The 144,179-nt window shown below is 32.9% G+C and overlaps 2 protein-coding genes and 1 long non-coding RNA gene across 5 annotated transcripts; 1 reads left to right on the top strand and 2 right to left on the bottom strand.

The window, feature by feature from the left end:
- Positions 1 to 30,650: 30,650 nt before the first annotated feature.
- LOC146997836 (uncharacterized) lies at positions 30,651 to 59,504 on the bottom strand. The gene is made up of 2 exons (XR_015040892.1): positions 59,008 to 59,504; positions 30,651 to 31,770 (listed from the first exon to the last, which is right to left on the bottom strand). It is a non-coding gene; the product is annotated as an uncharacterized LOC146997836 (long non-coding RNA).
- A 21,012-nt stretch (positions 59,505 to 80,516) lies between these two features.
- LOC118181791 (ileal sodium/bile acid cotransporter-like) lies at positions 80,517 to 107,321 on the top strand. The gene is made up of 6 exons (XM_035350984.2): positions 80,517 to 80,859; positions 87,851 to 88,056; positions 97,695 to 97,899; positions 101,040 to 101,300; positions 101,923 to 102,070; positions 107,147 to 107,321. Exons 1-6 carry the CDS (start codon positions 80,647 to 80,649, stop codon positions 107,173 to 107,175), a joined length of 1,062 nt encoding a protein of 353 aa, XP_035206875.1. The 5' UTR covers positions 80,517 to 80,646; the 3' UTR covers positions 107,176 to 107,321.
- Positions 107,322 to 111,122: 3,801 nt separating this feature from the next.
- On the bottom strand, positions 111,123 to 143,688 carry Br140 (bromodomain-containing protein 140). 3 transcript variants are annotated; one of them, XR_015040891.1, is made up of 4 exons: positions 143,498 to 143,688; positions 130,302 to 130,379; positions 122,631 to 122,692; positions 111,123 to 111,200 (listed from the first exon to the last, which is right to left on the bottom strand). XR_015040891.1 is itself a non-coding variant. In XM_085816062.1 (3 exons), exon 1 carries the CDS (start codon positions 130,104 to 130,106, stop codon positions 125,757 to 125,759), a length of 4,350 nt encoding a protein of 1,449 aa, XP_085672188.1. In that variant the 5' UTR covers positions 130,107 to 130,295; the 3' UTR covers positions 111,126 to 111,200; positions 122,631 to 122,692; positions 125,271 to 125,756. The 3 variants fall into 3 exon arrangements, 2 of the variants coding, with proteins under 2 accessions (XP_085672188.1, XP_035206876.2); XM_085816062.1 differs by lacking the exons at positions 130,302 to 130,379; positions 143,498 to 143,688 and adding an exon at positions 125,271 to 130,295 and having other exon boundaries at positions 111,126 to 111,200; XM_035350985.2 differs by lacking the exons at positions 130,302 to 130,379; positions 143,498 to 143,688 and adding an exon at positions 125,271 to 130,295 and having other exon boundaries at positions 111,160 to 111,200; positions 122,631 to 122,726.
- Positions 143,689 to 144,179: the final 491 nt, after the last annotated feature.

Raw genomic sequence — 144,179 nt, 5'->3', positions numbered from 1 at the left:
ACTTTTTATTAGTCATTCACTTAAAAAAATTCTGTTTTAATAGTATCAATTGGTTTTTAACAATCAGTTACATGATTCTCATTGTTTGACATTAGCATCAAACTCTACATCCCTTTTCCAAGGCATTTGCTTCTAAGAGTCTCAAGAATACGAAAGAAAATTGTTTTCGTCATGTCACAAGATCATAAACACAAGAATTCATAAATCTCATAAATACACTCATGTCCATAAATTAAGGATAATTCGGAGTCACGCGGAAATGGAACTCTAAAATAAATATATCACCTATAAAATCACTACACACATCTTCAAGAATCATATGCAAATTTCAGGAAGTACCCAGATGACACCGATGGTACGTCACAATGACGAGAGTGTAAGAGAGTGATATATAGGGAATACAGGTAAAGAAGTAAAATTGTTCGCAAGCGCTTTATAAGCATTTCTGTGCAATAACCGAATAGTTATGACACAAAGGACGCATTTGGATGATTTTTTACGTGGTAGAATTATCGGCCGTCTGGAATGTGGGCGTACCCAACTGGAAATATCAGACGAATATGGAATTGCCCAGAGTGTCATCTCCAGGCTTTGGGAACGATTCTAAGATGATGGTAATGTGAGTAGACGTTACAGCACAGGTCGCCTCAGAGTTACAACGCCGAATGAGGACCGGTATTTGGCAGTTACTGCCAAAAGAAACAGACGGAGCACAGCCTCAGACCTGTCTCGTCAGTTCTCTTCAGCCACTGGTACGACAATTTCAAGGCAGACCGTGTACAGACGCTTAGGGCAGATTGGTCTATATGCTCGTAGACCTGTCAGATGCGTTCCACTTACTGCAACTCACTGTCGCCTGCGGTTAGCCTGGAGTAGAGAGCATGCATTGTGGACACCGCAACAGTGGGCTTGTGTGATGTTTACCGACGAGTCCAGGTTTAGCTTGCAGTCTGATTCTCGTCGGACTTGGAGAGCTCCAGGTACTCGTTACCACCAAGAAAACATCATTGAAGGACACCGTTACGGTGGTGCAGGAGTGCTCGTTTGGGGTGGAATTATTCAGGGTTCCAGAACTGACCTGCATGTTCAAATTGAAACCATGACAAGCCAAATCTATCGGGATTTCATTATGGAACAACATGTACGTTTGTTTAGGGGCGCCATAGGCGCACAATTTATGTTTATGGATGACAATGCTCGTCCTCACCGTGCAAACATCGTAAGCGAATGCCTTCAGTCAGAGGATATCACCCGTAAGGACTGGCCAGCATTCTCACCGGACTTGAATCCAGTAGAGCACGTGTGGGACATGCTTGGCCGACGAGTTGCAGCCCGTCAACCTCCTCCTACATGTCTACCGGAACTTCGGAGAGCATTGCTTTTTGAGTGGTGTAATATCCCCCAAGATCAGATCGATAATTTGATACTCAGCATGCCTAGGCGTTGTACGTACTGTATCGCATCGTCTGGGAGACATACAATGTATTAACAATCATACCAACCACGTAATATTGGTTTTTTGTAAATAGTTTTTTTTTTTTTTTTTTTTTTTTTTGTAATTTGCTCCAGGGAGAAAAATCGCTGATTTTTTTAATAATATCAACATATAGCATCTTTTTTTGCTCTTTACCTTTTGTTTAATAAATAAGCTTTACAAATAAGTCAAATTTGTTTTGCTTCTAACTCTTCCTTTGCCTGATTTTGCATTATCCTTAATTTATGGACATGAGTGTATTATAACATCCGTTTTAAAAAATGAGAATTTCTTATCAAGAAAAATCTTTAGTGATAAGAAATTATCATACTGCTTTTTCCAAATCTGAAGATACATTTTAAATCAGTACTATCAATCAGTACTATTTTAAATCGTACTATTTTAAATCAGTACTATCAATCAGTACTATTTTAAATCGTACTATTTTAAATCAGTAGTATTTTATATCAGTACATAAGATGAATGTGCCCGATTTTGAAGTTGTTGTGTAAGGAAAGGCTGGATAGTTAGTAACGTAATTAGAAATTTTAATAAAAACTGAGACAGGAATGAATGTATTAAGTTTCCGATATTTTCATCTAGATTACTTACTATTAAATGAAATTAACCAGATTATTACAGTGCTAATGGTTGCTGGTCAAGACACCAGCAACCATTAACACTTATACTTTATCAATTATTTTCTTTGTAGCATAAGATAAGAGACTTTTAATGCGAAATTAAAATTCTTAATCTGATCTACTTTAATTTCTGATTAAATTTGATTTGATAAATGTCATAAACTTCACATAAATCACATTAACACCTTTAAAAACCGAACCACGAGTTTTGCTAACAATTGAAACAAAATCTGAAACGATAAGGAAGCCATGTAAATTATGCTAATCAACTTCAGCCAATAATGAATCAGTTTACATTTTCTAGCAAATATAAACAACATTTGCTAGAAAAATTATATTTTCTCAAAGTTCAGATGCATTATAAAGTCTACATCACGAATTTTATCAATAGAAATAAAAATACCTAAAAGATTATCTTACGAAGATTACTTTTATGAAGAACAGGAAAATTTAGCTTTGAAACGAATAGAAAAAAAGAAAGATGTGACAAATAAACTACTTTAATTGTTTTTTTAATGGGAATATATAGTCTCTTTTATTGTATAAGGTATTTTCTCCCTTCTTCCAGCATGCTTCGTGGCGTAACGGTAGCACATTCAGCGCGTGTTCGAGAGGTCAGGGTTCGACTTCTCGGGGAGAAGTTTTAAGAAACTAAAGTATTAAAACGAAAAAAAAGTTGCATTTTTGTCTCATAAGGATGTTAAGTCTCATAAGTTTGTCTCATAAGTTTTTACAAAAGAAAAATTTAATATATATGTAAGATAAAAAATACGTAAATCAGCTTTATAATTTAATTTAGTAATAGTCTCTTAATTCCTTATTTTTAATTTGGTATTTTCAAAGTAGTAATAGCTTTCGCGATTGCGCCGTTTCTAGATTAATCTACGCCACAGAGCTTGCGTAACGCTGATGGCTTACTTATTTCGGAACCTAAACTATGGAGCTGAAACCTTTCTAATCTAAACCTAAACCTTTCTCTTAACAGACTGCCATATTGGATAAATACGCACTTTTTTAGCTTGAACTTCTGTTTTGCTTGAACGCTATTTCTCTCGCTGTCTTCCTGCCGAAGCACTATTCAAAAATGTAAATGTATGAAAATAGTGCCAAGTGTGACATTGTGGCCACAAATGTCAATTTAAATTAAAATGGAATTTAATGCTCCTCAGCTGCTAAGTTACTTAGATATTACTAACTCAACATTATTAGCATACTACGCGTGTATATCACGTTGGCCTCGAGTAAACTTATGATGACGTCAGAGGTCATGTGAGCATTTGTAACTATAACATTACAAAAAGCACCCTGATCTCTGATGTCATTTGCGACTTTGTGTGACTTTTTCAGTCTTCTGTTAATACTTTTGTTGAAAAACTTCTGGCAACACTGTGCGCAAGCCAATTAAGCTATTGAGAATGAACACGCCGGTTAGTGCGCATGCGTGGAATTTACGGGAAACCGACGCACTGAATTAATCTACTTGTTGTCATTAAATTACGATAGATTCAACAAGCAATGCTATGTGACTACCCGTGAAGATTCTCACAAACCGTATTGTCAAAATATTGCTACGAAATGTACATGCGCGGTAAGATGGCTTCCCCGCAAAGCAGTTTTAGGGTTGCCATAAATAACAAAGAGTGCATGGTTGCCACATTTGGCGACCTTTGGCGACAAAATTGGCGATATACCATGGACGGTTGGACCGGCTTAGCCCAGAATGTTCTCTAACACAGGCCGAAAGCTATATAAAACCTGCTGGTCCGCAGTCAGTCAGTGTGTGCTTCATCGAGAGGTCGAGTGTGTGTGCCTCGTCTAGCGAGCTGATAGTCAGTCGTTGAGCGAGTGTCTCGAAGTCTAGCGCCAAGTTGGACGTCGAGTGCATCGAGAGAGTCTTTTAGTGCATCGCGAATTAGTGAATCGTTGAGTTTTGTCTTAGACTGGGCTGAGTCTTTGTTTATCGTCGATTGCATCGCGTGGAGAGTCTCGAGAGTACGTGGAGTTCCGAGAACGACCAAACAGAGTCGGAAGCTGTACTCTGGTGCTTCGCAGTGAAGCTGTCTCCACCGTTATTGCCCGACAGTGTGAAGGCTGTGTCGCTGAACGTGTCAGCGTGTTTATAACAGTTCGACGACTGTAAAAGTGATTTTAGAGCTGTCCTGATAATATTGGTAAATAGAGTGTGTTTCAATACTTCATCAAGTGTCGTCGTTGTTCACTCCAAATCTACGAACCCCGTACGAACGTGAAGGAAGAAAATAACGTAACAATATAAAGAAACAATTATTCTATGTAGAAATATATCGAACTGACACAGATCTCAAAACATTTATCATATTAATATCTTTTAAAATCTAAACAAATGTTTAAAAAAACTGGTGTGACGAATGCACTATTTATATGGATAAAAATAAAGCATGCGCATTTAGTTTCACTCTCTAAAATAAAAAAGAAATGCAGAGCACACAGGAGGATTTCAGGGTAGTGGCAGTGATAAATTATCAAGTGAGCAGTAAGAGATAAGATAGTAAAAGAAATACAGGCGACCTTCAGTGTCGCAGGCAGAAAAAGTGACATCATCTATTAATATCTTCTCATCATTTGTATTCATCAAATCATTGCAACTGCAGTTTTTACGCCTGCGTAGCTCAGTGTTAAATGTCGCGAAGAGATTTGTCGCGTGTTCTGGCTGATGTCAAAAACTTGAAATACGACACTGTGCTTAACTGCCGAGACCGATGCATTTTAATTACCTTGAAACCGTTCATAGCCAGTCAAAACGTTTTTCAAAATTAACTTAAACGAATATGCATGCTACTTTATAATTAAATTTATATTTTCCTGAAATGGTAACAAGCATTGAACAATTTTCATAATGTCGGCTTTCCTCGCAAAACTGAATATCCTCGTCGAGTATATGTGCTTCTCATCAAGAGTACAATTAATAAAAAATGATGAAAAAATTTCTGGGAAGCTGTTGAGTAATTGTATACGTAATTGTTATACATGTATACTGCGCCAAACCAAATGGGACAGTTCTATATCTCCCGTTCTACTAAGCCGATTGATGAAATTCATCTTGCATTTTTCATGTCTGAAAAGCGCAACTTAGGATATGTATTAGATTTATATATAGTATTGTTCTAATATTGGTATTTTGACACAAAATCGGCCTTTTTCTGAAATGACATGCCAGTTGTTTTCCAGAACGATTCAAATGATGCCAAACTGCGAAGTTTTGTAAAAATCGCGTGAGGGATTTTTAAAAAATTGACTCTTAAAATTTTAGCTCCTCGGTGTTAATTGAATTTGATATATATTTATTACCGTATTTATGCGAATCTAATGCGCATCCCCATTTTAAAACTTTAAATAATAAAAATATTGTTTGTCGGCGAATGTAATGCGCATCAATGATATGAGGAGTTTATTGAATCTTATTTTATACAACAATGGATTTGTATATAAACTATCAATTAATGGTATGATAATTTTATTTAAATTTAGATACCATATTTTACACAACAATGGATTTATACATAAAGTAGCAGAACATAGAATTAACCTATTAGTGGGCAACTGTTATGTGAAACAATCATTGTTAATTACTACTACCGTATATCCATCCACGGCTAGCCTTAAACTCTTGTTTCGGTATTCCAAGAACTTCAGCCTCCTCTTTTGCTTTATTTCTCATGGTGTCACTAGTCACAGGTTGTCCATTCTTCCTCCTTTCACGTACAAATTCCAAAACTTTTTCTTCAATTTTAGGGTGTCTTCCTTTGCGAGGGCCAGTGAATTTCTTTCTACTAGCTTTAGTTGCAAACAGTGCCAATTTCTGTTGCCGCCACAAGCGAACATTGCTCTCAGCTACGTTGAACTCTCTCCCTGCCTTTCTATTGCCATTTTTTTAAGCACAAAGAATTACTTTATGTTTGAAAGTAGCGTCATATGACATTCTTCTCTGTTTGCCCTCCATTTCGTGACTACGTACTCTGCAGTTTGTATCCTCTATGCAATAATGTGTCAACGATAAATGTAACTGTAAATGTAGTCGAGAAATACAGTAATTCGTTGTTACGATTTAAATTTGGTTGACGCCATCAGCGAACTGCTGACGTCATCGGCGAACTTTGCACTCGAATCTAATGCGCCATCGAATCTAATGCGCACCCCAATTTTGAATACTACATTTGGCCAAAAACGATGCGCATTAGATTCGCATAAATACGGTAATATCTCTTTTTATTAAACTTACTTGATTCCTTCATCCAGTTTTAGAAATTTAGACTTAAACCAAATATAATTCGCACGTATTTTTTATGATTTATTTTTTAAATTTGTGTATTTAAATATTTTTTATAAATTTTTTGAAAATATTTTTGCGTTAAAACCTATAACATTTTTAAAGTCGTCTTAAAGTAGATGTATTTGTAGGCTCACCTGCAAAAAATTAGAGTTTTTATTCAAAATTTTCTAAGATATTTACATATTGGAGCGTTTTGAAATTGGTATCTTTTTTTTTTTTTTTTTTTTTTTTTTTTTTTGAACGATAATAACACCAAACGATAATACGCACTTTGCTAAAATTATTTGAAAGCATGAGGGATGATCTCCCTGCCCCTTCGTCTACAATGAAAAAATCTGATGTGTACACCACATCACTTCCTTGTACGGAATATTAAATTATATGCATTTTTTCTTGCATTTCGTTTAAACTTATTGGATTCAATTAAATCTACTTCGCCAACAGCGCATAAACTACAATAGAATAAATGAATTCTTTAAAATTCACTCTAGTATTTGTTTACCATAGCGACACTCTGGCGCTCGGTTCACTTAACAGTATTATATTTCGTTCATATTATAACTCAGAATGTACAAAATTTATATCATTTAAAGAATTATCTTATCGTTGCCACATATTCTATTCAAATACTATAATAAAGCTAGAATCATGTATAAAAGAAATTAAGCAAGTAAAACAAAAAAGGAACAGTTTTTCACAGACGATTGAGTATTTCTCATTCAATTAATTCAGTTCTCACTTCGCGATAAGGCAAAAAAACATAAAAACTCAAAATATCTGTATTAAAAATTACGAATTATTAAAAATTAAATTACTAATTACTAAAATTTAAATTATTAAAAATCAAGTAAATCTTAAACACTTATTTCCTCAAAAAAATTCCAGAAATGATTAAGCATGATTTAATTTGCAATAATAAATGAAGGCGTTATCTTTGTTGTTGCGAAGCTACGTTTCTCTAGATTGGAAAAAAATCCACTACTCTGCTGTTTCAAATGTAAACAAGCAATGGCCACCATAAAAAAAAATTATTAGGCTTAGTGGCACTTAAACAATTTTTAAATTGTTGATAATTCTAAAAATATTGCATACAGATTTACTAAAGGCATAAAACCTTAACCGGAAGATAAGAACAACATAATTATATCATTTTTAAAGCAAAAAATTTACAATTTACAAACATATAAGAGTAAAGAAACTGAGATCGCTCAGCCGGGTAACAGAATGCAGATATTTATAAATATATTTATATACGTTTGGTGCGGCCGATTGCAACCAAAATACGAGGTGCACATCTACATGTTATAGCAGTCCTATATACAAAATTTCAACGTTCCGAAGCTACTCGTTTTTGAGTTATGCGAGATACGTACGTACGTACGAATGTACGCACGTACGTACATACGTTCGTACAGACGCCACGAAAAATTCTCTTCAGAATTCATTTTAAAGCAGTTTTACAATTTTTTGGAGGAAAAGAGTCTTTTATTCTGTCCTTACGTACAGATATCTCGCAAAAACATCGTTAATTGCATTCGAAAGCGGTCAAAATGGATATTTTCTTTGAAATATGCTGCCTGAAACTTTTAGCGATTACAATACTTCCTTTTTACTTCGTACAAGGAAGTAAAAAAGAAAAGGAAACTGGGTTGCTATAAATTAAAAAGTTCGCCAAGTAAATTGTTCTTGGCGCAAATTGAAAACAAATACGCCAAGATAAATTTTTGAATTTCTCCGTAAATTTCGCACCAAATTTTACAAAATTTAATATTTAGGCATAATTTGAGTCATAGAACCGAAATATGGAAAAACTTAGCATGTCATTTCAGAAAAGTCCGATTTTGTGTCAAAATACCTATGTTAGAATGATTGCTATATCTAAATCTAATATATATCCGAAGTCGCGCTTTCGAAACATGAAAAATGTAATTTGAATTGCGTCAATCGGCCCAGTAAAAGAGGAGATGTAGAACTGTCATTTTGTTTTCGCAGTGTACATACACTGACTACCAATAAGTATTTGTACACCTATGCAAATGACGATATCTGCGGTCCTAAGGTATTTCACGGACTCCGTCGGTATATATCGTGTAGGAAACAGCATCGGCTTTAGTCGCATGCAAGATGCTTGGCAGTTCGGAGCTCTCTAATTTCGAGAAAGGTATAATTATCGGGTATCACAAATGTGGCCGATCCTTAAGGGACATATCTAGCGATTTGAAGTACCCAAAATCGACAGTGGCCTGTGTGATTAAGAAGTGGAAGGTGAGCGGTGATTGTCGGAATGTGCCTCGAGTCGGCAGACCAACGAAACTGGGAGATAGAGATCGACGAGTGCTGCCCAGAGAAATTCGGAAGAACCGCACCCAACCGACGGTCCTCATTCGCAAGGAGTTTCAACAGGCATCCGGGAGTATTGTTTCAATGAATACCATCCGTAATGAAGCACATCTGCTTGGGTTTCATGGTCGTGCTGCTGCCCATGATCCTTTGATCACAAAGTCCAACCGCGCTGCTCTGTTAATGTGGTGCAAAGCACATCGAAATTGGACCATAGATCAGTGGAAACGGGTTCTTTGGAGTGATGAATCAAGGTTCACCCTTTACCGTTCGGATGGCAGGGTCTGGGTCTGGCGTCTACCTGGAGAACGTCTCCTGTCAGAATGCATTGTGCCAACAGTCAAGTTCGGCGGAAGTGGAATTATGGTCTGGGGGTGTTTATCCTGGTATGGGCTGGGACCCTTGGTCCCCATTCATGGTAAGCTCAACTCCGATGCCTACTGCACTATTTTGGATGACAATGTGCTTCCTACGATGTGGCAGTTTTACGGATTGGACCCCTGTTACTTTCAGGACAAGAATGCCAGTTGTCATGTTTCAACGTTAACCAAGGCTTGGTATGGTGCCAATTGAGTTCATCGAATGGACTGGCCTGCCCAGAGCCCAGACCTGTACCCTATCGAGAACCTCTGGGACGAGTTGCATCGCCGAATTCAGGGGTGCACTAGCCGTGCAAGATCGGTGAAGGAACTTCTATGTCTTCTCCAAGTCGAGTGGAAGAAAATACCACTAGCTGTAATATAAAGACTTGTGGAAAGTATGCCCCGGAGGGTCCACGCTGTAATTACCTCTCGTGGAGGCTCTACCAACTACTGATTTTGAATAAAGTTAGTTTTTATTTTCTATCACAGGTGTCCAAATACTTATTGGTAGTCAGTGTATAGGCCCACCAGCGGCCGAGCGGTAAAGTCGCTGAACACTGGTAGTTCGGTCCGAGGTTCGAATCCCGCGAATGGCGTATGGCTGCATGGGCGTTTTCGTGGTTTTCCCCATGCGTAACGTGCATACGAGCCAGTTTCCCTTAGGAAGTCCTCCACGAAGGCATCCCTCCCCTTAGGCAGATAGCCCTAGTGTGTTTTGCCATAATTAAATACGCCAAAAAATCAGCAGTGTACATATATTCTTTCATTATCTATGTCTATCATATTTTCATTTATGCTGTAAAATAAAATTAAACATTTAATACCTGATGCTAAATGATTCTACTATATACTTAAATTATAAAGTAAAAATGTTAATAATCATTGTATTAAACGCTAATTTTTGATTGTTTGTCCAATTAATTATATCTTTTAAATAATATTTACGATCGAATGAATGTTACCGATATATAAACATACAAGTAGTTATAGAAAGACGTTGCAGAACCATTAGTAATCTTACGAGAAGTTGAGGTTATTAAAAGCATTATAACAAGGAAGTAATGCAGGTGATGTACGGACAGCAGGCACGAACTTGGTGCAGGATGTTTACGACGTAATACAAATTAGATCGCAGAAATGGGAGAAACCACAGAGTTCCTTTACGAAACGAACCTTAACTCGTTAGAACAAAAAAAGATTTATTCGCTTGTACACAATAGACTCAAGAAAATTAGAAGCTATTTCATGTGACTATTTGCGGTTTATTTTTCGCTGTATGGACGATAATTTTCTTTCATCATTGCATTCTAAGAAGGCAATTTCTTGACAAAAATAGTTTGACAACTGCAGGATAAAACTTACATTTCATGGCACATAACAAGGATATAGTTTCTCGTTAAGATTTATCTCTGATTTCTTTCTTGTGATAATGTACACAAAACTTATATTTCCACTCAGTATACTAATACAAGCAAGTGTATATAAGCATCAATTTAGTACGGACGCTAAGAGTAATAACGGTATATTATTATTACGAAACGTCTAGGCGCGGTAAGATAGCTTGATATTAAGTACTGTCATCGTTATTCACTCTAAATTCGTACCATAATGTATGTAAAGAAGAAGAGAAAAACGCAACATTATTATTTCAATAGCTGTTCCCTTCGTTCTGTATGCAATTATAAAAGCGTTTTATAGATGTTTATATAAAGAGTTATAAGCAGGAAACATATTTGTCTGGATTTCGTGGATTGGATTGGACTGGATTATTGAACAGGTCTGAAGGTTATCTGTTCAGTTCTTTCCAGCTTGTGGCAGAAACATTCTTAGGAATAAAATCTGGGAGTCTCATATCTCAATGCCACATTTCCTTTAGAATATTTTTTATATTAACCGATTTTAAATGCCTCCCTGTAATGAAAACACTACAGTTCATGTTTCATTATCAGAAAAACTACTGAAGTTCATTCCTGTACTACATGTCATACTTTACCCTAGACTCGAACTCAAATTCATCATCTCCAAACTAGCTTCCACTAAACACCATACCGACCGATACAGGCTCTTCCACTATTATGCAAACTATTTATCCTAGGGTTATATATTTGATATAGAGTCATATAATGTAACACTGTTAGAATTCATGTCGCACTGCTATATACAGGTACAGGTTGAAGCAAGGCCAGCTCCCATGCATTCCTGTATATATTATAAGATACTTCTCCCGTTTTCCTAGCGTGCCTCCCTGGTGTAGTAGTCAGCACAACGAGCCGGTATTTCAGAGGTCCGTGGTTCAATTCCCGGCGAAGGCGGTTGCTCCTTTTTCATCTCTCCGGCCTCCAAAAAAAATTCCTAATGTCTCTACAGTGGCGCCCGAACTAAAAGGGTGTTGGATGAGGTTTTTCCATCCCCAGGATTAGGGTTTAAAAAAATGGGAGTATATAAGGTACTTCTCCCGCTTTCCTAGCATGCCTTCGTGGTGTAGTGGTCAGCACACTGAGCTGGTATTTCAGAGGTCCGTAGTTCGATTCCAGGCGAAGGAGGTTGCTCATTTTTCATCTCTTTGGCCTCCAAAAATATCCTGAAGTCTCTACAATATTAGGCCTTGCTAACTAATAAACTCCCCACTATCACCCCAGTTTTGAAATAGAACAGTCCAGAAGGCGGTCTTAGATCTTCCACCCCTCGTCTCTTCCCACAACCTCTCGAGAGGACATCGCCTGGCCGTGTATTCTGAGTGCTTCCCAACCGCACAAATACTATACACGTTTACAAACATGCATGCCATCTCCGGAATTCTAACCCGGGCCCATCAGTGCGGTACTAATCACTATAATGGCTGGGCCTGTTGCGTACAAAGATTGAATAAAAGGTAGTGGCAACACTGGAAAGACGTAGTGCAAGCATATAAAATCCCTCAATATCATCACCTGCGGTGTTACCATCTTCTGCAAAATTATTAGGAAGGCGTCGTACACCATCACCGCGTTCACTCCTGCTGATGCTTCACAGCAGCCGCCCTAAAGCACCAATAACCTCCTCTTTACTTTTAGAATGGATTGTACCATTTTAGAGAAGAGATCACACTTAAATGAACTCATATCCAACCAATAAGAGGGGTTGTTCCAATGTTCCCCATTGCAGACATTGTAGGAGATCCATGACAATGCTTGCATTATTACAACGTGTACTAAAGAGGGTGGTGTGATTTGTCACCAACATGTGTCGTCATTTTCTCCTGATTGCTACATCCGGATTATGTCTCGGGTGGAGAAATCCCAACTTACTCCATAACAATGCGTTCTGCCATAATACGAGGGCTCTAACGAATGTCTTGCAACGGTCTCGCGGATACCCTGGAGTTTTCGCCATACTTAACTGATTTAAGAGCGTGTGACTACGATCCCTTCCCTAGAGCAAAAGAGCCACTGAGAAAAATCCATTAGAACACTATGGTAGATAGATTTCCCTAGAGGGGATATTATCTGCGCTTTAGAGAGATCAATGTAAGGCATCGACAGAAGTTGGATGTGCTGGTTGTATGCTATTGGAGATAATGCCTTCTAGTAATTTGGCAGAAAGTAATAGACATGGCAGGCGATTTATGAACATACTGTCAGTATTTGTACGTATGGAAACATTGCCTATTCAGAACTATCAATATATATTGTACTTTGTATCCAACTCTTGTATGTGATGCTGTGACGTTAATATCACAAGGAAACAAATGCACGCCATATCACGATGCTAAATTTCGCAATGTCATAAATATAAAAATTCATATCCACCGCAAATGTATCCATAACAATGTACATTTCTATCTTATTAGCTCTAAGAGCGTTAGCCTAGAAGAGCTATTAATTTCTTTTTGGCATCTTGAGTTTAAAACTTTAAATGTCGGTTCACTTTTCAAATTGTTGCCACCAAATATTATCGCCCTTTGTTATATTTAAAGAAATTAAATAATGAAGAATCTGCATAAATATATGTATTTTTCTCGCTTTGTGATAAAACAATGGTATCTAGAGCAATCAAATTTTGAATAACGTAATCTTCCACCGAATATCGGCATCTGGGAGCATTAATTTGGAATTTGGAATTTGTTTTATTATCGATTTCATATTTTGAAACATTTTAGCGAATTTTCGATTAAGAAACTCAACGATTTCGAAGCGTGGAATAGCAACACTGTACGAAAAAAAATTATCTTCAGCGTGCAAAACTGTGTATCGGAAATTCTAAAGATATTCTCATTTTAAAATTATTTTGCTATATTGCTGTTGAATTGAATTTTGTGGTTTAAGTGCAAAGAACATGATATTTAATAAATAAAGGTAACACACAAAACGTTAAAGAAAAACTCCTCTTTGGGTGCAGTGTAGAATCTGAAAGCTTTCAGATTTTGTTCATTTATTTATTTCATTAGTTTTAGCTTTTAGGGTATAATGCAATTAAAAATTGGCAATTTTTCATTTTCCGTCCACAGCGCCATTTGATTCGATTCACCGTATGAAAGGCTCTGAGTAGCAAACGCAAGGTAGAAATAAATATCATCTCTGTGATTTAAAATTTTATTTTTTAAAGTTTTTTATTCAAGATTGATCAAAGAGAACATATTTTTATTTCATAAGGAGTATTCTGTAAAAAAAATCAAAAAACGTTGCTTACGTGTTTTTCAATTGAATAAGAAAAGAATAAGGACTTCCCATCTGTCCTTAAAAGCAAATATAAAATGGATGAAAGCTCGTAATGTAAAGTATCTCCTAAGGACGATCCGTGTCTTGTCAAAAGGGTTTTGATAGCACAGTCTGGCGATGAATAAAGTTTGGAGTGGCAGCTACAATGTTGACGTCAAAATCAAGCGATCTCTTGAATACATTAATTTCTTTTGCATGTTTCGACCATAATTTGAATAGGTTGATGCAAATCTGCTTTTTCTTCTTTTCTTCCCTCCAAGGTAAGGGTCAGAGTTTCTGAAAAGGTTGATATGATTTGTTTCTACGCCAGTCCGCCCACATACTTTAGAAAAGATAAACCGCTAAGTGGAGAAAGCATTTTCATGAAATGAAAATAAAAAGTACCCGAAGTTACGCATGTCAATTTGAAAAGCAACTGATACACTGTGACGTTATTCAGACAACAATAGTAGACGAAGAGGACGAAACCGATGGCAATTATGTTAAGCATCTCAGCGGCATTCTGTACGTTTGAATTAATAAACGCGCTGAAACCACGTTCTCTGGAGGTTAATCTTGTTGTTAAAAATTGCCGAAATACCTTGCTGTTGAATTTGGTCACTTCATTCATTCGAAATTCATTTGTAAGATTTTCACTAGTGTAAATCTCAGTTACTGCAGAAAGTGAAGAATCTTAAGAACTAGTTAGCGAATAATCGCTCAAGTTCGGGTGACAAGAAATAACAAGATAGAAGGGTAACTAACCCTTTATTATTCCAATAAGGTTTAACAGAACTCCGTTTTGGAGTGTACAATAAAAGCCGACACTTGGGCATTAACTTAAGAGACTAAAAATTAAATTAAAACTAAGATTAACTAAAGAAACATAGCCGAAGCTATCAAGATTCTGGACTAGTTGGCCCCTTAAATCTATTTGACTACGAAGCTTATCAAGGGCCTGAGTACGGCCGAGCGTAATAACAGCTTTGAGAGAGTCGCCAAAAGGCAGACGTGCGTTAATCAGAAACTCTGATTCTCTCTCGCTAAGACCAAAGAACTTCGCGGTTAAATACCGCTCTTCTTCATTATGTATTCAGACGTGATTCTAAAACTACATTCGCCCACCAGCGGCCGAGCGGTAAAGTCGCTGAACACTGGTAGTTCGGTCCGAGTTTCGAATCCCGCGAACGGGCTGGCTGCATGGGCGTTTTCGTGGTTATCCCCATGTGTAACGTGTATACGAGCCAGTTTCCCTTAGAAAGTCCTCCACGAAGGCATCCCTCCTCTTAGGCAGATAGCCCTCGAGGCTTTGCCATAATCACACACACACTAAAACTACATTCTGGACGGAGGTAGTAAGTTGAAGTTAAGAATTTGACAGGTAAGGAACTTTAACTTAAAATTTAACTGTTAATAAAATTAACATAATCCTTACATATTGATAACTTTTATTTTGTATCATTAAAAGCTTTTCGTTTTGTAATAAATAAGTATTTCATTTTTCCTCATAAATCATTGTTGTAAATTTCTTGCCAACATTGACAACACACTACACTACTCTTAAAAACTGCTCAAATTCTTAAAAATCTTTTTAATGGTCTTGAGCTTTAGTAAAGCTTAAAATTTTGTTAAGCATATAAGGTATTTCTATCGCCTTTTTAGCACGCCTTCGTAGTGTAGTGATCAGCACGCTCGGCGCGTATTCGAGAGGCCTGTGGTTCGAGTCCCAGTGAAGACGTTTCTCATTTTTCTCTTCTCCTGCTTTCAAAAAACACTTGATCTCTCTATAATGGCGCCCGAACTAAAAAAGGCGCGACACTCTGTCTTCCCAAACTCCCTAGCTTTACGATAGTGCGAGGCCTCATATTGTTGCTTAAACGCAAACTCCAATCGAATCTTTGGACTGGCAGCAATTCGATCTTCACCCCAGACCTAGGAAGGTCATTCTAGCAAGCCGTTTTGCATCCGAAAAGTCAGCAAACGTTTCCAAACCAACAAAGAGGTGAAATCTACAGTTCCAAGAATGTTCTGAAGCGGTAAACTTTTGTTACATGAGATAAGAAAAACTCGTTTCGGGCTATGACAAATGTTTCAAAAACAACAAGAGATAATGTGTAAAAACGTAGCTGAAGATATGCAGACAGTAAAAATAAAAAAAAAATAAAACATCCGTAATATTTGGCAGTTTATTTTTTATTGCAAAATGGTCCTTATCTTCGATCTGTAATATTTCGTAAACATTTCTGTATGCTGTGTCTGTCTGATGTAAAAATTAACGAATGTTGCATCTTCCAAGTTCTGATGCCTCAGATAAGGTTTCCACATTTGTACCGCAACGGTCGACACCTATAGAGAATATTTGATCGTTCACTTCACGTGAACGACCTTGGAGATAACGAATTTTCTCAGATTTGTAAATGCCAGACCAGACAACGACACTTTATCATTTTCTACACTAATAAAGGAATGAAACTATTGCCGTGCTACGCTTGCAAAATTAAGTTCTGATAACACAGTTTCATTACTTTCGCTTTATCAAGCGATTATACTAAAATGATTTCTTATAACTTACTTATCTGCAATTCTTTTTAAATGCTTCTTCTATAAAAATGTTTATGGCATTGCGACAACTGGTGGATACGACTTAAATAGCCGTCATTTATCCACATCATTTTTTTACATTGTCGCCCAGACGATGAGGTGGGACTACTACGGAACCGAAGGGCCCGAGTTCGAATACCGGAGAAGACATGGATGTTTGTAAATGTACAGTGGTGGCTAAAATTGTGGACACTTTTGGAAATTCTTATGTTTTTGAACTTTGTATGCTTATAGAAAATGTTACGTTTCGCAAAATGCAAACTTGTATACATCATTTTAAAGATAATTTATTACTGAATTCAATACAAAACACAAAATTCAATTATTTGCAATGCAAAAAAAGTTATATGTACTTTAATATAAATAAAAAACACAGTTATGAAGTGTTTTGTAATGTCTAGCTTTCCTGGCCAATCACTGTTCTTGTTCTGAGAACCAATCAAATGTTAGTAACTGCCATTAGAAGCTGACATCATGTTTACACTTGAAACAATTCATTATTTTGTTTTGTTCTGTAGAAGGAGGACCTGTTTCTTATACATTGCAATTACAAGTAGGAATTTTTGTAAAAATTTTTAATATTTAGTCAAGAAGCAATGACATCAAATAAAAGAGTAGATTGGACACCTAGAAAGAGATGTAATATTATTGTGTTACGAAAAAGTGGTCTTTCCTGTGCTGAAATTGCAAGACAGGTGGGTGGTTCAGTGACTACATCTGGAGTCCGAAAGTTTTGTTTACGATATCAGGAGACAAATTCAATTAAAAAACAAAGAAGAAAAAAGGCCGAAAAAGGTGCACCACATCTATTGATGACAGAAGAATAAAAAGACTATGTCTCTCGTTGTTTTCTCCGCGACGTTTTCGTCTGCGATGTTTTCGCCGCGATGTTTTCGGCTGTAACCCTCCAAGATAGAAAAATGTCATCAGCGGCCATCAGAAATGGTGTTTCTGTCAGTTTAAGAACAATCAGGAGAAGATTAACAGATGTTGGATTTCCACGAAAAAAGCTTTATCTTAATTTTCAGCAACGAAAAAAAAGACTACAGTGGGCAAAGGAACACATTAATTGGACAGATGATCAGTGGTCACAAGTTATATGGAGTGATGAAACTAAGATATCGTTATTCGGTAGTGATGGGCGAAAATATGCAAGACGTAGACTAGGAGAAGAGCTACATCCTGCCTGCATTCAAGCAACTGTGAAGAACCCAGTTAGTGTTATGATTTGGTCATGCATGTCAGCAGATGGTATTGGTCGCCTTCATGTCATCGATGGGACACGGAATGCCAGAAAATACATTGACACTATTCTAGAAGCAAAACTTCTACCTTCCATCAGAGATCTCTTTTCCAACAATGGCGACCGAGCGGTAAAGTCGCTGAACACTGGTAGTTCGGTCCGAGGTTCGAATCCCGCGAACGGGCTGGCTGCATGGGTGTTTTCGTGGTTTTCCCCATGTGTAACGTGTATACGAGCCAGTTTCCCTTAGAAAGTCCTCCACGAAGGCATCCCTCCCTTTAGGCAGATAGCCCTAGCGAGCTTTGCCATAATTAAATACACACACACACACCTTTCCCAACAATTCTTCGTTTATTTTTCAGCAGGATTCTGCTCCTTGCCACACGGCCAAAATATCGAAAGAGTGGTTTCGTACAAAGAGCATTAAATTGTTGTCATGGCCAGGAAACAGTCCTGACCTCAATCCTATCGAAAATTTGTGGCACCGTTTGAAAACTCTTGTCCGAATGAGGCGCCCATCAAAATAAAAGGGAACTAATTGAGGCTATAATTGTTTCCTGGCATCATGTAATAACGAAAGAAGAGTTTAAAACTCTTGTCAGCTTAATGAAACGTCGATGTGAAGCTGTAATCAAAACTAAAGGGTACCCTACTAAGTACTGATAACTGACTGCAATCATCACTATCTAATGTATATCGATAACTAGTATCATTTAACTTTTTCTGTATTGCAAATAATTGAATTTTGTGTTTTGTATTGAATTCAGTAATAATTTCTCTTTAAAATGATATATACAAGTTTGAATTTTGTGAAACGTAACGTTTTCTATAAGCATACAAAATTCAAAAACATAAAAATTTCCAAAAGTGTCCACAATTTTGGCCACCACTGTATAGTGTCGGAGCGGCATGGCGACACTCTAAATACGCGGCGAGCCGAAAGTCCTCTCGTATGGATTGGTAGAAGGGGGATAAGTGTGAGACCCTGGATCCCCCCAGGGTGCTCTTCCTCAAAATTGGAGTGGAAAGTCCAACCTCTCTTTGGAGAAGGATCTGGCAATCATTGATCCATATAATATGGACAAGACAGCAACAACAACGTTTTCTTACATTCAGGTATGTTCAACCTCCATCTGAGTATTCTTGAGAAAACTGCGAATCTCTCGAGAAATTAACGGAATTTCAGATTTAAAGGAGTTCTTTAGAATAATATTTGCCTTAGTTATTTTCGAAGAGCTTTAAATCAATAACTGTATGAGAAATATACTGATGTCAGAGCTGGACATGAAATAGCATTTTAAAAGTTAATATTATAAACTTTTAAAAGAGTTTAACTTCTAAAAAACTTTAAAAAAACTTTTAAAATTTATAATATTAACTTATTATAAATATATTTATTTATAAAAAGTTAATATTATAAATTTTTAAAAGTTAATATTATAAATTTAATGTTGATTACTTTTCACTTACAATTTGTTTTATTAATTATTTTTTGTTAGCACAAAAGGGCTAGTATTCTCGAAACATGATTTTGCGTTGTATCATTTTTCGTTCTAGCTTATTGCCATTCTGCACACTGTAAATTCAGTAAACAGTCTTTCATATTTAATCTGTCTATTATTTAAATTAGGATAGAAAACATTCTTCGTAATAGACTCTTTTAAATTATGAATCTGATGATCCAACCAAAGTTGCATAAATTCTATTTAGATAACTGAAACAATATATATAACTCTAAGAATATACTAATGCTGTAAGTAGAATATAAAATCAGTACTTATTAAGCATATGAACAAGATTTTACAAAATTTGATTCGTTCATATAAAAATTATGAAGGTCTAACTTACGTCGATATGTCAAAAAAAAAAAAAAAAAAAAAAAGACTGAAAACCACAAAAGCCTGTAATGTTTTCTTTGCTCATTTGTTTACTATAGTTCAAGAACTAAAAAGTAATAATTATTAAAAGGAATGAAGTTAAAAATATAAAAATATTTAAAAATACAAATTTAAAAACAAATCTGAAAGGTTTCAGATTACGTCCAAAGGGACCTTTTTTTAATGCTGTATGTATTACCTTTATTAAATATCATATTCTTGGCGCTTAGGCCCCCATCAAATTCGATTCAACAGCAAAATGACAAAATATTTAAAAACAGCATATCTTTAAAATTTCCGATAGATAATCTCGAGCGCAGGAGATAAACGTGTTTTATTTCGTAAAGTTTTGCCACTGCTCGCTTCAAATCGTTGAGTTTCTTAATTAAAGATTCGTTAAAGTTTCACAAAATATGAAAAAGATAATAAAATAAATTCGAAATTCAAAATTCGGCTTCAGGGGCCCATATTCAGGTGGAGGACCATGTTATTCAAATATTGATAACTGTAGGTACCGTTGTTTTTTTACAATGCGAGAATCATTCATGCATTCATACAGCTTCTTCGTTATTTAATTTCTTTAAATATAACATAGGTTGATAATCTTTGGTGGCAACAATTTGAAAAGTGATACGACGCAGTTAAGGGTTTCGACGCAAAATGCCGTTTTATGACTAACATCCCGTTCGGAATTAACGTCCCTTTGGAGTTTATAAGTTAAGAAAAGAAGAGAATTAGCGAATATTTCGTCGAATCTAAAGTAAAGACCAGAAGTTTAATACAATAACAAGTCTTCCTTTTTAATGAATTTGTGTCGCTTTTGCTTCTGTTCTGTAATCACAAATATTGTTAAAAAGAATACAGGATTAATTATCTCTGGAATAATTGGTATCACATAGTTCCAGTTAATATTTCCAGTTTGAGAAACTAAAATAAATAAGGCAAGTTCTTCAAAAGTTGATAAATTAAGTTAGTGATTTAAATACATTTTACATAACAAATTATTTTCTTTTCTGTCCCCTCCCATTGTGTAAAGACCAAATTCTCTGATAATTAGTTCAATTGTTATGGTCGAAGAATCTAAAAAACGGTTATAACAGTAAGTTTTAGAAAATTAAACTTGATTTTGAAAAATTCGCTTCATGGTCCACAAAGACCCCTTCTGAAGAAACTTCGAAAAAACTTTCGTAGCTCTAATCTTTCGTAGCTCTTCGTATACTCGCCCAGCATGCAGACCACTACACCACGAAGGCGTCTTTACGTCTCTCGTTACACGATGCAGACACGTAAACATGCAACGGTATGCACATAGAAGAGTATTTATAAGCTTCATTGTGTTGCATACTCTTTTCTCTCGGTATTTCTCCTTTTTTTCAGATCTTAATAAAAACAAACACTTTAACGCTATCGAGGTAACTCGATATTTGTCGCTGTATGACTTCAATTAATTAATTAATTAGCTCAATTAATTAATTAGCTGAAATATCTTCCCGTATTAATAAAAAATTAAAATCATCGCGAGAAAACATTTCTTACACTGTACTGAAGTCTTACATAACATTATTTACTACGTATGATTTCCTTTTTACAAATTTATGTCTTAACCAAACTTTTAAATATAAAATGGAAGTGAGATTGTAGAGTCATTAGGATTTTTCTGGAAGCCGGAGATGTGAAAAACGAGCAACGCCTTCGCCGGGAATCCAACCACGGACCTCTGGAATACTCGCCCAGCATGCAGACCACTACACCACGAAGGCACGCTAAGAAGGCAGGAAAAACACCTTATAAGGTTAACATATCATACCATATACCATAAATACCAATTTATCATATGATAAAAATCATACATAGCATAAAATTCTAAACATAACAGCGGAAATAATCAGCCAGAGATTTCCAAATGACTGTGGAATCACTGAAATCTCCATTTTTTCCCATTATGCTATTTTGAAGAAGGTTGATTTTTTTTTTTTTTTTGGCACTGGAATATTATACAACACACTGCAATTAAATAACATACAACCTAGCAAAATTAAGAGACAAAATTTAACTCAATGAACTTCCGAAAGTCTTCTGAAAAGCGTTTAAAAGAATCCCAATGAATATTGCATTTATTTGCATAAACAGGAAAGGCGAGGTTTTAATTTTTTAAGTCTAAGCTAAATGAAATGGTTTTTGATTACGATAACAAACACAGAATATTGCAATAACAGAAATGTTCCAAGAATTGCAATAAATAAGTTACATCTTCTGCATAATAACAATCTTCTCAAAGCAAAAAATACTGGTTAACACTCAGGATGTGTTTCTAGAAACTAACTGATGAACTAAACGGTTGGGCATTCAAGGTCATTCTAACACATTGTAAATAAGAATAAAGAGACACGTGCTTCGGGAAGAAACACGTTTACATTTATTTTTCATGCAATCTCGAGTAACCATATAAGTGCACAACATTAGATATTTTATTTTCTTAAGGTAAATAATCCTGGCTCTTTTGAGACCTTTTATCTTTTATTAATGCAATTATACCACTACTCTACTAAAGTATAAGCTCACCAAAATAGTCATAAAACATTGCCTGACGAATTGGCTGCCGAGATGGGGTTGTGTTTAATGACCCTGACTGCCGTACTAAAGGATTCAATTTCGAGTTCCGGTGAAGAGTTGTATATTTGTAATTGTGAATATTTGTAAGTGTATAGTGTCTGTGCGGCAAAGGGGCATTCAAAATACGTGGCAAACCGAAATCCTCTCGAGAGGTTGATGATAAGAGGAGTGGAAGACTATCAGACAGCACCTCGGGGTGTTGTCCTTTGGAATTCCATTCGGGGCAGTAACTTAGCAATTAGCAAGACCTTGTGATGCCTAATATCCCTACATGGATACACAAGTGTGACCTTGATTTAACCTGTACCTGTCTGATGTATTTTTGTTCGTCTGATTTCCTAACTAGAAGTATCACAACAAAGGTAAAATCCAAAATAAAAATATTTATTAGCATGTCGAGCTGACGCTGACAGAAACTGAAATTAACGGAAACAAAATCCACTAACTTGCGGCTGAATAACAGGATCTCGAATAAACTCAAAGCAAACTGTAATTCGTAAATATCAGCAAAGCTGAACTTAAACCCTTGGCCCGCCGCTTGACTAATCACTCGTCGGAAAATCACAGCAAGCAAATATTTGCCGGCAAAATAATGCAAAACATCGAAAATGCAATCAGCCCAGGCTGCCAAACAGCCTGCAATAAACTTTGAAATTAACTCATTTTAAATTAATTTCGATTTTGATAAAATTTTACCAAAGCAGTTCTATAAAAAAAGACAAAATAATACAATGACTGATTAATAAAAATAAAACCTAATAAAGCCGTCTAATCTACGAAATGAAGTGGTTTCGTTAGCAGAATAGCATATTCCAATTCAAAAAATTTCAACTCTATGTCTTTCTTCCGAATTTTAGACAAAAATTGCTACTGGAAAAATTTCTCCTTCTAAAAAATTTTCGCCTTTCATAATTTCCTTTAGCTTACAATTTGTAAGGTTCCTTTTTGCTAATTAACCAGTTTATAAAGTATTTCTCCCGCTTCCTTAGCGTGCCTTCGTGATGTAGTGGTTCTGCACGCTGGGCCGGTATTCCAGAGGTTCGTGGTTCCATTCCAGGCGAAGGAGGTTGCTCATTTTTCATCTCTTTGGCCTCCAAAAATATCCTGAAGTCTCTACAATATTAGGCCTTGCTAACTAATAAACTCCCCACTATCACCCCAGTTTTGAAATAGAACAGTTCAGAAGGCGGTCTTAGGTCTTCCACCCCTCGTCTCTTACCACAACCTCTCGAGAGGGCATCGCCTAGCCGTGCATTCTGAGTGCTTCCCAACCGCACAAATACTATACACGTTTACAAACATGCATGCCATCTCCGGAATTCTAACCCGGGCCCATCAGTGCGGTACTAATCACTATAATGGCTGGGCCTGTTGCGTACAAAGATTGAATAAAAGGTAGTGGCAACACTGGAAAGACGTAGTGCAAGCATATAAAATCCCTCAATATCATCACCTGCGGTGTTACCATCTTCTGCAAAATTATTAGGAAGGCGTCGTACACCATCACCGCGTTCACTCCTGCTGATGCTTCACAGCAGCCGCCCTAAAGCACCAGTGGCGTTTGCTAATTTTTCATCTCTCCGGCTTTTCCAGTTAACCTAATGTCTCTACAAGTTTATTTTATTTACTGTCCCTTCTCCTTTTCGTTTTCCCGCCAGAATGCAAATTTCTCGCGTGTATTTAAGTTGAAAATTTTAGATTGTAAGTCAGACCGTATTTTGCCTCTCGAAGCCATATTAATAGGTTGCTGGTTATGATAACCTTTCTAGTCTCCCGTTATAACTGACGATAGCTGAATATTTACGCCAGTTAAGTTTTGAGCCAACTTCGAGTTAATTCATCTGCGTAGGCTTTGGCTGCTATCTTATTTAAATTAAATTGTGCATCTCGCCACAAGTGATTCGCTGAGTTGTAAGAACTAAATGTGTCTTCTTTTCTCATTTTGCTTTAAATAAACGGTCTTTCATACTCTTCTCCAGTTTCAACTGTTACTTTAGACTTGGCGATAAGTTGTTTAACGTACCAAGAACTTGACTGGTTTATATAAATATATAAAACTTTGTAAATTATATTAGGATTGCTGAAATAGCAACCACATTCAACAACTAAAATAAAATAAGTTTATTGGTGGATCTCATTCTAGCATCAAAATTTGAGTTATGAAAAAAAATAATTATATAAGACTGAATAAATATAAATTTCAACAATCAAATTACTCATTGATCCCAACCATCAATTCCTCTCAATATCATTTCTAGTTACTAAACATTTTCTACCAAAATAACTTCACATGATATATTACTTGATTCACATATACTACTGCTACCTTTCCCTCTGCATTCCAGTTAGTTTTATTTACTTTCATGTATAGTGATTAAAAAATTATGATTAAAAATTCATTGATAAAAAATTATCAAAATCTTATCAAAAATCAATCAAATCAAAATTATCAAAATTTACTGTAGATTAAAAGAGTATTATCAAAATATATTATTCATTAAAAATTATCAAATTGAACTAACAGTCGGAAAATATTTAACTGTTCAGTCAACTCAGTTACTATTTACGGAGAATTAAATCGTTTGACAATATGAAAGTTATAGATCAAGTAATAATTAGTGAATCAACGTAAATTTAGCCTGTTTATTGCTCAAGTATAACGGCGTTGTAAATGGATCATTATAAATTTAGCGTTTTTTCAATGTTTTCGAACAACCACGTTATACCGGATCGGTAATAATTTGGGTAGAGTTAAGCGGAGCGATGCTGTATTTATTTTCTATCAAACTCTGAAAATTCTCTTTTTTCAGAAATTTTCAATTTGAAAAACAAAATTAAAAGAAACTGTATTTTATTATTGAGAGCGAGATTTTGCTCCAGTATTCTGTAGCCATTTCCATTCAAGATAAAACTTTAGCGCTGATATCTGGCAAAGAGTGTTTCGAAGCATGTATCGTCACTTTGCAGAACATCGGGATTACAGAAGTTGTACTTTGCATGCCAAAGCGTTATCTCGTCTCATATCTGGCTCATGAACGACGATTGGCCTTTCAAAAGGCATTCCACCTGACATTTTATCCTTCCTTTTTCGCTATGACTGTCATCTGAATAATGAGCGCGGTGGTCTTTAACTTAAAGTGGTGAGGACATTAGTTATGTCTTCACTATCGCGAATCATGTTTCGATGCTGAAGATAGAAAAGGTGCTCTATTTCATCCATTCAGTTTGATATACTTCACTCGAAGATAGCGTAAGCCGGTTTTAAGCGAAACAGATGGCGATTTATTTTTTTCCCCTGGGTTTGTATGTCAAACGTTAGATCAAAGTCACGTTACTTTCATTAGGATACTGGACTTAAAAAGTAAGATATGAGTTTAACATTTAATAAAATTATAAAAAAAAAATCTGAAATGTTTCAGATTTTAAATTACGTCCAAAGGGGCGTTTTTTAACATTTTGTGTGTTACCTTTCTTTATTAAATATCATGTTCCTCGCACTTAAACCATAAGATCCAGTGCAACAGCAATATCGCAAAATAGTTTTAAAACGAGCCTATCTTTAGAATTTCCGATACAGAGACTCACGCGCTGGAGATAAAAATGTTTTTTCTGCACAACGTTGCCATTGCTCGCTTTGAAATCCTTGAGTTTGTTAATCAAAAATTCGTCAAAGTTTTAAAAAATAGGAAATCGATCATAAAACAAATTTCAAATTTCAAATTTGGTCTTCCACATGCTCATATTCGTTGGAGGATTACGTTATTCAAAATTCGATGACTCTATGTACCGTTGTTTTATCACAATACGAGAAATATACATACATTTATGCAGATTTTTCATTATTTAATTTCTTCAAATATAATGCAGGACTCTAACATTTTGTGGCAACAGTTTGAAAAGTGAACCGACATTTATGAGTCCGACGCAAAATGCCAAAACGAAACTAATAGTCCTTCGAGATTCAAATCCCTTTGGACTAATAACACTTTTTAACACAGTCTGGATTTCGCTGTACCGGCCCTCTCCAGAATAAAAAATATTTTATTTCAAGTTATTAAATTTCTCTAATTCAGTTTGAATATCGCTCGGCACGCCGAGAATTTCTGAGTTCAGATCGAAGCAAAAATGTCCTACCGTTGTGCCCAATGAATAACAAGATTAATGGAATTTGAAAATTCTACTTCACTAGCTTAGCCTAAGGACAGGACTCCATTCCATTCTGAATGTGATATAACCATGTGATATTAATCATATTTATCTCTGTAACTGAGTCATTTGAGTATTAGATAATATTGGTGTATCTACATATCTTAGATTTGAACTGCTGCAATAATGAAAAATTTCTAGAGCGTTTGCAACCACTTTCTATTAATTTGAAATTTAACTTAGTGATTTTCGGCCGTTTTTTATAGCGCATTTTGAAATTACTTTTGTGAATTCACCCTTTAATGAAAAAGGCCCCATGCAGAAAATATATATACACTTGTGTCCAAACCAGACTGATTGTGCAGATATTAACTCTATAATCATGAAGACTTTAATGACTCATGAACTCTGCCTAATGAATACTAAAAACTATTTGTGATCATGAACTCTAAAATACAATATTATTCTGTTCTACATTTTATACTTCTATTTTATTAATTTTATTATGTGATACATCATGCATTATCCTATGTTTTAACATTTTATTCTAAATTCTGAATTTTATTATATGATACTAAAATTCCCGGCGGTCATACGAAATGACCGCTGTTCTACATATTATAAATTGTAATTAAAATGATTTGAGCAAAGGTGTCTGCTAATTCAAACTGAATTACCCAGAGCAGACGGCGAGGACGCCCCTTTGCTTACTGCCCCACGGGGTTTCCCACTTCTACTTGCTTAATTGCTTAAGAAGAAAACCACTGGCGGTACATTTCTTTAGAGCCACCGCTAGCTCAATAAATAAAGGTGTTGGTGTATTGGTGTATTTTAATTATGGCAAAGCACACGAGGGCTATCTGCCTAAGGGGAGGGATGCCTTTTGTGGAGGACTTTCTAAGGGAAACTGGCTCGTATACACGTTACACACGGGGAAAACCACGAAAACGCCCATGCAGCCAGCCCGTTCGCGGGATTCGAACCTCGGACCGAACTACCAGTGTTCAGCGACTTTACCGCTCGGCCGCTGGTGGGTCAATAAATAAAGGTGATTTAAATAATAAAATGTTAATTCACATTTCAAAGATTTCTTTGTACACAACATTTCTTGTGTAGATCTTTGCATCATTTTTAAGCTCGCCTCGCAGAGGACCATCCATTATTTTTAATTTTACGTCCGTTCTTTCACGAACTCTTGAACAGGCAACTTAAAGTTGACAATGTCCAAATGCAGGCTCAGGTTAAAAAAAAATGCCAACACGCTTAAGCGTTTGGCCCTGAGACTTTTGGATGGTCATAGCAAAGGCAAGTTTTACAGGAAATTGTCTACGTTTCAATTGAAACGGCAACCCTGTTCCGTGGCAACTTCACTCCATTGCCTAGCACAGTTACGCAAGCAACCAATAAACTATTGGTGACAAACAGACACTTAAGCCTCATCATCGTTGCCGGTTTTTTCCGGTTGCATATTTCCGAATTCTATTATATATAGATTTTAAATTTATTTATTAAATGTTAAATGCACGTGCTCTTGTATTTTTAATTTTTCCGGATTAGCTTTCTCATAATATTCGTCACGCGCTGCACTGCACGGGAAATAAAACAATTTACAACTTGCTTTATTAGATTTTGCTCCTTTTCCAAATGTACAAAGTGTACGAGATGTGGTCTCATCCGTTGGGCTGATAATTGATTCACCCATTGCAGAGTAACCTTTCCAGTAACCCTTCTTCTAGTTTTTTTCTATTTCTTTTTCTTGGAATAACCTTTCTCCCTTTTCAATCCTCCTCTCTTAATAATAAACTTCTAAACCTTCCCTTAAAGAATTATCATCAGCTTTATTCTTCATCTTATATTCGGTTAGTAATTCAGAGCTATACCTGTTCGATCTTTAGTAAAGTTTCCGGTGCTCCCAGCACTTTTACCTGTACCTGTGTAGCTAACTAAGATAAAAAGAAATTAAAACCAAAATGATTGTTATATATTAACAAAATAATGTATGCTCACAACCAACCACAGTTTAAGAAGAAAACATGTAGTGGTAGGAAGAAAAAATAGGCAGAGGGAAGGAAATTATAACTCTAATGAACAAAGCTTTGCTTCATGCGATCTTTAAATTATTTCGGACCGAACAATAGATAGTGATGTTATGGATGGTATGAATCCTGCAATCCAAAGTCAAATGTATTCTATTAAAATTCAATTCGTTTGTTTGAATGTAGGCAGACGAGGCTACCTCGCCTAAGAGAACAAATACCTACGTACAGGACTTTCTAAAAGGAATTGGCTCAGATTCATGTTACACATGGGGAAAACCACGAAAAACAATCGTGCATCCAGTCTGTTTGACCTGGAATTGACGTTTTTTTGCTCAGTCAAGCACCCCAGCAGTCAGCGGTCTTAATCACTCAGCCGGTGGTGTGTCTATATGCAATAAGAGATCAGTATATTGTCCGCATTAAGCAAACCAGAGGAGCTAGGTAACTGAAGTGGTGGCAAGTGCAAGTTTTAGTTCACTATTCTGTGTGGTTGTATTATTACTTATTTTTTCAGTGCAGATGCGGATTTACTTATTCTTGGCATTGCAGATGTGGATGATCCCTCTTACAAACGATTCCTTTATAGAGTACTTCCTAGAGTAAACTGGCTGATATTTAACATTACATCCTAAGCATGAAAACCCTATAAGTCAGCTCACTTAGATTGAGCTCAATAAAACCAAACTGGTAGTGTGAAAAACTGAACCAAAAACCAAGCTGGTAATGTTCTGTGAGCGTCATTAATTCGTTTCTGAAGATACAACACTCCATTAAGAATTCTGAAGCGGAATAATAGTCATTGAATTATTCTAGATGATGCCAAAAGAAATGTGGATGATGTTGCAGTATTTCATGTGTATTCGGTCTCAGTTCGTTTGCATTCAGGCTAACATCGAATTTGACTAGACGCTCTGAAATTCTGTTTTATAGAACTGAAATTGATTTATAATTTTTCTATATTTTAATTACTATTAACGGGAATATCTTTTAGTCTTCGAAAAACTGGCACCGCACTCATAGGTACACTGCGAAAAAAAAAAAAGAAAATGGGAGAGTTCCATATCTCCCGTTCTACTGGGCCGATTGACAAAATTCAAATTGCGTTTTTCATGTCTCGAAAGCGCAACTTGGTACATATATATATATATATATATATATATAAATCTAATATAGGCATGATTTATTAATATAGGCATTTTGACACAAAATCGGACTTTTTCTGAAATGGCATGCCACATTTTTCCCATATTTCGATTCTAGGTTTCAAATTATGGCTAGATATTAAATGTTGTAAAATTTGCTGCGAAATTTACGGAGAAATTCAAAAATTTATCTTGCCGTATTTTTCCAGTTTGCATCAAGAATAATTCCCTTGGCGAACTTCTTAATTTATAGCAACCTTTTTTCCCTTTCCTTTTTTTCATGGTAGACGAGCGGAAAAAAAGCCAAACGTTCGTACTTTTAAGTAATTTTAACCAAGTGCGTAAACCATATTTGGCATTATTATCGCTTATAACATATATGCCAAATTTCAAAATACGCCAGTATGTAAATTCACATATATCTTAGGAAATGTTGAGTAAAAAACTCTAATTTTTTGTAGGTGTCCTTAGAAATACATCTACTTTAAGATGATGGTAAAACTTTTATAGGTTACAATTCAAAATTTTTCAAAAAAAAAAAAAAAAAATTATAAATGTTATTTAAAAATATAAATTTTAAAATGAATCATAAAAATTTGGTTAATTATATTTGGTTTAAGCCTAAATTTCGAAATGTGAAAAGAATCAAAAAAGGTTTAATATAAAAAGAGAGATTAAAATATATATATCAAATTTAATTAACATTGAGGAGCTCAACTTTTGAGAGCTAATTTTTAAAAAACTACTTGTGCGATTTTTACAAAACTTGACAGTTTGGCATAATTTGAGTCGTAGAATTGAAATATGGAAAAAAATTGGCATGTCATTTCAGAAAAAGTCCGATTTTTGGTCAAAATGACTACATTAGAACAACGCTATATATAAATCTAATATATATCCTAAGTCGCCGCTTTCAAGACACCAAAAACGGAAGTTCAATTTCGTCAATCGGCGCAGTAGAACGGGAGATATAGAACTGCCCTATTCTTTTCTTGCGCAGTGTACATCGCAGTGTTACCATGGGTTTTCGTATTTCATCAATAAAGCACTTAAAAGGCTATAATCTGCGTATGTAACTATTTTTTGGTGCGGAAACGACATGTTGCTACAATATACGTATGTGTTTTTCAATCAGTAATCCCTTTCGAACACTCTGCATCGTACAACAATAAACGGAACTAGTAAAATCTTGATACTTGCTTTTAATGGTGACATGCATTGATCTGTAGCAGGCACACCTTTTCTCGAAAAGACATCAAATTTAAAAAGATAAAAGGCTGCAACAAGAAATAATATTCTGTATCCTATTGTCAGCGTTCTTACTCATATCCGCTCAATCTAAAATCTATGGCATATATGTGCGAGAAGAACAAAAGATCAAAATTTGCAATTTGGCTTCTATCGAATACTGCTTTCGCACTATTGAAAAACAGCAAGTCTGATTGTGATTACTTATACCCCACTTTAGTTATTTTAGTTATTTTCCAATCCAGTGCTGTAATAAAGTGCGTAATGAAAGGTTTGACAATAAAATTCCAAGATTTTTGTTGATATCAGGAAAGCTAAAGGCACTTGTATAATCTTTGTGTTTGCATACAGCAATCATCCTTTTTCTCGGCGCGCAGTTTTGATTATGCAGCACTAATTGTGCATCGAGAAATTGTATGCTAAAAACTGTTTTTGAAATACTGTTGAATTTCGCAGATAAGTTTTCTTGATGTCTTCAGGATTCATGAACCATCATCAATGCCAATTTCAGTTCGAGGAACAAAATGCAGTCGGCGGAAGCTTAATCAATGCGATCCAGAACTGAATAATCCAATTTCACGGTAAAATTCTTGCAGCTGTCAACTTGTTCAGTTTCCTACCTTTCCATTCGAATATAAAACTCAAAACTTTTTTTAATCTTCTGTCTTCCCAAACCCACCTTCAGAAAATGTCATATTACTTCAGAATTGACGGGCGTTGACTTCTGAACGACACTTAATTCTTCTACCATCGCTAGGAAATCATGCTACGATCTGATAGAACCAGTTCATGAATTTATCCCCAATGTCCTTAGAACAGCTGCTCTTAAGCAATCCTTAGGATATTTTCAACGTCTTTCTTTCCTTCGCAGAATCGAGAATGCCATACAAAATTCGGGAATGGCATACATCAATGTCTCGGTGAGCAATTTCGAAATTTTGTAAACCTGTGTCGTTGATTTCCATAATTTGCAACAGAATTTGATTTATGGTTAGAAACTCCAAGGTAGCTTTGCTTGCTGATCTTCAGAATCGGACAGGTCCCCAGTCTCCATATGTGCTGCAAGACAGAAAAAACATAGTAAGAAAATGAAATTTCAAATCATTTTTGTTTTTTGCATTAAAAGAACAACTGGAGCAATCATGAAACTTGACTGTCAAAACCTTGTACAGTATCATTTCTCTTAAAAATGGTTTGAACTTTGCACGAAAATCATAAGTGAACAATCTTAAACTATATATAGTTTTATAGATGATTCTTCACGATTCATTTCCGGTGTTACAACAAAAGGCACATACTTATACTACCAATATTTTTAATCTTGAAAAATTTTCTCTTTTATAGTGCAAAAAGCAGTCAATCATATTGAAACGCTTATACTTGTATCTTAACTTTAATTTTAAAAAAATTGTAGATTTTATTTAATTATCTGCGTAGAAGCATTAAGATTTTTTGATGCTGGACAAGAAATATGAGCAATGCCATTGCCGGGACTCGAGCCCCGGAGCTCTCGAATACGCGCCGAGTATGCTGAACATTACACCAGGAAATGCCAAGAAGGCAGGAGAAATACCCCCCCTTTTAAAGGGCGACTGGAGATTAGAGGACCTAGTCGCCAAACCCTGGTGGTGGAGAATCATCCTCCACCACCTTTTTTAGTTCGGTTGCCACTGTAGAGACATTAGTTTATTTCGAAGCAGGAGATATAAGAAATGAGCAATGCCTTCACCGGGACTCGAACCTCTCGAATACGAGCCGAGCGTGCTGATCATTACACCACGAAGGCATACCTTATATCTGTTAAAACGCTAATTGTGTATTTCATTAAAAAAGACAAAGATGTCACAAGAAAGCTTCACTGATATATTCCCTATTTAATACTGAAGCCTCTCCAAATTAAAAAAAAAATTGATTATTCAGACGTTTGGGCAAAATGCTTTGTAACTTATTTTAAGATTTTCATTGTCTATTCCTGTAAGCAACAGACTCAATACACTTAAGCGTAATGCAAGTACATAACATACTTCTTTTTATTTCATAAAAGATTTGTGTAGAAACTCAATCACTCGCAAAATAGTGCTCAATATTTTGATATGCAAATATTAACTGCCTAAGGGACGGGATACTTAAATGTAAGACTGTGACGGATGCAATTCATAAATGACTAATTTTTTGCTAGCTAAATGGCATATTAAACTCGAGAATAGATGTCTTAAAATTTGGACCTTACAACACAATTAAATTGGAGCTGTTATTGCCAGTAACCATGCATAGGTCGAAATTAAGCTGCCTGCAGCATGTTATTACGAAGATGCATAAGTGCCAATTTCTGAACTTGCCCCACCCTGTTTACTAAGAAATGGCGCATCACAGAGAAATGGCTCTACTCACAAAGAAAACAGTGAAGGATACTAAAGATTTTATTGCTGTTTTAATAAATGAGTATTTATTTTTAAAAAATTAATTAAAGGTATAAAAACAATTCACATTAAATTTCTTACCATCTTCAACGAGGAACAGCAACCTCTGTCAGCAAATGGGGTTCAATGATGATACTTAGTCAGACAAAGAAATACACTCAGAGAGGACTTTGTTTTCTATCTATAGTAATGAACTTCAGAATAAAAAAAAAATTTAATAATTTGAAATTTAAAATGAATGTTCAATTTGATTAAAAGTGCTAACCGAGAATATTTTGATTTTTTGACATGGCATGGCATGCACATATTATCCGTCTGAGGCACAATGACTGATTAACCCTTACCGGCACGCTACCTTTTAAAGTCGGAGTTTTGATTTAAAAAAAAAAAAAAAAAATCTGAAATGTTTCAGATTTTAAATTACGTCCAAAGGGACGTTTTTTAACATTTTGTGTGTTACCTTTCTTTATTAAATATCATGTTCCTCGCACTTAAACCATAAGATCCAGTGCAACAGCAATATCGCAAAATAGTTTTAAAACGAGCATATCTTTAGAATTTCCGATACAGAGACTCACGCGCTGGAGATAAAAATGTTTTTTCTGCACAACGTTGCCATTGCTCGCTTTGAAATCCTTAAGTTTGTTAATCAAAAATTCGTCAAAGTTTTAAAAAATAGGAAATCGATCATAAAACAAATTTCAAATTTCAAATTTGGTCTTCCACATGCTCGTATTCGTTGGAGGATTACGTTATTCAAAATTCGATGACTCTATGTACCGTTATTTTATGACAATGTGAGAAATATACATACATTTACGCAGATTTTCATTATTTAATTTCTTCAAATATAATGCAGGAGTCTAACATTTTATGGCAACAGTTTGAAAAGTGAACCGACATTTATCCGTCCGGCGCAAAATGCCAAAACGAAACTAATAGTCCTTCGGGATTCAAATCCCTTTGGACTAAAAAAAAAAAAAAAAAAAAAAAAAAAAAAAAAAAAAAAAAAAGGTAGGCAGTCTAATTAGGCCTAGATGAGTACACAAGTAAAATTTTGTGAAGATAGCACTTATCGTTTTAATTCTGTGGGTGTGCCCAAAGTGGCACACTGGTTGAACAGAGCTTCGAAAATAGTGCTGAAACGAGCATTGTTGTCAATGAACTGACCAATGAGATGCGGAGAAACAAAGAATACAGACTCACAGTTGTCCTAGATTGTCGGTGAGCCCGATCTGGGCACACCTAGGGTTCGCCTTTGATTTTAGGCAAGATTTCAAGGTAAAAATTTAAAAGTAAAATTTAAAACTAATATAGAATAAGGAGATTAGCATACAGCCAAAAACATAACATAGAAATTTCTTTTCAAACAATTCCTTTTATACCCTAAAAAGATCTGGAAGATTTCTTTGAAAAATGAGGGTCTTAAAAAACTAAATATGGCTGACATACATGGACTGGTTTGTGTTGAGCTGCCATCTACTATTAATAAAGAAGGTTCACAGTAACCTATAGTAACCTATAAATCCTTTTTCATTCAATTTTTCTGTACGTACAGAAGGAAATTTTTAGGTGTATTCAGACCGGACACAACTGTGCCGCAAAGGGTTAAATGCTTAAATAAATATTAAAACATGGGCTAATAACGTTTAATTTGAAAATATATAATTCAGATGAGTTCAATAAATGAACATTCTTAAGGTTAAAGAAATTTCACAAGAAATTATTCCGTATATATTAGCGTAACATTAATAATATAACCACTCATATCAACAATATAATTAATAAACATCATTTCTTTCTTTCTGTTATGTAACCGATCTATAGCCGTGACTCCAAGATAATTTTTGTGTTCTGTATTAACAGTCTTAAGATTAATTTTCATTCTTTCCTTTACAATTCTTTAGCAAAACTCTTGTTCTATTTTTGCGGATATACATATATACACTGGTGTGCAAAAATTAAGGACGAAGTCAAAAAATTAGCATATCAGCTGAACGACGAGGCAGAGCGGACAGAAAGACCAATCAGGAGATTAAGTAAGGTGATGTACGGTAGCACATGCGCAGATATGCAAGTAGACGTAATGGGGCAGTGTCTGAGTAGTACAAAGCATGTTGTCGGTGTAAGATCAGTATTTCTGGCAAAGAGATTGCACGTCGTATAGCAGTTAAAACCACACCGAGTTGCTGCCTCAGCGAGAAATGGCTAATAATCAATCTGTTAGACGACATCTGGATGCTTTTACCCGAGTTCGAATCATTGGGCAGTTAGAGGAAGTCCGTAGTGTGACAAGTGTGGCTTCAGAGTTCGGAATTGCTCACAGCACCATTTCACGACTTTGGAGACAATTTCAAACTACAGGAACAGCTATCCGGGGGTTTAGTAGTGGTCGTCCACGAGGAACCACACCCGCAGATGACCGGTATATTGCCTTACAGGCCAGAAGAAACAGGCGGCAGACAGCGGGAGAAATCGCTAGACACACGAAACAGGCGACTGGACGACCGATATCGCGTTTTACCGTGGCCAGAAGACTGCTCGGTGGTGGTCTGCTTGCACGACGCCCTGTACGGTGTGTACCTCTAACGCCTGCCCATCGGAGAAGGCGTTCTCTGTGGTGCCGGGAACACCGGAATTAGAGAGACAATGAATGGGAACGAGTACTCTTTACAGATGAGAGCAGATTCAGTCTGAGTAGCGATTCTCATCGCATACTCATCTGGAGAGAGCGGGGAAGCCGCAATCATCCCTCGAACATCATTGAAAGGGACAGGTATGGAGGTGGCTGTGTTCTCGTTTGGGGAGGCATCATGCTTGGTAGTCGTACAGACCGTCACATCTTCGACGCAGGTTCAGTCAACGGGACCCGTTATTGTAACGAGATTCTTCTTCCATATGTGCGTATTTTTAGAGGCGCTATGGGTCCGCAGTTCCTTTTCATGGACGACAATGCACCATGTCATCGCACAGTAGCTGCCGAACAGCTCTTAGAGAGTGAGGATATTGAACGTATGGATTGGCCGGCACGATCTCCGGATCTCAATCCCATCGAGCATGTATGGGATTTTCTAGGCAGACGCTTGGCAGCTCGTACCTTACCACCAGTAACGATTCCGAAGCTTCGATTGGCGCTGCAAGACGAATGGGCAGCAATGCCTCAACAACTCATTGACACCCTCATTCTCAGCATGGGCAGACGCTGTGAAACCTGCCTAGCAGTCAGGGGAGATCATATCTCCTATTAAAGACCGGATGTTTCTTGCTGGACACCCATCACAGGGATGTTTCGGCCTTCAGTCGCATTGCGCTCCATGCTACTTTTTCAATAAAGCTTCTTTTTATCCCTCTGATTTCTCTTTTAGTATGTGTTTTTTACATTACTCATGTCCTTACGTATTGGGGATCTTACGGTATTAAATGTGTTGATTTGGAAAGCTTTTGTACAAAGTTATATTGAAAAAACCGTCTCGTCCTTAATTTTTGCACACCAGTGTATATAGATATAGATTTAAAGGTAAAATTTATAATCCTTCCAAGAATTTTCGCACATTATGCCGCTGAAAGTTGAAGAGTGAATATATTGTGGTGACAGCGAAAGGGAACACCCCGCATGTCTTCCGGGCAACCCTAGGTAGAAGCGTAGAAGGAAAAGAGAAACTGTCTGTTCGAGGAGTAGTATGCATGTTTTGAAGTCTTCAAATAAAGATCAATTTTTACTGCGTAATATAGACATATTACACAGTAAAAATTGATCTTTACCTGAAGGTTCTTGATAAATACAGTGAGAGCATTTAATATAATGTAGGCAACTAAAATCCCGTAGAATTTACAACCATTACCACAATACCATAGAAAGGAAAGAGAATGAAAGAAATTTAGAGCTAATTTTTTCACAAAGATTAAAAACTTAAATTCAAATAAACTTCAGAAAATCCTATAAATTTATAGGATTTTATGAAGCTCATTTCAATTACAATTTTTCGTCTTTGTAAAAAATTGGTTCTATATTTATTTATATATTTCTATCTAAATTTCTTTATATGTATATAAAATTCCAATTAAATTTCCAATATGATTTTTATGCATTTTGTCTTTTAATTTTATAGTTAAAGAACAGCAGGGGTTATGTGTACTTCAGTTATGAAGCTAAAACATTTGTTAACAAGTAATGGACCCCTTTAAGATTTCAATTTTAAGATAAAGATCAAGTATTATATAGAGTTAGATCTCGTCTTCTACAGCTAAGTGCCCTATTTATTTTATCAGACTAATAAACTCCATTTTATCAAATCTTAAACTCAAGAAAAACCTTTAACTTAGGTCAGGTTGTGTCCTTACCGCGTGCCTTCGCCGTGTTATCGAAAAGCACGTCCGGCTAGCAATCGGAAGTTTCAATGCCGGCGAAGACATTGTTGATTTTTCATGCTTCCCGCTCCAAAATGAACTTAATGACGCTACAAAGTCACGTATAGCATCGAAGTACACAGCAATGTTTCAACAGCTACGAAGGAACAGTTAAGCTAATTATTGCTGTTTTCAATTCCTGTGTATACCGCACTTATGCCCTACAGCATAGAAATATGCAAATATGTTTATTCTAAAAAAAGGCAGTAAAGACTACATTAGATCAGAGCATTATAAAATTTTTCATCCTTGGGAGTTCTTTGATAAGGTATTTTCCACCGTTCCGTATGCCTTCGTGGTGCAGCTGGAAGCACGCTCGACGCGTATTCGAGAGGTCTGGAATTCGAATCTCGGCGACTGCGTTGTAGATTTCTCCAATTTCCTGACTTCGAAAAAATTAGGTTTCATCAGGTTATTTTGAAGCAGTAGACGTAAAAAAGGTGCAATGCTGTCGTACGGAGTCAAATCTTCTAGCTTAGAATCTCTCAATTTTAGATCTTCTGCTTCAAGAAAAAAGAGTAAACTGAGAAAACGAGTTGTTCAGAACCAGTGAATTTGAAATCATTAATAAATTGGACAAAAGTGCATGACAAATTTAGGTTTACCTCCCTAGTTAAACTCACTCACTAGATCACAAAAGATATTCAAAATTTTTCAAGTGATTCAGCCATTGTTTTCCGTGCTGAAACTTATACTTTGCGAGTCTCCCATATAAGCAATATTTTAATCTTTTTAGTAATGTTATTAGTTACAGATGGTAACATGATCTTGTACTGATCTTTCTTTTACTTCCTTGTACGAAGTAAAAAGGAAGTATTGTAATCGCGAAAAGTTTCAGGCAGCATATTTCAACGAAAATATCCATTTTCGAATGCAAATTAACGATGTTTTTGCGTGATATCTGTACGTAAGAACAGAATAAAAGACTCGTTTCCTACAAAAAAATTATAAAATTGCTTTAAAATTAATTCTGAAGAGAATTTTTCGTGCCGTCTGTACGAACGTATATATGTACGAGATGCATAACTCCAAAACGAGTGGCCTCAGAACGTTGAAATTTTGTATATAGGACTGCTATATAGGATTTGTATATAGGACATGCACCTTGTATTTTGGTTGCAATCGGCCGCACCAAACGTATATAAATATATTTATATATGTGTGATGTACCAGCTTTTGTCCGGAATAAATAGATTGGTGAAGAATCATAGATGTAGTCGTAGCTTAAATTATCAGACGATAAGTTTAAAAAACAGGATCCATTTATTATATTTCAGGGGAAATAGCAATTACAAAAATCTGATCTCCAGAGTAAATAAAAAGAATTACTAATAACTTTTTGTATGAAGTTTACTGCATTGTGATATTTAAGAAGAGCCCCCGACATTCCTTTGCGAGTCCTTTTATAGCCTCTGGAAAGGCGGAGCTTCAAAGAAATGACGTCAGCCAATTCAGTTCTCTTTAAATATTTTCAGAACATTCTATAACTGTACGTCTAGAAAAGCCGGGAAAAACAACTTGACTACGGGGCTGTGAATTTAATTCCACGTACTTTCAAATAAGAGACCATCGCCATTAAAAATGAAAAAGAACGTACAGTTAGAAATTTAAGTGTATTCTTGACTATGGAATTTTATTATTACATATATATCCACTCTGTTACCCGGCTCAGAGATCTCAGTTTCTTTACTCTTATATGTTTGTGAATTGTACATTTTTTGCTTTAAAAATGATTGAATTATGTTGTTTTTATCTTCCGGTTAAGGTTTTTATGCCTTTAATAAATCTGTATGCAATATTTTTAGAATTATCAACAATTTTATTGTTTAAGTGCCGCTAAGCCTTTTTTCTATGGCGGCCATTGATTGTTTACATTTGAAACAGCAGACTAGTGGATTTGTTGCCAATCTAAAGAAACTTAGCTTCGCAACAACAAAGATAACACCTTCGTTTATTATTGCCAATTAAATCATGCTTAATCCTTTCTAGAATTTTTTCGAGGAAATAAGTGTTTAAGATTTACTTCGTAATTTTTAATGTAGATATTTTGAGTTTTTATGTATTTTTGCCTTCTCGCGAAGTGAGAACTGAATTAATTGAATGGGAAATACTCAATCGTCTGTGAAAAACTGTTTCTTATTTGTTTTGTTTGCTTAATTTCTTTTATACATCGTTCTAGCTTTATTGTAGTATTTGAATAGAACATGTGGCAACGATTAGATAATTCTATTCTTTAAATGATATAAATTTTGTGCATTGTGAGTTATAATATGAACGAAATAGAATACTGTTAAGTGAATCTAGCGCCAGAGTGTCGCTATGGTAAACAAATACTAGAGTGAATTTTAAAGAATGCATTTATTCTATTGTGATTTATGCGCTGTCGGCGAAGTAGATTTAATTCAATCCAATAAGTTTAAATGAAATGCAAGAAAAAATGCGTATAATTTAATATTCCGTACAAGGAAGTCATGTGGTGTACACATCAGATTTTTTTCATGAGATAAGAGCTTGTAAAATATCTAAGTCGTGTTCAACAAACAGATTATTTTTCTATATGTCTAAATGCACTAAAATGGCGATTAATTAAGAATTGGTGAAGTAAGGCAGTTTCTGAGCTGTCGAGAGGCAGCTATGGAAGAAGATCAAATTATTCCTAAACTTAGAAATTAAAAAAATTTTGTGACCGTCATAGTATTCAGAAAACTTTGAATAACTATTAAACCATTCAAAATAAAACGAAAATGTGATCCAAAATTGAATGAAATCAGAATATTTGGCATCGAAAGTTGCGAATATGTAATGTTACGTTAGTTTAGATGATTCTAAAGCTTGCGTTACTTTTTATTCCCAAGTAAAAGAAGACAGTGGCTGAGGAGTTGTATAGGTCTTCTAATTTACCCCGTGGTAGATAATCACTTATATTGCTTATATTACTTTTATATTGCTCCTATTTTTTGCATGCTTTATTTTGTGCGAAAATCTGATTTAAAATTAGAAGAGATTTATTATTTTAAACTTTTTTCATAATTATGCGACTGGTTCTAACTCACTCTCTCTTCTTCCTGTCTGTTTCAAAATTTCGTTGACTTCAGCCTTTCTCTATCAGGATAGATAACAACACTGATTTAGAATAATAAGGAATTAAGGCACTTTGGGAGCAATCATCACAATTACGTGCTGTGCTGCCATCTATCGGTTATGATGAAAACTAAAACTATAGGGTAGATTTCGAGTTAAATGCGTTCAATTTTTATAAAACTACAATAGAAGCTCCATGAAATGATTCGAAACGATTATGTTTCTTCATATAGGACGTCTCAGAGAACATATTACTAATAATGTTCGATTAAAATTGGTCATTTTAAAGATAATGAGCTGGTCGCCGTGTCATTTTTACCCTATTAACAAATTAGGAAATATTTCAGGAATTTTTTACTGTATTTTCGTGATGAGATGGTTAATATATAATATTAGTTCACTTTCCACAGCAAAGATACATGCATCTCCACAGCACCTGCACTTAGACAAATTACCGTCTTCGCAGTTACTAGAGTTACGAACTCTAAGAACACATATGCAAGTAAAGAAACTTACAGAAAAAATTTTTTTAAAAAATCTGAAAGGTTTTAGATTTTAAATTACGTCCAAAGGGGCTTTTTTTTAACGTTTTGTGTGTTACCTTTATTTTTTCTCCCTTAAACCGTAAAATTCAGTTTAGTAGCAATGTCGCATAATAATTTTAAAATGAGCATATCTTTAGAATTTCCATTACACAGTTCCACTCCCGCTGGAAATAAAAATGTTTTTTCCCCCGCCGTAGACTGTTGCCATGGCTCGCTTTGAAATCGTTGAGTTTGTTACTCAAAAATTCGTTAAAGTTTTACAAAATATGAAATCGACAATAAAACAAATTCCAAATTTCAAATTTGTCGTCCACATGCCCATATTCGTAGGAGGATTACGTCATTCAAAATTCGATGGCTCTATGTACCGTTGTTTTATAGCAGTGCGAGAAATATACATCTATTCATGCATATTTTTCATTATTTAATTTCTTCAAATATAATGCAGGACTCTAACATTTGGTGGCAACAGTTTGGAAAGTGAAACGGACATTTACAGTGATTCAACGCAAAATCGCAAAACGAAAACAATTGGAAACGAAGACCCTTTGGACTAATACAATTAATTTTTAAGGGGATCAACACCAAATTAACCTTACAAGAGCCGATTCTCTGATTTGGATTTTAAAACAATTGACCTTCCAGAAATCTATTTTTCAAGTTTGATTTTAAAAAATAAAATGAACGTTGTTGGTTCAAAACTATACATCTAGGTTTAAAGTACCAAACGGTAATAAATTAAGATAAAAAGTGTAAATAAAGAAAACACGCCCTTTTTTAAAAAAGATAAATTTTAAGAGGGTTCCTTAAAATAGCTTTCAACTGAGACTCATCAATATGTTTTAACAAGTATTATGTTCTATTTATATTAGCAGCATTACGCGTAAACATTTCCGTTCACAGTTACGTCTGTTAACAACAGAAACACTAAATACTTTACAGATATCTGAGTTTGAAGGAGTATTTACTTGAGTATATCTGAGGACGGACTAAACTTCTGAAAGATTTGTATATGTAAAATCGGAAAAAACAGGTATATGGTTATCTTTTAAATAACTTAACTTCTTGTCGAACTAAAATGCTAAAAATCTCATAGAATAATAAAAACGCAAAGTAATATATGTGTCAAAGACTTCGAAAATTGGCAAAATCCACTCTTAAAAATTGAAACATCATATTTATAAAATGATGATTATAAATTATTGACACTAATTTATAAAACGGTGTTTTATAAAATCATCGTTTTATAAATCATTGTTTCAGGAAGCAAGAATCTTTAAAAGACAAAGTTAAAAGAAACGTAATGCTACAGAGAAATCATTATAACATGATTAGTGTGAACAATTTTTTAAATTTTTAAAAATGTATTTTATAGAGAGTTAGATACAGTATACTTTTAATTATCCGGGCTAATGCCGGGGAAACAGGTCATGGATAATTGGAAAACACGGATAATCCAAACTATCAATTTTCATACATATCGTATATGTTTATTTCTTAAACAAGTCACTTATTTTGCTTTGTTTTTAAGAACGTTTAAATATTTGTTAAATTCCACTGCGCATTTTTCTAAATGCTATTTTATTATTGTATTGAAATCCTCTTTGGTTGACGAAGTCCAATAGAGCTATAACAGAAGTCGTTGCTGTCTCAGAACTAATGTAATTAAATAATTGTCAATATCTTCTTGCTCGAAGTGTTAGTATAATTCTATGCTTCTTCTGTTTTTGTGACACTTAAAACGATATCCGCATCAATCAAATATAAAACCCTGGTTCTGTCGAATTGCCCCTCCCATCAAATCATTCCTCTATGTTTTTCCGAACAACATTTTCGAGGAATTTTGCACTTTAATTTTTCGGCATACCACTTCAGTTAATGCCTCAACAATTAGATAGATCTTCAATTTCTAACTAGAAAGAATCTTTCTCCATCATTGGATCAGTGTTATTAGCCCAAAAGACGTTATCCAAGAAGGCCTTATAATTTCGCTTTGGCATTTTGCGGCGAAAACGTTAAATGTCCGTTTCACTTTTAAAAATGTTGCCACCAAATATTATAGCCCTGTCTTATATTTAAAGAAATTAAATAATGAAGAATCTACATAAATATATGTATGTTTCTCGCATTGTGATAAAAAAACCGTACCTAGAGCCATCAAATTTTGAATAACGTAATCCTCCAGCGAATGTGGGCATTTGGAACTTGGAATTTGTTTTATTATCTATATCGTATTTTGTCAGACATTAAAGATCTTTTTAATAAGAAACTCAACGATTTCAAAGCGAGGAATGGCAACACTGTACCAAAAAAAAAACATTTTTATCTCTAGCGCGCGAGACTGTGTATCGGAAATTCTAAAGATATGCTCATTTTAAAATTATTTTGCGATACTGCTGGTGAACTGAATTTTATGTGGCTTAAGTGCACATAAGTATTAAGTATTTTAGCACAGTTTTGAACATAAGTACACTTCTTATAATTTAAATCTTATAGGATCGACCACCACTTCTGGCGATGTATCTAAAATAATTGCCAAATTTTAATTAAAATGCGGACTTGTAATCAAGGACTGCACACAACTGCATTTAAATCGAAGTTGGCTCTAACTAGGGTAAAAGTTTAAATGTCGACGGCAACTAACGCAAGGCCGAATAATTACAATTTTATCAGAACTTAAGTAACGTGGCCTCGAGAAGCTATTATATCACTCTCTGTTACTCTGTTACTTAATCATGTTATCTGAACATGATATTTAATAGATAAAGGTAACACACAAAATGTTAAAAAAAAGCTGCTTTGGGCGTAATGTAAAATCTGAAAAGCTTTCAGATTTTTATTTTTATTTTTTTACTTTACTTCCGACCAAGCTTTTGCTACTCTGTATATGTCATCCAATGCAGTTAGCTTTTTTAAAATTTCATTAAATTCTTTACTTTTACAGAACTTCGAATTGCAAAAGGTAACCATTGAAACTAAATCTAAAGACGCAATTCAGAGCATGTTTGCTTTTTATACACTCTCACGTTTAGCATTAAGTGTACACACAGCTATGCACGGACAACCCGCAAACCGGATAATCCGCAGCCGCATAATAGAGAGAACACTGTATATTTTCATCACATTCTATTCAGCAAGCAAACCTGAAATTTAATTTTATATTGTTACTTACCTAAATGCATTGATTCAATCTATTTAATTTCATATCCAAGAAGAAATTAATTATTGAGAGATTGGTTTTGTTTAAAAATACGATATATTTTTATACACTTGATAAAAATTTGATATATTTTTAAAACTTCAAATTTTCTTGCATTCAAAAATTATTCCAAATAATTTTTAACTCTACGAATTAAAACAAAAATACATTTATGCAAATATCGGAACCTATTTACAAATATCAATACAAAATCAAAGAGATTATTAGGCGAGGAACATTTTTTATGTACATCTACGCGTGATCATATATCTGAAATTTGTCATTTCAAAGACATTTCAAGATTTCCTTCTAAAGTAAAATGGTGACAATAAAAATTAAATTTTTGTTTTAACATAACAATAATAATATTCATATTTTATAAATAAAATATTTTAACTATGTAATGAATTGAACTAGGAAAGCAATCAGGTATTTAAAGATGCAAATATTTATGTTTCTTGCTGTCGAAAATGTCTTACTTCTCTTAATACCTACAACTAAAATTCAGCAAAAATTAGCCACCGTTACTTGCGCAATCGTAGAAACTCGTATATTTAAATACATACAGTGATATGGTGAAAATCAGTAATTTTTACTTAGGATGTTACGCCGATGACACGGCGCTTGCATATACGTCTCACAACCAAGAACTTGCCATTTCTAAATTACAGGATAAAATTCCAGAAATTGAGCAATGGTGCACGAAATGGCGCATAGCCATCAATGCACAAAAATCCCAGCTTATCATCATAGATAAAAGGCACTCTAGAAGTCCTTTTGTAAATAAACTTAAAATCTTTAATGTCGAAGTTCCGCTTGTGAACAAAGTTACCTACCTTGGTGTTGTGTTAAACAATAAATTCACATGGAAAGACCATATCCAAAAAGTCAGAGGCAAAACAGTTGCGGCTATCAGAGATCTTATTCCATTAATCGGAAAAAATTCAAAACTCGACTTACGAAGAAAGAGGCATATTTATACTGCCATTATTCGGCCTATCTTTTCTTACGCGTCTCCAGCCTGGGCGACTTATTCGAAAAATGACCTCAAGAAATTACAGATCACACAAAACAAATTTTTAAGACAGATCACGAATGCTCATTTTTATGTTTCTAACGAAACTCTCCATAGAGATTTAAAAATAGAGAATATCGAGAATTTCCTCCATAATGCAAATCGGAAATTTTTTGATAAGGCGAGAAACTGCTCGCACATGAAATACTTTAAAGTTTTCGACTATACCGTGTTTCCTGAAGATGTCAAAATCAGAACTTTAGCGGCCTTCCTCACCAGGGACACTAATTTTCCTACTTAATCAGTCTTTTCATGCAACATCATCTTTTCTGTATATATTGTACATAAACTTTCGTATTGCAACTCGAGCTCTTTTGTATTTTGTATTGTATATGCTCACTTATTGTATTTATTTTATGTAATAAAATTGTATTTGCTAATATATCATGTTTTTTCTTAGCATACCTATCATGAACAACTTTAACTCTGACACTCCACACCTTGCTGCCTCTCCTGGTCTTGGGCTTTAAGTTCGATTCTCTGCTTGTGGCGTCCTGTGGTCACCCCCTCTTTTTCTCATTTCCTATTGCCTCCTATCACTCGGTTCAGACACTTTTATGTCATGTGCCCCTCGGGCATACTTGTCATGAGCCGGACACGTTGCATCAAATGCAATATTTCGGCATAATTTGTAATGAATGAATGAATGATATGGTGAAGAAGATACTGATTCATTCAGGCTATTTCAACAAAAGGCTGATGGTTAAATTAGCTTGTTACAGGGAAGTACTGCTTCTGCAGTAGAAGCTCTGTATAACATTTCTGTATCCAAGTATGCAGACGATACTTTCGATACCTCAACTCTGATCCAACTACCTTCGAGCTAACGATTACAAAATTACTAACTAAAACCCAGATCGTTACCTTGCTGGTGGATTGCCACAACTTTATCTGCTGGCTATTGAAATCAACCGAATTTGAGATCTGGTCATGCCGGAAGTAAGAAACAAAATATACAGAAAAGAACTAACCTAAAAATAATGTGCTAACTGAAATAACTTTTATGTAACTGAAAGGACTGATATTTGTTAATGGGTTTTAATATCACTAGGAATTTATAAACAATTTTCCAAGTTTTTAAGATTTAAATTATAGAGTTTGATTTTCTTTGGGAGCAGAAAGTAGTTTCAAACTTCTGACAGACCTAAAGCGAATAATCACTGCGCCTGAAATTAACTACATAATCTTGGAAAGGTTTTAAAATAATCTTTTTATTTTAGCACAGTTTTGAACATAAGTGCACTTCTTATAATTTAAATCTTATAGGATCGACCACCACTTCTGGCGATGTATCTAAAATAATTGCCAAATTTTAATTAAAATGCGGACTTGTAATCAAAGACTGCACACAACTGCATTTAAATCAAAGTTGGCTCTAACTAGGGTAAAAGTTTAAATGTCGGCGGCAACTAACGCAAGGCCGAATAATTACAATTTTATCAGAGATGGCAGAACTTAAGTAACGTGGCCTCGAGAAGCTATTATATCACTCTCTGTCTTATAACTCTAACTTTTACAATTCAGTTCAAATATTGACTCATTCGCATTTTTGGTGACGAAACAAAAATTAGAAGTTATAGTAAAGGCTGGAATTATAAATAATAGGTTAATTTAAATAATAGCCTTACAAGAAAATTAGATTATATGTGGAATTCTAGGGAAATTCAAGCTACAGTCTTCTGATAATTGATAATTTTGTTTGGATTATTGACATTCAGTATTAAGGCTGGTTTAAAAATATCCATCTTTCATCTTCGATTTAGTCGTTCGATAGCCTTGCTATAATTTGTTAATAATTAAACAATAAAATAATTTTAAGGTGATGCATGCCGAAAAGCTGCTTAAATTCGTTTTTATAAATATAAAACCATTTTCCTTCTATGATATAAAAAGCTCACTCACTATGATAGAAAAAAACTTCACTTTCCCAGAAATTGTTTTATCTGTTTCAGATTTGAAAGGAATAAAAAACTAGACAGTTTCTACAATAACAGTGGATTATCATTGAGGAAACGAAGATCACAATGATAGAATAGGCGGAAACACTGTTATCGAGATATCAAGATTACGAATTGGGTTATGAAGTGTTGATTAAAACACACTGGATCGTAATTGATCAAAAAATAAAATGATTTGATTAGTAGAAATCATAGTAATAATGCAAGGTACTTCTCAATGTTATTGCTGATTAAGGGTAGTTGAATATATTGAAGTTTTAATTTTCAAACCCTAAGATGTATTAAATTGTAGGTATTTTGTTATGTAATATGATCATACTCGATCATAAAAAGGTTCTAAATTTACGATAATTCGTTGTTCTGGAGCATACTTGTTACTATGCACATTGCCAAACGATTTTAAATACAGATAAATAATAACTGAGCCTTAAAATATACAGATATTTTTATAAAACTAATCTAATTAATATTAACTTTTGCCTAATTTTACATTTGATACAAGCGCAAGTCGTACCTATATACAATAAATGAATGACTTATGAACTATCGAATGATTGTGTTTCAATAGAACATTTTCAAACTCCGCGATTATTATTTCATAATTCACTATGTTCAGGAAAGAAATCGATCAGCAGTTTGAAAGCAAAGTAAGTCACGGCTTTATCCCTGTCAGTCTTTTAACTAAAACAAGCAAACAAAAAAAACCTAAAGTGTATATTTTTATATATTTTATAGTCATCAACGTTTGCACAAAAATAAATCAAACCTTATATTTTTTTCATTTCCCCTACGCTTATTTATGATATATTTTAATGGCATCATTTTATGTCGTTTCGTTTAATGGTTATTTTTTTTGCTTGCGAAGAAAATATAAATATAAATTTCGGAAATATCAAAACTTTAGTCATACTAGTTTTATTTATTAACCCAAAGGATGCTTCTCGGATAACCAAAGTTATCCCAGAAGGGCTATTTAATCTCAAAACGGGATTTTACGTTGAATGACTATAAAAGTCTGAATAACTTTTCAAATTCTTGCCACCAAATATCAGCGCCCTGTATTATATATTTAAAGAAGTTAAATAATGAAGAATTTTTATGAATTCATGCATTTTTTTCGCATTGTTAAAAAAAAAACAATGGTACCTAGAGCAATCAGATTTTCCATAGCGTAGTCCTTGATCCGAATACGGACACGTGGAAGCCCGAATTTCGAATTTGTTTTATTGTGTATTTCATATTTTGTAAAACTTTAACGAATTTTGATTAAGAAACTCAAAGATTTCAAAGCTAGCAATGGCAACGCTGTATGGGAAAAATCATTTTTATCTCCAGAGCACGAGTCTGTCTATCAGAAAATCCAAAGATATGCTATTTTAAATGTTTTAGTGTGTATTTCAAATTTTGTAAAACTTTAACGAATTTTTGATTAACAAACTCAACGATTTCAAATCGAGCAATGACTACACTGTACGGAAAAAAAATATTTTTATCTCCAGCGCGCTAGATTGTATATCGGAAATTCTAAATATAGGCTGATTCTCAATAGTTTTTAGCCCAAATGCTCTCGAAACGTGCATATGTAAGTAAATAAAAAATACCCCTTTGGTAATATAAAATCTGAAAGCCTTCAGATTTTTTTTTACATTAAATCCACTGAACTGTATTTATTGTTTATTTATTTTAAAATATTTCCAGATGAATATGTTAAACTATATCATGGGCAATAAACGTTTTCAAGAATTCATTACATACATTTATCCTAAGAATTAAGGAAATTGGAAACAATTTATTTCAAAATCTTCAATTATTAAATAGTAATTTCGTTTCTTAGCTTGATGTGCAATAAGAACATCAAGCTAAGAAACGAAAATCAAAACCTGGATGTATATATCTCAAATTAGCACAACAAAAATGTCTGTAAAATTGTTTCTAAATGATAAAGTATAGTTTTTCCTTAATAAACTAAGATTTTTGTTTCCATGTCATCTCTGTTTTCTAACTTATTAAATAGTAATTTCGTTTCTTAGCTTGATGTGCAATAAGAACATCAAGCTAAGAAACGAAAATCAAAACCTGGATGTATATATCTCAAATTAGTACTACAAAAATGTCTGTAAAATTTTTTCTAAATGATAAAGTATGGTTTTTCCTTAATAAGCGAAGATTTTTGTTTCCATGTCATCTCTGTTTTCTAACTTCGACAACAAAACTATTCAAACATGAGAACAAAATTCTGAATACAAGAAATTGCTAATCATAAATATTCATATCTTTATGAGAAACAGACATGATTAAGTTACAATAATACTATAGAATAGAATAGGATTTTTTGCTTTCCAGATGGTTATGTAGAGAAATTAATAAAATTTCTCTATGTAACTGAATAAAAATATGCAAAATAATACGTTGGACATTAGTGATAAACTGATGAAACAATCCAAAATTTCAGAACAGTTCTAATGAAATTTATGATCATCACATCAAAGCAATCAAGCTCGCAAGAACTGAATGATTCTTCCTAGCCAATAAATTGGCTTGACAACCATGAGCCATGCACAGCATAACAGAATGCCAAATGATGTGTGATCAGTCAAGTTCATAGTGAAATCAAAATAGACAAACGTTAAACAACCGGCTAAGTAATTACTAATCTCACTTTGTTATCATACATATGAGATAGAAATTAATTCTAAGAATAGTTGTCATCACACATATTAAGTCTTCTGTTGTAATGGAGACTGTCCTTTAACAAGTTAACAAAAACTACAAGACGGGAAAAAAACTAAACGCAGTCTTCGAATATCTATATTTAGTTCTTAACTGTTAAGATTTTCTAAGATTTTCCTACTGACATTTGAAAAGATTTTTCTCAGTTGACCAGAATGCCACTTCATACCAGGTTACCATTACCAACCAAAATCATAATTTTTCTAATAATTTTATTTATGATAACTGTGTATTCTAATAACTTTAATTTTCATTGTTTATGAAAATTAAAGTTATTATAATACAGTTATCATAAATAAAATTATAATCAAATCATATGTAAACACTCATTACATTACATGATTATAATCAAATCATATGCAAATATATGTAAACACTCAATTCAACTTCATCTTGCTAAATGAAATTAATACAGGCTAAAAATTGAAGAATATTACTTAAAATTCATAAACATATTACAACAGTTGCTCGACAAGCTCGAGTATATATTAAAATCAATTTTAAAATTGCCATTCGAAATCATATTTTCTTAATCCTACGCCAGGCCTAGGCATAACCACTATTAGTCTGTTACGTGGCAGCCGAATACAATTCTGAAACATTAAAAAAAGTACGACAATTTTTGACAGCATTAGACTTTTGCATGTCATTAAGTCCAGAACAAGTGTCCAAATGACCATCGCGCATGTCATCAGTATCACATAATGGAGAAGGAGAATCTGCTAAACCAACCTGTGTAGGTGTTTCATGAGGTAGTCATGTCCAGTTTTTAATCTAAAGTTAAAGACACTGACAGGTCTATGTAGGTCGCAAAGAATGGAATTCTCCATAAGGCAACTCCAAATCTTACCCTTCACAGAGTCCCCATTCTTCTCTCTAAGATGAGCTTTGCTCCACATCTGGCTCCAATGTCTATCTGGCTACCATCTTAGCACTGTGATAGCAAACAGGAGGATTCGGTTGAGGAAGGACAGACCCAGCCTTGACCACAGTGTCAGCAAACTCATTACCCGTGAGTCCACAATGACTTGGGAGCCACTGCAGCGTAACATTGCGACCATAATTTACTAGAGAATTTATCACAAGCTGACAATTTAGAACAGATCCATTGTTTTAAAGTATGACTAAAGAAATTGCTCTAATAGTGGCCTATGAGTCAATAAACATTACAATGTTCTGATCATCTCTTTTACTGATTTCAGTCAAGGCCAGTTAGACTACAGCTACCACTACAGCAACATAGTTGGTAACAGCTTCGCTAAAGCTAAAGTGCCAGGAAATTTAGCTGTGCATCAGCATTACTACTAACACCTATAGCAAAGCCATTGGTGTTTACATGCAAACAGTTGCGTGGTTGGAAATCTTTCTCCAGTAGTGGCCAAAGCAGCCATCCTCAAGTCTGTCTTAGTGTAGGACATTTTACTGGTATTTGAAATCTTGTGGGTTCATTTCTTATGATTAATGTCAATATTATTTTTGTGACAATTTTCATGAGAACATTAAATGTTTCAAAGAGCTAATAGTGTGACAATTTGCATATTTTCTATCGCTTCCAATTTAGTCACATAGCTCGTTCACTACGAAAGTAAAGATATAAGTAGATTTACAGAAACCGAGAAGTTGCTTGCAGTTGTCTGATGTCTGAGCCTGTCTGAAGTTGGTGGTTGTCTGAAGAATGTTAGCCGAGTCAGGACCTAGGCGTGGAGGAGCAAGTTGAAGGATGTAACCATAACCGAATATTGACTGTTAAATACTGCTATTTAAACCTGGCCGGAGTAGATGATCCCTCAGAAGTCCTATCGAAAATAGTGGGCTAACGTTGAAAGATTAGCACATTCAAATTAGTTAGAACTGTGGTGCCTCGTGGAGTAATGTTGAAGAGCATTGTCAGGTGACACTTGGCTGTATATTTTTTGGTTAATTCTCTAGTGTAGACACATTAAATTTTTTATTTAAATATTATTGAGTTTTTGTCTGCATATAAGTGTCACTCGATAACTCAGGAGCAGAAATCTGTGGCACCTGATAATTAGAATCCTTAGTGCTAGCTGTAGTGGTTACAATAACCTCAACAACTCTTGAAGCTAACAGCAGATGCCATAAACGACTTCGTGAAATTTATATAACTATAATTTATATAATTTATATAAATTTAATTTCAGATCCACTTCTGTGTGTTCATTGTTTCTAAACACCACCACAGCCTAAGGCATGTATAAGTAATTTTGCTGAGTTCAGTTGCTAGTGAAACAAGAAACTCGTTAAGACTTGAAAAAGGGGATAAATTTTATAGGAATTGACCGAACAAAATTCCAGGCACCATAAAATACTCCATGGAAACCAGTTTCTCTCAAAGGTTAGTTAATCGTATCTTGCAGTGTTATACGTGTAATGGAGAAACAGATACTTATATCTTTTCTCTATTCACCGAATAAAAATACCTTACTCGTATTAACAGTATTCCTGTTGCTAAATTTAAATATTTAATCAACGTTTTTCTATCACTTAAGGACTTTCCGTTGTAGAATTACGTTTTTACAAGTGCGTAAATTTATATATGGATCAAAAAAGGAAATTATATAACAAGCAAACCTACACGTTCTTTAACTCATACAAATCATAATTTTGTAAACGTTTTTATTAATTTCTCTAAGTTTAGAATCCAAGTAGAGCACAATAAATGTATTAAACATTATTTTTTATCTCATATATGCATCACAAAGAAATACACCGCATGTATAAATAAGTACAAATAGCCTTACGAAATATGAAATAATCAGACATCATCATAGTATTCTACAGCAAAGCCTGTTAAAAAACTTGTTTCTCAACTTAAATGTGAAAATAAATTAATTTGCACGTGTTTAAAAATACAAGCGGAATTATAAATCCTAAATTTCTGGTTCTGTAGTTCAGGTCAAGAAAGATATTCTGCTTGAAAGTTATTGAAAGTTAGATGACATTCTTGGTATTTCATATTTAATTTTAAAACCAAGCTTACGTGTGATAAAAAAATCTGTCTTTTCTCTTATAATATCATATCATAAACAACTTTAAAGTGCATTTTGAATATGCCGAAATTTCTGAGTAAATATAAACATAAATAATTTTATGCTTCATAAATCAAAAACGTGACAGAAGAGATAAGCATTAATCTTTAGTGGGAGCACTACCCTTAAAAAAAAATGGCACCAACACTTAGGCCTGTCTGAAATTTCTTTTTTATGTTTAAGCATAATTAAAGGGAAGAAGAATTATACTAGTGTTTAATCAAAATTTTGCAACGAAGAGGCGTTATTAAATTGCGACATTTGAGCTCAGATAACTATGGCGAAATCCTACTGGTGCGATGGAAAAATTCTTTCCTCCAATAAAATTACACTATACCTCCTTTAGTTATTCCGTCACAGCGAGGCATATACGTCAGACTTACCAATCTTTTATTCACATTACGCTGACACAAACCTAACTTAGCGTCAAATGTTTGACGTCAAACTTTTAACGTCAAATAATAACAGAACATTTAATTTGTCAATATTTTAATAAACTAATGTGATAGTAACAGAAATCAAGGTCTTATTTGCAAACTGTCCACAAAATCTCCCATTAAATTGTAATATCGAAAATAATTGAATCACTAACGATACCCATTCTATTCAACCTTTCAAATTATAAAGTGAAAATTCTTAAATTATTTTTCGGGGAATTTAGTTGCATTTAAGATAATTTGTCGATTCATTAATTTCATTTTAGTTAAGTTATATGAATCTTTACTTTATTATTCACATTTCTTAAGAAAAAAATAATACGACGTAATTTTCGGTTTAAAGTCTCGTGCCGTTTTATATTTTGATTTCAGAAAATGCATTTTATTTTATCCATGTAGCACTGAATAAAATTGTTTTTACGCAGAACTTTAGAAAATGTTATAAAATACATTCACCTCTAAAAGCACAGTGGCAGAACTTACATTTCATAAGAAAATGTTAGAAAATATATTTACCTCTAAACGTACAGCAGGACAATTTACACTTCATTAACCATGTAATGTTGTCTTTATAAGCTCGGAGTTATATTACGATCAAGTCACTTTTAGAATCAACAGAAATAAAAATCACACACTATATGTCTCGTGTTAAAACTTGTTGATGCCAAAAGAGTTTCATTTTTCGAATTCACTTCAGATTTAGTTCATTTGAATTTCTCAACATTTTGTATGTTACCTTTATTTGTTAAATATCATGTTCTTTGCACTTAAAGCATGAAATCCAATTCAATAGCAATATCGCAAAATAATTTTAAAATGAGCAAAGCTTTAGAATTTCTGATACAGTCTCGCGCGCTGGAGATAAAAATTTTTTTTTCGTACAGTATTGCCATCACTAGCTTTGAATTCGTTGAGTTTATCAATAAAAAATTCGTTAATGTGTTCAAAATATGAAATCAATAATAAAACAAATTTCAAATTTCAAATTTGAGCTTCCAGATGACCATATTCGGGGTAAGATTAAGTTATTCAAAATTTGATGGCTCTAGGTACCGTTGTTTTATTTTATTGCGAGAAACATGCGTACATTTATGCACATTCTTCATTATTTAATTTCTTTAAATGTAACTCAGGGAGATAATATTTGGTGGCAACAATTAATCAAAGCCCAGTGTGTCCCAGTATTTTGTCTCATGTTTTAAAGCATTATATTACATACATAAAAATATTATATGGTCAGCAGCCATTGTATAAAAATAACCTTTTTATAAACCAAAAATTTGCCTCCACACGGTTTTTAATAATGCAGTTCTAACATTTGTTGTAATCATTGCTCGTGTGCCCGTGTATACAAGTTATTAACTTAAACTACGCATTAACTGAGTAAGCATTAGAATGCTGTTCGCAGATCAATTATTCTAACGCATTTAGAATGCCTATATAAGAACAAAGCATATGGCAGCAATAAGGATGAGACAGAATCATGCAGAATATAAGGCATTTTTAAGTCTATGAGTACACATATTTTTAAGTCTGTGTACATGTGTATAATTATTGGAGAGTAATAACGTAGTGAAAGCTTTTAGATAAACAGGAATATCTAGCTCGAAGATAAAGCACAATGGTTCAGAAAATGTAAATTTTACAGATTTGTTTTGCCTTGATAACTGACTTATCTCTCGTAAAAAAAGGAAGTTTGGTTTTAGAGAAAATAATTTAATTCAAAACTGAAGAACAGAATTAATTATAATATTTATAGAATTCCCTAAGAATTCTTCTTTTAAGACAAAATACTGCTAGATTTTTGAAAATATATCTATTAAAATATGTCATAAAAAATACTCCATAAAATTCTAATTTTACCATTCACTCAGACAATATTTTGAATAATATAATCTTACTTTATCTCTAAGAATAAATTTAAAATCAAAACTTTACAATAAACCCTGCTTGGCTGAAATCGTGGGGTGGAAAACACTGAATCTGCGAAGCCAAAAATGGTCGTTTTCAATTTTATTGAAATTCACATTTTCATTGTTCCTTTCTTTAAAAGTAAATATAATCTCTAAAAAAAATTATCTTTGCATACATAAACAACTAATTATGTAAACAATAAATCAAGATCTTATCATCATAATCACTGGATGAATTATATCACATTAAATTTGTGTTCTTCTGCCAGAAATAATGAAGTAAATACCTGCAGTGCAAAGTTAAATCTAATAAGATATTAAAGTACTACTTGAAAAAAATTTGAAAGCTTACAGATGTTATATTACGCCCAAGGGAGCGGTTTTTTTTTTAATGTTTTGTGTTTTACCTTTATTTTATTTATTAAATATCATGTTCTTCGTACTTAAACTATAAAATTCAATTCAACAGCAGCATCACTATAAATTTAAATAGCATATTCCAATACACGATTACGTGCACTGGAGATAAAATTTTTTTTTCGTACAGTGTTGCCATTGCTCGCTTTGAAATCGTTGAGTTTCTTAATCAAAAGTTCACAAATGATTTACAAAATATGAAAACGAAAAATACAAGCCCCCCCCCCAAAAAAAAAGTCTGAAAGGTTTCAGATTTTAAATTACGTCCAAAGGGGCGCTTTTTTTTTTTTAAAGTTTTGTGTGCTACCTTTTTTATTAAATATCATATTCTTCTTACTTAAACCGTAAAATTCAGTTCAGTAGCAATGTCGCAAAATAATTTTAAAATGAGCACATCTTTAGAATTTCCGATACACAGCTCGGTGCCCGCTGGAGATAGAAAGGTTTTTTTTACTCCCTCCGTAGAGTGTTGCCATTGCTCGCTTTAAAATCATTGAGTTTGTTACTCAAAAATTCGTTAAAGTTATACAAAATATGAAATCTATAATAAAACAAATTTCAAATTCCAAATTTGGTCTTCCACATGCCCATATTCGTAGGAGGATTACGTCCTTCAAAATTCGATGGCTCTATGTACCGTTGTCTTATCACAATGCGAGAAATAGACACACATTTATGCAGATTTTTCATTATTGAATTTCTTCAAATATAATGCAAAACTCTAACATTTGGTGGCAACAGTTTGAAAAGTGAAACGGACATTTATAGTGATTCAACGCAAAATCGCAAAACGAAAACAATAGTCCTTCAGGGACAAGGCCTCTTTGGACTAACAATAAAACAAATTGCAAATTTGGACTTCCAGATGCCCATATTCGGGTGGAGACATACTTTATTCAAAACTGAATCGCTCTAGGTACCGTTGTTATATCAGAATGCGAGAAACGTACATACATTTATGCAGACTCTTCATTATTTAGTTTCTTTCAATATAATACACGGCTCTAATATTTGGTGGCAACAAAATTAATAGCGCTTCTGATCAAATTGCCCCCTTGAGCTAAAAACATTTTTTTTTAAATATAAAAATAAAAAATCTGAAGACTTTCAGATTTTACATTACGCCAGAGGAGCATATTTTTAACATTTTGTGTATATTGCCTTTTTTCATTAAATATCATGTTCTTCGCACTTAAACCATAAAATTCAGTTCAACAGCAATATCGCAAAATAATTTTAAATGAGTGTATCTTTGGAATTTCCGATACACGCTTTGGCGCGCTGGAGATAAATATATATATATATTCCGTATAGTGTTGCCATTGCTCGCTTTGAAATCGATGAGTTTGTTAATTAAGAATTCGCTAAAGTTTCACAAAATATGAAATAAAAATAAAGCAAATTCCAAATTTGGATTTCCGGATACCCATATTCGCTTGGAAACGCACGTTATTCAAAATTTGGTGGCTTTAGATACCGTTGTTTTATCACAATTCCAGAAACGTAGATACATTTATGCAGATTCTTCATTATTTAATTTCTTTAAATATAACGCAGGGCTTTAATATTTTGTGGCAACAATTTGAAAAGTAAACCGACATTTATAGAGAACCAACGAAAAATGCAAAAACGAAATTTTTAGCCCTTCTGGGCAAATTGCCCCCTTTGGATTAAAAAACGGGTGTAGTTCTACATCTCTTGTTCTACAGGACCTATTGACGAAATTTAACTTCCGTTTTTCATGTGTTGAAAGCGCTACTTAGGATATACATTAGATTCATATATAGCGTTGTTCTATCATAGATATCATGACCTAAAATCAGACTTTTTCTCAAATGACATACCGACTTTTTTTTCTATATTTCGATTCTGTGACATAAATTATGCCAAACTGCCAAGCTTTGTAAAAAAATCGCATGAGTAAATTTTTAAAATTAGGTCTAAAATTTTAGCTTTTCAATGTTAATTTAATTTCATATACATTTAATTAATACCTCTTTTTACTTCCTTGTACGAAGTAAAGGAAGTATCGTAATCACGAAAAATTCCGGGTACCATATTTTAATGAAAATATTCATTTTGACCGCTATCGAATGCAATTTAATGATGTTTTTGCGTGACGTCTGTATGTAAGGAAAGAATAAAGAACTCATTTCCTCCAAACGATTTATAAAACTGATTTAAAACAGATTCTGAAGAGATTTTTTTCGTGGCATCTGTTCCTACGTACCTACATATGTATCTCGCATAACTCAAAAACGAGTAGCCTCACAACTTTGAAATTTTGTATAATAGGACTGCTATAACATGTAGTTGTGCACCTCGTAGTTTGGTTGCCATCAGCCACTCCAAACGTATATAAATATATATATATATGAATTTAATAAATATTCTCTATTCGTAAAAAGCAAATTAAAAGTTAATGAAATTTAATTGCAAACGAATAAATGATTAATATGATTAATTATTGCTGCTAACTAATCTACAATATCATTTAATATATATATGAGAGTGAAGGGAGTTCTTAATTTCTTTTTGTTTGTTCTAAATAGGTTTATCAACTACTTCTTAATTCATTGGATTGTTTGTTTAAAGGTCGACATTTAAATTTTTAAAAAAAATTTCACTGAAGTATTTTTTTCACTTTTGTTTTTCACTTTCGTTTTCAATTCTTTTAAAGAGATGGAGTTCCCTTTTTTTGAGATGTTTCTAATTAGAGTTTATTTTTTTTCCTTGCTTTAGGGAAGGGCCAGAATTTTGGGTGAACTATTATACTTATAATTTAAATACATTGGAATGGTTCATCGGCTAATTCTGGATACAGAAAAGCAAGGATTTTTGTAGAAGAGAGATTTCAGTTAGTTTCAAAGTTCCTCCTTCCTGATGAAGTGAAATTGAGATTGATTGAATTCCTATTCGTGAAAAGAAAACAATAGTCCCTCAAGGACAAAGCCATTTTGGACTAAAAATGCAAAACTAAACAGTACCCCTACAACTTTAAGCATTTTTGTTCAATTCACAACACATAAATTAACCTAAGCAAAACAAAATCTCATATTGTTACCTCAATTGACCAGGCTGATTTCTGACCACCTTGCTGCTTAGTCTTGATACGTAAAGTACCATCTTGAGGACATCTAAATCTTCCAGTGTAAAAGTAGGCTTCTATGGCCTTCATCGTTGTTCCTGTCTTCATTCACAATTTCTCTGGTTTTTGTTTTTCATTGTAATGTTTTAAAATCCTTGAACTTCATAAATAACCTCAACGAGATCTGGCACTCTTATCTCTGAACCGGCAAATCATATTCGTTCTATTTACGATAACAAAGATTAACTTTTTCCCGACATGAGTTAGTAGCTCCAAACTTTCAGCTCCGTTTAAATCTTAGCACTGAGAATTTTTGCATCAAAATCATGAATTTCTTCTTCTTAACAGTTTCAAATTTTAATTTTTTTTTTTTTTTTTTTTTTTGAAAATTTCTGATAATTTTCAAGTAACCTGTGCACGGATAATTTTATGTTATTAATCAATTCTAATTATCCATTTTGGGGGAAGTTACATGAAGTCACCCTCATTTACCCGTCAAAATCACCAAATAATTTCAGTTTTGAATTACCCTCTTTTTTTAATTGAAAAATATGTTCCTTTTGACAAAAATCTCTGTATTTACAATGTACAATATAAAAGCATCATCCATTTACATGTAATCTTAATTTAATATAATGACACTGAATACGTTTCTAGAACTTGATTAATTTATAAATGCAAATTTTCACTAAAACATTTAGTTACCTAATAGTTACTAGCTTTGCTACTCTGTTTCTGGAAAACTTTTCGTCGTTTCCTGCCTCCCCTCTTGTTTTCCTCATTAGAAATATGTGAATCTTCAGTGCACATCCCAGGCAGAGACGAAATTTCGTGAATTTTCATTCTACTTATCCCACATACTCCTTCGCTTCGCTTGAAAAAATTTGCATTTCTTCTCGCTGTAAAATTACTACCTTAATCTCAAGTACACTTAGTGAAGTTTTAATGTATTTGTATACTCAAGCATTTGACCACAGCAACTAATGCAAAGAATTATCTTCTTGCAGTTCAAAAGTCTTTTTTAAAACGTCACAAACTACTCACATGTACAGGGTATACCGCAAATGTTGCGGAAAACTTCTAGGGAAGGTAGGGCACACCATAAGGGTTAAGAATTGCATAGGAACATTACCCGGAAATGCCAGGGGTAAGTGGTAGCAGAAGTAGGCCAGATATTGCCTTGAAAAAATAATTGATCGCTAGTTATAGCATTAAATAAAGCTTAAGTCCTCTACTTGAATTCTAGTAAGCATCATAATTGCAAATGGCAGGTAATAGTGGTATTTCTTTTATAATAATTCGGGGAAAAAACAGCACCTGTATGTTCTGTCTCTAAATACGTATTTTTTTTTTTTTTTTTTTTTTTTTTTTTTCAAATCTAATGATTTGGAATGTACTAGACTGCAAGAATGAGCTCAGTTTACATGATTTTATACCATTCTTCTGGACTTTAAATATCCAAATCTATAAGAACAGTAAAGACTGTCAGACGACCTATAATCCCTTTTACCTTATAACTATAGGTATCACATCTCAAAGTGAACTTTTATTTCAAACTTATTTGTTAACGCATCAACGTATACAAACTAAAAAATATAACCGTAACTCTAAAGTTTTAGGATAATTCAGAATACATGTATTGTAGATACATTAGGTATTTTGGAAGCAGGAAAGATGAAAAATATGCAACGCCTTTGCCAGGAATCAAACCAGAGACCTCTGGAATACGCGCCTAGCGTGCAGACCACCACACCCCGAACGCATGCCAAGAAGGCGGGAAAATACCTTATATACTCCCCCTTTTAAAGGGCGACTGAGATTTTCAGGGGACCCAATCGCTAAATCCTGGGCGAGGAGAATCTTCATCCGCCACCCTTTTTAGTTCGGGCGCCACCGTAGAGACAATAGATATTTTTGGGAAGCGGGCAAGATGAAAAATTAGCAACACCTTCGCCGGGAATTGAACCGCGGATCTCTCAATTACGCGCTGATCGTGCAGACCACTACACCACGAAAGTTCGCTAAAAAGGCGGGAGAAATACTTTATAGTATACACGCTTAAATAAAACTATTTTCAGCACGCCCTATTAAAAATACCTTGGCTAAGCTAATCACAAAGTAGAGACGGCTTACCGAAGCTTAAGCTGGTAAGTTAAATTCAACCAGAAAAAAAAGGTAGCAGAGTAACAATCTGCCTGTGCCAAAAGCTCTCTCTCTCTACATTCAAAAAGTTACACAAACTTAAAAATGTAACAGTGGTTCTACAGCTTTAAAATAATTCAAAACACATGTATAGACGTTTAAATAAAACTATCATACTCAACACGCTTAATTCAGCATTGGCTCAGCCATTCACGAAGTGAAAACGGCTTAGCCTGTAAATTAAATTCAACTCATTCTGCTACCAGTAAAAGGTAGCAGAATGGCAATGAGCCTGTAGTGCTAAAAACTTTCTTTCTCCTTATCTTAAACTCAAAACTCAGAGTTTATTTATACTTTAACTAATTTGCATTCTGATGGGAGTGTACAAAAGAAGAAATTAAAGTAGCGTAAAATAAATAAGATATTCGGGTTAATTAATATAAAACTATATAAACTGAGCTTGGAATTGAACTTAAAAGAACTTTGAGTAATCATTAAGACGATAGGTGGAACTCTTACAAAAGAACTCCTATGCTGCAAAGACAAAACGTACATATACGCCCTTCAAAAGGCAAAATACAGGAAAACCTTGTCTTTTTCTCTGTAGTCAACTTAAGGGAGGAATTTAAAGGAAACCTCCATCTTCCGTTCACAGCTAAAGATATTCAGCAGGCCCCTTTTGTAGACTTGTGACCTTCTGCAGTTAGCAGACAAACGCAAGCATTTTCATAGATACAGTTCTATGAAACCACTACTAGATTGTTGATCTACACCAAACATTATTTTATAGAATCAAAAGCCAGTTTAGAGTATAAATAGGTTTTAGATTTTGAGTTTTCCGTCGATTTTACAAAGTTATTAACTACTTCAACTGTCATAATCTTGGACATTATAGTCGAAGCTATAATTTCACCTCTTACCTGTAAGTGGGGTAGAAATCATTCTACAGATAACTGTATAACAAAGGTACCAAACTGTATTAACCGTCACTGTGCCATGTGCAATGAAAGCAAAGGTACCAACTTCAATACAGCTTATCCAGCCATTGCTAGGCAGTGCACACACATATAGGGCACAGCAGTGCAGAATGAAACACGTACAGCAAGTGATGAATACACTACCTTCTCACGTGAGAACTGGAACAGCATGAGAACACAAAATCCTGCTAGAAAACAAGAAACGATGTTAAGTTAAACAGAAAACGCAAAGCCAATATCACTGAAAAACATTACATCTGTTCCTACAAGAATTATATACCCCCAATTGAGTAATAGCAGTCTTCTTCAGAATTAAGATATTCCATGCAAACAGCCTAAACAGCCAGCATAAATCTTTTGTAATGTCTAACACGGCTCTTCTCTCATAGCCAAACTGTACTGAGACCATAAACTAGGAAGGCCTAAATGCGAACGTTGCATTCTCAAGTTTATAATACTGCTAGCTAATGGCATTGCCATAGCACTTCCTGAAATGGTACATTTTGTCTCATATTCTGTGAAAACAGAGTAATTGTCTGAGACTTTAATGCGTTTAACCTGTTCTGAGGGAAGGGGTACCTGAAAGCTATATTTATGGAGTGTACAGTACCAGACAGTTTCGTCATAAGAAATAATACGATTTCACTTTAGATCATTCTGTGATCGTAAAGAGGGATTTAAAACAAAATGTGAATGTCTTAGCAAATTTAACTCTGTACGTGCTCTATATTTGCAGAATTTTATTTCATCATTAAATAAATGTAATAATAAAAAAGAGTTTGATGACTATCATATAGTTGTAGCAAATAATATTCCTGAAGTCTGTAACTTGGTGTTATGTAATATAAATTATGAAGCTCCGAACCCCGACGCCGGCGTTAGCAGTAAAGAAAGAAAGAACGTCGTGGCACTTAAGATGACGTGTGCAAGGCTGTTAAAGACCCTGAGAATATAATGAAGTGAATATCTTTAATTTTTTAAAAGCACAGTGCAGTACATAAAAGAGCAATTTACAAAGCCAAAATTACATTGTGGCAAACATTTTGTACAAATACCAACAAAAATTGTGGTGCAGCATTTCGGAGTTGCACATAATTAAAGTCTTCGGACCTGCATGTTTCGATACCGCAATTTTGAACGGCGCCGACGCATGCATCAAAATTTTAAACATATACTCTTTACTATCTTTAAAGATGAAAATCCAGATCAAAATAGCCTAGAAGAAGCAACAATCAGAATAAATACAGAATTGCACAACAACATTTATCTCCCAAACATACAACCAATGCCTACAATAAACTAAAGTTACAAATTTATAGACACTCAATCCCGAAAGACACCTACACCAAATGGGATTGACAACCGTGGTATTGAGTACAATGCATAGTGTTCATCACAATCCCATACTGAACCAAATCTATTATATCTGAATATGTTGGGGACTAAGGCACTTACGGAGACCCACAAAGATCGTACTGATCGCCTTTATGTATTATATATTATATAGGGAGGTTGGAGATTTCGGCCATTGCTTGTTCGATTGCACAATAATTACCATAGGTCAGTGGTCTCAGATTCAAATACATGCTATTTGAATGCCCAACCCGAAAACAACTGATAGGCCGAATGTTTTCTTTAATTACAAAATGATAAAATTTTATCAACACAGTAAAAGTATTTTAATTGAATTTTAAATTTTGCTAACTAAATATTTACCAAAACATGCATAAACAATAATTATAACTCAAAGGAAAAAAAATTCAAATTTAGTAATATATTTTCTATCTTAAATCTTGAAGTTTGGTAACTGCAATACATTTTTCTTGGTTATACTTTGTTATTTAATGTTTTCGTGATTTTCCCCATGTGTAACGTGTATACGAGCCAGTTTCCCTTAGAAAGTCCTCCACGAAGGCATCCCTCCCCTTAGGCAGATAGCCCTAGTGTGCTTTGCCATAATTAAATACACCACCACACCTTTGTTATTTAAATATATTAATAACTAAATATTAAATTTTTACACTGAAGTTTATTTAAAATAGTGTAATCATTAAGTAACTTACTTTAATTTAAGCTAAAAATAAACTAATTATGGAAACTTTATAAGTTTTCAAGGAAAAGTTAACAAGTGAGAAAAAAACTTGAGAATAAATAGTAACAACCTAGTCTCTCTTATTTATTAAATTTTTCTTCGACTCATAAATAAAAATACATATGTTTGTATGCAAATAATTATAAACTTCCTTTATTTCTTACTACAGCTTGATACTTGATGGCATTAATAGTTTGATAAAGTTTATAACCTTGGAAAGAAATTGCAAGAAAATATCTTCATCGCGAGTCGTAAATGCTCATCAGTCAATCGGGTTTTCTTCTTATTCATTTTCAACTGAGAAAAAAGGCTATTCATATATAAATATATTCTTGAACAAAGAGATTATTCTTGGTGCAGAAATTCGTAATTGAACTTATTTATTTTTTGACTAGTACGAGCAAAATGTTAACAAAATTTGTATCATCAAATCTTTAAATAAGATTCACATCACACCGTAAATTAATCTATTGATAGATTTTTGGTTCGTTATTTATACTCGTCTTAATAGTAATGAAACTAATACTTAGGTTTAACATAATTAAATTTTGAAATCTTTGTAATACTGTATTTGTAACAAATATATACTGAAATATCTTCATGGCCTGCATAAAATTGCTTCAGAGCCCTCGTACCACCATTTTGGAACCACTTCCATACAGCATCCTAGAAGATCGTCGTAGGTTAATTTACACTCATTTGACCAAAACATGTGTAATATCCAGGCGCTCAAGAGAAGTAAAATTTATACTTAATTGGTTTCAACTACATCTACGAGCCTATTTCCATAAATGAAAGCATAACATCCCACCAACCATGCTGTACATTCTGAGCTGCAAGAGCTATATATAGGGTGCGTCAGAAAACTGTATACACTTTTTGAACTGTCATAGAAAATTTATTTTCCGACCTACAAGTTTAAATTTCTGGGGAAAGTAAGTCCAGTTTAAAAAATAAGTGTACTTTCTGATCAAACTGAATGTTCCAAGTTGTGTTTAAAGTAAATGTTGAAAATAGTGGCCTTCAGCATCGATACATTTCTAATAATGAGTCACGCCTGATTCCGTACTTCACACCGAAGTGTCCAATGGAATTTCTGCGCACACCACTTGAATCTCATTCTAAAGTTTGTCAAGATTACATTGTTTACGACAGCCTACCTCACATTTTACTGTTCCCCATAAAAAAATCGAGCGGCGTAAAGTTTGGAAAGCGTACAGGAAACTCGATTGCTCCACTGCGTACTATACGCCACTGCGTACAGGAAACTCGATTGCTCCACTGCGTACTATACGCCACTGCGTACAGGAAACTCGATTGCTCCACTGCGTACTATACGCCTGCCTCATACATTTTGATCCACGTACATTCCTATGATAGTGCAGAGGGGCACCACCTCATTGGTGATAAAGCTTGGCATTAGCGTACATAACGGAATGGCAAGAAAAATGGAGCATTGTTGAACATCATAAAGCATTGTTAGGTACTTTTCTATAATTAACAGACCCTTCAAAACGGAAAGGCACAGACAGTAAAATGACAAATCACACATTTACACCAAACAAATTCATAGCTTTTCAACAGTAATGTAAGGATAGTCTTCAACCCAGTTCACGCAATTAAGTTTATTGACAATTCCATTAATTTTAAATTCTGCTTCACTTGACTAAACAGTGCTACCCATAAATCCAGGGTTCAAGTGTAACGATCTTCTTCACAAAATCGTACCTTAGGCAACTTTTTACGGGCACAGTAAAGGATGAAGTGAACCGTCGTAAACTAAGTAACCTTGACATGCTTTGTAATCAGATTCAAGCAGAGTGCGCAGAAATCCCACTGGAAACTTTGATACGGAGTATAGAATCAGTCGTGACTCGTACTCAGAAATAAGGAAGAATTGAAGGCCAATATTTTGAACGTTTATTTTAAACACCAGTTGGAACATTCAGTTTGCCTAGAAAATATACTTATTTTTCAAACTGGACTACAGACTTACTTTTCCCAGAAATTTAATCTTGTACGTTGGAAAATAAATTTTCTATGATTACATGCAAATGTGTAGGTAATATTTTTTTAATATATTGTAATCTACATATATAAAGCAAAAAGGCTGTGTGGATGTTTGTTCGTTACTAACTCAGTCATTACTACAGCTATCGTCACCAAACTTTCTACAATTCTTTTCTGGGTCCTGGAAAAGGTCGTCGACGTCTATTTTTTCCAAAAAAAAAAGGTAGCTAAAATCAGAGATATTAATTAAAAACTCGGAAAACCGATAATTTTCGCCCTCATTTTTCCGAGAGGCAACAAGCTGGAGATGAAATTCTGCTTTTTTTCGAAAGTTGTTGCCACTGCTCGCTTTCGAATCCTAGAGTTTATTAATAAAAATTTCTAAGTTTTGCGATGAAATAAAAATAGCATTGTCAAACATTAAATACATTACTCTCGATTCCAAAAATTCGTGGGAAGCCATTTCGACTATTTCCATCTTCGTACGATTAGCCGAATACTAATTGAAAATTCTGAAAGCGTTAATTTTCGCACTCATTTTTCCGAGTGACAACAGTCTCGGGCGCTGGAGATAAAAATGATTTATTTCAAAAAGTGTTACAACTACTCGCTTTCAAATCGTAGAGTTTGTTAATCAAAAATTTGTAAGTTTTACAAAATCTATACATATAAAAAAGAATATTTGTTTCTTTGTTCGCGTTATTGATTTCTGATCAATAATGATCATTTTTTGCCACATTTAATCAAATAAAATTGAATATAGGTGAAGTACTGGATGGAACGTGAGCTTCAACTACCTTTTGATTAGAAAGACAAAAATCATTAAAAACTGCGAGCCATTATAGCCGATATAATGAGAGAGAATTAGCTTATTTTTCTATCAATTTCTTTTATGTGAGTTCCATATCACATCAGATTGAAAAATGTGTGACTATGAATCGTATTTTTGTCATCGTTATTAGAGAAGGATTACACCGGTATTTTTCTCTCTGTTGTTTACTCTCAATCTAACTTAACTGGTAATTGGTAATCCGCTAGTGTATATATATTTATGTAATAATGTAAATAATTTGCAGCAATGTGCTTCCAAAATGTCACTTATTAAATGTGCAATATAATACTGTGTGATATTTATAGTGGTATGGTTTAGTATTTCAAGTGTCATTCAATAGATACTGCATGTAATACTTAGAGCTGTGTTTACATCGCCCTATTTTTTTCATTTTATACTCAGGAACATATCAGACATTTATCACAACAGAACATCAAATCACCCTCCTAAAAGTAAAAGATAATATCTTTTATTACACTTCTCTAACAAATGCATCAGAGTTCTAAATGCTAATATTTATTTTTAGCTTGAAGTTTAAGAATTTAGCACAACTGTTGAATGTTTCCAAACCTCTCAGTATAACAAATCGCTTCAAGATTGAGTGAACAACTGAAATTCTTTATTTCCTGTATCATGCTGAAATTTTTAACGATAATAACCTGAACCAGATTCAAATAAATCTTATGGTAACAGAAGTAGAATTCCTGAAACAGAAATGGACAGTGAAAATTAGATGCAATGTTAATGATGCTCGCAATAAAAAATTCTAACTGATTTAAATTAAATGAAATACATTTCTTTAAACTGTTTTACATTGTTGTCCGAATTTTTGTAATACTCAGTTCTACATGTAATAAAAATTAACCTTTTGTAATACTCAGTTCTACATGTAATAAAAATTAACCTTTTGTAATACTCAGTTCTACATGTAATAAAAATTAACCTTTTGTAATTTAATAATTAAATATTAATTTTTAAAGAATGTCTATTGTGTACTTTTTATTTTAAAAAAATCTAGGAGATAAGAAAACTTACAAACTACTTTCCTTTCAGCAACACATAACCTTTACGAATAATATTTCTTTGCTGCAATCTTGCCACTTAGGCTAAAAAAGGTTCATTTTGAATCTAGGTTCAAGGTTAAAAAACCTTTCATCACTTTCTTACATCCAGTCGGTTATCGGCAATCGGAATTACGTCCTCTTTCATTTCATTGGTGAATTGATCATGCGACATTTAAACATTCAAACCAGCCCAGGTCGCAGTTCATATATCATGCACATGCGTAATCAAATTATTCAACAAATCAATCGCTTACTCAGGGAAAAATTTTGAAGATAATAGGGGAATAAAATCTAATCTATTTAAGATTTTAACTGCCGCCCAAAAGAGTTTGTTAAGGCTTTTCAAGCTTTCGTTAAGCTCGCAGTCTACAAGTCTGCTCCTACCACTCACTCCTGCGAACTCACCTTTTTTTTTCCTTGTTACTTCCTTGTACGAAGTAAAAAGGAAGTATTGTATACGCGAAAAGCTTCAGGCAGCATATTTCAACGAAAATATCCACTTTGACCGCTTTCGAATGCAATTTAACGATGTTTTTGCGTGATATCTGTACGTAAGGACAGAATAAAAGACTCTTTTCCTCCAAAAAAACTAAAAAACTGCTTTAAAATGAATTCTGAAGAGAATTTTTCGTGGCGTCTGTACGAACGTATGTACGTACGTGCGTACGTACGTATCTCGCATAACTCAAAAACGAGTAGCCTCAGTACGTTGAAATTTTGTATATAGGACTGCTATAACATGTAGATGTGCACCTCGTATTTTGGTTGCAATCGGCCGCACCAAACGTATATAAATATATTTATATATATATCCACTCCGTTACCCGGCTCAGTTTGTAAATTGTACATTTTTTGCTTTAAAAATGATTGAATTATGTTGTTTTTATCTTCCGGTTAAGAGTTTTATGCCTTTAGTAAATCTGTATGCAATATTTTTAGAATTATCAACAATTTAAAAATTGCTTAAGTGCCGCTAAGCCTAATTTGATGGAGGCCATTGCTCTTGATTACATTTGAAACAGCTTAGTAGCGGATTTGTTGCCAATCTAGAGAAACTTAGCTTCGCAACAACAAAGATAACACCTTCATTTATTATTTAAATCATGCTTAATCCTTTCTGGAATTTTTTCGAGGAAATGAGCTTTTAAGATTTACTTCGTAATTTTTAATACAGATATTTTGAGTTTTTATGCATTTTTGCCTTGTCGCGAAGTGAAAACTGAATGAATTGAATGAGAAATACTCAATCGTCTGTGAAAAACTGTTTCTTTTTTGTTTTGTTTGCTTAATTTCTTTCATACATAGTTCTAGCTTTATTATAGTTTTTGAACAGAACATGTGGTAACGATTAGATAATTCTTTAAATGATATAAATTTTGTGCATTCTGAGTTATAATATGAACGAAACATAATACTGTTAAGTAAACCTAGCGGCAGAGTGTCGCTATGGTAAACAAAGTGAATTTTAAAGAATGCATTTATTCTATTACGGTTTATGCGCTGTCGGCGAAGTAGGTTTAATTCAGTCTAATAAGTTTAAATGAAATGCAAGAAAAAATGCGTATAATTTAATATTCCGTACAAGGAAGTCATGTGGTGTACACATCAGATTTTTTTAACTTTATTATTGAGCATTGATTTCTTCGCACTTATGCCACCTAGAGTACAAAAACAATTACGAAAATTTCAAAAGCTGTATGGCAGTTTCTCAGTTTGTAAGATCAAAGTTAAGGTTTTCTTAGTAAGATGGCAATCAAAATTTCTTTTTTTTTTTTCTATTATTAACATTTTATGTGTTAATTTTATTTATTAAATATCAGGTTTTTTGCATTTAAGCCACATAAAATTCAGTTCAACAGCAAGACCACAAAATATTTAAAAACTATATTTCTTTACAATTCCCTGTACAGTGTTAGAGACTGTTATGCGTATTTTTGTATTAGTTACATTATTTCTTTAAAAACTAGTCTCTCGCGCCAATTATATCAAAAAAAGAAAAAGAAAAGAAATCTGAAAGGTTTCAGATTTTAAATTACGTCCAAAGGGGAGTTTTTTTAACGTTTTGTGTGTTACCTTTATATATTAAATATCATGCTCTACGTACCCAAAGCATAAAATTCAGTTCAACAGCAATATCGCAGAATAATTTTAAAATGAAGCATATCTTTATAATTTCCGATACAGATTCTCACGAGCTGAAACTAAAAATGTTTCTTTCCGTACAGTGTTGCCACTGCTCGCTTTGAAATCGTTGAGTTTCTTACTAAGAAACTCATAAATGCTTTACAAAATATGAAATAGATAATAAAACAAATTTCAAATGCAAATTAGAGCTTCCACATGCCCATATTCTATGGAAGATTACGTTATTCAACATTCGATGATTCTAAATACCGTTGTTTTATCACAATGCGAGAAAAACACATGCATTCATGCTGATCCTTCACTATTTAATTTCTTTAAATATAATACAGGGCGATAATGTTTGGTGGCAACAATTTGAAAAGTGATTCGGAGTTTATAGTTTTCAACGTAAAATGCCAAAACGAAATTAATAGTCTTTCAAGACAAATTGCCCCTTTGGACTAAAAAGAAAAGTATAAAATGATTTTAATGAGCACAGTCGTGTAATTTTGTAAAAATATTGAATATTTCTAATTAGACATCTCATTATTTTAATATATAATTATTCAAATCAATCATGTTAAAAAGTGCACAAAAATATTCCGAAGAATTGTGTTTATTGCTTTTAAATCATATAGATTATTACTCAATAAACTTCCAGAATAGTATTTGAAAATATCTTAGGCTTTGCTTTCACAGAGCCGAGTTTCTTAATTAAAATTGAAAGCTAAATATCTTGCATTTTTCTGAATGACAGCAGTCTCGCGAGCTAGAGATAAAAACGTTTTATTTCGCACAAGATAAAAAACTGTCACTACTAGCTTTCATATGGTTGTGTTTCATAGTCTTAGAATTTTCGATAGATAATCTCGTGTTTTACTGGAGATAAAAATGCTTTATTCCGTGCAGTGTTGTCACTGTGCTCGCTTTAAAACTATTGAGTTTGTTAATCAAAAATTCATTAAAGTTTTACAAAATATGAAATAAATGTTAAAAAATTATATAAAATTATAAAAAATCTGAAAGCTTTCAGATTTTACATTGCGAACAAAGTGACTTTTTTTAACGTTTTGTGTGTTACCTTTATTTATTAAATATCATGTTCTTTGAACAGTACCACAAGATAATTTTAAAATGAGCATATCTTTAGAATTTCGGATACACAATCTCGCGCGCTGGAGATGATTTATTTTCGTACAGCATTGCCATTGCTCTCTTTGAAATCGTTTAATTAATCAGAAATTCGTTAAAGTGTTACAAAATATGAAATCGATAATAAAACAAATTCTAAATTAGGGCTCCCTGATGCCCATATTTGGTGAAGAACTACGTTGTTGAAAGTTTGATGGCTCTAGGTACCGATGTTTTATCACAATGCAAGAAACATGCATACATTTATACAGATTCTTCATTATTTAATTTCATTAAATATAGCACAGGGCGATAATATTTAGAGACAATGATTTGAAAAGTGAAACGAGCATTTAATATTTTCTACGCAAAATACCAAAACGAAATTAATAGCCTTTCTCGGTTACCGCCCTTTGGATTAACAAATTTGAAATTCGAATTTCGGGTGGAGGACTACGTCATTTAAAATTTCACGGTTCCAGATACGATCTTTCTTCCACAATGTGAGGAACATACATATATGCATGCATCTTTTTCATTATTTAATTTCTTTAAAATTAATACAGATCGATGACATTTAGTGGCAACAATATGAAAAGTAACATGCCGTTTATAGTGACTCGATGGAAAATCTCAATTAGAGACTATTCAAAGAAAAGGAAATCCAAACATAGTTACCAAAATTTCACTTTCATATATCTAAGAAAAAAGATGTGGTTTTTCCCAATTTTATGACTCCTTTTTATCTTTAAAACCTACTTTCATTTTCACTTTTTACTGGATAAGGGCTTTTCCTATTCTCTTTTCAGAAGACATGAAAACGTTTTCCTGAGAAAACCAATTGCTATTTGAACACACAGACAACTTCTATTCCTTCAATATTCATATGCATAATTCTATGCAGTAATTTATATAAGACATGTAACATTCGAAATCTCAAATTCCACCTCGAAAAGGATTCGTTATTCGAAAATTACTACTTCTGTGCTTTTTCCTTTTTCAAAACCTCCATTTCTAACCTAAAAAATCGTTAAACATTTAAAACATTTAGAATTTAACTTTTAAAAACAAAGCATTTAATATTTAAAACATTTGACATTAAACATTTAGCTTTAAACATTTAACATTTTTTAGTTAACATTTTAACTCAAAAAATATGTTTTTTTGATACCGAATAGTTGCTTTAATTAGAAAAAAGAAAATTATTGGTACAATTTCTGTTGAATTGCATCACAAATGTCACCTCATAGCGATACTGAGTGATGCATAGTTCGTGTGTTATGTTCGTGTGTTCGTGAGTGATACATAGTTCTATGCGTTCGGTGTTTAATGTTTAAATACATTACTTTTTGAAATAACTACTTTCTCTCTACTCTAGTTTCGACTTATTCTGAAAATTATGAGAATTCAGAATGATACTTATTCTGTATCATTCTGAAAAAATAGCAAAAAATTATGAGCTGTTCTTGGAAGTGCTGAAGCAAGAAGAATAAGCGAAAGTTTTCATAAATTTGCAGAAGTACTTTCGAAGGTTGGCATATAGAAATTTCCTCTTCAGCTGCAGAAGTGAAAATGACGAAAGAAAAGTTTGCGCTAACGCAAGATACCGATAACGCGATACCAATGATTAAATGAATGCAATAATATCATATTCAATAATATCATATCTACATATAAATTATCACACTTAGATCTCAGAGTTGTACAAGCATTTAATTTAAAACACAATTCTCTTTTTGCATTTCGAAAAATTTTTTAATAAATCAAATAAAGTAAACAATATTAAATATCGGAACAAAAGTAATAAAATAAAAAATAAATAAATAAAAATTAAAAAAACATTTAAATAAAATAAATTTCAGATTTTAAATTACGTCCAAACGGGCGTTTTTTTAACGTTTTGTGTGTTACCTTTATTTACTAAATATCCTGTTCTTGGCACTTAAACCATAAAATTCAATTCGACAGCAATGTCTCAAAATTTTAAAATCAGCCTATCTTTAGAATTTCTGATACACAGTCTTGCGCAATGGAGATAAAAGTGTTCTCTCTGTACAACGTTGCCATTACTCGCTTTGTTCAGATTCAATTGTTCAGATTGTTAATCAAAAATTCGTTAATGTTCTACAAAATATGAAATTGATAATAAAACAAATTCCAAATTTCAAATTTGGGCTTTCAGATGCCCATATTTGCAGTAGGATTACGTCATTCAGAACTGGATAGCTCTAGGTACCGTTATTTTAGCACAATGCGAGAAACATACATACATTTATGTAATGAAGAATACACATTTATGTAGATTCTTCATTATATAATTTCTTCAAATATAATGCAGGACTCTAACATTTGGTAGCAACAATTTTAAAAGCGATACGCCGTTTATAATGATTCGACGTAAAATCGGAAAACGAAAACAATAGTACTTCAGGAGCAAAACTCCTTTGGACTAAAAATCTGAAAGCTTTCAGATTTTATATTACGTCCAAAGGAACGTTTCATTAACGTTTTGTGGATTACCTTTATTTATTAAATATCACATTCTTCGCACATAAACCATAAAATTCAATTCAACAGCAATATCACAAAATAATTTTAAAAAAGGCTATATCTTTAGAATTTCCGACACACAGTCTCATGCGCTGAAAATATTTTTTTTTTTTTTCTTTCCGTACAGTATTGCCATTGCTCACTCTGAAATTGTTGAGATTGTTAATCAAAAATTCGTTAAAGTGTTACAAAGTATGAAATAGATAATAAAACACATTTCAAATTACAAATTAGGGCTTCTAGATGCCCATATTCAGTGGAAGATTACGTTATTCAAACTTGGATGACTTTAGGTACTATTGTTTTATCATAAATGTTAATCATAAAACATACACACGTTTGTGTAGATTCTTCATTATTTAATTTCTTTAAATATAATGCAGGGCTCTAATATTTGGTGGCAGCAATTTGAAAAGTGAAACGCCACTTATAGTGAACCAACGCCAAATCCCAAACCGAAATTAATAGCCCTTCTGGGCAAATTTCCCCTTTGAGTTAAATGTAGTAATAATCATTAGTATCGCCTGAACATAAGCTTCACTTTTGTCATTTTCCCTCTTGCAGCTAAGAAAGAAGGTTCTGTATTGAAAACCGACGAAAGAAGTCTTGCAAATTTATGAAAATTTTTTTGGCCTTTAATGTTTCCAATAATGGTTATTCGGAATATTAGTTTTACTTTAAACTGAGCTGTTACTCATATTTTTCAAATGGGAGTGAGAAAATTAACTTCAGACTTCAAGAGTTTTAAATGTGCATTTTATTTATTAAATTATAGTTGTACTGTTTTAATAAATGCAAGTGCATTTTTAAAGACTGGAATTTAAGCTTATTTCACACTAAAGGCAAATTTCAAATTTTTCTTTAGGGAAAACGTTTTAAAGACAAATAAAAGGGACTTTTGCTATTATAATTACTATTATTATTATTATTATATGAACATTTTGAAAGATTAAAACCTTCATACCTTCATAGCAAGATTCATACTTTTTAAAACCGAGAGCCTTTATTAATTGTATAACGAATGGCAAGAATAATAATCAAGAAAAGACAATGAAGGAAAAACTGGATCATTCTCCAAAAAATATATCTGATGTGGACACCACATGAATTTCTTATATGGCTTATTAAATTATACATACTTTTTGCTGCACTTCATTTAAACTTATTTCCCCGAATTTCATTAGAGATATATCTCTAATTCAATCAATTCAGTTGTTACCTCGCGGCAAGGTAGAAATACATAAAAACGCAATCTTCATTACAGAAAAATCTAAAATACCAAATACAATTAAAAACAGTTTTAAAAACATTTTAAATTAAAGTAATAGTTTCTAGGCAAAGACAAGCAATTCGACCGGCGGGCAGGAAGTCAAAAGTTTTTGTGCACAAAATTGAAAGTTAACTTTTGGTAACACTGGGCAAAAAAACACTGAAACGGGGCATCAACTGACTGAATTCTATACTTAGAGTTTTCAATCAACAGCGGCCTCGTTAGGCTTAACGCCACTTAAACTTTTAAATTTTTGATAATTCTACAACTATTGCACCTAGATTAAAAGGTGTAAAAACCTTAATCGGAACATAAGAACAACATAATTCAATCACTTTTTAAAGCAAAATATGCACAGTTTGTCAACGTATAAGAATAAAAAACACTGAGCTCGTGAAGCCGGGTAACATAGTGGCAATATATACTACATACATATATAATTACAAAACAATTTTTTAAAACAAAATATAAATATGTTTCTTTTATTACTTATTGTGAGTTTTAATCAAGTATTTTCACTTAAGTTTTATAATTTCACTAAAGTTTAAAATTCTTTGGATTATATGCTATTGTTTAAAGGTAAAATTTTGATTTATATTTTTCACTGAAGTATATTAATTTTTCCCGTTTCAGTTCTTTAAACAAAATAGAATTCTCTTTATTTAAAGTACAAGATTCTAATTAACATTTACTTTGTTTTTCCCTTGCTTTGGGGAAGGGCCAGAATTTTCGGGTAAACTATTATAATTAAAATACACTGAAATGGTTCGTGGGCTAATTCTGGATACAGAAAAGCAAAGATTATTGTAGAAGACAGATTTCAATTGATTTCAATATTCCTCTCTGATGAAGTGGCATTGCAGTTGATTGAATTCCTATTTTGTTTTGTTCTTTTTTCTTTAAATTCCATTGAAATTTTTTTTGAATTGGGGTATTGCTTGTTTAAAAGTTTTAATTTTAACATTTATTAAATTCTTTGTTGCATTTATAGGATTATTTGAAATTTATTAATTATGAATACCAAAATTTTTGGTTTTTGTGAAGCATTTAGTTCTAAACTTCTTACTTTACATATATATATAGTACCACAAATTTTTATTTGAAAACGAAATTATACCAAGTTCCAGGCAATATGCTGCTGAAATTTATCACTATAGACAATAAGTAAGAAATTTAGAATCAATTCCACAAAAGAAGTGAAATTCAGTACTATTTAATTTCAAAATTCCCTATTAATATGTAAAATTAACCAAAAGTCAGAAGAATTAAAGAACTGTAAAATGCTAAAACCTCAAAAAATACAAAAAACCACAAAAAATAAATAAGAAGTGGAATGCAATCAAATCTGATATAACGTTATCAACAGCAGACTCAACTGAACCCCCTTTCTTTTTAAAACCACAGCTTTTCTGTTATCCAAATTAAGCTGATGAACGATTTTAAATTACTTAATTATAACAGTCCACCCGAAAATCTTGAACTCGTCTACGTCTAAGAACGCAGTGTCACTTCTTTAAAGAAAAATGCAAAGACACATACACAAATAAAAATTATAATGTCAGATTTAATTCTTCTGACTTTTTTAATTTTACATATTTATAGGGAGTTTTGAAATTTAATGGTATTGATTTTCACTTCTTTGTGAAATTGGCTCTAGACTTCTCACTTGTCTATATATGTTTGATGCGGCCGATTGAAACAAAAAAGGGAGGTGCACAACGTCATGTTATAGAAGTCACACATATAAAATTTCAACGCTCGGTTTTGAGTTATATGAGATACATAAGTATGTACATACATACAGACGTCACGAAAAAAATTTCTTTTGAATCCTTTTTAAATTCATTTCGCAATCCGTTTTGGAAAAAAAAGAGTCCTTAATTATGTTCATTCGCACAGATGTCACGGATAAAAACATCCTTCAAATGAATTCGAGAGCATTTTTTTTTTTTTTTTTTTTTTTTTTTTTTTTTTTTTTTTTAAATCTGATACCCGAAATTTTTCGCGATTGCAATACTTCCTTTCCTTCGTATAAGGAAGCAAAAGAGGCTTAAGTGTATGTAACTGTAATTTTTTAATTTTTCTTCCTCCACAAGAGCAAATGTACATTTTTGTTTTTATAGAAATATATTTTTTCGGCATCACAGTTGTTTCATATACTTAATAATAATTTTTAACCAAAATTTTGTTCCAAGACCACGGTAATTCATTATTTGTGGACTGTCATGTCTTCGGTCTCATTGCTCTGCAAGTACTTTGATCTGAAACATAATTCTGAAATTTCGAATTTTGTGACTTAGCAATAAATTAGTCAACATTTCCATAAATGTCACACCTGTGAAGTTACTACGTCTGCAAAGAAGATGTCAAATAAAAGATAACATCAATTTTAAATATTGGTAATTTGTATAATTGGAGTTTACATAATTGCGAAATAATCAAATCCTAAACTGTAAATTTAGTTGATCATAAAAGTGTTCATAAGTAATATAACTTCAGATCTGCAGACCTGAAATTTCGAATTTTATTACTTAATAAAAAAAAGTCATCATTTTCATAAATGACATATCTCTATTTTGAAAAATCGACGGTAACTAGAGTCATCAAATTTTGAATAACGTAGTCCTCCACCCAAACATGTGCATCTGGATGTCCAAATTTTGAATTTCGAATTTGTTTTATTATTTATTTCATATTTTGCAAAACTTTAATGAATTTTATTAACAAAATCAACAACAAGGTTGTCACAAAGTATCCAAAATCAAGTTATGCACTTCAGCTCTGCCTACGGTCAAATTGGCAGTCACAACAGTTTGAAAGCAATCAGTGGCATATGCGAAATAAAACATATTTTGGTATATTCAAAATAAAGCATTATTATCTCCAGCGCTCGAGACTGCTGTCATTCGGAAAAATGCAAAATATTTATCTTTCAATTTTAATTGCCAAACTCAGTTTTGTGAAAGCAAATGTATTATCACAGTCAGAAATAAAATGATTTTATCTCCCATGCCCCATCGTGTTGTCATTCAGTAAAGGCTAAGATACTTTTATATTTAATCTAGAAGGTTATTGAATAATAAACTAAGAAATTTAAAAGCAATAAACACAGTTCTTAATTTTTTTTCCTACTTTTTAATGTCATTGATTTAAATAAACATATATTAAAATAATGAGATATCTATGTCAGATTTTGTTTAACGATCGTGAGATTTTGGTGTTAAACAACATGTGGCGTAAAGTGCGAAGAAAATGGTCCTTAATAATAAAGTTAATATTTTCTATATTTTATCTGAAAATATCGATTATTATGTTATTATAATTATTATGTTACTCTCATTAGAGAATAAACTTATTTTTCTGTTTCAGTATAGAATTTTAAATTAGACAATTAGATTGTTGAATATAGTAATAAGTATATTTCTTGATTGAAAATTAGATTTTATTAATTTGATTTATACTTGGAACAATATATTGTAAAACAGCAACTTGCGTAAAGCTGCACGGATAGTTAAGCTACACGGATTTTTTTCCTTTTAAATCTGGTGACAATTAACACAAGCCATTAACAAATCAATTGCTTTCCTTGCTTGGAAAATTCTTCTTTTTCATAAATGGCTCTTTTTGCAAGATTATGCATAGTTTCAACATATTAAATGATTGAAAATGGAAGGTTGAACATGAAATGATTTCAAATGTGAAAGGAAGAGGTGCTTAAATTCATAAAATTTAGGACTCGCTGCACCCCAGTAGAAATTCAGCATACCAACAAAGTAATAATATACGGCAGCCGGATTCTGGTGTACATTTTGGCTAGATTGCAATCAAGTATCAATGCAAACACAAATATATTAATTGTGGCCGAAAAATATATAAATATGGCCGGCTAAAAGTATGTCGTTTATACTAGATATGAGGCTTGGAAATTTCCCAAATGTTTGTTCTATTATTTTTCTTAATATAATTCTATATATATTCTTAATTATTAATAATTTAATTGTATCTTTATTTGTTAACCATATTACTGTCATTTTGTTAACTTCGCACTTAAACCATAAAAATTCAATCCAATAGCAATATCGCAAAATAATTTTAAAATGAGAAATCGCAAAAGGAAAACAATAGTACTTCAGGAACAAAGCCCCTTTGGACTAAAAATCTGAAAGCTTTCGCATTTTATATTACGTCCAAAGGAGCGCTAACGTTTTGTGTGTTACTTTAATCTATTGAATATCATATTCTTCGCACATAAACCATAAAATTCAATTCAACAGCAATATCACAAAATAATTTTAAAAGGTTATATCTTTAGAATTTCCGATACACAGTCTCTAGCGCTGAAGATAATTCTTTTCTTTTTTTTTCGTACAGTGTTGCCATTGCTTGCTTTGAAATCACTGAATTTGTTAATCAAAAATTCATTAAAATGTTATAAAATATGAAATCGATAATAAAACAAATTCCAAATTTCAAATTAGGGCTTCCAGATGACCATATTCGGTGTAAGATCACGTTATTGAAAATTTGATGGCTCTAGGTACCGTTGTTTTATCACAATGCGAGAAATATGCATGCACTTATGCAGATTCTTCATTATTTTATTTCTTTAAACATAACACAGGGCGATAATATTTGGTGGCAACGATTTGAAAAATGAAACGGACATTTAAATTTTTCAACGCAAAATGCCAAAACGAATTTAATATTCTTTCTGGGCTAACGCCCTTTAGGCTAATAATAATACGAAGTTATAGATTAATTTCTTTTAATTAATTAGTTAACACTCTAAATTTTTATCATTATATTAATATATGCATAAAAGTTCAAACTTCTGTGTTTATAAATAGTTTATATCAATTTCAGTTATATTTTTATCTATTACGGAAGAAACGATGTGTTAGGAATTGGTTGTCATCGATTCATCCGATGCAACTAAACAAAACGATATCTTTCCAGAACTATCATATCGAAAAAGTACGCACATGAAATTATTATTATTTTTAGTTTTTGGTCCTTATCATCATGTTTATTCGATGACATCGGTAAAATTCCTTCCAAGAGATCCAAACATGGAGAAAAGGAAATGAACAGAAGGGTAGAGTTTATCATTCACCTTTTTTTTTTTTTTTTTTTTTTACATCTAGTCGCATCTAGTTTTCATCTTAAAGTCTGAAAGATTTTATGACATAAAGGGTCGCAAAGTTCGGTCGTAAAAATGGACCGAATACAACAAAGTATTGACCCTCTTCGCAGAATTGCATTGATTTATTTATCTGTTAAAAGTTATGTAAGTTAAGGGTTTTAGAATCTTGTGCAATCACTTTCAAGGGATCTTCTATATAAGAAAGGAGTTATCACTTACTAGGGACTTTTTAATTAGTAAACTCACCATTTATTATTCACAGAGCAGTTGATTAGGTTAAATGGAAGTTACCAATAACACCGCTGCTTTGGTTATGATGAGCACCGAAATGGCAAAAACCAACTACTCAAGAAATGATTTTAATGAAACTATTGAGTTAGTGGAGGACATTCTGCAATTAAATAAAGAATTTAAGCCTATCATCGATTACTTGCTCCTCACTATATTGATCATCATTATGCTAGCGATGGGCTGCGAAATTACATGGACTCAGGTATTAATAATTTTTGTACTTTAGTTGACAAACATAGGAAAAAAATATTATTATTTTCTTAAGTATATGTTCATTGTTGTTAGCAGTAATTATAAATAATATGCTGGGTTTTTTTTCTGTGACAGTAGTAAATGTCATTCTTTCGTTAAGTATATTTTTCAAATGATAATAATAATACAGCTAATTTTCAAAGTATTTCTATATAGATAATGTATGTGCTTCAATAATGAATATATGAAATGCTCATATTTTGATGATGGTCATGTTTTAAATTACTATTTAAATTATTAACATATATTTTTTCAGTTGTTTTTAGTCAACATATTAGCAACTTATCATAAAATTAACATAAAACTTGAATGTCTAACTTCTCTCGGTTTGAGTAGTGTTAACATAAAAATTGTATAGTTAAAATAAAATTCTTTCCATACATCGAAAACAAGATTCATTTTTCTGTCCCCTGTTTTTTAGATTAAAATTTTTTTAATGTTATATTTTATGTAATGCCAGTACGCTATCAGATTCTGCTTAAACCGAGTTAAAGAGAATGAAAATAAAAATCGTCAACTGAAGATTTACTACTTAAACTATGATTTTTTTTTTTTTTTTTTCCAATGGCGAGCAAATATGGACGAAACATACAGCAAATGATTTCAACCTCTATACCGGAGAAGTTCGCAGCTTATTTTTGATCAAACACTTGTCAGCCCAAAGGGGCAATTTGCAGAAAAGGGCTATTAATTTCATTTCGGCATTTGCGTTGGTTCACTATAAACGGGGTTTCACTTTTCAAATTGTTGCCACCAAATATTACAGCCCAGCATTATATTTAAAAAAATTAAATAATGAAGAATCAGCATGAATGTATGTACGTTTCTCGCACTGTGAAAAAACAATGGTACCTAAAAACATCAAATTTTGAATAACGTAGTCCTCCAGTCGAATATGGACATCTGGAAGCCCAGATTTGGAATTTGAAATTTATTTTATTATCTATTTCATATTTTGCCAAACATTAAAGAATTTTTGATTCACAAGCTCAACGATTTCAAAGCGAGCAATGGCAACACTGTTCGGGAAAAAAAAAAGACAAAAAAAAAACATTAAAACAATTTTATCTCCAGCACGCGAAACTATGTATCGGAATTCTAAACATAAGCTCTTTTAAATATTTTGTGATGTTGTTGTTGAATTGAATTTTATGTTTTAAGTGTGAAGAACATGATATTTAATAAGCAAAATAAATACACAAAACGGTAAAGAAAACCCTCTTTGGGCGCAATATAAGATCTGAAAGCTTTCAGAAAACAAACACACTTCATAGTTGTACCTGATAAACTTAGTAATTGATAAAACCACGGATTCTATTTTTTACTCTAGGAGACACAAAATTCTTAAGTTGTTCAGATATTGCTTGTTGTGAGATATTAAACAAACAGGGATGAAAATCAATATTAAAAAAATTTTATTATATTTTTTATTTATTTATTATTTTATCATTTTTAGCAAAATATACCAAACACTCTTTTGCACATTACCTATTTACGCAATTTATAATCTCAGAAATGTTTCTGCAGTTTACAGAACTGTGTATTTTTATAGCAGAGAGGTAATTAAAAGCTCCTTAAAATCTTATGCTCCAGATGCATCAGTCTTTGAGGATTTCAAATTACTTTACAGAAAATGCTTCCTTTCATTAAAAATAAAAATTTTACGTGTGAAAGAAATTATTTAAACAGAATCATTTTATTAAATTATACTCTCCGAAAATGCAAAATAATAATAATAATAATTTAGAAATTGTTAATTCAAGTACTACCTTTTAAAACTGATATTTTCCGTTGTAGCCCGGAAGATTCATTGCAGAAACTGTGAAATGAAAAGAAATCAACAACTTGCATTTCTGGTTAAACACGATGAAATTCTTAATTTACGATTTTGTAATTTATCTGCAGCTAAAATTTTAAAAATTTCTATCCCAAACGAAGTATATTTCATATGATCCTTTAAAATAAACATAATATTTTATAAATTTTTAAAAACTGAGTTACTTATTAGAAAATGTAATTAATTTTATATATACTTTTCCATATTGCGATAAGAAATGTATAAATATAATTTAGAATGATAATCTTTTAATGCAGCTTTTTTGTGTAGATTAGGAAAATTGCGTTTTCTAACAGCAATTCTAGTCATTTTTTATAAATAATTTTCAAGAATCTAAACTGCATGCAGACTTAACCGACTTTAATGCTATTGGAAAATTTTACCAGCAAATAATTATGTATGCAATTTTAATACAGCAAACAGGAATATATTATCTGTAGAACTTCATTTAACTCATTATTTAACTCTAGTATATGTATTTTCAAACAAATCTTCAGTTACATAAAGACAGTAAGATCACCAACTGTTTTATATAAAATTTAGGCACCAAAAATATTTTATTTTGTACCCCAGGTGAAATGTATTGGATACTGTTCACTTTCGTCAACTAGACAGCACTACTTCGGCTGTTTAATATACCCTCAGTATTTTCTGTGAAAATATTGTTTATCGTAACATTTGGTTACTTTGTTGCAGCAGAATAAAGTTAACTGTCAGGGTGCCTGAAACTTATCTAAAATTATCATCGATGGTTCTAGATGACTTTCGTCATCTGTAAAGATATTCGTCTTAAAGAAACAAAAATTTCTCTCAGTTTATTTTTAAAAATTTCGTCTATAGGAGGTAGCCACCGAGACAGCATTCATTGAGCTTTACTGTGAAATACGAATATAATGACACCATATAAGTTAATAATTGTTAAATGATAAAATTGTTCCATTCATAAGCTCGACGAACAAATTAACTTCAGTCACTAAATTTTACCCAGAATTTTTTTACTGCTTTCTACTTTCTGTGCCGTTATAAATCAAAGTTTTACTTCATTCTTTCATGTACTGATAACAATTAAATCATGTATATATCATTCTAGTCAATTATCTATGTATTTTTTCAAACTTTCATATATGTAAATAAAGATTTTAAATTTGATGAACAGTATTTCAGCACGAAAATAAATTTGTTTACGAAAATCTTTACAAAAATCATTAACGTTCTCTAAAATATCCTCCGTTTTTTCCCTCACAGAAATGTCGACATATATGACGAAGGATTGCTTTGCGATTTGTAGTCGATAAATATGTCCTTTCCAATAAATTTTTATTTCGATAATAAGAAAACTAAAAGTATTCTGTAAATTTATATTTGTGCTGTTTTGAACAATTAATAAACAGTATTACAAATTAGTTATTATGACATGACATAATGTACCCTTTCCTTGTAAATTCTGAAAATGAATTCATTAGAAAAGAACCATTTTAAAATTACTTTAGTTATTTTGATGCATTATTTTATTATTTGTTAATTTACATGTAGTTAAAAGTGAAATAAATAAAGTTATAGCTTTTGAAAGGTAGTTATTTTCTATGAAAGTAAAAGTTCATCGTTTTTTAAGCCTTATCTATTGCATACGAGTACGTTTTTGATAGAAGATAAAACCCTCTTCGTTCTAAAGTATGAAAAAGTTATCTTCAAGTAAATCAATCTACGCTACAGAGATTGTTTATGTGGCCTATTTTCGCATTTTTACTTTCAAATGAATGCTTATGATACTAAAAATAACCTTCCAAGTGCTTTCAAGTGAGCAATCGCTCCTTTGTTAAAATAATAGTAGGTCGAACATGCAAAAAATATTCATGCCTGCAACGTTATCTAAAAAAAAAAAAATAACAGATAGCCGGACTTTTCCAAACATTACTTGAAATTTGACGTTATTGGAGTAAATTATCAAGGGAAATTAATTAAGATACTTTCATTAGTAGTTTCAAGTTCAGAAGCATTGAAGATATGGACAATATTATATTATATAGAGATATCAGTTTTTATAGGTTTTTATAGGTATTAAAAATCTATGATTTAAGGTTTGAAATAGACTATATGTTACGTTTATTAATCAGTTATTAATTCGTATGCAAAGTGTTTCGAAATTGAGTGTCGAAAGCATCTGACACTCAGTTTCTATTTTCATTTTGTGTAATAAAAAAGAATATTTTTCAAATGCTGGATATCACTTGTGTTTCACCTCAAGTCATTCTATGAATACTTTCACATACTGCTACTTCACCTATCCCATGATGCATTGAGTGTTGTGCTTTGTATGAAAGCTGCAGTGTTCACACAAATGGCATATACACAGATATGTTAAAAAATGTAAAATTAGTCAAAAAGTAATAACATAAACCAAAATAAAAAATATTAATCTTCATTCAAAAACAAGTGCAATTTCATATTCTTTGGCTCTTCGTTTCATTGTTTATTTAAAATACTGCATTTCATACGCATTTAACTTTTAAATATCTTCTGACGTTTCATTAACTATTAAAAATAAAGAAAAGCCATGGCAACGTCTTAAAGAGAGAATTTTTGTTATTAGTATTGGAAATACTTTAAATAAATTTCATTAAAAGTTATTTGAAAAGTAAATGTTCAACTTACTGCTAGCCAATAATATGCGCATCCATATATAACTTTAAGTCATTTACAACACAAAGCATGTTATGTTTTTCAGCATATAAATAGATAATAGATTTCAGATATCAGAATCACAAATACATGATGTGCCACACAGTTTAATACAAATAACTCCAACTTAAGTTTAAAATGTAATGCTGGAATTCTGATACTTCATGATACTTCAGTTAACTAAATTTTACTGAACCTATAATAGTTTTAAAAGGGAGTGAAAAGAAACAACTAAATAATTTCGTAAATGCAATAACCTGATTATTGAAAAAAGACGGTTTGTTGTTCAAATTTTGCCGAGTCGTAAGCATAAGTTTCGAATTATAAGCCCCTCAAGTTATGTAGATTATGCGAAACAAGATTAGTGTTTTAAATTATGAGCTTTATTACAATTGCTTTTCTACGAGTTCGTGGATTTAGAGCGATTGATGACAACACTTGAGGAAGATTAAAAACACAATTTATTCGTCAGTATTACACAGGACAATTCCAAAGACACGTTACAATCGTCGAAAAACTAAGATATACACGCTGAAACAACAGCAACACAGCCTTCCGGCTATCAGGTTATAACGGTGAAGACAGTTTCATTGCAAAACACTAATTACTGCACCCGACTCTGTTGATCACTCTCGGAGCTCAGAACACTCAAGATACTTATCACGATAAAACTCACGATGCACTGACGAGACACTGCTACTTCGCGTACAGGTAGGATTTATATAGTTTTTGGCCTGCCTTCGAAAACATTCTGGGCCAAACCGGTAAGAACTCATTCTAAAATGTTCTCCATCCGTGTATGGCATAGCGCCAATTTTGTCGCCAAATGGGCGATTTCGCTCCAAATCTGGCAGCCCTGCTTCCCTTGCCATTTTCTGGCAACCCTAAGCCCGCTTTGCGGGGAAGCTATCTTACCGCGGCTGGGTATTTCGAAATAATACGAGGCGTATTCGGAAACTAAGTATCGTTTTGAAAAAAAAAAAAAAATAGTAAAACAATTTTTTCGAATCCAATTTTATTTTTACATGAAAATACATGTCTTAAACTATTTTTCGACATAGTTTCCGCCAATGATCAAACACTTGTCATAGCGAATGACCAGTTTTTGTATACCATCGTCAAAGAAACTTCCCGCCAGTTTCGATAACCACGACTCCACAGCATTTTTCGTGTCATCGTCAGATCCAAAGCGCTTGCCACCAAGCTCGCGCTTCATGTGCAGGAACAAGTGATACTCGGACGGCGCCAAGTCCGGGCTGTACGGCGGGTCATCGAATTGCTCCCGATGAAACTGTCGAATTAACGATTGAGTGACACCAGCAGTATGGGGCCGAGCATTGTCATGGAGCAACACAATTCCTTTACTGAGCATTCCTCTTCGTTTCTTTTGAATGGCACGCCTTAGTTTTGTTAAAGTCTCGCAATATCGTGCCGCATTAATGGTTTCACCTCTGGGAAGAAATTCAGTCAGCAAAACGCCTTTCCTATCCCAGAAGACAGTGCACATGACTTTTTGTGATGACATTGTCACTTTGAACTTTTGTTTTTTCGGAGAATGAGTGTGTCTCCACTCCATCGATTGTTGTTTCGATTCTGGTGTGAAATGACACACCCAAGTTTCATCACCTGTCACAATTTGGTTTAAAAATTTTCTCCCTCATCACTGTACCGCGTGAGAAATGTCAGGGCACTACCAAGTCGCTTTGTTTTGTGACCATCAGCGAGCATTTTTGGAGCCCATCGGGAACACAGTTTACGATAATTCAAGCGGTCAGACACAATTTCGAACAAAACAGTACGTGAAATTTGTGGAAATGCCTCTGAAAGAGTTGCCATTGTGAAGCGTCTGTTCTCATGAATTGCTTCATCAACTTTCCTTACCAAATCATCGGTGACAACAGAAGCCCGACCACTCCGAGCCTCGGCGTGGACATTTGTTCGACCTGCATTAAACATTCTTACCCACTTTCTCACCATTCCATCACTTATCGCGTATTCACCGTAAACTTCTGTCACTTGACGATAAATTTCGGCCGGTTTAACATTCCTCGCGTTCAAAAATTTAATCACGGCACGAATCTCACATCAACGGGAGAACTAATTGTCTTAAACAATTTGAATGTGCACAGCAAACTGAAAACACAACATAGAGCAACCAAAATGGCGACAATTGAAAGTCAGTGAACAAGAAAGACTAGTGCGCATGCGCGGGAAGCCTACCGCAGCGCTGCGACGGCGCTAGAATGAAACGGTACTTAGTTTCCGAATACGATACGTACACAACTATGAAAATGAAACCGGTATCTTTAAGCCTACTTTTTATTATGTGTATTGTCAGTGCCACTATTAATAAAACTTTCAGTGTAATAGTTCTTTTTTATCTATAATATTTTGGTATTCAAATTATTTTCGTAATGGTTTCCAGCTCAAGAGCCACATCTTGAAACCCATCGGTATAGGAATTGGGATGGTGAGTCAGTTCTTCATCATGCCTCTAACTGCATATTCCTTAATGCGAAGCATCAACGTAACTGGACTTTATGCCACGGGAGTACTTATCATTTCCTGCTGTCCGGGTGGTGTGCTGTCGAACGTATTTACCTACCTATGCGACGGGGACCTGTCTCTCAGGTTAGTATGTTGCCTTTTTGTAGTTTATTTGCACTTTATTAGTATAATTACAAGTATTTTACATAGCTTCTGTACGTTTTCTTTCACAGTAGTTCTCGATAGTATAATACGCCTACAGTCCCTGAATAAAAGTTCAGGATATTGGATTAAGTCCACACATACACTGCTCAAGTCATCGGCAGTTTATATACATAAAAAATACGTTATTCTTCAGATTAATTTCTTTTCTTTCTCTACCATCAAAATTTGGGATAATGATAACAGAACATAATCCTTTCTAGATGAAATTAGCACCTTTTAAATAAATAAAATAAAGTGTGGAAACAAATATACCGATAAGATGAAAGAGTTATAAAAAAAATAAAGTTCAAAGGAATGAATAAGCACACATGAAGAAATAAGACAAGTCTCGATACTTTCCGGAATTTAAATGTACATAACAGGAAAATTACAGGATAACTTATGTGATGTGAGGAAGAGAAGTATTCAAGGTTTTAATATGCGTTAGCAATTCTCAGTGTCATCGATAGCATAAATGTTAACACTGCAATCCGATTTGATTCATACTCGCTTTAGTATTGCCTTTTATTTAAGTGATAATCATGGTAAAAGAGTTGTTTCTGGTCTATTAAATTTTAAGCGAACTAGATGAGGAATCACCCTTTTTAATGGATAGATCTATGTCAATATTCCAAAATTTAATAAAATTCATGCTGTAAGGTATATTTTAATTTTATAACAGTTATTTTAACTTTAAAACCCTTTCTTATCAATTCTTGTTTTCACTTGCAACTCCCTACCAGAATGAGTTTTTAGAATCGCGTTGAATGCAAATTAGAAGAAGCATTTAAGGAAGGTTTAACTAACTTCGATAGAAAGTGCTAGGAATCCTTAGCGGCGAGTGTTTGGCTTTTGGTTAAGTCACTCTTCAAGCTGTTGCACTTGGCCGTAATATATGTGCCTATTGATTTTCGCCGGCTAGTTTAATTTAAGGGCCAGCTACGTTAGATAATTGTATCTAGCTTCGACTAAGTCTCGTTTAGTTAATTATAGTTTAGTTTCTTATTTCTGAGTTAAAGCGCGAGTAGAGATTTTCCCGTAAGCCCGAGAAGGGACCGACTGTTATTCTTATTTGAGTGAGTAAAAGGGTAATTTAACCAGATTACGTCTTAGTTGTTCTGAACTCAGCGATAAGTCGCTACATAGTTCTCTAGGATTCTCAACGTTTCATCATAGACAAAGGGCGAGGAACTCTACAGTGTTAATCAAAAGGACCAGTCAACGATACAGCGTACGTGAGCAGAACTGAATAGCAGGATATAGTACATTTCTTGTATAACGAAGGCCTGTCTATAAAAAAAATTTAACCAGTGTCGAGCCAGTGGGAAGATATCTACGACCTAGCCAACCACAGCCCAAATGCAGGATTGGCATTCAGGACAATCGGGCATTTATTTTTGTGTATCAGTAGAATTACAATAATCGTTTGCATATGCATTTATGCCTACATTACGTGGAACTGAAACCTGTAGACACTGGAATTTTATAAATCTTGAAAACAGAATTTTATAGATATTTACAATGACGTTTTAAAAGTTGTAGTTCCGGAAGACAAAATTTGAAGCTTTTCTTTATATATGAATTTTGAACAGAACTCGGAATTGTGATATTAGGTGTTAGAGTGTAAGAATTATGTTAATTTTATTAACAGTTAATTTTTAAGTTCCTTTCCTGTCGACTCTTAACTTCAACTTACTACTTCCGGCCAGAACATAGTTTTAGAATCACGCCTGAATACGTAGTAAGCGGTATTTAACCGCAAAGTTCTTCGGTTTTACAGAGAGAGTTACCAGGTATCCTGTCTGCACGCGTCCGCCTTTTTAGGCTACTCTCTCATAAGCTATTATTACACTCAGTAGTACTTTAGGCCCTTGATAGCTTCGCAATCTATTAACGTTAAGGGACCAACTCTGGTAGAATCTTGATAGCTTCGGCTATATTTCTTTTAGTTTAGATTAGTTTTAGTTTAATTCTTAGTCTCTTAAGTTCAAGCCCAAGTGTCGGCTTTTATTGTACACTCCAAGACGGAGTTCTGTTAAATCTTATTTGAATAATAAAGGGTTATTTACCCTTCCATCTTGTTGTTTCCTGTCACAAGCGATTATTCGCTTATCAGTTAAGATTCTTCACGTTCAACATTACACATTACACTGTGAAGAATCCCACAAGAGTTATTAAAATGTATTACAATTATTACAGAACTGGTGTTTAAAGTCTTTATAGCCATTGACGTTAACGATCCTTTCACTTTACAAAGGTTTGACAACTCATCAGAGTTATCATTTATGTATTTAATTACTCGTATCGCTCTATTTACAGCTCCATGATTGCCTTGGAAAAACTCGCATCCTTTTCGTTCATTACTTGTCGATAGTTTTGACAGCTGTAGCCTTGTCGTCATGTGCCAGTCATGTAGACATGACGATTCGATAGTTATTAATGGATAAGATCGCACTTAATATTACAGCAACACGTGTCCGTTTCTCTTTTGCCAAATCTGTGCAGATATGCAGAGGTGGAACAATGATCTGTGTATAGCTGTGTAGCGTAGCTGTAGTTAGTCTTGCTTTCGGTGGAGACCTTCGGAAAATATCTACAGTTGTCTGGACCTACATCCGTATTCTTCCAATTCTCTTGCCATTCTGTTATGGCCAGAACATTGGTCTTGTTCTTGAGGTAGCAAACTTCATTTAGAATATAGATGTGATGTATACTAGGATATAAATACCATAATTATTTTTCATTTCATTCATGTTAATGTTTAGCATTTTCAATTCATGATGTAGTGGTAATTTAACATTCAAATTCTGAAAAATATTACGAATTACCCTATGGTAGTTACCCATGCAACAAAATAAATGCTATTACTCATGCAACATGACCTTTTGGACAATTTACAAGTTTACAATAACATCAAATTTATCCTTTTGTTAGTAGTATAGCTGATTTTTAACAAGGTAAAATACACCATTTCGATGATATGCAAGTGTGTCCCTCAACAAATTTCAAAGCAATTTAATTGTACTGAACTGATAAAACTTGATATTTTGCAAGCCCCAGTCTATGCAATAATTTTCAGTTTAACATTATTTTTAATCAGGGGATGGAATACTTTAATTCTAACTTTACAATTAATTGCGTCTATTACGGTGTACTATTTGTCAGTTTTCAGAATTAATGCACACATTTGTTAATTCCTCAGAAGATCCAAAATTTACCGTAAAATCATCTAATCAGTTCTACTCAACTCTAATTTTTATACATAAACGGCTTTAATGAAATTTTAGGAGGAAGAGACATTTTTCTGAAAGAAACAGCTTAAGTGAAATGATAGAGAATTACAGTTTGTTAGTTTAGAATAAGTAATAAACCAAACAAAACAAAAGAGCAGAAATTCATATAGGAATTTAATTTCGATCCGACGTTTCTTCATTAAAAGCAATCCTAAATTTGTGTTTCTAAAGATTGCCAAATTTGAAAACTTTGAACTTTGTGAAGGGGAGTGATCTACAAATAAGAAATCGAATTTTTTACAATTTTTTCGTTGAACAAAAAGTCAATTAATTAAATTTTTACTACCCCTTTATAACTAAATATAAAAATATATCATACCTTTACGTACGAAATTTATAGAAACTCAAGAACTAATTTATCAGAGACAAACTCGAACGAATTTATAAGGACAGCTATCCATAACTTATATCACTTTTAAGTAGCTAAACCAATTAGGTTTCAATCAAATTTTGGCAGGATTTCGGGAGAGTCTTCAAAACAGAAGCTGCTCGTTCTGACTGTTAACTACTATTGAATAAACTACCACCCGTTCTAAATTTTTTGCAGCTAATACATCGACAGTGTTTTTAGTAATATCCTCGCGAGATTTGCAAGTAAAGCCCCACGTGCATTTATCTTTTTAAAACATAAAGAATATTACATTAATTGGATCTTTTATTTTATGACGACTACATTTAAAATTGGATTATGTATTTATAGAAACCTCTAATGCTAAAATTGCTTCCGTAAAATTTTCTATCTTTTTCTCAGAAACTATGGAACTGAAAGTAAATGTTAAGTATCAGTGTTAAGAGAAAAATGCTCATACCATCTTATTCGATCATCAAACATATATAAATAATACATTAATAAAATTCATGCCGAAACATGCAAAGATTTCGATTTCCTGGGCTTAACAGCAAATTCTTAAGTATGTATGAAACTTTTTATAATGTCATTATTTGCTGTTTCTAATCAAGAAACTTTCCTTTTTCTAAAATTGGGATATTTCAAAGTACTTATTGATAAGTATCAGAATGAATTCATATAAAATATTCGAATCATTTTTACGCTAATTGCCAATAAATAAATACAAAAAGATAATACTTATATTTTAATCAAAATTGAGTTATTTATTTTATCGAAATAATAACAGGATTACTTATTTTCCAGCTGCAGGCTTTCACACAAGAATATCTTAAGGAATTATCATATTCATATTATGCGAAGGATACTAAGGAAACGCAAATGAGTGCTTTTCAAGTGTAATTGCTTTCACTATTTGGGATTGGCTGCATTTTATTTAAAATAATGTAACTTTACATTAACGCAAAGAGGCAATTTTCCCAGTAGGGCTATTAATTTCATTTCGGCATTTGCGTTAGTTCACTATAAACGGGGTTTCACTTTTCAAATTGTTGGCCACCAAATATTAGAGCCCCGCGTTATATTTAAAGAAATTAAATAATGAAGAACCTACATGAATGTATGTATTTTTCTTGCATTGAGGGAAAAAAAAACGGTACCTGGAGGCACCAGATGTTGAATAACGCAGTCCTCCACTCGAATATGGCCATCTGGAAGATCAAATTTGGAATTTGTTTTATTATCTTTTTCATATTTTGTAAAACTAACGAACTAAACTAACGAATTTTTTATTAACAAACTCAACGATTTCAAAGCGAACAATGGCAACACTTAACCGGGGGGGGGGGAATTTATCTCCAACGCGCGAGACTGCGTTTCGGAAATTCTAAAGAAATGCCTCTTTTTAATTATTTTGTGGTATTGCTGTTGAATTGAATTTTATAGTTTAAGTGCGAAGAATATGATATTTAATAAATAAATGTAACACACAAAACGTTAAAAAAAAAACCGCCACTTTGGGTGTAATGTAAAATATAAAATATAAATTGTTTTTTTAAACAAACTGTAAATATTAGGATCTCCATGATTTTCATTCACGCATAATAAACTGTTTTTCTTACGATTTAATATGTCAAGTCTTCCTCCACTTACTTTTCCTCTGTTAGGTATTTATTGTTAGACTAACTACATATACAAACTGTTATTATGTATGCAGTTAGGTTTCGTTATTAGTCTAAAATTAATGTTTTCTTAATTTAACATTGTCAAAACTTGAATATTTTTCATCATTTAAAACACTTCTATTGATGGAAGTATATGACTATCCCCAACAAAGGCAAGGTAAGAAGCCGTGTAACGGGGTATGTAACCCCGATATTCCTTTGCGACTCTTTTTATAGCCTCTGGAAAGACGGAGCTTCCAAGAAATGACGTCAGCCTCGTCAACCATTCCAGTTCGCTTTAAATATCCCCAGAACATTCTATAACTGTACGTGTAGAAAAGGCGGGAAAAACAACTTGACTACGGGCTGTGGATTTAATTCCACGTACTTTCATATAAGAGACCGTCGCCATTAAAAAAATGAAAAGAACATACAGTTAGAATTTTAAGTGTATTTTTGAGTATGGAATTTTATTATTACAGTATATATATATATATATATAATAAATGCAATATTATAATCGCATTAATAAAAAACAAAATAAAATTTTAAATTTATTTAACTTTACTAACTAGCTTTTAATGAAACATTATTATTATTATATATGTATGCACACATGTGTTTGGTACTGCCAATTGCAATAAAAACGGCAGCTGCACGACTAGATGTTATTTACAGTTGTAAAAACACTGGATTCCCCTCCTACCTTTAGAACATCTAGAGCAGTAGGTTGGCCAGATGTAACTTTAGCATCCTCCCCAATTGTACAGTATATGAACAACTGGGTTGTTTCTGACCTCCCTTCTTTTAGTGACCATCAGATAATCCAGTATGAACTGGTAAATTCAGTGTCTTTCGAAACAAAACAAAGATTTAAGACTTGCTTTGGGGGACACAAGAAATTTCTAGAAAAGCTCAGGCCGTATGTCGTAATTAACCAAGAAAATTTAAATAATTGTACCACACCAGTCCAACTAGATGAGGCGTATGATACTCTAGTAAAGAATATCACTCAGGCAGCAAGTGCTTCCTACAAAAGGAAAGCCATTCAAGTTGACAAACCATTGTCCTGGTGGAATCCCAGTCTCACAGCTCATAGAAGCAAAGTACGGGCCTTGAGGAGGCTGGCACAGGCAGAACAAGAAGAAGAAGTAAGATCCGTAAAAATTTTAAAGTACAGGAAAGAACGTGCTCTCTACAAAAAGCGCATACAGAAAGCGAAAACTGAATCTTGGAAAAAACATTGTTCCAATCTAAAAGAGACTTATGCCCAGTGCAAAAAATCGCAACAGATAGAGTCTTTCGCCCAACTCAGCTGGTCGCAAAACCTGCACCAAGTGCCTCTAGCATATCAGATGTCCTCCTGTCAGTGCTCACCACTATCTTTCCCAAGGATGATGTAAGGGATGACTTTGATGAACATGGACAAACAAGATATAACTTTCGAAACTTTCTTTGGACCAGCAAAAAGCATGACCATCAGCTCCCTTCCATTCAGGAAATTACTAGAATAGTCAAAGGCCTCGTAAACAAGAAAGCTCCGGGACCGGATGGCATCGATAATATTATGATCAAATATATTCATCATGAGTTCCCTCAACTTTTTCTTTCGTTATGTAGGGCTTGTTGGAAAATAGGACACTTTCCTAGGGCCATGAAGTGGGCAGAAGTAGCATTGTTCCACAAGCAAGGTAAAGATCCATCGGATCCGGGAGCATATAGACCAGTTAGTCTTCTCCCTTCCATTAGCAAGGTACTAGAGAAGGTCATCTTAGGGCGGCTCAACTACTTTCTTAAGATTAAAAATTACATCAACAAAAATCAGTTTGGTTTCTGTGAGGGGAAGTCTACGGAGGAGGCACTTAAGAACCTTCTGGAGAATATCGAAGCCAGCAGGAACAATGACAGATACACAATAGTAGTGGGAATGGATATCAAAGGGGCATTCGATTCGTTATGGTGGCCAGACGTAATTAAATGCCTGGATAATGCATAAATCCCTTTTGAAATTATCAAGCTCTTGCGAAGTTATCTGCAAGATAGAGGAGTACAGGTTACTACGAATAAAGGGGTTATCAATTACCAACTGCAAAGAGGATGCCCCCAAGGTTCCTGCTTGGGACCCACGTTATGGAATTTGGTGGCTAACACAGCCTTTACTCTGTTTGATAATAATCCAAATGTGAATATACAAGCCTTCGCAGATGATTTTCTTCTAGTCATTACTAGCAAGAAAGACGTGGTACAAAAGGCGCAAAAGGCAGTCGACGACTTTGCAGCCTGGGCTAAGAGTCACAAACTGATCATCTTTGCAACGAAGACCCAATTGCCCTACATAAGTAGGAAAGGTATTCCTAAAAGAAACCCGTCCATTAAAATGAACGGTATATAGCTTTATTACCATTGCAGAACCTTGAACTCTTCAATGTTTGTGTGATTTAACCACATTGGTGTATAGATTCTTAATTTTTCATTGTACACATCTTTGTGACTTTTAGATTACCCTACAATTAATAAGTCCCATAACTGAAAGAATCAGTAAAACGTATTGTAAAAATTACTAGTTATATAACTGTATCATTGTTGAATTGTTTCTATTCCATCATTGGCAGAATTATATTTATTTATTTACTCAGCATAGATGGAGGCATGACCTATGTTACCAAAAAAAGAAATTTTTTTTTTTTTTTTTTTTTTTTAAAGCTAGAATACAGAATATAAATTGGATTATGCTTTATGCTTGAAATATCAATGTTTATCATGTTGTTGGTAGTTCCACTGTATTTGCTAACTAGGAATGGTTTTGATAAGTGTATTGTAACCTTAGCATTTTTCATTTATAGTATTATCTTTGGGTACCTGCATCAATAATGAATAACAGTGTATGGCTTGATTAACATTGTATATTATTTCTTAATTTTGCAATAATATGGCTAACTAGTACAATGTGAATAGTAATCAAGATATAGAGCTACTGTATTTACAGTAATTGTTCAGTATATCTGTATAAGTAGTAGTATGAGGTTATGCGACTTTAATGCTTTTATATTTTGTAAATTTTGTACATATATATAATAGAATCACAATGTAATGTACCCAATGCAAAATGCAATTCTAGCCGAGTTTGTACTTTTGTAGCTTATAGTACTAGAGTGTAAAGTTTAGTAGGCATTGTATTGTACTCGAAATTGTGCGATAGAAAAATGATCTATTATCGTATTATATTTATAACCAGGTTTACTATGTCTCGCATTTATATAGGATATTCTATGTCTTGCATTAATATATTCTTCTATGTCTTGCATTTATATATGATATTGTTACAATGTATAGTACTCAGCGTAAAATGTATTGTGGTCTAGTGTAAAACATTGAAGTAGTATTGTAGTGTAAAGGAAGTATAGCAACATTGCCCATGTCAAAGTAGTGTAGTATAGTTAGCAGCGTAGTAGTTAAAATAGAACTTGAGTTAACAACCAGGCAGTTATAGATACTAAAAACTTATGTAAAATAATGAGTGATTATGAAACCTAAGATTTTGAAATAATAAATGCTGTCGGATCAGCGAGTCATGATTAGACAGCATCTGCCAAGTGGAAACAAATACCGTAAGGCTTATTATAGTTAAGGGCGGCAGTCCACTTGAGCAGCGTTCAGCAGTCCCATATACAAAATTTCAACGTTCTGCTGTTATCTGTTTTTGAGTTATGTGAAATTCATACATACATACGTATGTAGGTACAGACGTAACGGGAAAAAAAAAAAAAAAAAAAAAGAAAAAAAAAACACCTTTTTGAATCCTTTTTAAACGCATTTTATAACCTGTTTTGCAAACAAGAGTTCCTTTACTCTCTCCGTACGTACAAAAGTCACGCAAAAAATTCGTCCAAATAAATCAGGCAATGGTCAAAATGGATATTTCCGTCGAAATATGATGCCCGAAATGTTTCGCAAATACAATATTTTTATTTCTTTCCTCTGCCTTACTTCGCGCAAGGAAGTAAAAAAAATGGACATCAGCAGAATTTTGTTGATTCAGTATTTACTTTTACAGTTTAGTATTTACAACTTTTCGTAACACTTGACTATAACTGTATGACAGTTTGAGCAATGTATTTTATTGCACATTTAATGGTCATGAGCTGTTTCATGTATACTGTAAAGGATGAAACCTTTCTTTTTAATTAAATAAAACACGCTAATTCTAAATTTGGAATATTATAAACTTAAAATTTTATTTATGCTGTCCTAAACGAATATCGTACTCTTATGCAGCGTTGCTATGACCACTTTTTCAACTCTGTTGGCAATGGGGATGATGCCTTTAAACATATGGATTTATGGTCGAAGTTTCGAAACAGAAGACTTAGTTCTACCTTATGGAAATCTTGCTTTGTCACTTATAGCTATTACGACGCCTGTAGGTGTGGGTATGATTCTTCGATGGAAGTGTCCCAGAATAGCTTCTCTAGTCACTAAAGTAAGTAAAAATTAATGATAATTTTCCCATGTTTTCTATAACGTTTTATGATAAATATGATGCAATACTTTACATTAACATACAACAGTATCGAAAGATACGCAATTATTCTGAGGTATTATTCCTCTTGATGAAAAGTTAACTTTCAAGACTTACATTGTTTATGTAACAGAGAGTACTCATAATGCGCTTATGGATTTTTATTCGATAATTGGACAAAATTCTTGTTAAAATCAAAAGAATTATTTAGTTACAGATGATTCGACTGATTTTGCTGCATGCTTCGCTTGCATATGCAGCTGCTGTTCGAACTAATAAAAATTTGTCTGTTTCCCCCCCCCCATTTTCTCCTGTAACTTACAGTTAAAATTCTTCCACGTTTTTCATGTATTTTGTTTTCTATTCGCAAGTTTCTACATTATTATTGCTTCTATTCTTATATTTATAGAGTTTGTCTTTCTCTGGGAGCATAAACTAGCATCAAAGTCCTAACAGACCTTAAGCGAATTATCGCTGTGTGTGAAATGGTCTTCAAAAGGTTTTATTAAAATCAGAACTTGAGTAGAAAGCATAAACACAAGTCTCGCCACCACTTGTGGCCATGCAAATTAAAATAACAGTAAATATCATAACTTAAACTAAGCCTAGCAGTTACTCTACAATTAATTTTTCACTTCCAGAAATGCAATGTATTTAAGAGCGTGTACACTTGGACAAGGTATTTCAACAAAATCACCTGATAGAAAACCTGCATGTTAATCACTTAGACACATTAGACCTGAACCATCACCTTAACTTCAGGAAGGTACCTAATGTGCTAAACATAAAATTTAACTAAACTTTAGTGTTGGCTGGAAAGCCTAACTTTCAAGTGACTACATTCGCGATGCTAGCTTTTACTCTAAAATAACCTTTTATCAGTTTCTAGCTTATACTTAAATGTCTCCCATGACATTTGTGTTAGTTAAAATTGAGATACACATCCTCAATTTTAACTTATGCAAAATATTCAACAGAATATACTTTTACGCTTACATAAATGTTAGCATACATAGTTCACGCAACATTTCAACTCATTTGCATTCAAAAGTTTACTCAGTTTGCATTTTAAATCACAAGGTACAGATATTGCTCAAATTTATTCCACAAATGCGCTAAAATTTTCTCAAAACAACTGTAACTTTTGAACTCAAATTACAGTAATATGCTTGCATTAAGAACTTAAAATCATTCAGATAAATACATAAGAAAATTAAAAGCTTCTTGCTGTAAGCAAATCTAAAATGTCCTCGGTTGAGGCAAAACTCAAAATAACCTGCAAATTCTGTACTTCAGATATATATTAAAACTGAACAGTTAAGGAAAATAAATTTCACTTATCTTTTACTTCTGTAGTAATCCTTCATTCATTTGTCCAAGAACTCATCCCGGGACGGATACACCGTAGTAAGTTGAACTCGTCCTTCTTGGCGAAGCCTCTGCTTTTCTTCCGTATGCACTGAATTTTTCCGCCTCTGGGCATTTTCCCGTATGCGCATCGACTTTCCATCCTATTTGGGGAAATTCTGAGGATGCTGGCCGCTTTCTTGCTCTTGGATTCGCAGTTGGAAATTTCCACTAATTTTTCTAGGACTTCATCGGCTGGACTGGCTGTTGCTGTGTCGTTTGGCTCTTTTTGAACTTTCTCAATTGCGGTGATTCGTCCTTCATCGAGCGCTTGCTGCGTGAACTCCTACTAATCCATACCTCCTCCTTGTAGTTGCAACTTTCTCTTGGTACCTGGTTCCTCCCGCGTTGACTTTCCATTAGTTGTTGCTGACCACTCGTTTTTTCTGCTACATCAGCCGAATTCCTGTACCTTTCCTTTCTTCTTGAAACACCTTCTTTTCAGTTGTCTGAGCTTCCTTTTCGCCATGACTTTTTTTTTCCTTTTGACTGGTCGCATTCTGGTCTTTTCTATTCTCTTTCACCATTTCTAGTCTTTTTCTTTTCCCTTTGTGGACCTTGCATTCCCGAAGTTGAAGGTAATTCTGCTGTCTTTACCGTTGGCCCTTCGTTGGTCCTACAAGGTGATCCTGTGAAACATCTCTTAGCAAAGGCAACTTGTAAAACATCTCTTAGCAAACGATGTAAAACATCTCTTAGCAGTTTGTTCGTAATAATGATTTATCTGGTCTAAGTTGGCGTTTGAAGTTTCACCATCTGCGGTTTTAAATACACTACAGTTTCCTTATTCCCCCCAATCACAAACGGGTCTTCAAACTTAAGACAAAACTTCCCCACTTTCCCTTTGGGGAGGAGGCATGAAAGAGGATGTTTAATTTTCAAGACTTCATCTCCCTTCTGAATATCTATTATTTTAAATTCCGCAGACTTCTTTTGAACAAAAAAGAGTTTATCAATGGGCGTAATTAATTTCCTGCCAAGAAATAATTCAGCTGACGGCTTCCTGGTAGTATCACGTTTAGCTGCCTATAAGGCAAATGCAAGTTAAGCGACGCAGCTGTAATACAAAGCCGAATAATTACAATCTTGTTAGAGCTGGCAAAACTAAATAATGTGGCCTTCAGAGGCAGAAACATATTGTTTCTCACAATCCCAAAATCTCAGCTTAAATACTTCTTCAACTGATTTAGATTTCCGGGAGAAAACAAAAAAAAGAGAATTTATACATAATAACTGGCTACTTTAAATAACAATAACCCTATATATTTATATATCTTATAATTCAGACCGGATCCTAAATGTTGGAAGTTCACATTATTAAACATTTCTTTTAATATGCATAAGCAAATTTAAATTTGCATAGACAGACAGATATATGTATTTACGTAATTTAGAGATTCTCTCTCATTCAAAGGGAAAGTATCAAAATGATTAAATTGTGCAGAAAAGTGATTATAAATAGAAAGATATACATATTTATCGTTTAGCTGCGCAGTTTAATCATTTTGATCGTTATATTCCGAATGAGAAAGCCAAAATACCATTAAACTCCGTTATGCTAAATAGGGTCACTTGCATTTAATTGATTTCATTATTTGTATTTTTATCTTCATAGCTTTATGACTGTTTAAAAAAGAAATCCTGAAAAAAAAAATAATTTGTTTCATATATGTTTATGTACGTATTTCTTTTAGTTTGGAAGTTATACCGGTATCCTTATCGTAATTGCCTGCATTGTCATGGAAGTCATTGTATTCCCAAACATGTTTACCGGAGTGCCTGGGAAACTGTACGGTGTTGTGCTGTCTCTTCCAATGTTGGGAGTATCATTAGGATATGTGCTGGCTTTCTGCTTCAGGCAAAATATGCCTGTGAGGAAAACTATAGCAATAGAATGTGGAATACAGAATGTGCCAACAGCTCTAACGATCGTCTCCTTATCGTTTAAAGAAGAGGTACGTTAACAGCTTTTACAAAAAATTTTAATAACGGCTTTACTTATCATCCTATTTAACTGAAAATTTGCGTTACAAGAAAACATACGTACGTATATCTTTTACGAATTTATCTGTTCCTAAGAGTAAATTATTAAAGCGCCAGGTCACAAATATGATTATTAATTTGAATTTTGGGTAAAAGTTTACAATTGGGTTACCCTTATTTTTCTGGCGATTCTTTTTTGACGCCAAGATCGGTACCAGGAAGGCGCAATTTCAAGATGCCCCTACATTAAAAAAAAAATAAGAAGTCAAAGAATTGCACAAACTCGGTGTCCATGTACACATCTATCTATTTTCACTTCAAAAAACATCAGAGAATTGCACAAATTAGGCATTGCACACTGCCTTGACTTTGTCCATGTACACATCGATCTATTTTCACAAAATCAGGAAGCTAAAACCAAGTTAAAACTATCATGGTAACCAGAAATGGGGTTTCATCATCAAAATTTGTCGCCAATCAAAAGGGCACCCAATTCTAGAGCCGAATTTTGTTCTCGAAATGCAACGAGGCCATGAAAATATCACATAAATTGATAAAGCATACTTTATTTAATGATATTAATTATTCCAACAGCTGCAAGGAGATATCATTTTACTTCCTTGGCTATATGGATTTGCAATGATGAGTGGATGCACAGTCATATGCATTGCCTACAGGATTTACAAGCGATATTTAGCTTACAAATCGAAGAAAGAAGAAGCCTTCCAACTAGAAGCGCAAGGTAGATAATGATACTTATATATTCCTTTTATAAACTTAAATAGTATTTAAAAATTATTTACATGCGTTCTTATAACAGAATGAACGCCTACTGTCTTCCACAAATGACTATCTCTGAGAGAGTATCCGAATATTTTTATAGTAATATAAATATCACTTTTGATAATTACTGCTTTACTCTCTAAGATAAACGTTTTCTAACCCATCGAACACTATTGCGTATTGGAGAAGGTTGCTATCGATGAGCCACTTTTATAAAATGATCCTTTACATCGTCAAATTTGGTAATTTCATGGATTTTTACATGTTAATGTAAATATTACTTTCCATGCTACACATATTTAGGAATACAAGTTGTAATTATGAAATGTTCAGTAAATATTATAAAAATAAAAATAGGTGTCGCAGGCCCAATAAAAAAACCAGTCGCCTGCATTGAGCCGGGAAGTTTCTATGAATGGACCAGTAGCTATTTTCTTTTTAATATAGTACTATCTTAATACAAGTCAATAAAATGTTTAAAACTATTTCGAGTATGATTCGTAAATATACAATACTGGTTAGAAAGCAACACAGGCCACTGAAAATACATTGAAACGTACTGATAGGTTTGCATTATTCACAAGGAATCAGGAGTTAGATTTGAGTTTAGTCTTTATAATCATAAAATAAGCCTAATGTAAGAATCTACGAAATAACATTGAATTTCGTTAAATGGAAATAATTTAATGAAAATGAGAATTTGAGGATAATTGATAGTTAGGTTACTATAAAAAGAACAATAGCCATAACTTGAAAACTTTCAAATAGCGTAAAATAATTATTAAGGCTATTAAGGCTAACAATTAATATTAGGCTACAAATCTTACAAAAATTACCACATCAATTATTCGATCTTGATGAGTTCAACTGCATTTTTCGCAATAATACCATTTTATCCCCTTTCTAATACCAGCACACTTCTTATGAAACCGCACTATACAATGATAGACATTAAAGCATGTCTCCCTTGAAGTCAGATAGCACAGAACCATGAATCCTCGATGGCATTGATAGGTCTATTTACTGAAGCAATGAAATTTTAGCCTTTAACTGTTATATATGTAACTGTAACTGTATCTATTATTATCTTTAACCGAAAATTTTTCCTTTCTTCTTGGTGATTATCAATTAAATTTCTTTGAAAAATGTTTATTTTTCCCCTACAAAACCTATATCATTCCAATGAATTTCGGCTCCGATGTTGACGAGAACAAAACAGCGGACAATGTAAGGATATACTCCAAAAGCCTGGAATTTTAAGATAAGTACTTTTCTTTCATCTAAACTAAATCAAATTTCTATAAATAAGTGCCTTTAAATCAATAAATCTTAATTTTTCATCAGTTTAAAGCATTAAAAAATACTTGAAATTGCCATTGCTTGTGGCTTCCTTTGTGTATCAACTCGAAACAGACGCCAGCGTTATCAGTTCACGTCTGTCAACACTTACAAAGCCCTTAAGGAATCTCGAGAGAGGGAAAATTTGGGGATGAGAGGAATAATTTGGGCATCGCGCTATTTCCCTCTCGGATCTTCTGGATTCTCTTTTCTTTCTAGATCGCTTGAATGTAGTTTCGCCTTTAAATAATATTATACCTCACCGATTTTTTCTCATACTGTTCTTTGCTATCTGTTAAATGTCCATATGTAAGGGTGGTTTATTCTTCACCGCCTTAAATGAATTTTTAGAACTATGAGCTTATATAAATAACAGTGTGCCTCATTGTGTTATATTAATATTATTTAACTAGTAATAAATTATGATAGTAAAATAATTAATCTTGTAATAAATTATGATAGTTAAATTAATAAATACTGTTTAATTTGTGTTTTTAATACATATACTCAGTAATTTACACACATAAATATATATATATATATATATGGCGGCGTGCAATGAATTGGAAGTTGATCTGTCAGCACTATCCTTATGTTAAGGGCAGATGTTTTTATTTTATTTGGCTTATAATTGCTTACTCAGTGTAGTATTTCATCTCGATGTACTCCGTCTTTGATATGATTTAAATCAAATGCCTCGTCATTATAATTCGCGTCCGATAGCGAAGAAAGTAACAGAGGTTATTGAAAACGAAAAAATTTCGATTGACAAATTAGTCGGTATTCTCGACACAGCAATTATAGGACTTGAACAGCGGAACTTTGTAACTGAACAAGAAATTATGTCTGTTTATAGAATTAAAGAGAATGTATTATCACATAAAAAACGAAGCAACTTAAACAACTTACATTGAAAGAAATGTTTAATAAAGTAAACAAATAAATATTAAGCTTTTTTTTGTAAATTTTGATACCCTTTAGATCATAATTGTTCATTATTTCGTAAATTACGGTTTCATATTTTTAATTTTATAATTTCTGCATGCCATTTTACCAGATTTAAACTGATGATCGATAATCCGGAATCGCCGAAGTCCCGACGAGTCCGGATTAACGACTTTTGACTGTATAGTACAGTAGATGAGTAATGTAGAATAAACGATGTTTGTGTACATCTTGTAATTATCACTGAGCACGTACCCAACACATATAAAATACAACACATTAACTGGCTTCTCCGATCCAGAAGTTTGGAGTTGTCTCGAAGAGATTTCACTCAAAGAAACTTTAACTTTTGACAGCAATGTTGATGCAACAGCTGGAAGGGCTTCTGATTCTGTTTCACTGGTGGTTGCAACAAATTTTTCTCCCTGAAAACTGCATATCCAGTGATGTAGCTAGGGTGGGGCAAGGGGGGACATTCGTCCCCGGGCGCAGCATCCAAGGGGCGCCAAATTGATGATACACCTTTCAGAATGAAATGTTTTCCATTCTTGGAACACAGAAAGGGGCGCGAAATCTTTAGGTGTCCCTGGGCGCTTAAACCTTAGCTACACCTCTGTGTATATCATGTGACTGTCCACTAGTGCAAGCAATTAGGCTTGTGTCAGGAACATCATTTGTCTCAAATTGCCCTGCTGCAACAAAATGAGTCTGGAAAACACATCTTTATTCATGGGCCAAACTCTTGTTTTAGCAAAACCATTAATTGCCGTCCCTACAGTTGCTACTTGTCCACATGCTTTCCCATACAATCTTGCTACATAGAACTGGATGACAACTTCTAATTTTCTTTCTCTCCGTCTCTGTCGGAGAAACTTGTTCCTTAATGTTTCTTAATCTATTTATTGTGCAGATACAATTTTCAAACTACAAACCGAAATAAATTATGGAAGAAGTAATGAAAATCATAACGATAATTTCAATAAAATATTCATTTTACAAACGAATTAAGAATAATCTGGTTTAGATTAAAATTAGATTAATAACTTATAATTATTTTTATAACAAAGAAAATTAGATCATTATGTAATTATAGATTTAATTACTTCTCATAGCATTTTACTAAATCAGATCTAGTGATATTTTAATCTTGAACTTGAAAAATTTACAAAATATTAGCCTCGCTGTGGTTTCAATTGTTGGCCCACCAACCCATTCATAGCAACGCAGGCTGGCTCATTGAAGGCAACTAGAATTCGATATGTAATATGTCCATGATTTTGGTTATAACAAAGTAAACAACCATTGTTAATATAGCCAAATAACGCTGATTTGATATAGTTTTAAATGTTATCAGTAACAATTAAAACACTATTAATATCTCACGGATATCTATAATTTCTTTACATTGATGAATTAGAGGAAAAGTACTCACATGGAAAAACCTAAATATCAATTCAAAACTTATTTTCCGAAAGATTTTTCTCTCTTTGAATGGATCCGAAATTTCTTTCAGTATGCGTTACCTAAAAATATACCATTTCATTTAAGCGAAAAACTTGCTCAGTTATCATCATTTTCCAATGGAGAATTGAAATTTGTTCTCGTACAGCTTGAATTGAGCAACTTTTAGCTTGAAGTTCGGAAGGAATGTCCAGAACTGTCCGAGTCAGCTGTAAAGGTCTTGTTACCATCTGCCTCATCTTATATGGGTGAAACGGTGTTTCCCAGTTTCTCTATGTACAATCTGAATTCGAAACTAATTAGCAATAGAGCCCTTTAAAATTCAAACTGAGAAAAATAGAGCCAGAAACATCCCCACTTGTAAACAGGAAACAGGCTCATTGGTCTCATCAAATGTTTTCCCTTGTTTTTTTTTTTTTTTTTTTTTTTTTTTTTTTTTTTGTTATATACCATGTGGGAATTTTAATTTATAAATGATTAATGCTAGTCGATTTTTCAACTAAATATTTGGTTTAACTACAAAGTTGATTTTCAGTTTATTGTGCTTGTTTTCACACTAATGTTTGTTTGTATGAAATTTAAAAAAATAAACACATTCAAGATTTTTAATATTTGCTCTAGTTTTAGAGCAATTAGAATTAAATCTTGAATTTTTAACTTTTGGGTCAGCATGTTATCTTGTTGTCCCAAGCTGAGTTGCACAGCCACAAGATTTGAATACAACTGCTGTGTACATAAAATAATATTCCAAAGACAAGGAAGTAAACAATAAGACAATTTGAAAGACACGAAGCCTGAAGCACCATCTAACGGATCAATTATAACACACTATAAAATTCTGTTTTAGCCAAAAACGATGCCATTAGCTTTAAACTAAATATTTAAATGACTGAATTCTTTGGTTTATGAAATGTATTTTTTCTCTAAAAAGTAATAACTGCAAAAGTATTGTTTCCTTTGGCAAATATATTTATTTTAAAAAAGTGATTTATAAATTCTGCAATACATCAGCAATTTTTTATTCACTGTGAATGCATTTGTAAAGTTAAAACTAGAAAGTGCAAATTTAGTGAAATGGAAACTTCTTTAGTGAAGTGAAAAGTAGAAATTAATTTACTCACACTAAAATTTTGTTAAATAAAAGTTCATCAATGCATTAAAAGGTATTATACTGTTCTTTAAAATCGATAATTACCGCACTCTTATAAAAATCAACGAATAAAAAAGTGCTGGAAGCTGCTATAGAATGTTGAAACTGCATAAAAAATTATATTAAATTTTTATCTTTCAGATAATCTTCCAACTCAAAACGCTGTCTGATGTGAAGTACTAAATAAGAGACTGGAGTTTTCCATGCATTCATTTTCACCTGTAAATTTTACGCACAATCAAAGTAAACGTATAGAGCTTTTTATATTTGCTTCAATGCTTTTATGTAAAATAAAGCATTCTTTTTTTAAAAAAAAGCCAGAAATTAATTTTAATTGGAAAGTATTGTTCCCTGGAATTGAAAAGTCCCCTTAATTGGAAAGTATACCTTATTGTATTTGTGTTTACTGTATTCATTACAACATTGCCATGAAAGGTAAGTGGAATCCAGATTTAGACATTCTCAGGAACTTTGATAAAATTCCTAAAAAAAATCGAGAAAATTCATTAGATCCTGATACAGTAAATTTCCTTCTAATTCATGCAAATAATTTCACTGCTTTATTGAGCATCCTTAGGGTTGCACCAAATTTGCAATCTGCACTTTAAAATACACTTATGAAATTGGCTGTATTCTGCGGCATTGCGTTAATCTCGCCATTAGGATTGTTACGTCAACTTATACAAGAGCCAACTTGTGCGTTTCTCTATCTGTGTAGCTGTTGGATTAATATTACATTTACTTATTTAAGTCAAATTCATTTCCTTTGATTTAAGTCATAAATGCTTTCTGTTTTTTGTAAACATGAGTGGTGCCTTCTATTAACTTTTATTTGAATTAAACAAAAGGGTCCTTTACACTGTTTCTCAGTCTACCTGTGACATTTTACAAGACATAATGATAATTCTCATAAGGTCTTAGAAGTTTCATACATTTGATTATACCAAAGAACAAGAGAGTTTCTAATATAAAATGAAATTTTAAATGTTCCATCATTTTTATTTGTGTAATGATTAAAGCAGAGCAATAATACATTTTATAACAGTTATATACAATGAACTGAATAAAAGCATCAGATGCAGAAATGTAAGAAACTGCATTTTGCATGCCAATGCAAATGAGTTGCAGTAACAGTTTGCTTTTATGTGTGCTTATATAAGAAAGTAGTCATTAATCTAACACCTAATTGATTATATTATTGAAATCTTAAAATTAATAGTTAAATATAGAAAAATAAGATCTTACATGTTTTTCAAAATAAAAGTCTTAAATGTTAGGATTCCATTTTAAATTGCACTTTACAAATTGTTGTCATCCTTAGCTTCAAAACAAAGAACAATTAAATTAAACATTTTCGGTATTTTTCAATGTTTTCAAATACCGAGTTAGTATTCACTACAACTTTGTGAATAAGCATACCAGAAAATCATTAAAATTAACCAAAAATTTGGAACCAACTCCAGTAACATTTTTTTATAAATACAATATCCATAAGAAATCTGGATATCTTCATCAGTTTGCATCCAAAATATAACATCCTAGAGAATATTTTTAAAAAAATGTATGGGAACACTTAACACTTTATCAACGTAAACATTGATGAATGAGTGTATCCACAGCACATACACGTTTTTCCCTTCACATTTTGACAATAAAACAGAATGATTTTTTTTAACTCAATGTGTATAATTTAACATGATTTTGTGAATTCAGAAAACAGACTGGCATTGAAGTTTAAACTCAGCACTGCAAGATATATGGAGCTGTTTTAGTAATAGTATAAATGCATCCAACTTTATTTGCTTTAGAAAAGCAAATACATGCGCAAGTAAACTTTTTCCATTATAAAAGGAATTATTAAAAAAACTGATAACCATAATAAGGATTAACTGGAAATATCAGTATCAATAGAAATAGACATTGATGAACCCGTTGCATCTTGTTACTACCCACAATAATTTCATTAACTAATTTTTTTTTTTATTTTAAAATTTAAGGATATATAAAAATAACACACAAAACTGAAACTTAAAAAAAGCAAAGATTTAAAGGAGATCATGAATATTATAGTTATCATTTAAAAAATGATAAACAAAATTGAAACTCATGCAAATGCAAGGACTTGGAAGAAGATTACTAAGTTGACATCTTTGCTAAAGGTCATATATATTATCGTTAACACATGGAGGTCAGTCTCCTTAAGCTAAGTTATGAAGACACATTTTTAGAATACATATGAATAAATGATGATAATATTCAAAAGTGAAAACACTGGCTATGTTATTGTAGAAAGTATTAAAAGAGCTGCAAAAACTGAAAGTGATATGGGGGAAAAAAAAAACATGCCAACCTTTATTAAAAAACTTGAATTAAAATGTGATAATTAGAAAAGCTAATAGCTGGTTTATGATCTTGGGAATATAACTGAAACACTGCTGATGACTAAGAAGAAACAAGCATTGACAGATTAATTCTTTGTAAAATCTAAAAACTCTATCAAGCTCATAATCATGCAAACATTTTCATAAAATTTTTTTAATAATTTCAGAATGGTTTAAATAATTTAATTTTAGACTTAATTTTTAATTATTAGTTTACATAATAATTATTAAATCAGTGGTGAGGTATTATTTTGCTAAACAAATTTAAATCTGATACTACAATTTGTAATAGACAAATGACACTTGAATAAACTCAACCATTTAATTAACACAATATGTTTGGACCAGAAGTGATTTTAACAGGTGGCAGTTACCATGCAAAATTTTTGTCATTTTTTATGCTATACCATTTTAACATTCAGAAAAGAAATGCAGAAACAAACATCAGAATTTTTAAATTTTCAATTTTAAGGGGGTGGAGTTTTATTTTTATTCAACAGTAAAGATAGTTTCAGGAAACTACAACACTAGAACCATAAAGCTGATATCACAGTTTGCAATACATAAATCACTGTTTATATAAACTTGATGCCTAATAAACTAGATTATGTTTGTAATGGAAGTGATTATTTTAATAAGTGATACTAGACATACTTTGGCACTTTCTTTTTTATATTTGTTCTGTTTATATCATTTCACACTCAAAAAAGAAATGCAGCTACAAACATCAGAATTTTAGTAACAGCAATTCTTTTTAGGCTGAGTTTTAATTTCATACAAAAGTAAAGATTTACATTTATTAAGAATCTTCAAAATTGGATATTATTTTTATTTAAGAAGAAAAGCAAAATGCTTAATTTTTTAATACTTTAAAACTTTCTTTACATTTTAAAAACTTTTTAATAATAAATTCTATAAAGATGCTACACTGTAATCTGAAGTTTCCAAACTGAATTCTAATTTTTAATTTTTTTTTTAAATTATTCATGCAACTTTTTCCTTTTCTTTTAATTTGAATCCATTAGTAATCCATTAATAAATAAAAATTTTTTATTCTGTATTTTACTGAATAAACATCTATTCTAAAACTGCAACAATTTCAATTTTATAATAAACCTGACTAATAATAAATCTGATGTTTATAAAGTTAATCTAGAAGTTAAAATTTAAAAATAAAGTAACTCAAACAAAAGGTGGTGTATTTTTCAAACAAAAGAAATATATTGTCTTAAGCTTCAATACTTTATTCAGATCTGCACTGTCAGAAAACTGAGAAAATACAAAATTGCATATGTGCTCAATATCAAAGAATTACAATCAGTAAATACATTAAAATCTCACTATTATTTCAACTGTTTGGTAAATGCATATTTATGAAGCTGCTGCATGTGCAAAACATAGCAAACCTTTGACAAAAATAACCATTAAAATAAAATAATATGAAAAAGATTGCAGCCCAATGTAAAAGTTAAGTAACAGAGTTACAGATGTGCAATTTTATTATGACAAATAATAATGTGAACATATTTCAAATAACAAGAGATTATGCTTTTAAAATCTGCATCTTGTGATAAGCATATATGGATATATCTAACAGAATATTATGTCTGGTTCTAGTTCAGTTCATAAAACATTTAAATTTATTTTTTTAAAAAATGGTCTGAAACATTTTAGCCATAATGTAACTGAACACGACTTTTGAAAATAGAACATGCAGCGTTTGCATCATTTGTACTATATCCAGTTCTCTCTTGCATATCTGGCAGTTTTTTACAAATGATTTGCATTTCATTATCAAGTTCATGTTTCACAGCCTACAAAAATAAGGAAAAACACTTTATGAAACATATTTAAATACATCTAATGTTTAGTTACACATGCAGCATAGTACATATTTTTTCAAAGTTAATATATACATAAGTATATTTCTGAACTCCTTTAAAAATAAATAAGAGTAACACTAAGGCTTTATTTACAATTTCTGTTAACAGTTAATTCAGAAGTTTTAGTAAAACAAATTATATAGTATGATATGGAATAATATAACTGCAAACAGACTTTGTTTTCACAAGGAAAGAAGAAAAAAATGGCTTTTAGTTTCTCCCACTTGAATCATTAGCATAACTAAGTGGCTTTAATCATGCAGAATCCTATATCATGATTTATATAAGTTAATCTGCAAAATCTTACATCATGACCAATCCATAGAGAGTACCAAGTCCGAAATCTGGACATCTAATATCCGGAATGATCTAAAATTTGGACCTCAAAGCCACCACAAACCAATTCTTTTTTTTTTTTTTTTTTCCGGGGGGGGTATGGCTTTACGCATGCGCGTTTTATGTCCCTGCCCTCCTTATAATAAAACATGCGTAGAGCCACGATTCTCACTTCGGCACTAAATAAATTCATTATTAAAGAAATAATTACTTTAGCATAAATTTGTGTGATCAATAATTTGACTCTATAACTGCGCATCTGTTTGGCACTACATCTCAAACCGAAACATTCTACACAGAAACATTGTTGATTTTACACCAACTAATATTTTAATATCCTCCATGCCAACCTGGCTAATTATTATTTATTATAGTTTGTTTCCATCAACACACAACTTGAGTGATGTTTCATGCAGTGATGCCTAAACATTTTTTTATATTAATAATTGAATAACAAAGATTAACCTATTACAGATTTAAGCTAAATAAATGTTGACGAGGATAGATTTAACAAAAATTTCTTTCTATATGCTTTAAATAGATTTTGTTAATGACACACATAAGCCAAAAGATTATATTTCGTGCTATTTGAATTTAGAATAACTGATTTGTTATTCACATAAAGCCAGAACCAGCATCAGAGCTCGCATGGCTGCACTGGGCAGCAGAATTAGGAAAGAAAAGTTAACAGAGATTTCTCACTGTGATGACAATGCCCCAATCCTTAATCAATTAACAGACGGCAAAATCTGTTGTATGGTTCTAGATCCAGAAAATATTGCTACCGATAGTTAAGAAAGTGACAGAGAGGTTTTTGAAAAATAATTTTTATTGGCAAGTTAGTCGGAATTCTCACAGCAATTACAGGACTTAAACAATGGAACTTGGTAACTGAACAAGAAATTATATGTCTATAGAATTAAATACAGTACAAAGTCTTTAATCCGGATGTCCAAAATCCGGAATGATCTATAATCCGGACCTCAAAACTACAAACTTTCAGCGCATGCGTATGCATTTACGCAGAAAACGCGCATACGTTTATGCATGCGCATTTAATGTATAACGAACGGTATAAATTAGGCTAAAATTATCTAATTATCTATTTCACTTAATGTTGCAGATTGCGTTGTTCATTAATCTCCTAATTGGATCCGGCTTATTATTTTTTGCAGACTGTTAGAGCAATTTTATAAAAAGTAAGCTTGAACTTTCAATTATGTCAAATAGAGTTTCCGATTCTGGAGTTGCCAAAGCATCTACAAAGCAAAAGCATGTTTCAATGTCCATCAAACAAAAAGTGGAATTGCTGCAAAAAAAAAAAAAAAATGGATAAAGGCATGAAGAAAGTGACAAAGAAGTTAGCGAAAACAAAAAAACTTCGATTGACAAGTTAGTTGGTATTCTCGGCACAGCAATTACGGGACTTGAACAGCAGAACTTTGTAACTGAACAAGAAATTACATCTGTTTATAGAATTAAAGAGAAAGTATTAGCACATAAAACGAAGCAACTTTCACAACTTACACAAAAAGAAATGTTTAATAAAGTAAACAAATAAATATTAAGCTTTTTTTTTTTTTTTTTTTTTTTTTTTTTGTAAATTTTGATACCCTTTAGATCATAATTGCTCTTTACTTCATAAATTACGGTTTCATATTTTTAATTTTATAAATTCTGCATGCCACCAGATTTAAATTGATGATCTATAATCTGGAAAAACCTCTAATCCGAAGTCCCGACGTGTTCGGATTAAAGAAGTTGTACTGTAGAAAGTATTAGCCCAAAAAACGAATCAACTTAAACAACTTATGTTGAAAGAAATGTTTAATAAATTAACATATAAATATTAAGCTCTTTTTTTTTTTTTTTTTTTTTGGTAAATTTTGATACCATGCTTCATTATTTCATAAATCACTATTTCATATTTTTAATTTTATAATTTCTACAAGCCATCTTAGTAGATTTAAAATGATCTAATATCGGGAAAAATCCCAAACCCGGGATTGCCGAAGTCCCAAAGAGTTCGGATCGCGGACTTTGTACTGCACGTGCTTGATTAATTTAAAATTCACAATAATAAAGACTGTAAAAACCAAGAAGCTGACCCCCCCCAAAAAAAGTAGAATGGGAGATATAGAGCTGTCCCCCCCTTTTTTGTGCAGTGTACATATGTAAATGTGTTTATACCCATATATGCACATACATACATTGACACGTGCATATATACTTACATTTCTGAATCCAATCCCAACCATGCATTAACATATTATGTCTCCATTTACAACAAATTTTAGAATGCATTTCTCAATTACCACACAGCAGGCATACCAAAATTAGAAAGCAACAGAGTCAATATATTTAGTTTCTTATACTACAAAAAGGAAGAAATGAAAATTTCACTATTTTGATAAGTGGAGTCAAAGTTGAATTAAATAAAAAAATATAGGAAAATTCCCTTATTTATAATAAAAATTATTGAAAAATTCAAAAAAGAAAATTATGATAAACATTAACCTATAAAATTTCTTTAAAATAAGCTCATGCATGAGGATGAAATGAAGTTCATTAAAAAAATTTCTAAGATATATCTAATGAAAGCAAGTAAAACTAAAATATTTACTCAATCTCTTTGACAGAGAACATTTTTATTCAAAGCACTTTATGCATATTTCTATTTACTGAAACATTTTTTTGGCAGGGAGGAACAATCAAATCATTGATTCTTGTTTAATGGTCTTTAGAGTTTGCTTAGATTGCTACAGCCCTTATTTAATGACGAAAACTGTTTCCCTTCCCTCTTTACACAGCATTAACTGATGGAGTTTATCGATAAAATCTGACAATGAATATTCGATACAGAATCATGTATGACTGCATTATTGAATTTATTTCTCTTTAAGGAGAAAACTGGACATGACATACTTAGATATGTTACAGAACTTAGCATTTACACAGACAAAGAATTATAAAGAATTCTATGGCTTCATCACCATTCATTTTGATTTGGCAGCTAAACACAATTTTTTGGAAGGAATTGGGTTTACATGTCATATGTAATCCAAAAAAAATTCAGTAACCTGATCAGAAGAGTCAAAAAATAACTAAAACCAGGAGAGTAATTTCTGCAGACATGCTCACACAAATACGGACTGAAGTTGATTACTGATGTCATGCATTTAACACAGCTAAGGTGTTTAGGTGCACTGCCCTCTACTTAGCACAGTTTTATTAACCTGTGAGTATGCGCACCGTGTATCTCATACCCGGGGGGGGGGGATATTTTTTGGCTCTTATCTCAAAACCCTTTTCCTGAAAATGGACGAAACCTTTTGTAGCTGAATTCAAGGTCACATTCATGAAGCTGGGAAATCTGTGGAGTATTCTTCATATACTTTTCTAGGAATTGTACCGTTTGAGTATGTGACACCCACACGCCTTGTCGCATCTCTCAGATTTTCACCCTCCCTTTCTTAGTTAGTCAGCATGGCGCAGCATCTAAGTTATGATAAAGAAATAGAAAAGGTTGAGAAATATGCTAGAAGCCATTTCAACAGATGATGAAATGTTTAGGGAAGAGGAGAATGAATTAATAGATGAAGAACACAACAGCAATTATAATTCATCAACAGACAGTGATACAGACACTGAATTAGATAGTGAATTAGAAAATCAATGAAATGATGAAAATTATGTTGGTAAAAATGGCTTGGTATGGAAGAAAAACAAATTCCGAACGAATGTTAGGACTAGTTCTAAAAGCATCATCTTTAAAATTCTAGGAAATACTGGTTATTCGAAAGTGGAAGATTACTCAAATCAACGACGGCAGCAAATCATACTCCCTTTGAAACTAAAAGAAAAAAGAATTTCAGAAGATTGCAACATGGAAACACCATCCAAAAAGATGAAAAACATTTACAGAAGATGCACTGAGTGCCCTAAAATCAAGAACAGAAAGACACGGTTTCTGTGCGAGAAATGAAATATCAGTATTTGTATAGAGCATATGTGTTCAGTCTGCCAGAGATGTGCAAAATAATTGTATGTTAAGTACTTCGTTTATTATATTCTTTAAAATATTCTAAAGCTCATTGTTTTTTATGTTAATCCACATTTATACCCATATTTATATTATTAATGTAATTTAAAAGGTGTTAATTGCTTTCAGGTATGACATACCCAGCGCGTCTTCTCGTGTTGGTAATTTTGGAGCACGCGCTTGCGGGTTAAAGAACCATAAGTTGAATAACTATGAAATCTTTATTTAACAAGCTAGAAGTCTTCACACACATTTAAATAGAAGTGTTGAAAAAAGAACTTACAAGAGACTCACTTATAAGTTTTAAATATCTTCAGGCTTACCTATTTAGGCAAGCATATCAGGAGTATATTCCAAAAGATTATATGACTGATAAAGAAAATCTTTCACTCAAGTACAATCCAAATGCAAAATCTTTTTAAGGTTTCTGCATCAAAACACAGGTAGAAGCCTCGCCAATATAATTTTTGATGCTTATTTGTTTTTGATGCTACCAAGTTTCATAATGCAAAAGTGACTCTAATTTATTCTAACATTCATTCAGTTTAATATCTGTAGGATTCTTAAATAATACACACAATGAATTATATTAAAGATAACAAAATTTTCAATATTGTACTATTCATAAAAATTATGCCACATATATTTATGATTCAAAACATAATAAAAACAAACTGAATTTAAAATACTGCAAATTTTTAGGGACCTTGTAGAGAGAAAGGAAACAAAATATTGACATGTAAATATGGACCAGTTTTCAATAGAAAATCCTCCACAAAACCGTCTCTTTTCTCTGGCAGATCCCTCATACACTTTGCCTAACCTACCACCCCATGATGAATATAACGTAAATAAAAAAAATTCTTTTTTAATTTCCCTTTCTTCAAGAATTTCTTGCTTATACTGACTGAATGACTGACTTTAGCATTAATGTCATCTGATGGAGAATCAGGCACATTTTGCAAACTGAATGTCTACAATAGAGCATTTGATTTCAGAATGTAAGGGACTCAAACAGTTTGTTATGGTTCTGATGTATCATTTGGAAAAATCTGTGAAATGGCAAATCATTAGCCATTCAGAAGCAAGGTAGACAATCATGGAAGCAGTGAAATGTTTAAATATTTCAAGACAGTCTCTACAATATGGAAACAATTTTAGAACTCCAAAACTGTTGTAAGGGGGCCTGGAGAAGGTTGTAAACTAATAACAATGGCTTCTTAAGATCAATATTTGGCAATAACTGCCTGTCGTAACAAGAGGTCTACAGCTTGGCAGTTATGTTCAGATTTGCAAAAACCACCATATCATAGAAAACTGTATACAGAAAGCTTAATAAAAAAAGGCTTTAAGTAGAAATCTAAGGGTATGTGTTTCACTGTTTTCACAACAAAAGAGGGATCACTTTAATTGGTGCAAAAAACGTCAGAACTGTAGTGAAACCAACAGTTCGCTCTCTTTACTGATGATTCGAAGTTTAGTTTAACATCTGATTCTAAATGTGTTTACATCTAGACGGAGTCAGGAACATGAAAACTTCCTTTGAACATTACAGAATGTAACTGTTTCAGTAATGCAAGCGCAATGCTTTTGGGAAGGATTAATAATTGATGGACATACATTCCTACATATTTTCAACATCAGATCTATGATAGCCCATAGATATCAGGTTTGGTTAATTGAGATTACGGCAAAGCATATCTGTTTAAGGGCAGTGATGCCTTCATGGAGGACTTTCTATGAAAATCTGACTTATATACATGGTAAATAATAGGAAAACCACGAAATTGGCCATGAAGCCAGCCCGTTCACCTGGAATCAAGCTCCAGTCAGAACTACTAGTGTTTAGCGACTTTACCACTCAGCTACTAATGGACAGACGGACACCAGGATAAGGTCTTAGAACTTCATGTAAGACTTGAAGTATATATCCACTTTTTATTTATGGATCATAATGCTAGTCCACATTGAGTAAAGCTCAATGATAAATTCCTTGAAAGTGAAGACATTGAGCAAGGCAGCAAAATTTTCTGATCTTAACCCAACAGAGAATTTATGAAATTACCCAAGGAAAGCATTTGCAAAAAGACATCCTCCTCCTAGACATGTAAATGCTCTTAAGACCACAGTGCTGGAGGAGTGAAATTTACTTCTCCGAACTGCAGTTAACAATGTTATTGAAGCAAGAAAACATGCTGTGATATTTATGTACACGTTGTACACAAAAAAGGGGAAACATTTTTATATCTCCCATTTTATTGGGTCAATTGACAAAATTTAACTTGTGTTTTTCATGTCTCGAAAGCATGACTTAGGGATACATTAGTTTTATACATAGCACTATTTTAACATTGGTATTTGGACATAAAATCGGACTTTTTCTGAAATTACAACTATTTTGTTTTTCATAATTTGATTCGATGCCTCAAATTATGCCTAAATATTAAATTTTGTAAAATGTGATGAGAAAATTATTGAGAAATTTTTTAATTTATCTTGTCACACTATTTTTAGTTTTATTCTTAATTTATGGTAACCATTGTTCTTTTCCCTTTCACTGCAGGCGAGTGGAATAAAAGATGCATCGTTCATTGTTTCAAATAATTTTAACAAAGTACATAAACCATATTTGGTGTTATTATCAGTTATAACAAATATGTCAAAGTTTAAAACCGCATCAATATTAAAATTTGTGTATACCTTTGGAAATTTTGAATAACAAATTCTAATTTTTTGCAGGTGTGCCTAGAAATACATCTACTTTAAAATGATGACAAAACTTTTACAGCTCATAATTCATTTTTTTTTTCAATTTTTTTTCAATGACATTCAATTTTCTATTATTTTAATATTTATGCAGATGAAAAATCCCTCTGAATAGATTTCATGGCCTTTGTTTTTAAGTGTGATTTTATTAAATGCATAACTACATCATAACTTTTTTCTGACCTTGGTATCTAATCCTTCGTACCATGATAAAGCTCAAAGTTGTAAATTAAATATGCACAGCATTCATATTCTTAATCTACACTTAGCTGGTTTCATAGACATATACAGTACAAAGTCTGAAATCCGGACGTCTATTATCCGGAAGCTAAAATCTGGACCTCAAAACCACCAACAACGTTTTCTCGTAGGTTTTACGCACACGCATTTGATTTCCCCCCCTCCACGCATAATAAAACACCTGGCGAGTCCCGATTCTTAATTTCACTTCAACATTAAATAAAATACTTTGTTATTGAAGAAACATTCATTTTTGCATAAATTTGTACGATTAGTAATTTGGCTTCGCTGCTGCATATCTGCTTGGCATACATCTCAAACCGTATCATTCCACATAGATACATCTGATCTGACGCCAACCTGGCGAATTATTATTTATTATACTTTCCTTTCATCACTGCATGTTTATCAAAACATGACAAATTGAGTAATGACGCATGACACATGACGTCTAACAATTTCTTTTATGTTAGTAGTTGGATAATAAAGGAGTGTGGTAACGTTTTATGTTGACATTACACTTGGCAATGATTACAGATTTAAGTTAAACACGCTAAAAAATGTTGACGAGGAAAAAATTTACCAAAAATTTCTTTCCATATGCTAAAAATAGATTTTGTTGATGACACTTATAGACACAAAGATTACATTTAGGGCTATTTGAATTTGATTGCTATTTGATTAAGAATAACTGAAATGTCATTCACTTAAACCCAGAACCAGCAACAAGGCACGTATGGCCGCATCGAGTAGCAGAATTTAGGACCCACAGAAACTGCATCAGGCAGTCGCCGGCCCTGACTAAGGCTTAAGTATATGGTGGGAATTTATTTATTCAGAAATCTGTTAAGCCTTAGACATCAATCTGTTACAAACTTCACACACTTTGCACTGTGTATGAGATTTAAAAGTTCATCTCCGCTAAAGTGGACTGAGGACAAAATAGCGATTTTTTTTTTGTTCCGCATGGAACACTTTTTTGAACCTGCTCTTCCTATTTGATAAGGAATACAGCTAAAAGGGTGAGCTATATAGTGCATTATCTAGTTTTGGAGCACACTATTAATATTACTATTAACCTAAAGAATGACAAGCTGTCTATAAGAAGGATAAACTGATAAAAAGCATTTGGGAAATTGCAACTTAAGTTATTACATGCTTTAGAGGAAAGGAAGAAAATGGATCCTGATGATCTCAGTCATTCAAGTGGTTGTTGGTTATTTCAATGTTAGGCTGCTTCAGGCATTTTAGTCATGAAAAGGTTAATAGAAAATTACATATTTTCAATACTTTATTTCAATTACTTATTTTGATAAATGCAAACCAATAAATATGAAAAAGTGATTAAAATTTTTATTCATTGAAGTGTGCATTAAAAAGATTGAATTTCTTAGCTATAAAATAAAATTCTCATTGTATACATTTGACTGTAAGTTCAATTATTGAGAATAATTTTCCCTCATATAAAGACTGAAAAAGTGAGATATCTTAGTAGTATGTATTAGTACTAAGTAAGTGTATTTATTAGAAAATAATTCTCAAAAGAGATGAAAAAATAGAAAAATCCAATAAGTTAATATAAATAACTTTATTGTTTACATGAAATTGGATAAAAATAATTCTGACACTTGATTGGATTAGTGAATTACAGTAAAGCAATTAGCAATTAAAAGTATCTGCCTAAAAGGAGAAATATTTTCATGAAGCACTTCTAAAGAAAACTGGTACATTAAGAACATTTAATTTTCTGGGATAAACTACCAATGTGCATAGCTTTAGCTATTTGACATCTGGTTCGCCCAATATGAAGATTAATTGTTTCTTACTGTAATATGCAAATGATTCTCAATGGGTACTTTTCCATTATGCACTTATCATGCATTTTGGTGTTTTTTTTTTTTTTTTTTTAGTTGTAAGAAGTTTCTAGTGATAAGAATAGTTTATAGATACATACACAGACACAATGATTTGCTGGGTCTCGGCATATGCCTGGTTTCACTTTCAGAAGCGAAAGAAAGCATGGGAGATACATAACAGAAAAGTAACGATCAGTGTACAAAGACAAAAATAACCTGAATACAGTCAAAATTCTTTAATCTGGACCTCAAAGCTACAAACTTTCTGTGCATGCGTAAACGCATAATGCGTATATGCATGTGCATAATACGTTTACGCATGCGCGTTTAATGTATAACAGACGGTATAAGCTAAGCTAAAATTATCTAATTATCTATTTCAGTTAATGTTGCAGATTGCATTGTTCCTTAGTCTTCTAATTGGATCCGGCTTATTATTTTTTGCAGACTGTTAGAGCAATTTTATAAAAAGTAAGCTTGAACTTTCAATTATGTCAAATAGAATTTCTGATATATATTTACTAATATGTAAAGGATCTACAAAGCGAAAGTATATTTCGAAGTCCATTAAACTAAGCTAAAATTATCTAATTATCTATTTCAGTTAATGTTGCAGATTGCGTTGTTCCTTAATCTTCGAATTGGATCTGGCTTATTATTTTTTGCAGACTGTTAGAGCAATTTTATAAAAGTAAGCTTGAACTTTCGATTATGTCAAAAAGAATTTCCGATTCTGGAGATGCCAAAGGATCTACAAAGCTAAAGCATGTTCCGAAGTCCATCAAACAAAGAGTGGAATTGTTGCAAAAAATGGATAAAGGCATATTCTTTGTTTTTCTAACCATTCCGAAATCTGTTTAGCAATTTCACGCTGCTCTGCGGGGGGGGGGGGGGGGTCGTGGAGCGCAATGAACTGGAAGTTGATCTGTCAGCACTATCCTTATCTTCAGGGCAGATGTTTTTATTTTATTTGACTTATAATTCCTTACTAAATGTAGTATTTCATCTTGATGTTTACCGTCTTTGATATGATTTAAATCAAATTCCTCGTCATTATAAATATCACGAATACACATCAAATAGTTTTCTGGTTACAATTTTCTAATTTTGACTATGTGTAATAGATGCTTTACACATGCGCACGTTGAAAGAAATGTTTAATAAAGTAAACAAATAAATATTAAGCTCTTTTTTTTTTTTTTTTGTTAATTTTGATACCCTTTAGATCATAATTGCTCTTTATTTAATAAATTATGGTTTCATATTTTTAATTTTATAACTTCTGCATGCCATCTTACCAGATTTAAACTGATGATCTATAGTCCGGAAAAATCGATAATCCGGAATCGCCAAAGTCCCGACGAGACCGGATTAAAGACTTTTGACTGTATACGACAAATTATTGCATTCTCTTTTAAAAGCAAACTATTTTATTTACAAACTTCATTCCTAGCATGAAAAAAAAATCTGGTACTTATTCCACCAACCATGAAAGTTGGTGGAGATACTGTCAAAGTTGTACCAGTCTTTCATGCATAATTCTGTGCAACACTGCTATCCTCAACTATTAGAATAAAATATAGTCATACACTTTCCACACATAGCCCCTGTTGAGGAAGTATTTAATTTTCTTCATTTTTGTGCTTCATAAAAAGGTTTTTGTTAATTTCCATTATTTGGTAATGTCCTCTGATTTTACCAAAAATTCTGTTTAGAATGCTGTGGGTACAAACTTCTAATGTATTACTATTTTATTGGCTATATTAAACTGTTCCCTCCCTTTCAACAAATGTTAATTTGCCCAGCTGTAAATGAATCCGAATTTGATCAAAAATGAGGTTCTACAGCCCTTGAACTCATTTTTTTAAATAAAAATCAAGGAAAAAATACAGCAATAACTGTAAATTCAAATCCTTGTTCATAAAAAAAAATGCTGGCTTATCAGGAATCAATTAGGGTCACATCAAATGAAAGGGCAGATGTTATGACGTCACAATTATTCATAATTGGCACTAAATCATGCTCCTCAGTGACAGTTTCATGGCTGACAAGATAATACATATGTATCAAAAGTTTCTTTTGGCATTAATTAGGGATATTTACAAAAATATCATAGCTTACCTCTTGATCTTTTATAAGAATTTCAGCTTCTGCTTTCAGTTTCTGAAGATCATCTTCCAATTCTTGAACAGAAAGAATAAGATTTGATGGACTGAACTGCAGAAATTCAATAAAATCTTTTTATTACATCCAACAAACAAGCACACAAAATATAGATATTTAATTTGTCTTGAACATGAATGAAGGACTATCATGGAAATTTCTCCATGCATGAAAAATAAAATAGCTATAAAAAATTTGAAGCTTTATAAGAAAATTCACTATGATTCTTTTAGTTATAAGTATCAAAAAATTTCTTTAAAAAATGTTATTATATAACATAACTCAAAATTTTAATCTTATCCATAATTTTTTTATGTCAAAACATATAGAGTGAAAAATACCTAAGATGCCACCCACTGTGCTAGAGAGTTTTTATCTTGTTTTAGATATGCATTTTCAAAATTGATATTTATGTTATGAAAAATAATACAGGCAGTTAAGAAGGAGTTTAGGGAGGTGGTTTCCACTATTTAAAAGGATCCCTAATTATTATATCCATAATTCTAATTGACATTTTTCGAAAAAGGTTTTTAAAAAAACAAAAGAGGAAGTCCACTAAATTAGGTAACATTTAATACTATTTCATTACATATGTGGCACTCATTTTTTTTAATGATATGTCTTTTATCTACAGACAAAAATAAAATAACTGAATCTTGGATAATAGCCTGTTAAATAACAGTAACAAAAATGCACATTTATATCCAAGGTTTTATTGCTTTCATATTGTGAGAACCATACCATAACTTATAATCTGTAAATGCTTCAATAAAAATATATTTAAATATTTTCTGCTTTGGAATTATTACAAATTCAATACTTTGTAGGGTACAACTCTGATATACACCGTAATTTCACCAAATGTGGCAATATGTGTTCTGCGCTGGTTTTGGGCCCAATTGCATGTTGTAGGGCAAACCTGTTGACGTTGAAAAATCTTTTGCTGGAGCTCGTTGGTTCCCATCAAGCTCATTGGTTCGCATCTGTGTCTCAGAAGGTAAAATGGTGCAAGTTGTTGAATTGAAGTTCGGCAAAAGGAAATATCATTGTGGCCATCCTGTTAAGGGGCAGTGGGTATTTGGAGATGTAGAAAGAGGGTCTGGGAGATTATTTTTAGTGGCTGTGCATGATAGAAATAGGCATTTGTGATTTTATTTATTTGTGAACCATAGTATCAATTTTCTGGATAGTGTATCTGCCTGTCATATAAATACGATAGTGATGACGTGGCGGCACGTTAAAGGCGGTATGAAATTGGTATTTCTGCTGTTCGAAAAAGCATTAATTCATGGTGTGTGCATTTTATTTTATTCTTGTTCTTATTTTGAAGAATGTTATGTTCATTGTTTTTTTAGTATGAATTTCTGTCGTTATTGTTGTTTTTTTAATTGTTTGAAATTTATTTTAGTTATTTTAGTTTATTTTGTTGATTAGTGCGTTTTGTTGTTTGTGCAAATCGTAGATATTTTTTAAAGTTGAAACAGAACGTTGTGTACATGGTATTCTTTGAAATTTATTCTTGTCATATTAATTTATTAAAGCTAGGTGTGCGTAGTTCATAGATTCGTTCGTTGCCTAAATTGTGCAATTCGCAGATTTTTTTTTAAAGTTTAAACATTAATGTTGTGTACATGGTATTCTTTGAAATTTATTGTTGTTATGTTAATTTATTAAAGCGAGGTGTGTGTAGCTTGTAGATTCGTTCGTTGCCTAGATTGTGCGATTCGTAGATTTTTAAGTTAAAACATATCGCTGTGTACATGGATTCCTGTCAAATATTTTTGTTTAGAAACTTTATGTTTTTGCTATCTAATTTTTTGTTTTTGTTTCGGATTTTTAGCTTAAATTGTGTGTTCAAAACGCAGTTTTTGCAAGTGCAAAAACCGCGTTTTTGAAGACATTTTAGGCTTAAAGTCTGAAATGTAGACAACAAATTTAGATAGTAATATGGCAGCGTGGAGTTTCTCGCCAAAAATGTTTGGCGAGAAATTTGGCGACTTGAGGGCGCATATCACAGTACTTCCCTTTGTAGCTATACCAAATGATGATTTTCATGAAATAACTCCTTCACACACACCTCCCTTTTTAGAAAAATGTAAAATATTTTAAAAGAAAGATAGAAAATGCCTTTAAATAAAAACAGCACAAAATGTGAATTTGTGCTTTTACATGGAGTTACGAATGTATTGAGGGATATAAGAATCCTTTCACATCTGTGAAGTTATTAATTCATACACAGAAGAAAAATTTTCTAATTTCTACTGCGTTTCAACTGTCTTGTGTGCAACTTTGTTCTCTAATACTGGTAAATTTCCACTACAGGAAAAATTCGAAATTACTGCCAAAGCAAATTATTTAAAAGTGCTCATAAACATTTTACTTTAAAAATACTATTCCCCTTCTTTATTTTAAGTTCAAAATATCCACAAATTTATTCAGATGTATTTTTAAATTAAACAGAAACAAAAATACAAACCTAAATTTTATAATTTTCCTAACCATACAGCAAATAGGAAAACAATCAGAAAAACAATACAGAGAATAATAATTAAAAGCAGAATATTTTTGAAATATCTATATACATATACATTTACTTACCAAAATGCTGAATCAGCAAGTCCATGCATTATGCAGGGCAACAGCAATGAAGCAGATTACAAGTACATATGGCAGAACAGTGGAAAGAAATCTAATTGCTATCTGTTGGCCACATGATGTCTGTGTATCAATATTCCTCTGTTGAATATATAACTGGCGATTTAAATTATATACTCTGAGAATTTTTCAGAAAACTATAACATGGGTTTGTAAAGACCTCAATTGAATGAATCAGCCAGTATCAGAATACATTTTAAATGTACAGAAATTACATTGTAAAATAGTTGAAAGAACTTATGGTTTCGAGAGATCAACTGTCAAAGACATAGTAGCTATATACAAGAGTACATGTTTTTTCCCTAAATTTGTGTTTTGGCACAAATGCCTATATACAAGATATGTACAAAGTTTTCTTTTAACTATTTTCAGGTGAAATTAAAACTATAAATACACTTTATTTACATCAATATGTAAAGGAACAAATACTTAGTTCTCATCCTCAGATTCATTTGATATAATAGTTGATTCACCAGTCACTCTACATCTATGCAAAATGGCATTTTCAAAAGCTTTTTTCACTGCTTTTCTTTCAGCAGCTTTTTTTGATTCCACAAGTCTGGCTTTATCCAATTTAGAATCTACACCCAGAGGTTCCAGTTTATTTCGTGGAAGCCACTGCCAAGTCCTTTTTGTGTCAAAAAATAATACTAAATATACATTGTCTTCATAATTATTTTTCAATGCAAGTACATCTTCAGGTGGTACAGGAATGGGTACGCCATTATGGAAATATCCAGAATTTGGCATGTTTGGGCTTATGATTAGCGCAGGGTACCATGGATATCCACGGCATTTTGCCCACACTAAATCTAATGGCTGCAACTGGATGAGATGTTGCTGTTCTTCAGCATTAAATTCTAATGAAGTACGTGCTTTCTCTTTCCTTGCAGTTGCTTTTTGACCTTCTTTCTCACTTTCACTATCTGATTGTCCTTCAGAACTAGAACTACTACTGCTAGGTGTTGAAGCACTACTTGATTCAGTATTATTATCAGAATCTGTGCCATGATCTTGGTTGTTAGATCTATATACTTTAAAACTGTCAGTTTGAGGAAGAAGAGACGCCGGAAAAGGGTTCAGACAAACAGAAACAGAGCTGTTTAGTGCCATAGATTTCTTTTTTGATAATTCTCCTTCAACTGATAGACTTGTGGATCTACTTTTCTTTGGACCCTTTTTAGTAACCATAATAGCATCACTTTCTGACTGAGATCGGCTCTGTGCTCTTGCACTTTTACTACGAGTCTCTCGTTCTTTGAGTTCTGATGATTTATCTGTTTCTGGTTCACTAGCTTCTGAACTCAGTTCTTTCATACTCTCTCTTCTAGTCATTATAGAACGACGTGTTCTTGATATTACAGGTCTTTGAGTTACACTGTCTCCGTTTTTAGATGTGGTTTCCATTTGACTATCATTCTGATTTGTTACTGAAATCTGAGGTTTTAAAACTGGAGGAGAAGCACTTTTTAAAGATTTTGGAGATGAAGTTACAGTAGCAACTTTTTGAGACTTTAAATTTGGAGATGAAGTTTCAGAATTAGAAGACACTTTTGGCGATTTTGATAATGAAGGGGGTGGAGGAGATAGTGTTTTAGTCTTAGCACTAGGTGATTTCTGTAACACTTTTTGACACTTTCTTGGTGGTCTACCAAGTCGAGGAGTGATATCAGTATGTTCATCTCCAGATTCAGACGTATGGTTTCTGAGATTTCTACCATGAAAAATTGCTTTGGGGAGTGATGTAATTACGTGTGAATTAACCTTTTCATCATCTTCAGTATCAGTCAAATGACTGTTTTGAACAGATCCTTCTTTTACTGCTCTTCTTAATGGCATTCGCATAATTTTTTTATCTTTAACAGTTGAATACTCCTCTTTAACTTTGATATTTCGTGTGCGTGATAAATTAGCATCATTAGCTTCAACAACAAGATCTTTACCTCTAGTCCTAGCTCTAGATGCAGGTTGTGTAACTACAGTTGTGGGAGATTCATCTAATTTATTCTGAATTTCTGGTTTTTCATCCTTTTCAATGGATATGTCTCGATTTTTCAATCTGTTTCTTGTCAGATTCCTAGGGCTAGCATCATCAGATTTTACTTCAGATGGTACAGATTTTACTTCTAATTCTACATCTTTATTTTTTGATCTTAATCGACTGCTAGTAATAATATCATTTTCATTTTTTATCTTATCATCTTTAAAATCACATTTTGTTCGCGTCGTATCTTGCTTAGATTCTGGAATGAGCTGCAAATCATCTTGTTTTATTTTTGTTCGTGTTCGATTTATATTTTGTACAGCACTTTCAACATGGACCAAATTCTTATTATCAACAGCATTTACATTTTCTTGATCATTTGAAAAAATTCGACGATTTTTCTTCCGCTGTCTGGCATTATGCAATGAAATCTTTCGTCGTAATATATTTATTTCAGAGCGGAGCCGTTTGGCTCGCTTAGTACGAGAAACCCCAACTTTCATTTTATAAGTCTCATCCAATTTGTGCAAAAGCCTCTCCAGTTGTTTTTCAAGACAAACAGAAAGATCATCTTTAACGTCTTCAACTTCAGAATTCTTTGGGCTATCTTCTACTTGCGTTGTTTGATCACGATACAAGCCAGTTTTGAAATCAAAGTTGGCATTTATATATTTCCTAGCCTCTCGTAAAACAAAACCACCTTGCTCTCTCATTTTTAATGCAGCTCTATAAAACACAGTATCTTTTGAATTATATGACAAGCAGTTTTTTATCATCAAATTAAAATCACTTTCTAAGCTGTCAAAACTATCATACTCATAAGCTTCTACTTTTTTCATCATAGTTGATAAATCCATAGGCTGTTTTATATAATCTAAATAATCAGGGACTTCTACTAAATCCACAGGCCTGGCAAAAATTTCACCAGCATCACGCTCTTGTAACTGTTGTATAACTTCACGCAGTTTGATAATTAATGGTTGCAGTTCCATTTCTGTTGTAAGCTGGTGAGCTCTAATATATTCTCGCTTCAACTTTTCTCTTTTACGAATTAATTCAACTAATAATCTAGCTCTCTCTAAATCCTGTCTTAACTTTTGCCAGTATTGAAGCTGTTCTCCTAAAGATGCCCCTTCTTTATCCAAATCAGGATCTCTGCGAGAAGACTGAGTAGTCTGCAATCTTCTCAACAAAGGAACTCCATTTCTAGACTGCCTTTTTAATATCCAGTATGCAAGTAATCTATCCAAAAATGCCTGCTTCTTTGGCATTGAAACCATACTCGCTATTTTGGTCAACCTCTCTGGTGGTATTGTAGGAAGAGAAACAATTGGGACAGCAGTCCTTTTCTCTGCCAGAATTTTTCTTGCTTTTCTCATTTTCTCCCGTGACTTAGCTTTTGCTTTTGCTTTTTTGAAAGTATCAGTTTTACCACTGTCATCATCTTGGTTAGTATCCATATCAGCAGGGGCATGCACATCACAATATGCGGTCTTACGTACATTATAAGATGTTCCATTCGCATTATTTTCCCTTACAGCTTCCATGCGCATATATAATCCAGCCTGTTGGGCACATGTAACATGGAAAGCAGTGTAACAATTAGCCTTGTGACATTGAATACAAGCACCTACACTTCTTTGTTTACATATATAACAAGATAATTTCCATCGTGCAGGTGGTATGTTTTCAATGCTGTCCAAAGGCTCTAGAAACACTGTGTTAGCAAAACAAACTTCAGGTATCCACAATGCACAAACAACATGTGCCCACCTACCATCATCGGTTTGTTTAAATGCACCTCCTTTATTTGGACAAAGAACGCAATCAACAGCTCGTGATGGTGATTGAAGACATCTTCTACATAGCCACTGTCCTTCAGGTATATATGGTACACCATAACATTCTTGATGTACAGCTAAATTACACATATCACAAAAAAGAATAGCATTAGAATTCTGACATTCACCATCATTACATATGCAACAAACAGCATCTTCATCAATAGATGGATTTGGATCTTTACCTGTTGTCTGACTTTGGAAATAAGACTCCTTTTCAAGACGGTCCATTAAAAGTTCAAATGTATCAGCAGACACTTCAGTTAAATCATCTTTTTTACGTCTATCATTCATTATCTCTAACCATACACAATCTTCCTCATCCATATCATATTCTACATCTTCATCTAACTCTTCCAATGATTTCTCAATAAAACGATAATAAGCTGTGGGCATTGGTGGTGCATCTGGAGCATTATAATCTGGTATGATACGATATGATGCTTCAGGGAGTTTTGGAGCACTGCTTGGTGGTTCTTTTTGCTTTTTTGAAATCTCAGAATGCTTACTAGATTTAGTAACTTTAGCTTTGGTATGTTTAACTTCCACTTTTTCTTGTTTTTGATCATTTTTCTTTTCATTCTCATTTCCATCATGCAACACAAAATCAATAGGTTCACAAATATTTAACTGATGAACATGGCCATTCAAATCAACTTCAACAACTTTTTGAGGTTCATTGTAATGTAAACTTTCTCGTGGACTTGATGAAATTTGCAAGGGAGATGGTGATCTTCGATTTGAACGTGGATGCCATTTCCCTTTCTTTTTTCTAATTTTTGATGAAGGTGAATGTTGGATAGGAGGATTGTCATGATCATAATTGTATAAGTGAAACTGAATACCGGGAAAACTCTTATAAATTTTACCACAAGTTTTTACAGGGCATTCATATGGTGGCTTTGTAGCTCTTAAATTTTGACAAAATGTTTTAATATCAAAATCCAAAACCATTCTGAGAATGAATTTTTAGAGAATTAAAACTTGAAATTCTAAACCACAACATCAATTTGCATATTTTATGAAGATATTGAGCATACTCTTAATTATTACATATCTTTATATGTAAAGTCAGTTTTACATTTAAATAGCACTTCTTACAGTAGGAATACCTTTCGTAAATTCAAGAAAGTATCAGCAGTTACCAACCTGCACTTTTGTATCTTTTTTCAATTTTCCTTCAAGTTCTAATACTATTGTATTAAGAAGCGTTTCAGACTGGTTTATCTAAAGAGAAAAGAAGTAATAAAAGCAGAATATTAGACATGATATTTTATAAGAACATTTCTTATTTTCCTAACAAAAAATTACATACATACATAAAATGCAAAATTTATGGCAAAAAATTTCACCACAGCAGAAGTTTTACTGCTTTAAGAAACAGTCTCCCAAACATACACATTCTGTCTTGTATGAACCAGACATTCAGAAAATGATTGCTGTCATAAATGGATACATCACAAATATGGGTATAAAAAATAAATGCCTAAGATCAAAAAACTAAACATCAGTTTACTTGAAAATATCAGAGTTTAATTAGTAAACTGCGATGTACTTAAAAGGGCAAATAATATCATCTTGACCATCATAGGATCATTAGAAAATTTTCTACATGCATTCTGAAACACTGCTGTCAACCTTGAAGTACGGAAAACTGGGAGGTTCTCGAGCCAAAAATCGGTAGTTTCCAGGAGGTTTTCACACTGTGTGGCAACATAATTTTGAAAGAACTCTAAAATGAGTTAAATTCACTACGTAATGAATGATTCAATTAAAATATACTAATAATCAGATTTTAAATTTTATGTTCTATGGCTAATTTTATTTTATAATTTTCTGACACTTTTACACTGAGAAAATCCAGAATAGGGTAGGAAAGCTTTAATTTATAAAAGTACTTTTAAGTATGATGAAAGTAAAATGTATATACTACAGTGTGGATAAACTTTGAAGTGTACCATAAATTAATGTAAGAAAAAATTAAATATTAAATCATATAGTACTTGAATCTTCATGCAAAATGCAACAACTGCCTACGTAGATTAAAATAATTTAGATCAAATAAAATTTCACAAGAAAAATTATGCTGAAAATCACTAGGGGTGAGGGAAAAAATTTGCACAATTTAAATTTTAGTAATTTTAATTTCCTACTGAAAACACTTTCCTCAGAAACGGCTAAAAATTAAATACTGCAAATTTAGTGACCTAATAGGAAACATTATGAAAAACTGGAAGATTTGATACTTATGCTGAAAGTTTGACGATGAAATGAATATTATTTGTTGAAAGCTTAGAAACCAACTCTCTCTTTTATGGCTTACACGTAGCCCTCAAAGCCTACTCATGTAGCCTACATCAAAAAACAATTGACTGAGTAAATGTATGTGACAATGAATTTGGTAATAAAAGCGAGTACTTTTATAGCAATAATGAAATAAAAATGAGTTAACATTAATGTATGTGATGGTTTAAGTAAATGTGCCTTTTTAAGGTAAAATCATTTAATAAACTATTCATATCAGAGAATCATAAATTGTGAAAAATCTCATATGAAGAGTAACAGCAAATGAAGGAGAAACAGGATAATTTAAAATAAGATTAAAAGCCACCTTAGTTTAGAGTAGATTCGAATAAAACACTATCAATTTCAAGAGCAGTCAGACAAAGGTCCATCTTCTTCACAGATAAAACAAAATGTCTTCCTAAATGGGAGACAGAGCAACCATTTTCATATCAAAATGAATGAATGGGTACAGCAAAGCAAACCTGAATGCAGTATCAGCAAAAATAGCAATAAAACATGAAAAAATAAGATACTGGAATTCTAAAAGCAGTACAAAGAACTGTATTGGAATTCATGTCATTAACTGAAGAAAATTTTTTTAGTGTGGAAAGCTTAAAAAAAAAATTCCAGGTACTTACGTATTATTGCCACCAACAAAGTAGAAATTGCCAGATTTTCAAAATGTGTAAAACTCTGGCAACCATGCACGTAACAATTCTTCAAGCAGTCATGCATTTAATAATTTCATCAGTTTTAGCTAACGTCATCATTTTTATATGCATTCTTTTGTTGTATTCAGTTTTTTTAATAGTAATATATTATGTCTTCAACTCAATTTTAATACATGCATATGTGGAATTTGTCTAAGCAATTCTGGGGGAAATAACTGAAAATCTATTTTAAACCTATTCTTAGAGCAATTACCACAAAATTTCTACAAGAGGGGGAAGAATTGCTTTTACGTAGCTTTATTGAATGATTAGCTAGTAAAAAATAACATGCAATATCATAATATGCATATGTGTAATAAATACTTTTTTGGCAATAAGTCATCATTCTTTTCTTCTGTAAAAAAATCACCAAACTACTTCAAGGTGGTTGCACTGATAAGTACCAAATTCAGTTCATTAACTAACGAAGCTCTAAAGATAATCTTTGCAGAATTCAGTACCTAATTATGATTAATTATCAAATATTACATTACTTCTCTTTTTTGAAAAAAAAAAAAGATTTGTGCTTCTTGATAGGAAATTTTAATAAATTCTTTATCAAAGCTGATATGGTGTGTCTGTTCACATAATCCTATACAGTACAAAGTGTGAGATCTGGACGTCCAATATCCGGAATGATCGAAAATCCGAACCTGAAAGATACCAACAACTTTATTTTTTAATATGCTTTACACATGCACATTTGATTCCCTGCCCCGCACATAATAAAACACGTGGTGAGTCCGGACTCCTAATTTCACTTTGGCACTAAATAAAACACCTCATTATTGAAGAAACAAACATTTTAGCATAAATTTTGTATGATCGAGAACTTGGCTTTAAAGTGTATCCGCTTGGTATACATCTCAAAAAGAAAACATTCCACAGAAATACATCGTTCATTTTACACCTACTAATATTTTATATCCCTGATGCCAACTTGGCGAATCATTATTTATTATATTTTGCTTTCATCACTGCATGTTTATTGGCACATGACAACTTGAGCAATGACTGATGTAGAAATGCCTAAACATTTTTTTAATTGATAGGAAATTGATAGGAAAATTACTAACATAAAAAAAAATGTGTACAGTAATCTTTTGTATTTACATTACGCTTGACGCTAATTACATATTTAAGTTAAATGTGCTAAAAATGTTGACGAGGGAAAATTTAATAAAAATTTCTTTCCATATGCTAAAAACAAATTTTCTTAATGATACTCATAGGCCAAAAGATTGCGTTATTGCTATTTGAATTAAGAATAACTGATTTGCTATTCACATAAACTCAGAACCAGTGCCAGGGCTCATATGGCAGAAGAATTTAGGGAAGACAAAGGGAGACACTTCGGAGCAGAATTTAGGACCTACAGAGACTGCACCAGGCGGTAAGATATCTAGCGCTGGCCCTCAATAAGCCTTAAGTATATGTGGGAATTTATTTAGTGAAGACTCGGATAAGCCTTGTGTAAGAAATAGACATGAGTATAATAAATAACCAAAGGTACTTACAGAAAATCCCGTCGACCACAAGAGACGGCGCCAATTGTGCCAAAAACTCATTTACTATATACTAGAAAAAACGTTCTATTCTTATTTTTCTTTCAAATTGATGGCCTTGATAATAGGCTGTGTGCACAAACTTCTCTCAGTTAATTATTCCAATTTATAACAGTCTTGTCACTTAACTTTAATTCCTCTATTCCCCATTCAATAGTCGTCAGTTCTCTGCACCAACAACAAATGAATCGGTTGCAGTCAAAAATGAAATAGAAACCTCGAACCACGTTCCCCTTTGAATTGAAACTTGGCTTCGCACAAGCCTTAACGTTGCAACATCATTGCTTTTCAGTTTTTAAATAAAGTGCCATTCCGTGGCCATTAACACATTTTTTTAGGCCAGTAAGATTCCATTACTTTGGAAATATTCAACAGCATGCTCTTCTGTAGTAGGCCGGTCCAAAATTTTAATAAATTTTTTTTTTCCGAAAATGCATGATAGAATGGAAAACAGGAGTAACCCCTCTATCACACATTTAGAATAATAACTAATTACACGTATTAGTTACTATTAGAATAATAACTAATATGTGTAATCAAGGTCACACCAAACCCAGCATGTTTGAAGAAGAATTTTCCATTTTTAACAAAAATCTTTTCTTTAATATGCAAAAATGGTCGACAGATTTTCCGTACGTACCTAATTAAACTAATACAATTTAAGCTTAATTGTCTTAGTACACGATAGAAGCCAGATAAAATTTAGCCGAACAATTTGCCTTTAGTCTCCAATCTCAGGATACATACAAAGCCGAGTCAAATGAAAGTGAGCCAACCCCTCCTCAGCAAGAATAGTTCGGTCCATCATCTGCGGCGCATGCGCGAAGCACAGAGACAGCCTTCATTTATGAAAGTGGCGCGAAATTGTGAGGTTAAAGTTCTTTAAGGCGCTCTTACACTGGGTTGAAGACGGTAGCGTGACATAATGGACGCTCCAAAAGAGGAACAGCGTGGTGTGGTCAGGTTTTTGACAGGTGAAGTTGTTTCCCAACATGAAATTAGTCGCCGTATGACTGCTGTGTACGGTGAACATTGCATCGCATTGGCCACTGTGAAGCGTTGGAGCAAACGGTTCAGAGAAGGACCTGAAGGTTGCAAAGACGATCCAAGACTGGGCCAAAGCCACCTTGCAATCACCCCCGACACAATTGCACACGTTGATGAGCTGATTAGAGAAGAACGGAGGATAAGCATCGATGAACTGGCAGAGCGTGTGATTATCAGTCACGGTTCGGTTCACACCATAATTCATGATCATCTTGGTTATCGGCTTTTGTGTGCTCAATGGATGTCCAAGATTTTGAACGACCGCCAGAAGACGGAGAGGTTCGGCGCTGCTTTGACTCATCTCATCCGGTATCACAATGAGGGTGACGAATTCTTGTCCGCAATTGTGACCGGAGACGAATCATGGTGCCACCACTACGTACCTGAAACACGCCGGCAAAGCTTACAGTGGAAACATTTGAATTCACCACCCCCGAAGAAAGCAAAGGCTGTCATTTCCTCGGGAAAGGTGCTATCGACTTTTTTTTCGATCGTCAGGGGCCATTACTGATTAAATTTGCTAAACGTGGAGAGACTATCAATAGTTCGCGATATTGTGCAACGGTGGATCGGCTGCGTGTCGCAATCAAGAACAAACGACCTGGAAGATTGACGAATGGTGTGAGATCTTGCTACACGACAATGCCCGTCCCCACGCCGCTGATGTGGTTAAGACACAACTGGCAAAGTTCAAGTGGGACACGCTGCAACATCCTCCATACAGCCCAGATTTGTCGCCATGCGACTTTCACATTTTCGGGAAACTGAAAAAACATCTCAAGGGTACCAGATTCGTGTCGGACGCCGCCGTGAAGGAGTCGGTTACAGACTTTTTGAATCGACAGCCCAAGGAGTTTTATGAGACGGGGATCACGCGGCTCATTTGTCAATGGGATAAATGTCTCAATGTTCATGGAGACTACCTTTAAATAAAGTACTCTGTTTGTCATATATTTGCATTGGCTCACTTTCATTTGACTCACCCTTATAGATAGGCAAATATGTATATGAATGATAGCTAAATTTTATGATAACAGCCACGAATTTTAAAGGTTTTCGGATATCGCAAATCAAAGGTGAAATTTTCCAATTAAAGGATTTTGTAAAGAAATGTGGAGAAGCAGTAATAAATGATGATAATATAGAAGAATTTTCATTGTGATGACAATGCTCCTCAATCATCAATCAGTTAATGGATGGCAAAATCCATAGTGCGGTTTTAAATCAGGAAAATACCGCTGCCGCTAGTGAAGAAAGTGAGAGAATTTACTGAAAATGAAAAAATTTCAATTGACAAGTTAATCAGAATTCTCGAAACAGCAATTACAGGATTTCAACAATGTAACTTAATAAGAAATTATGTATGTCTAGAGAATTAAAGAGAAACTATTAGCACAAAAAAAATGAAGCAACTTAAACAACTTACATTAAAAGAAATGTTTAATAAAGTAAACAAATATAAATATTAAGCTTTTTTTTTTCTGTAAATTTTAAAGCATTTCTGATTTGGTCATAAATGTGTCATTATTTCATATCAAGATTTTGTATGTTTAATTTTATAATTTCTACATGCCATCTTACTACGTTTAAATTGATAATCTAATATCCGAAAAAATGCCAAATCCGGAATTGCAGAAGTCCCGATGAGTCCGGATCTCGGACTTTGTACTGAATAAATTTTTATGCTTTTAAATTACTTTCAGTTGTTTTTGCTACTTAAATAAAGATATAACAGATTATTTTTAGTAGTAAATAAATTCACAGAAGTATACTCGTAGTTGGCATATAAATATTTTTGCTCTCCATGTTAACTATGAGATAACTTCAGACCAGAAAAACATTACTTATCCATAGGCACACAACTAAATGTTGTGTAAATTTGTGTTTGATATTTGTGTTAACTGATTTTAAGAGATTAATCCCTTGCAATGAGTATAATATGCAAGGCTTTTAGCAAAGATTTTGACTTAACTCTTTCAAAGTGCTTGCATTTTCATGAAATTCAATTCCATTCACCCGTTCAGGACCAGCGTCACATATACGCAACGATTCCACTCCTACCAGCACAGCATCCCGTATACGCGACGCAATGATTCTACTCCTATGAGCCCAGCGTCGCGTAGACGTGACATTAAAACGAAACAATTTATTTGAATTTTTATAAGCCAGTAAATGGAGCTAAGTGGTAATTGTTTTCACATGGGTTGATTCACACAGCATTTGACCTTCACGGACTGGCATTAGTTTCTGTTTTGTGCTTCTGATTTTGAGAGATTTATTGAAATAAACAAACTGGAAATCACGGCTCTTTATAAGCACACCTGTGAATTAAAGGGGCACAGGCGTTTTTGTTTATTTCGCTAGGGTTTTTTTTTTTTTTTATTTTATTTTATTTTATTGAAAGTAAAGCTTTCTTAATTTATTAAAAAGTAGCATTACAACATTATTTCAGAAGGGGAAAGACTATCAGCTTTCTCGACGCACAATGCGTCTTGCTCGCATTTCTCTGGAAAGAGCCAGCGTTTTTGTTTTTCTTACTCGATTTAATAGGTCATATATAATGCCTTAAATGGTCATTATAATGACATAGGCGTTATATGTTGGTATATAATGTATTTACTTTACATATAATGTATATAATGTACATATCGGCGTCATCAGTAATGGATATCCCGCCAGTGGGGGTCTTCCCTTGATCACTTTCCGGTCATCGTGATACTGTTTTTGATTTAGAAAAACAGGAAGTTTTCTAATATAAACCAGATGTTACACAGGGTTTGAGGATGAAATATTTCTGAGTGTCTTTTTAAGAAGTTTTGGGACATGTGTTGAGGTTATATCTCCGTTTCATTCTGTTAGCCATGGCTAAAAGACCTTACTTAAAAACTTAAAAATTTGTCCAAAATCACCGGACACCAACACTTTCTCATTTAACTCGAAGACAGTTTCAAAAATTTACATTGACGGAAAAATAATAAAGGTAGGAGAAGATGCGTTGTGTGCGCTAAAACCAAGGAAAAGCGAAAGCAAACGTATTTTGAGTGTGAAATATGCAATGTAGGCCTGTGTGTCGATCCTTGTTTTGAGTTATTTCGCACACAGTAGAATTTTTAAATTGGAATTTAATTGGAACTAATTTCTTAAATTGGAATTAATCATTAATTAATACCAATTTTAAATTGAAATTAATTATATTATTATTAACTAAACAAGAATTACCTACAAGTAATTCCTGTTTAGTTTTTTTTTTTTTTTTTTTTTTTTTTTTAATTTCGTATTTGTAATTTCTTTTCATGTTTATAGTATTTATTTCTGCATGTATAGTTATGATTTTAGTATTTTGCTTGCTTAATTTATTTCTATTAATGTGATATTTTTTATATTAATACACATTAAAAACAAGTATGTTAAATATGCAACTTCAAAAATTGAAGTCATAATATCAAAATGCTGACTTCTTTTTTTTTTTTTTCTTTTCTTTTCTTTTTTTTTTTTTTTTTTTTTGTGTGTGTGTGTGTGTGTGTAAAATTAGGCTTAACTGCTGAAAATGCATGGGCAGATGGCAACGATCCCTTTCAGTGGGTCCTGTCCCGTGGCTGCGCTTCATTCTACGGGCACTGTTCCTTAAGGGGTTTAAATTTTTATAATACCCTAAAATTAAAATGCTAGAAATTGTATTTTCACAAACAGAGACTAACTTTTTTCAGAGAGAGATCACAAGTGTATGTGTATGTACTGCATAGTTATGTAATTGGTAAAGCTATTTTTTTTATTATCGGTTTGTGGTCCCATTTTAAAAGAAAATCAGTAAAAATACACAGCAAGCACAAAGTCCCTGAATTACTTTAACAGCTTGTTGTTTGGGAATGAAAAAATTTATAACCTTTAGTACTGCTCACATTTTCACAGGTAAAGTTCAAAGCTTTTGTGAGAAGTGACATAAGTTACACAACCTCAACATATGACAAAGTGACCTCTAATTCATGGTCTTCCAACTGCAGATAAATTCAATTAATCTATGTATCGAACTGAACTCTAGTCATGTGCCACATATGAAGTGCTATATATGAATAAAATATATATAATAATATAAATGATTTAAAAATTAGTTTAACTTACAGTAGAACCTTGATTATCTGAGTTTTGATTAACTAAGGTTTCATGTTATCCGAGCCCAGTGCAATAAATTTTTAAAAAGTCATTAAAAGGTATGCACTCTGCAGGTTTGACCTTTAACAATAATTCAAACTCCAAAGATAAGAACCCATCTAACCATGTTTGAACTCAAAAGCCTTGTTTCTTGTTCGCTTTTTGTGAAAAAATCATTTCGTTTTTAGTTTTCGCACCAGATCCAGACTACATAGTTAGCTGTGCAACAACAAAGAAGAGTCAGCAACCTTTTTTTTTTTTTTTTTTTTTTCTTCAGAGGGGGGGATTCTAACCACTGTGTGCTGAACATTGTTTTTATCACTAGAACATTTATCATTAGAGCATTTATGAACATTTAAGAAAACATGATTTTATCACTAGAAGAAAATTTTGCTGCTATTAACATGCTAGATTATGGCGAAATGATTAAAAAGGTGACTGGTGGTTTAGACATTGGCGAAGTGACAGGAGACGATTGGACAAGGAAAGGGGAGGAAGCTGAAAAATGTGTGACTCAGAATGCACATGCAACTGGATATGATATTGCCACAAAGAGAAGAAAATGAAAAATTGCAATTACAAACAGGCATCAAAATCATTGTTTTTAGGGTTTCAGCAGATGTTCACTATCTGGTCTAATAGGTTTTGGACGTTTTACAGCATTGCAAAGATGATGAAGAGGAATTCACTGCTACCATAAATTTACTTGACTGTTGAAAAAAACTGTATGGTGTGTGAATATTAAACACTGAAGGGGAGGTTTTTGTCATCTAACTCAGGCGTAGTGATTTTCTTTTTTAACAAACTGGACAGTATCATTCAGTGTAACAAACTAGGCCACAGCAAATTAATAGCTGTGATGAAACAGCTCTGAATTTTAAAATAATTACTAAGAAAGACAGTAGCATTAAAACAAGAACAGTCATCCTGGTCCGTGCAAAGATCTTGGCGATTTTTCCCCCTAATGCTTCACCTCATGCAGGCTCTTGAAAAATTTATTAAAAGGTCTATAAAAATAACAAAATAGTTGCTGAAAGACTAAAACAGGTTAATCTGAAAGATCTATTTACTGGCTAGAAAAATCGTGAAATGACATGAAACAATCTACCATTCTGAAAAGCTGGAAGAATATTTTGCCAAATGATGATGGCACAAGAATGACACAAACCCAAGAAGCAGATGATGAAGAATTACTAAGTTACAGCTGCAGTAACAAATGAAAATGTGAATGATATGATACATGATGATTAACAAATTGAAGATATGGAAATTCTTCAAAACAAAGATCACACATACAGATGGCTTGAATGCCATCGAAAAGGCATTGCTCTGAGTAACAAGAACACATGTAATCAGCGCTGGCATTACGATGTTTCAACATCTGTTCTATACAGTGGCCAAAAAGCAAAAAGAAAAGAAAAAAAAAAAGCAGCACAATGAAAAAGAAGGCCGTTATTGATCTTTTTAAAAAAGGGTCACAGGTTACGTATAATGTACAGCACCACATTTGTATAACAGGTACATGTTTTCAAGTTTATAGCACTTACCATATTTAGTACTAACTGTATATTTCTACACTTGAACATACATATGTTTTATAATGTTATGTACCACAATGAGTCCTGTATGTTAGTAAATTCCCTATAATATGTATAATAAGCCCATAGTATTAAAAGTTTCTCTCCATTAAAGTCCACATGTTTGCTTATCTAACTTAGTTATAACTTAGTTATTAGCTTGGATAATCCAGGTTCTGCTGTATTTCTTAAAGACAGTTTTCTCAACTGTGGAAGAAATTTATCAACCGTGAACCTAAATATGTATATCATTTAATTTTTAAGTTACACTGTGTCTGACATTTTTTGCTTCTGACGAAAATCCAAGACATATACAACTTAAAAAAAACTACCTTATACTTCTATGATATATATCTTCTTTGGAACTACTCTTATATGCGCCCTCAGGTCGCCAAATTTCTCTCCCCGGTGCCATATTACTATCTAAATTTTTTGCCTACATTTCGAACTTTAAGCCTTTGTCTCCAAAAACGTGGTTTTCGCACATGCAAAAACTACGTATTAAACACACAATTTAAGCTAAAAATCTGAAACAAAAACAAAAAATTTAGATAGCAAAAACATAAAGTTTCTAACCAAAAATATTTGACAAGAATCCATGTACACAGCCACATGTTTTAACTTAAAAAAAATCTACAAATTGCACAGGCAACGAACAAATCTACGAACTATGCACACCTTGCTTTAATAAATTAACATAACAATAAATTTCAAAGAATGTGCTGATCTAAAGGCTCTTAAATTACATTTCAGCTCATCTATTAACAAATACATGGCATATAATTGATACTGTTACATTTCACAATGAACATATATTTTGTATCTTATCACCTATAAGTACACATTGGTCAGTTTGACCGATGGGTATTTTTACATTTTGGCAACATTGGTTGAGCAAAGAAAGAGAGAGAGTTTGTGAATTATGTATAATAAAGTATACATAATTCACAATATATGTGACATATTTTATAATAAAGTGTAGAATATGTCAATGTTTTGTAACAACAAGTTTTCTGCTTTTGTAAAAGTTTGAAAATTGCAATACATTTATTAATAGTCATGTTTAATAATCTTTGTTTGTTAATTTAAATGTTCTTTAATTTTTTTATTGCTTTATGGTGTTTTTTAAATAGTAAAATAGGTAAAAAAAACATTAAAAATGCATACACCCTCGAAATGACTGCATGCATAACTTTACGATGCAACAAGATAAGACAAGACTAGCTAGACAGAAGTTAAGCTAAAGTAAGTGCAAATGAATGAGATAAGATACAGTGAAAAGCTAAGATTAGATAAAAATGGCTGGACAGAAGTTCTTTTAGGGAAATTATGTTTTAGTTTTCTTGTTTCATCTATCGATAGCACAAATAGCTTAACTTCTGTCAGCCATTTTTATCTTACCTTATCTCATTCATTTGCACTTACGCAGCTGAGGAAGATGATTCTGTAGTTAAATCATTGAAACTAGTCCTGCAAAATTTACAAGTATTACACTGATTCTTGTTTGACTTATCCAATAATCCTTTACAAAACAACATCACCAATCACTTAGCAGCTCAATCACAAGTTGAAAAAAAAATAAGCTTCATACTAGGTTGTAATTTTCTCAAGACTTGGGCTTCTGCTTGCATATAAATCGTACAAATTAGAGGTAGGATTATTTAAAAGACCTTTTCTGTGAAAAACTAACTTTTATGTCATTTGAAAGTTACTTCTTTGCCGAGTTAAAAAAAATAGGAAAGAGGCAATTAATGCAATTTTACACAAAATTTCAGTTGTTGTAATAAGACTATACAGTAAAACAAATATTTAAAGGGCTTCTATATTTAAAAGGCTAAAAAATTAAAACCTTTACTCTGACAAATATTTCAGACAATAATATGTAATCAATCAATGACCATGTGAATCAATCATTGACTTTCAATATTTTAAACTAGTGTTCACATTTGGATTAAAAAGTATTGAGTATTTACTTCATATAATGCAGAATTACGAATAAATTTTGTCTAGAAGTCTTAGAGGAAATTACAAATTTTGTCCACAAGGCTTAGAAGAAATTACCATTCCACAATAAACAAACTACACTCAGCTACATAAAATTATTAAACAGCAGAGGTTAATAAAATATGCAGAAAAGAAACTCTGATAATGTTTCTTTCCAGTTTCGATCAATGACAAAAATACAAACATAAGTATATGTATGTCCCATTAGTTCCATGTTTGATAAAATGTATATTCCAAAATAAGCTGTGAGGTACTCCTCTTATTTGGACTGGATTCAGAAGTGTATGAATGTATGCATGCATGTACATATATATGTGTGCATATACACACACATACATAAGTATGTACATATGCAAACATATACATACATGCACATATACAGCTCATAGCAACCAATACAGACAGTGATAAAAAAAAAATTAAAAAATCTGACCATTCTCAATACCTACCTGAAAGCTAAAAGCATTTATAAAATACGTTGGGCTTTTCTGTGTACTCTTTTTTTTTTTTTTTTTTTTTTTTTTATTTATTTATTTTTCACCTGATGCAGTACACAAATTTTAGTTTATATACAATTTTTACTATAGATAAAAATTAACAAACCTTGCAGCCTACCATCAGTTCATCAAGGAGAAAACCTGAGAATATTATTTAAATATTAAAAAAAAAATTGAACAGAAGGATATACATGGATAACTACATCAACTTCAGATGACTGTTATTTAGTTGGCATACCGGATAATATCGCTGTACTTTCGAGTTTTATAGAACTTAATCTTGATATTAAGAATAATATATATATACTATAAAAAAAGTAAAAATTATATCAATTTATTATAAATCACTCATAACGTGAATAAAGTTTTAGTCATCAACATAAATATATTACAAATATAAATGGACACACATCAATTTATCAGTACAAGACTGGCCGCTTCGATCCTTATTCGGTTTTATGATTCCGTTAATAACACAAAGCAAATATAATGCATCAAGAAACAACTTACCAAAAGTTCTAATTTCTCAACAGCAATTTCCATGTTAAATTTTGTGTACAAAAATTTTTCAGCAACATTAACACACACACAACATCAAGCCAACAGATGCGTACTGAGTTGAGATGTTTTTAGCTCGTGAACAGTGTTACCAGTGAAAAGTTAGAAAAGTTAAGGAAGCCCTGCTTTCTTAACTTTTCTAACTCTTTTAAACTTACTAACTCACTTTCTGTTGTTCTAATGCCTCTAATTCACTTCTGTAGTAGTAGAGGAATTCATTAATTGACCTATGGCTACCAGATATTTAACATTACGTTTATCATTCTTAAAATTTATCTAAAATTTAAATATTTCTTAAAAATTGTCTAGATGGTTCTCTGTAGCTCTGATTTGTTTCTAATTAACTGAAAAACTTGATACAAAAAATAGTTGTAATACTGTTTACTGAAAAACCGTACGAATTTGTGATATAAAAAGTGTTAATTTTGCAATATTTATAAAAACGTCATTCAGTTTTTCTTTTTTTTTTTTTTTTTTTTTTTTTTCTTTTCTTTTCTTCCAACTGCCTCCTCCATGGAACGGTGTACATACCAAGGTCAGTAAAATACTTCTATAATTACTTTCGAATATTTTAGAAACCTTTCCCCCAATCGAATACAGATGTACGTTCCTAATCAATACCAAAAACATAAAC

Source organism: Stegodyphus dumicola, chromosome 4, assembly GCF_044657685.1.
Source record: "Stegodyphus dumicola isolate Sdum_Otavi_A_Nest chromosome 4, ASM4465768v1".
Classification (NCBI taxonomy): domain Eukaryota; kingdom Metazoa; phylum Arthropoda; class Arachnida; order Araneae; family Eresidae; genus Stegodyphus; species Stegodyphus dumicola.
Note: the sequence above shows the minus strand (reverse complement) of the source record. Positions and strands in the feature narration are given on the sequence as shown.

Coding starts and splice junctions, on each gene's coding strand:
- LOC118181791 (XM_035350984.2), top strand. CDS start 80,647: ATGGAAGTTACCAATAACACCGCTGCTTTGGTTATGATGAGCACCGAA. Junction 88,057..97,694: donor GACGGGGACCTGTCTCTCAG/GTTAGTATGTTG, acceptor ACTCTTATGCAG/CGTTGCTATGACCACTTTTT. Junction 102,071..107,146: donor CTTCCAACTAGAAGCGCAAG/GTAGATAATGAT, acceptor TTTATCTTTCAG/ATAATCTTCCAACTCAAAAC.
- Br140 (XM_085816062.1), bottom strand. CDS start 130,106: ATGGTTTTGGATTTTGATATTAAAACATTTTGTCAAAATTTAAGAGCT.